We start from the raw sequence: 144,179 nt of genomic DNA, 5'->3' as shown, positions 1-144,179 counted from the left end.
TGTCGGCTGCAAACCTATTTATATTTTACAAACTATATGCTCTTCATAGCAGTGCTGCAAGTTATTGCATGATATCCTGTTTTAGTGCAAAAGGGATCTTCAATACCCTGGAACAAGGTCGGATTAAGGTTGGTGGAGGCCCTGGGCAACAATTTTGTTGCCCCCCCCCCCCCCCCATTTTCTTCCCCCACAAATAAACCATAGAGCATTCTATACAGGTGGCTGATTACTGTAGGGGACTTAGCACCTTCCCCTCCTCACTCCTGGCTGTATGGTTTAGCATCCTCCTCTGTTCTGCATGTGATGGTCACTAGAGGCTGCAGTCCAGAGGAAGATGCCAGGCCCTAGAGACAGGATGGGGGAGGGGTGAGTATTGCAGTGTGTTCCTACTTAATGCAATGCGAGAACACAGCACTTTAGTACTTTCTGTGCTCTCTTGCCCTCTGTGTCAGCCACCACAGCAGCATATGCAGTTGTGAGTCGCAGGCAGAACCTGGACTTGCAAGTCTAAGTCCCATCTTCAGTTCCCAACCATATAAACTACCTGAAGCAGTAAAGAGCAGAAAGTACTTAAAGGCTGTGTATAATCTATAGCGGATATGCTACATGTGAATATACCCTAATGATCATGGCATATATAGCTGCACACAGGCTACATCTCATATGCTGCACACAGGCTATATATACCTTATGCTGCACACAGGCTATATATACACCATTTGCTGCACACAGGCTATATATGATACACTGCACACAGGCTATATATCATACACTGCACACAGGCTATACATCATACACTGCACACAGATTACATGTCATATACTGCACACAGGCTATATATCATACACTGCACACAGGCTATATATTATACACTGCACACATGTTACATGTCATATACTGCACACAGGCTATATATCATACACTGCACACAGGCTATATTTCATACACTGCACACATGTTACATGTCATATACTGCACACAGGCTATATATCATACACTGCACACAGATTACATGTCATATACTGCATCACAGGCTATATATCATACACTGCACACATGTTACATGTCATATACTGCACACAGGCTATATATCATACACTGCACACAGGCTATATACCATACACTGCACACAGGCTATATGTCATATGCTGCACACAGACTATATATCATAGGCTGCACACAGGCTATATACCATACACTGCAAACAGGCTATATATTATAGGCTGCACATAGGCTGTATACCATACACTGCACACAGGCTATGTATCATACACTGCACACAGACTATATACCATACACTGCACACAGGCTATATATCATACGCTGCACACACAGGCTACATAGGCTATATATATATATATATATATATATATATATATATGACTCTGCTCTGATATATGCCCCTATAGTATATACCCCTGCTCTGATATATGCACCCATAGTATATGCCCTCGGCTCTGGTGTATGCCCCCTGCTCTGATATATGCCCCTATAGTATATATCCCTGCTCTGATATATGCCTCTATATAGTATATACCCCTGCTCTGATGTGCCAATACAAAACAAAACCTCATACTCACCTGATCTGGGCAGATGACAGGTCTTCTCTCTTCTGTCTCTTCTCTGTTCATTCAGCCTGTTAGCCACTGTGACAGATGCTCCAGCATGCTCCATAATGTCACATCCCTGCTGGAGAGATCAGGTTTCCTTGCTAAGGTCCCACGCTGTCCTCTCCTCAGTGAGGGGGAGGGGCGAGGGGGGAGTGAGGACCTCGGCAGGAGACAGGCACCCGGAAGCTTGACAGGAAGAATCCATTCAAAGACCCACCAGGGGGGAGTCTGAGCCTGCCAGGAGGGAGATGCTTACACAGGATTAACCCTACACCTCCCTCCCTCCCTGGTCAGCATGCAGTGTGGCCAGTGCTGTGTCCAGGTAGGGTTTCCACATGCTTTTTGTGCGTGGGACTGGCTCCCAGACACCACTTCCGGGTTGGGGCTGGTGGAGGCCCCTCGGCACATGCCCCTTGTGCCCTCCCTTTAATCCGGCCCTGCCCTGGAAGACCACCATAAAAGTACTAAAGTAGGTACCAACCAGCAGCTCGGGTAAACAATGCAGAGGCTGAAATGCTCACATAAGGGCTATAGCCCCTTCAAACAGCTGATTAGTGGAAGAGTAATTCCCCCCCTTATGTTCTGATATTGGTTGATTATCCTAAGCTGGATAGCTGGATAGCTCCATAAAGACAAAAGCAAACACATGGTGGAAAAATATATTTACAAATAGTTCCTCCTGCAACTGTCATGTACTGTATTTCCAAGTTGGACTAGATTTTATTGATGTGTATGTATCCCAATTGATAAGATTAATGCTGCGTTTACACGGAACGATTATCGGTCCAATTTTCACGATAAAAATGGCATTTAAGCGATAATCATTCCATGGAAACACAGTAAACGATCAAATCGTTCATTTTGATCTTTCAACATGTTCTCAAATCGTTGTTCGTCGTTCGCTAAAAATTCGCAGACCAATTCGTGTAAACAGTCTTTCAACGATTCACCCTATTTGAAAGATGGGCTTAAGCGATCTTAAATACGATCGCAATAACGATTTTTCTTCCGAATTTTCTAACGATTTTCCAACAATTTATTCGTCTAAATGCTGATCGTTATAAAAACCAAATCGTTGCTTCAAAATAGTTAAACAATCGATTGGGCAAATTATCGCTTAGTGTAAACGCAGCATAAGGCTTATAAATGTGTATATAGAGCTCATAACACGTTTGTTGGGTGCACCATCCCATGTGTGAACTTGGAAGTGGGTCACTCAGAACTGGGTCATCCAATTTATAAAGGGGCATAATGTGAGTCACCAAAGTGTACTTCATACTGCTGGTGTCAAGCTCCTCAGTTAGAGATTTCAGAAAAGTCCTTTTTTATGTAACATTGATCTAACAAAGGAATGTAATAAAAAATAGAACAAGAGGAGAGATCAAATAGTTATTTATTCAAGCGGAGTATACAAATTGTCTCAAGCCAGGTTATTATTGGTGCAATAGAGAAGTTCCCTGTTCACTGAGATCTAACAAATGTTTCAAGATAAGAAATAAGCGTTCTTGCTGGTAAAATGATTTATATTTCCTGTCAGACTTTAAAAAAAATTCTTTTCACAGCTGATGACTGGCTTAAAGGTTAAAAGTATATAACCTGCTGATATCTCCCTATAGCACATGGGGTGCTGAGGATGACGGTATGTTTATTACCTTTAACCTGGGGACCATTTCTGTGACATTGAGTGTTTAATCCCTAAGCTATTAAGTTGTTTTGATGCCCTGGGGATGGGACTACCACAGGGCAGATTGGTGCACAGGAGAGGGTAGTCCTGCCCCCAGTGCACCAAAATGATTTATGTGCATATTAATTAAACTCCTAATATCACAGAAATGGTGCAGAGGATGAAGGTAAGAAAATTTCCCTTATCCTCAGCGCCCCGTGAACAATAGGGACATATCAAAAAGTTACTTTCTAAAAGGAGTTGGGGGGGGGGAGGTTCTAACCCTCTGGCACTTTTGTGTCTCTTTAGTTATGACCCTTACTAGCAGAAACTTAATCAAACAACCGAAACAATAATACATTTACTAATGTACTTGCAGTTCTTAATGATTTTTTGTCAAATTTTTTTGCATATTTTTACCTTTTAAATTTTTTTAACAACAAAAACAACATACAGGGGGACAGTTATAAAGGCTGCACCACTGGCATATGCCAGAGAGAAGGCTCAGATTTGCCCCTTCTCCCTGTGCTTGATCTACCATGATTTACACCTGCTCGCAGGTGTAAATAATGGCAGAAATCTACTCCAGCTCAGAAGCAGGAGTATATTTTTGTGCCTGTTACAGGTCAGGCTGGTTTCACTAAGCCGCGTGTGTCTCAAAGTGAATCCGGCAGGGCAACTAGGGGTGGGGCCTAATTTAAGACCAGTGTACGAGTACGCCTTTGTTCTCAGAGAGATAAACCATCACCAGAGAAGTTCGGCTGCAGCTTATCCCTACCCCCCCCCCCCCCCCATAAAGAACATAGAAACATTTGGCCATGCAGAACATTCCAGTATATGGGGAAAACAGGAAGAGGATGGGGGACCTAACTGTTTGGTTGACAGTTATTGAAAGTGTATGGCCACCTTCAGTTTTATTCTCAAATGCTGCAGGTTTTTTTTGAAAAATACCTAATTTAGAACAGTATCATGGACCAAGGAAGTGTCTGTAAGGGCCCGTTCACACTATTTTCGGCTCCTGGCATCATAACGAATCATTCCGAATTTGGATCCATAGCATATCTTCCATACACAGACCATAATCACAGAACATGTAAATGCCCCCTAAATGCCTCCCCACCTGGATCTCCTATGTTTCCTCCCTATATATTATCCCTGTGTACAGTGCAGACGTTCTAGCCCACCAAGTAACAATCATATTTCTGCCAGAAAATTCCGTGCTTTCGCTTATCTCGAACCTCAGAAATGTTACCTAACCGAGTTTCAATATATTTTTAGTCAAGTACATTTCTATAAAATATCAAATTACAAAATTATGTAGTTACTTAGAAAGAAAACCCCTTTCCAGTGATGTTCTTGTAAGCTGCAGCGATTATGAACTAGACCTCCTGACTCCTCCAGCGTCTGGGACAGGCCGTAGCTTCCATTATTGGCCATGTTAGCTCTTAGTGTAATTGCACACCCTGTGACATATACCTTACACAGTCTGCCTTCAAGCTTGGGAATAAGGTTTAATTGACATTATACTCTTATTATTACTTTTCAGCAGAGCTAATCATATCTACTCTATCCAAAACTCAATCCGTTTTTACAGTAAAATACCATTAAATGTATTACGCTCGCCTCCAATGTTTCTGCATTTCGCAATCTTATTTGACCTCTGTAGTAGTGAAAGGGTTTCTAATCTTCCTGTCTGGCACTGAGGACAAGAAGGTAATTCTATTTCACTGCTACAGTAACAGATGGACATGCCGCAATCATTGAAACAGCAGCAAGAAACCATGGAAACATTCTAAGCCCCTGCTGCATAGGAGCTGTCAGCTCAGCAGAGTGGATTGTCATAGTCAGGCAGTGAAACCATGCCATGAAAATAACTTCACTCTTCTGCCCTTTTCATCACTTAAGCTGACATCGTATTAACCTATATGGGTAAAAATGTTATACTTAACATTTTTATCATTTTAGTCTTTGAGCTGTCTGCTGCTAGGAGCTAGCCTCATACTTAGAATTAAATATGTACACGCCTTTAACAAGACCATTCCATCATTAATATCTATGTCTGGAAAACACTGCCTCACTGTGCAGCCTGACCACTTTATTTGAAATGCCTGATACTGAAGTCCTATGATAACTATACAGGAACATATAGGAAGTTTTATAAATTGCATGTGGTGGGTAAGAAGACTCTGTTCCACATTCTACATTAGGCCCTAGAAGCTTTGAACCCTTCCCCGAGCATACATTGTGGGCCTTGAAGGGAACCTGTCACAGAAGACCGGGGCAGAACCCAACCTACCGCTTAATAAAGCCCTTGATGCTTTCCCTCTCCACTAGAATTTAGATTTAATATAAATTAAAACAGGATCCTCAGTTGTTTATTGGGAGGCTCCCCCAGCCCCCCTTCTCACGCAATGCAATTGCGATCCATCATACTGCATTGATCTCTATGAGCAATCGGTGCATTGCTCATAGAAGTCCCCTAGGAAGATTACAAATTACTGCTAAAAAAAAGTTTTTCAATAAATAGAAAAGCCAAAAGTTGAAATCACCCACCTTTCCCATTTTCCCAATTAAAATCCATAAATAAACATATTTTCTATCGCCACGTGCAGAATCGCCCAAACTATTGAATTATCAGATCCCTGATCTCTCTTGCACGGTAAACAGCATAAGTACAAGACAGCCAATGTGTAAAATTGCTGATTTTTGGTTACAAAACATCAAGAAAAAATGGAATAAAAAGTGCTCAAAAAGTCACATACACGCAAGGAAGCTACCGATATAAGTGCAGATCATGGCACAAAAAATGATTCCACCAATAGCCCCATCAACCAAAAATAATTATAAGAATGGTAATAGAGCCGTTTCCAACACATTTATTTATTTTTTTAGAGATATTAAAGCAGTCAAATAAAATAAAAGTTATATAAATTGGGTATTGTTGTAATTTGTCAGTAACATGTCCATTTTACCACAAGATAGACGGCATAACCACACAAAAACTAAAATTGTCTGTGTACTTAAACTACATCACTAATAAATAAAAAAAAAGGTGATTTGCTTGGGAAATGACTAAAATAGATTGTAATCACAGCCCAACAGAGTCATAAGGAAAATTCAATGGCGCTGTTAGACCAAGTTGAAATTACTCCATAGGCTATTTTCACTCAACGTTTTTTTAGCTCTGTCTAAAATGACAACGTCACCTAGCTGTCTAGCCTTCCCTTAGTGCAATGTCGGCTGTTGGTACATTATTCTAGTTTGGGGTTACTAACTGGACTTTGGGTAAGGCTTATATGAAAAGTCCATTGAATTTAATAGTAAAAATGGAAAAAGAACGGTGACAAAAGGAAAACTGTGCGTGAATCACTAATGTAAAAACGTCCACTGTTTGTAAAAGATGTCCGGTCATGATGTCATGATCATTATTTTGATTTCCACGGTGATAACGTCCGTTATTCAATACATTGTGTGCATTGGACGTCTGTCTTTCCGTTGACTGCAATGCATTGCAATCAGTTAAATCGCTGCAAAAACTGACGTTATTGCAATAGCTGCCGCCTTTTCTCTATTTTTGACGTTGTGTGAACATAACCATATTTATCATTTTGCTTACAAAGTACATACTAGGAAATTGGACTTCCCATCAGTTTTCAAACCATGAATTTATTTTTGAACCCAGGCAAATCAGATAGCTGTTACAAAAATGAAACTTTTCTTAAGTACAAGTGTTTTACCTGACCTTGAAAGCATGGAATAAAGTACATTTTAATTAAAAGCTTCAGGCCCATTATTAAATAGGACCTTTGACCCAGGAGGGGGTGTTAATAAAGTGACAAGTCCTATGGCCTTTTTCAGGGGGGGGGAGGATATGTGGCATGGTGTGGCTGTAAAAGGCAGTACTGTGCCTCTGGAGTGGGAATTGGGGTTCAGGTGGAGCTCCTGGTCCAGATACTCCACTCCAACTTTAGAGCTGATGAGGCTCTGAAACCACCTGGTGGAGCTCTATTAGAGACCTCAGAGCTTCCCAGGTGATGGCTCTCAGTTGAAGACTCCCAGGGTGGGAGAACACAGGCAGCGCTAGGCCTGTGGGAGCTGCAGACAAGAAGTCTGGGTGAGACCAGTGTACCTGGTGAAGTTGAGCAGTAGGCTCAGGAGTGACAGCTAGGGAAGCTGTGTTGGGTTAGTCATTGGCTAGACGGCCTAGGTTTTATTTTATTTACAAAGTGTTGCTTTTGTCTTATGTTTTGAACGGATAAATAAAGCTGACTGTGGTCAGTATAAAGTATACAGCACTGACTGGACTGAAACCTGTGATGTGCCAACCATTTCTGACCCAGGAGATGGCGATCCCAGCGAGTGAGTAACCTCCAGATTGTCACAATAGTTAGGACCCCCAGGTCCTCAAGGTGGTCGTATCTCCTATGTTTCCTCCCTATATATTATCCCTGTGTACAGAGCAGACGTTCTAGCACACCAAGTAACAATAATATTTCTGCCAGAAATATTCCGTGCTTTCGCTTATCTCGAACCTCAGAAATGTTACATAACCGAGTTTTAATATATTTTTTGTCAAGTACATTTCTATAAAATATCAAGTTACAAAATTATGTAGTTACTTAGAAAGAAGAACCCTCTTCAGTGATGTTTTTGTAAGCTGCAGCAATTATTAACTAGACCTCCTGACTCCTCCAGCATCTGGGACAGGCCGTAGCTTCCATTATTGGCCATGTTAGCTCTTAGTGTAATTGCACACCCTGGGATATATCCCTTAGGCCACATTCACACACCCGTAGTGCAGTCCGTGGCCGCAGACCGCACTACTGTATGTGTATCCGTAGTGCTCCATGCTTCACGGAGCACTATGCCCACACATCATTACTCCAGCGATCCGTGCCGCAAAAAAAACGGTCCGTATTACAACATGTCCGTTTTTTTGCGACACGGATCGCGGGCCTGTATACACGTACGGACGTGTGATCGGGGCCATAGGATAACATTGGTTTGATGTTTTGTCTGCAATTGCATGCCCGCAATTGCGGACAGAACAACGGATGTGTGAATTAGCCCTTACACAGTCTGCCTTCAAGCTTGGGAATAAGGTTTAATTGATATTACACTTTTATTATTACTTTTACATATTTATCATGTTGCTTACAAAGCACATACTAGGATATTGGACTTTTTGTTTCCTTCAGTTGTCAAACCATGAATTTATTTGTGAACCCAGGCAAATCAGGTAGCTGTTACAAAAATGAAACTTTTCTTAAGTATAAGTGTTTTACCTGACCTTGAAAGCATGGAATAAAGTACATTTTAATTAAAAGCTTCAGGCCCGTCATTAAACTGTGTTTAAATTTCTCTTCAACATTAAAAAGCAATAGTGAAAGAGTAACGGATATAATTGTTTGAAAGAAAACCTATTTGTATAACACAGCAAGTACAGCTGCCTTATATTGTGTAGACAGGATGTCAGGAACTGGATATAACTGTAGCTATGAATTTTTTATTGGATTAAACTGTGTTTATAATACATACAAAGCATATGAGTTACTGAATTATCCCTTCGGTGTCTATTATATAAAAAGTTCAAATGTTATTTAGAAATGAATGTATACAAAAGGCAACAAGAGAGGCATCTAATATATGCATGTACATGAACACTGAAAATGAATTACTGAGCCTGAAAGAGAACAAACTATGGAAAACAAAATATGAATTGTTCAGCTACTATAATCATACATTATTGATATGCTACTAGACCAATAACCTAATAATGTTTGGTGGATATAGAAATGTGTTGCAAGTACTCTATTCATTTCATCTACAAGATCTGCAAGAAAGATCAAATTTTCTGTGGCTTAATTCGAACGGGCAACATATAGGCTATGTTCAAATCATGTTTTTTACTGTTCATCTTTTTTTTTCTCAAAATAACCTTAATCATTTTGTGTACCAATGGCATCCGTTATTTTGCATTTTGAGTGCTCGTCATTTCAATGACAGCTGTCGGTACGTTATTCTAGTTCAGGCACTTTTGGGTGTGGTACTTTATTAAAGGTCCATTAAATTTAATAGTAAAGATGGTGAAAGAACGGTGAAAAAAAATGTGTGTGAACAACTGTGCAAAAAAACATCCACAAATAATTACACACTTAAAAAAGGTATGTGAAAACTTGATACTTATGGGGTGTTCAAAGTCCTTTTCTTGGCTTTACACAGAATAGCCTGCAATACCAGCAATGTATTGGCAAAATGAGATATAATGAGTCCTTAAAGGGGTATTCAGGAGGAATGGTTTTCTATCTAACTAAGCTCCGGGCACAGTTCAATAGGAAAAAAAAGAACTATACTTAACCTCCTCGCTCCCCTGCACCATTGCTATCTCAGTCTTGGTTCAAATTTCATGCCCATTCCTATGTCTGTGTCAGCAAAATGACCTTACCACTCAAGTTATCGGTGGCTGAAGTGGAAGTGGACACAAGGAAGTACATCAGGGGGGCCGACACCAAGATAGCAGTGGCACAGAGGACAAGGAGGGTGGGTATAGGTTGTCTTTCTATTAAACTGGACCATAAACACAATTAGAAAACAGTTTCTCTAGGATATCCCTTTAACTAAAATACAGTAAATTAGTTTAAGGAGGTAAAGGAGGCGAAAGCATGCACCATGCAGACTGTCTTTGAATTTGTTGAGCAAATAGTGAACACAGACTGAGCCTGGGAGGTATAGTTTCTATCCTGTTACTATACATTATTTTACCACAACAAATTATGATATGTAGTCATTGACAATGGGGCACATTCATCAAAATGGGCGTATGAGTACACCGGTCTTAAAACTTCTCCCCCATTATATATCTATTTTTTGTGTTTAATGTGATATTGTTTGTTACGATGTGCTCTATTAAGTAAAGCATATTGCAAGATAGATCCCCTATGTTCTGTAAAAATAGCTGTAACTATTGATTGCTCTCACATTTCTCTGACAGCTCCAGAGCACAGATATAAAGAGCATTTATTGATTTAAAGGAAGATGATTGCATGGTTGTTTTATCTGAACAGTAATAGTTTAGTTAAGATAGAGAACAAAACAGCTATAAAATCCCCTACCTTTAGGGCAGCTCACTTGAACAATAGCCCCAGTACAGGGTGCCTTGGTAAATCAAAGTGTATCTACTAACAGATTCTGTGCTGTATGTATAGCAGCCACCCTCTACTCCTGTATAAGATCAAGGCTCTATTTCTTTAATAATACAAGTGATCATGCCGATATAGAAAGCCATATGCAAAAATGTATGAAAAAACTCACAGTAAGCAAATTTTACAGAAATAAGTCACCATCTAACACTTGCAAACCTCAGAATGTTCTCCTAAAAATGACATTGAAAACAGCAGTACGGCGGAAAACTGTGAAGCAGCAGAAAGAATTTTAATCATCATTTGGAGATTATCTGTTGCAGCCAAAAATAAATGATATTTAGAGATAAATTACACCCAAATCTGGATTTGCCAACATACATCTATTAACACTTCCAGCAGATGTGGTTGGGAGATCAACAGCATGACTGGGATAGACATATAGCTACCCTAACATCATAATAAAAAAGAAGTAATGTAAGTACAGACTAGATGGAAAGGCTATGTATCTTTAAATATGTATATGTTTTTGGTATTTATGATGTTTTAACATCAATATTCTACCCTTTCTTTGTGAATAGCATGATCAAAAAACATTCAGTCAAACATTACATAACCTATGTTCAATCAATATGAAGGGAGACTATGGTAAATTATTCAAGTCCTATTTTCTGCTGCTATGTTTGAGTAAGGTATATACATGAGCTCATGAACAAAGAAAAAACTCAGCTCACCATAGGTGGTTTGTTGTGTGATGGTGGACGTTCAGGCAGGAGCAAGTGGACTAGTAGCGGGCCGCACCCGGTGATAATAGGAAGAAGGAGGAGAAGATCCACAGCGTCCCAAAAAAGTTTTGTTGTCTTTATTATGAGGCATATAAAAAGTTACAAAAGATAAAAACGTAGGCCTACATGTTTCGGGGAAACACACCCCCTTGATCACGGCAGTACAGACTTTCACAGAATCACAGGTATATATGCCAAACATTTAGATGCAGTGGGGAAGGGAACGCCCCGTGGGTGGGTGTGTTTACGTATGTGATTAGACACAATTGCTAAATGCTGGACATAGCACATGACTACTAGTGTGCACAATGCATATCAGACAGATGAGAGAAACATGAAAAAAAAAAAAAGGAAAAAAACACGTTTAAAAAAACAAAAAAAAACACACAAAAAATATAATAATAAAATTAAAAAAAAAAAAAAATAAAAATAAAAAAAATAAACAGAACATCAATCATCAGTATAGATATGATAGGTCCGTTTTGAAGTTTAAACCTTTGGGTGTCCTGGTTTCTAAGCGGAGAATCCAAAAAGCCTCTCGCTTGCGTAGGAGGCAGACCCAATCTCCTCCTCGTTTTGGTTTAAACACTCGTTCTATAGGGATGACTCGAAGAGAGCAGCACTCCCCCTGGTGGACATCAAAAAAGTGTCGAGTTAACCCTGACATGGCTTTGCGGGAGTTAAAACGTGATGCGGCTGATTTATTATTTTTTTTTTTAATTTTATTATTATATTTTTTTTGTGTGTTTTTTTTTGTTTTTTTTAAAGTGTTTTTTTCCTTCTTTTTTTTTTTATGTTTCTCTCATCTGTCTGATATGCATTGTGCACACTAGTAGTCATGTGCTATGTCCAGCATTTAGCAATTGTGTCTAATCACATACGTAAACACACCCACCCACGGGGCGTTCCCTTCCCCACTGCATCTAAATGTTTGGCATAGATACCTGTGATTCTGTGAAAGTCTGTACTGCCGTGATCAAGGGGGTGTGTTTCCCCGAAACATGTAGACCTACGTTTTTATCTTTTGTAACTTTTTATATGCCTCATAATAAAGACAACAAAACTTTTTTTGGACGCTGTGGATCTTCTCCTCCTTCTTCCTATTATCACCGGGTGCGGCCCGCTACTAGTCCCCTTGCTCCTGCCTGAACGTCCACCATCACACAACAAACCACCTATGGTGAGCTGAGTTTTTTCTTTGTTCATGAGATTTTGTCTGCCTGCATCTCGTGCTCCCAGGGATTGTTGGTGCTAATTTATGAATTTACTATTGAAAATATTTTATGGTGGTACTCCTAAATAATTTTTGCTTTGGAATTATTTTCACTAATGCAAGATGTCTATGGAAAATGAGGATCGCCTTTTGAAAGTTGCTAACGTCTTTTCAGGAGCCAATAATGAAAGTCAAAATATGGACATGTAAAAAACCATATGGGAACTAGAAAAACTGAAAAGTAAGCAACTACACATTTGGTGGGATATGACTACTTTAAAGCAATATTCAGACAAGAACATGATACCACGAGGTCTGAGACTAAAAAAAACCCCCAGATGCAACAGAAGGGGAAGAGTACGTGCAGGAATGGAACCAAGCACTATCGGATTGCTCACTGAAATTAATGTCCATACGCACGGGTAAACAAGAAAAAAAGCTAACAGAACTAAATTCAACAATAACAGAACTACAAAGTACTCTAATCCAATATGAAACACTGGAAAACTACACAGAGACACTAGAAATAATGAATAAAAACCTCGTAGATCTTGAAGAAGAAATTACTAACAATAAAAAAACTAAATTCAACCGGGACCTGAAAGATTATGCATCAAACAGTATATACACATGGAAAGAAAAGCGCAGAATACGTTTCCCCCATCCAATATTAAAAAACAAAAATATGGAGGGTGACATATCACACAGAACAGTCACCTTCAGTGTTACAGAAGGGGACACTACAGATACCCAAACAGAGGCCTCAGAATTAGAAGATCAGGAAACACCAATAGTACGCAATAACACCAAATATAAGAAAAAAACTAAGCAATCTTCCAACTGGAAAGGACAACGACCACATACCAGATCGTATCAAGGAACAGAGGACCCATCATACAGCTACAATAATCAACCGCCAAAAAACGTACAAGGAGGGCCGGGAGGAAACACCGGCCGAGGGGGCCCCCACTACAACAAACACAGAGTCTAGACCCCGCTGAAACTCATGATGTCTACAATCTTTCAGCATGCATCCTTTCATCTGCACAAAGAGAAGTTCTTGGACACGGCCTTTCATTTGTCCCAGATTGCAATTTTGACCTTTACCAGACTCTACAGGACGTCAACAAATTTGTAAGACTATTAACTGTTAAAAGACATTTCTTTGAGACCAATGATAATACCAATGTACCCATTGACCCCCCAAAGTTACCTGATCTATATTCTGTGGGTTCAGGCTATATACCGTTAGACATGCCCTTTTCTGAGCAGCCAGCAGTGCATTCTCTTATGGATCTGCAGTCTGCTGATTGCCAGTCCAACACTCCAGTGGAAACTACCATTAATAGATTTCGTACACCTAACCCTCGCTTTTACCCCATCCAGTCCCGGGTGCCAGCCATGGACACTTTCCAGCTAAGGGTGGAGGAAGAACTTAGATCACTATCAACCACACAGGTAAACCACAATAAACATAATCTTTCATTGGTACAGAAACATGCTCTCAAGGAATTAGCCCACAACCCCAATATGGTTGTACGCCCTTCTGATAAAGGAGGCTCTGTGGTGGTGCTAGACAGATCCCTGTACATTAAAGAGGTTGAAAACTACTGGGGGACACTGTCACATATAAACCTCTCACCACAGATCCCACAGACATATGCAAAAAGAGACTAACAGATATCCTAGACTTAGGGGTAAACATGGGTGTAATAGATACCAAAATGAAAGAATATTTACTGGTTGATCATCCCATGACACCTTTTTTTCATGCGTTTCCCAAGACGCACAAGGGCATCTTTCCCCCTCCCCTGCGCCCGATAGTTTCGGGCGTAGGCTCACTGATTGAACACACTTGTGCCTGGCTAGACAGCCTACTACAGCCATTAGTCACTAGATTACCTGGATATATACGTGACAGTAAGGGTTTACTTGCTGAGATGAATAACCTACCTTGTGATCTTTCCAGCTCCTGGCTCTCTCTGGATGTGACCGCATTGTATACCTGCATTCCACATGACAAAGCCATCACCGCTCTGAGACATCACCTAGCGAAATATAGCAACTATGGTGAGTCCCTGAAAGAATACATCATCCTCATTACAGAGTTTTTATTATCACACAATTTTTTCAAGTTTGGGGACAGGTTTTATTTACAGCTAGTCGGTTGTCCTATGGGTGCCAGGTTCTCCCCTTCACTAGCAAATCTCTACATGGCATATTGGGAGGAGATCATCATGTACAACTCTTCTAACCCCTACCAGAACCACATTTTATGGTATGGGAGGTACATTGATGATCTCCTCCTAATATGGACGGGGGGTCCGGACCTGGCCAGGGAGTTTGTAGACTACGTGAATAATAATAGCCTCAACATTAAGTTTACATACCAGTTCGAACCGTCACAAATTAATTTTTTGGATATCTCTTTATGTTTCCAACATGGCAGAATTGAGACTGGTCTATATAGGAAACCGTCCGCTGGTAATGGACTGCTACATGCACGTAGTCACCATCCGTCACACGTCATTCGCAATCTCCCTATTGGTGAGTTCATTAGAGTTAGAAGGGCCTGCTCAAATGCAACCACATATGAACTCGCATGCACTGACCTAATCGCACGTTTATCCTCTAGGGGTTACCCCATGCACACCATCCAAAGGGCAAAAAGGATAGCGGAAAGCAAGAACAGAACCTATCATCTCAGAGACCGAAATACCCCAAGTACGTCTCCATCACCGGTAACCCCTGCTCCCCTAACCTTTTCCACACCCTATAGCTCACAGTTCAGACAAATAGAGCATACACTACGTAAATGCATTCCCCTATTATTCCAGGATGGAAAATGTGAAGCCATTCTATCTGCAGGGGTTCGATGTGTGGCCAGGAGGGGCAGGACAATAGGGAACATTCTTTCACCCACAGTTGTCCATGAACACGAAGTACGAAAGGAAAACTGGTTGACTGTTCGAGGATCCCATAAGTGCTCCATGCCCAGATGCAGATTGTGCGGTCATATCCAGAAGAGTCTTACGTTCCAGTCGGTAAGCACAGGCCAAGTTTTCAACATATCTTCTTTTCTCAACTGCAACACCTCTTATGTTGTTTATCTTGCCTGGTGCTCTGATTGCAACATACAATATGTTGGCAGCACAAAAAGGAAACTAAAACAAAGGATTGCTGAGCATATTGCTGATGCATCAGCCGCATCACGTTTTAACTCCCGCAAAGCCATGTCAGGGTTAACTCGACACTTTTTTGATGTCCACCAGGGGGAGTGCTGCTCTCTTCGAGTCATCCCTATAGAACGAGTGTTTAAACCAAAACGAGGAGGAGATTGGGTCTGCCTCCTACGCAAGCGAGAGGCTTTTTGGATTCTCCGCTTAGAAACCAGGACACCCAAAGGTTTAAACTTCAAAACGGACCTATCATATCTATACTGATGATTGATGTTCTGTTTATTTTATTTTTTTTTTATTTTATTATTATATTTTTTGTGTGTTTTTTTTTGTTTTTTTAAACGTGTTTTTTTCCTTTTTTTTTTTTTTTTTTCATGTTTCTCTCATCTGTCTGATATGCATTGTGCACACTAGTAGTCATGTGCTATGTCCAGCATTTAGCAATTGTGTCTAATCACATACGTAAACACACCCACCCACAGGGCGTTCCCTTCCCCACTGCATCTAAATGTTTGGCATATATACCTGTGATTCTGTGAAAGTCTGTACTGCCGTGATCAAGGGGGTGTGTTTCCCCGAAACATGTAGGCCTACATTTTTATCTTTTGTAACTTTTTATATGCCTCATAATAAAGACAACAAAACTTTTTTTGGACGCTGTGGATCTTCTCCTCCTTCTTTCTATACATGAGCACCAATGTGGTAGTACCATACTGTACTCAGGATAAGAGTAAGGTCTATACATGAGCACCAATGTGGTAGTACCATACTGTACTCAGGATAAGAGTAAGGTCTATACATGAGCACCAATGTGGTAGTACCATACTGTACTCAGGATAAGAGTAAGGTCTATACATGAGCACCAATGTGGTAGTACCATACTGCACTCAGGATAAGAGTAAGGTCTATACATGAGCACCAATGTGGTAGTACCATACTGTACTCAGGATAAGAGTAAGGTCTATACATGAGCACCAAGTGGTAGTACCATACATACCAGTATATGAAGAGGTGCATCTATGTGCCTCTAGCTTAATAAAAATTAGTCTACAGAAGATTGTAAAAGTCACCCTATATACATGCCCATCATAAGCCAACAGAGTCAGAGTAAATTTATTCCAATGTAAAATACAATATTCAGATGCTAAATAGTAATATTTCATATTAAAATAATAATTTTTTATTTTATTATTAGAGCACCAATGTATTCTGCAGAACTTTCACATCAGCCCCTGTCCCTAGTGGCCGTGACACGTAAATGCCAACTAACATATCAGAATTGTTTATCTATTCATGATTGGAGATTAAATGGAAACTGGAGTACCCAGAAAAAAGTAAACAGCTAGGGAACATACAAATGTATGCACATATTGCTGTTGAAGGGATTTGAACCTAGAGCTGCAATGTAACACCTGCTAACCACTGAGCCATTGTGCTGCCCATTAAAGAGGTTCTCTGGCACAAAACTTTTATATGTTGCTGCCCCTATTTAAAACATAATAAACATCTTACCCTTACATTTCCACACTTCCCCAGTGCCCTTCTGCGGAATCTTCGGGTCCCCCACTGATCGCAGCTGCCACTGCTTCTGAGACTAACTCATGTTAGCAGTGATAGCCCACTTAGACTATCACTCACCATAACGTTGTCCCATCAGTGATTGGCTGAGCAGGCTGGCACTGCCAAGATGAGTATGTCTTGGGAGTGGTAACAGCTGCAATCAGCCGTGGACCCGAAGATTGCGCAAGAGGGTACAGGGGGAGCATGGAGAAATAAGGATAAAAGGGCACATTTATAAAAATGTGCCCCTGGCGTATGCCATGGAAAAGGCGCAGATTCTTACCTGGCATACACCAGCTGTAATCCATGCTCGCTTAATGGACAGGCAGGGGGGTTGGAGCAAGGCTGGAAGGAAGTGTGGCCTCTTACAGCACCTAAAAAATCTACACCAAAGTAAGTGTAGACTTCTGGGCTAGCCTGTGGCAGGTGCAGGTCTGGCGGCTTCACTCAGAGATAACTGCCTCCATAGATCTGCGGGATCTGTAGATAGAGCACTGAAAACCTAAATTGTAAGAACTAGGGGGAGATTTATCAAAGGGTGTAAAATTTAGACTGGTGCAAATTGGCACAGCAACCAATCACAGCTCAGCTTACAGCGCTAGTGAAAGGAAAGAGGAGCTGTGATTAATTGCTGTGGCCAGTTTGCACCAGTCTAAATTTTACACCCTTTAATAAATCTCCCCTAGATGTCTAAACCATTTGTCTGCAGGGAGTGGGGGAATTATTTAACATCAACCATTGGGGCACAGATTACCAAGGAATACTGCACTAAACTTTGGACCCAATAAACTAAACCACCGGAAATTATGGAATGTGGCAATAAAACAATGCTAATCAATGATAGACCACTGAACATTATGGAATTGTGCAACATCACTACCTTTTGGTGTTGGTGTAATTATCGTGACATATTTGGAATATTATACATATGAGTTTTCTAATAATATATTAAGTCCTTGGGCTATTGAACGTTACACAAGAATCATATGCAAATTACCACTGTATATTTTCCTTTTGGCAGCCATAAAGTGTGATTTATTATCTATAATACATTTGTACGAATAGAGAAAATGTCTCGAAAAGAACAAGTGATTTAATAGCTGCCTTTATTCCAGCACTAGAAATACCAAATGCAGAATAATAACAAATTAATGAAAGAAACTAAATTAGCAGCCACAGGATTTCTGAATAAAAATGCCACTTTTATATGATTGCTCTTTTACTTATCTCAGCATCTACTGACTCCAACCTAAAAAAAAAAAAAAATTTAGATTCTCTCTCTAGTGAAATTTGGTTAATTTTCTCCGTAATCCATGTGAAGTGTTAATGCCCCTCAGAATTTTCTAGATTTATTTATTTTAACAAAATGAATTTACTCAGCAATTTCCGTCTGGTCACACCAAGATCTAATAACTTAAATTAGACACCAAGCAGTTTATTCACAAACTAATTTCGCATAGTTCATGGGTAAGTAGAGCATTGTTATCGTGAAATGGCTCTACAGTGTTACGGGGAAGCAAACCTCTCAGCAAAAAATATGACTGCAAATTCTCATAATTAATTGATGGCTATTATTTCTTATAGCTGCTGTGCAGTATACAAATAGCTCTGGAGGAGGAGTTCTGTGTCTTCAAGTTATTTTCTAATGATTTTTAGTGCAACGGTAGTAGCTACAGTTTAAGTAAGGCAAGTACCAATTACCCAGACGTAGTGTCAGGATTAAGAAGCTAAAGGTGTCATTAAAAACACAAGGGAGATGGCATGCCAGTAAACAAGTAGTGAAGCAGATATGTAGCTCTTCTGGGACAATGGGAATGGTATAGTAGGTAGATAGAAAAAGCAATTATTAAGGGAAAACTGCAAAGTGGACATGTTCTTACTATTATATCCATTATCCTAAGAAAATAGATGCATTACTGGACATGGTACCTTCCTGTGATGCTTGTTATTTATAATATATTTCAAGCATGTTTCTGGTTATCTATTCTATTTTAAGTTAATTTACCACATTGCTTTTCCCTGTGACATTTGCCCTTTTCGGTCAGTCTCTGCCCTCCAATGAAGTCAGTCTCAATGCATAAGAGGACATTCATCTGGGAGGTCTTTGCTTCCTTTCATGTATACACTAAAGCAAGTTGGCGCAGGAGTGTGACCATGGGAAATCTAAGGCTGGGTTTCCACATATGCATTCAAGATGTGATTCGATTGCTGGGAAAATCACAACCCCAGTTCTTCCCCAATGGCCGGGCAATGTTGCTGGGTTTTGCAGGTACCGGAGGGGATGAACTTCACTGACACCAGCCATTCTGTGACAGGGCCGTGTCATAGAATGGTCGCTGTCTGTGAAGTTCAGTCCGGCCGCTACTGTAGTACCGGCTGGATGAGCTCCATTTCTTTTGAATTGGAATGCGGGCACATTTTTCATTGTTTGCACTGTTAATTTCGTGTCGCCACTCTTCAATGAATAGCGTCAGAGTGTATACAGTGTGTACACTGATTGGCTACATGAGTGTTTACATAACACTCATTCATTTACATATAGTTTTCTAAATGTTATAGCATTATATTTATACTCATGGGCAGATATATTGCTTAACAAGCCCAGAGGGAGAATATGGCCCATATGGGTAGTGGGAAGTTGAAAAGAAGTACTACCTGCCCTTTCCTCTTGGGATTATGTAAGCCCTGGGATGTCTATGAATTTTCCATACCTGGGAACAGCAGCCATCACTGATTGTCAAGATATTTCGTTTACAAGCTTCATACTTACTAAAATGGCAGCAGCATGATTCCTATCAGCCAGATAGAAGATAACAAGGGGGGGATTTGTGCAAAATCAGTGACTTTTCAGCAGGTTTGTACCACACTCATCAGGGTTTTGTTTTTTTTGTTTTTTTTTTTAAATAAGCAGAGTTTAAAGGGGATGTGGCCTCCCACGGACAGGCATCTTTAACACCTTTTATGCCATCGGATGCCATCAGTTATAGTTTAAATCGACACCAGCTCGTAGAAGCTGTAGATTTTATAGTACGGCACATGAACAGTCACTGATGTTCCAGATTTATTAAGACGTCAACACTTCCTAACAAAATTGGAGCATGTTGTGCTAACACATTCTCCCTTGAGACTGGCATGTAAAATTCCCCTTATAACTACAAAGCGAAACACATGAGAAGAGGCCGTCTTTCTTATAGCAGTTACTTTAAACAAGACACATAAAAGTAAGTTTTATTAACCACAGAGGAAAAAATAATCTTTTCCTACAGCAAAGCGAATCATTTTATAGATAGGAAAATTAGTGTTTAGCTCAACAGACATGTAGCCTGATTGTGTTTACATGCAAAAGAACTAATTGGCATCCGGCACATAACCATAGCTAAATGCTGAAGTGTAAACCACTTTGTCACATTGCCTAGCAAGTATATTTAGTTGTTACTGGGGCTGGTTATGTTTGCGTAAATAATACATTTAAAATAAAAATAATTTAAGGGCATTGACTTGGGAATGAGGAATCGCTAAATCCACCAAGAAACTGCTAATACCGTAGACTGCCCATTATGCAAAGCAGTTAACATCTCAACTGGAGTTAACAATTATGTTGTTGGGAAACTGCCAAGTGTTTTCTGGAGCATACGGCTGATGTTGAGTCTGTTGATTGGTATGGTTAAGGGTTACAATGGCAAAGGTTGGAAGTGTTTTAATGAGCAAATGTTTCAATGAGGCCATTGTCAAAGCTTAATCAGATGCACAGTAATGTTGTCAATGCAGTTACAAAAGGCTGATGCAGGCAAATTGATTTGTTACTTTAAATATCTCTACATATAATTGTTATAAAAGATAAGGAACACCTAATAGGATGCATTGACCAATGGTTTCCTTACATGCTTCAATCCGTACAATTTGGCAATATGTGACTATTCCCTACTGGCCTTAAAAAATAATCAGTGTTTACTTGTGGAGATTCCGCAATATCGCAATGAAATTGTAATAGTAGTTACATGGTCTAGTACCAGTGGTCAGCACTATGTCCCTGCTGACACTCACTTCCAATGGGCTTGCATTCCCTCCCTGGTCACAGCCATGCTGCTTGTTCATCTACTGTTGCACCTAGTCTGGCTATAGGGTGTTATCCCATAGCCTTGCTACAACTTAAAGGTCAAGCGCATGTAGTTCTACACACACATCCCCCCCCCCCAACCTATGTCTGCCTAGTAATATATATTTAGGCTGCTGTGTCTGAGCAATATTGGGGTTCTTGACCATAGCGAAGGTGTGCTGTATTCTTGAAAATCTAGTGGGTATTTAGACTTTGCTTCTCAACATGGCCATATGCCAAATTGGTTGGGTATCGCCAGTAACTTATCACTCATTTCTTTGTTATAAAGGGTACAAAGGGGACCATTAAGTAATTTATAGCATGCCTGAATACCCAGAATCATAATGTTCTCACTAAATTAGTAGGGTACAATTATTTTTAAGCAGTTTGTAAGCACCAATCACAATTAATCATATGCATTATCAGAGCATGTAAAGGCACTTTGAGACCCTTGCATATCAAAAAGCTAATTCCCAGTACGCATCATTAAGCATGTCTGTTGTGAAAATATGCACTCCCTATTTAATGGCAGCAAATTATTATAATGGGTTTGACAAGCTATTTTTCCGAATAGCTATTATTTCAACAGATATTTTTTCATTTATAAGAGCCAATAATAAAGTTCTGACTTTGTAGTCATGAGAAAATGAAAGCTTACTTTGCTTGGAATTGCATTTCTTTGGAGGTAGGATGCTGCCCTTGCTATAGCTGGCCACATACTGCAGTCATCTCTCCTAACCTCCACATGCATTAATGTGCATGTATTCTGAATTAAAGGAGAAGTCCGGGGTCTGGCCAAAAAAAATCAATTACCAAATAAGCTGGGGATCTTAAATACCTTTGAAATAGGAAAGGTTTGAGCCCAGAATTGCCACTCTCCGACCCCCACATCACCCATTCTCATCATCAGGTTCACTTCCTGTCTGAGCTGTAGCTCAGTTACTACATCTCCCAGCATCCCACTGCCTTGTTTCAGTCTAACACGCCCACTGTACACTCCCTTCACCTCCTTGTCCAGCCTTCCTCTTTGTCCCACCCAACCCCTAAATGTTATTACTCCCCTTGTGTCCTTATTCCTAATCACTGTCTGCATATTGGAGTGCAGTGCCAATTACATGCATATACAATAGTGTATATAGACATATATATACATACAAAAAAAAAAAAAATATATATATATATATATTCTATTGCTCTCTTTCTATAGATAGAGAGATTTCTATACGTACATATATATTGATCAATGTATTTATGTTAGTCTATATCTCTATATGTCTATCTATCTATCGATTGATTTATAGTATGTGTGTGTGCTGATGCCTTCATAATACTTCAGTGTAAACCATATATATTTAATAGAACACCTACAGCAGTTTACACTGACACCAATACTGCAGCTCTGATGTATTCATCATGTATTCAGTGCCAGTGTAAACTGCTGTCTGTGTTCTATTCAATATATACTGTATGGTTGGAGTTTACACTGACCCTGTAGTAGTATGGACGCATCAGAGCTGCAGTATTGGTGTCAGTGTAAACTCCAACCATATACATTGAATAGAACACAGACAGCAGTTTACACTGGCACTGAATACATGATAAATACATCAGATCTGCAGTATTGGTGTCAGTGTAAACTGCTGTAGGTGTTCTATTTATGGTTTTCACTGACACTTCACAGGGTGCTCTGAGACTGCCTCCACCACATACTGACTAATTCCACCGCTGCTACTGAATAAAATCCACTCTACAAAGATCAATGTCACCTCATCCACTTAACTACAGGTAGACCCAGCTCTACACAAGTCCTATAGTCCAACAACTCCACCATCCCCCTACCTCCACCCCTACATTCCTCTAAAATCCATACATAGGAACAGTGCAGGCAGCAGCTTACATGTATCAGACATCATAGCATAGTCATAGCATTCAAGGAAATTACCTAACCTGAAATTACAAAGCCCGTCCAATGAGATCCCAGCCTGGTATTGAAACCATGACTTACAATTAAAGTAGATTAAAGTAATTTAATGGGGAAAAAAAGGATCTCTACACTCTGTACCTGTGGAGGTCCCAGTGGTCAGAACATCAGCAAACAGACATTGGTGACATTAAATATTGTAAGGTGCTGACTGCTGGAAACCCTTGCTTTCACAGCAACTTTTATGAAAGAATTTATTTTCAGATTTGCCATTTAGGCTATGTTCACACAGCGTAAAAGTACGGCCGTTGTTGCCATCAGGAACAACGGCCGTACTTTGTACAGTGTGGAACACTGCCTATTCTTCTATGGGATCCCGGCCGGAGCATATACACATAGTATACGCTCCGGCCAGGATCCCATGCGGCGCCGCAAAGAACTGACATGTCAGTTTTCTGCGGTCGCAGAAAGACCTGTCAGTTCACACAATGAAGCGAGCGGCTCCGGCCGCTTGCTTTATTGTGTGCTATGAGAGTTCTGATGCGGGCACACGCTGATGCGCCTGCATGAGAACACTGCGGCCAGAAAAATCATCCAGATCAATAGTCCAGGCGATTTTAAAAAACTTTGTAATTGGGTTTATTAGCCAAATATGCCATTATCTGCATTTAAAAAGCCTTTTCCCAGGTCCCCCCCTCCCTCCTCTTTTCCATCCCCTGCAAAAAAATCAGGAAATTGTGACTTGTTGCATCAGACGTACCCAGTCTGTTCTAGGGAGAGGGGAGGGGGGAGGAGGAAGGAGGGAGTTAGCCGACAGCAGAAAGCAGATAACAGAGGATTACAGGCAGGGAGCTGGGTGACAGCTGTAATCAGAGCTCAGAGAGGTCAGTGGTGACTGTCAGAGGAGATAAAGGGTGAGGAATTTGTAAATTAACTCTTTGTTGTCCTGTTTTGGTGTTTTATTTAGCTCTCTCCATAGGAGAACAATAAAGACAGGGGGAGAGCTTCAAACTGCTTTTTAATGATAAAAATGCATTTTTCAGCTAATAAACCCAATTACAAAGTTTCTTAAAATCGCCTGGACTATTGATTTCTGCATCCGGCCGGGATGATCTTTTCAGAGACTCATACGCCATGTAAACATAGCCTTACAGTAATGAAAAAGATGCCCCTTTAGGACCACTCCATGAGGCTTCATGATGTAATACATAGAAAAACAGAACTTTAAGCCTTATAAAGCCTAATAAACACTTTGGGACTCTGGGGTCCCTAGCATAACAGCATACAATATATTGGTCCTTTGCTTGTGCCAGGTCACTTATAACCCTAGACAGCCAAAAAAGATATAAACCCTTTTACCTCTATATATTCAAATCAGTCTCCTTATTTACTTAAAATCTTAGCTAAGGGAACAAAAATCAATATGGCTTTGATGAGATTTGTGCCATTTCATGCCAAATAAATAAAGCAAATAAAGCTCATGCACATTCACAGGTTACTAATGATTTTATATCTCTACTGCAGCAAATATAACTTCTTAATGGCCTATGTATCTAGCAGCCAGAGAGCACAGCCTTCATCAGATAATATATACTGGATAAACCTGCAATATTGTACAAATAAATACAGTGACAATCTTTGCATCAATAAGAAAGAACGCATCTTTTTCATTTTTTTTTATTTAGCTAGAACACTGTCTGTGCTGTAAGGGAGATGCTGTACTCATTCTGTCATAGACTATAAAAGGCTAAAGCAATATACAAAGATATTCAAATAGATGTTATCATGACTATAAAATACCATCTATGATTTATTAATTCTTTTAATATATACTATTATATATACAGTGGTACCTTGGTTTAAGAGTAATTTGGATTAAGAACGTTTTGCAAGAAGAGCTCACAGTTTTTCAAAACTGTAACTTTGTTTAACCCTTAGGCGACCCTGGATGTACCTGTACGTCCAGGGCCACCCACAGGTGTTCAGAGCGGGGCCGCGCGGCGGGTGCGCTCTGGACTGCCGTGGTCCCGGGTGCCGCATGTAGCCCGGGACCGTGGCTATTAGCAGGCACGGTCCGATCGGAGTGCCCGCTTATTAGATAATCGGATGCAGCTGTCAAAGATGACAGCTGCATCCGATTACCTGATGCAGCCGTTCCCTGGTGTCTAGTGGTGGAGATCGCCCCCCCCCCCCCCCGGGACGTTGTCCCGGAGGAGCGATCTCCGTGTCTGCTGCCGGATGGGGTCTGCGCCGCAATGGCGCTGATCCCGGATCGGCATTCAGTTGCTTTCGTCAGCAGCCGGAAGCAATCGAGTGCCTACCACATCGATCTTTGCTGTTTATCTATGCAGCATAGATTGCAATGAGAGATCAGTGCACTTATACTAGAAGTCCCCCACGGCGGCTTTTAGTATAAGTGTAAAAGTTTAAAAAAAGTGTTATTATTAGTAAAAAGCCCCCTCCCCTAATAAAAGTGTGAATCACCCCCCTTTTCCCATGTTATAAATAAAAATAAATAAACATGTTTGGTATCGCCGCGTGCGTAATTGCCCGAACTATTCATTAATCACATTCATGATCTCGCACGGTAAACGGCATAAGCGCAAAAAAATCCCAAAGTTGTAATAAAGAGCGATCAAAAAGTTGCATATGCTCAATCAAGGTAGCGATAGAAAGAAAACATCATGGCACAAAAAATGACAGCTCACACATAGACCAAAGGATAAAAGCGCTGTAAGCCTGGGATTGGAACGATTTTAAGGAACATTTATTTGTTAACAATGGTTTGAATTTTTTACAAGCCATCAGATAATATAAAAGTTATACATGTTACATATCGTTGTAATTGTAACGACTTGAGGAACATATATAAATGTCAGTTTTATCCCAGGGCGAATGGCGTAAAAAAAATACCCTCCAAATAAAAAAAAATGTTTTTTGTTTTTTTTTTCAATTTCACCACACAGTAAAAAAAAATTCTGGTTTCGCAGTGTACTTTATGAAAAAATTCAGCCTGTACTCTTACCCATGAAGTCTTCCTCACCTTCCAAATCATGGCAGATCCACTTCAGACTGGGGCTTGCATCAGGGGACAGGACTGTAGAGGTAATCTCTTCATAGCTGTAACCCCTCTCTGGACAGAGAGCGCTGCATTCATGTGCCCACATCTGCCTTGCTCATTTCTTCATACTCCCTGCAGTCTCTGTTAGCCTTTGTGTTTCCCATCTTCTCCATTCCTGCTATAATGTGCCTGTACTTACACTCAGCTATACACACTGCTGCTATAATGTTCCTGCCTTACACTCAGCTATACACACTGCCGCTATAATGTGCCTGCACTTACACTCAGCCATTCACACTGCTGTATAGAAAAGTTTCTGTCACTGTCCTCCTGCACAGCTATGTGGTTCTCACTTTCTGATTGGTTCATGCTGAACACACACCTTCCCCATTGCTGCCATGTGACCACACAGACCTCTGACAGCAGACCTGCTTCTCTATTCTAGCCTGTTGCATTGGGGATCTGCATCTCTATTCTGTATCTTCAGGCTATGTTCACACTACGTAAAACTACGGCCGTAGTTCTCGCCGCAGAACTAAGGCCGTAGTTTTGAGGAGTTGAACATAGTCTTATGTGCCGTGGCGTAGCCACCGTGGTCGCAGGGGTCGCCGCTGCGACCTGGCCCGGCGTCGAGGGGGGCCCGCGCCCAACAATCTATCCCCTGCTCCCGGCCGTCCTCCGTCGCACTGATCACTCTTGTGACCGCAAGCATTCTTTCGCTTGCGGTCATAAGAGTCAGTGTCGGACGGGCCCCCGGCGATGCTCAGCTTCCCAGTGGTGTCCCCGGCATTCCCGGGCAGCATAGGCACCAGGGAGCTTTGTGCACCGGAGTTATTACTTCCGGGTCAGGGAGCGCGTCGCTCCCTGACCCGGAAGTAACAGCCCCGGCAGCGCACACTGAGCTCTCTTGTGCATATGCTGCCCGGGAATGCCGGGGACACCACTGGGAAGCTGAGCATCACCGGGGGCCCGTCCGACACCTCAGAAGAATAGAAGAGAAGGGAGCTGCGACGGGGGAGCGAGGTGTTAGGTGAGTTTTTTTTTTCTTTGTTTTTATCTGCTTTTCAGGTGACAAATATAAAAGGACAACACAGGCAATCTACAAGGGGGGTGGCAAAAAAAGGGGGGCATGTATAGGGGAACAACACAGTTGGGGCATCTACATGGGGGGCAGTATAAGGGGGGCAACAGAGAGGGACCATCTATAAGGGGAGGCCTTGTAAGAAGGGCATCTATAAGGGTGACATCACAGGGGGCCATCTAAAATGGGGGCAGAGGGGGACAACACAGGGGCATCTTTAAGGGGGAATACACAGAAATGGTCAATCTGTAAGGGACACTACACAGAGGGGGGCATCTATAAGGGGGACTACACAGGGGGGGTGTATACTATAGGGGATACAGAGGGGACCATCTATAAGGGGGACTTCAAAGGAGCTATCTATAAGGGGAACTAAATGAGGGGGAATCTACTATAGGGGACTACACAGAGAGGGGCTGCACAAAGGAGATGCACAAGGGGCCATCTATATGGAACACTGAGCTAGGGACCATCTACACAGAGGGGGGCATCTATAAGGGGGACTACACAGGGGGGGTGTATACTATAGGGGATACAGAGGGGACCATCTATAAGGGGGACTTCAAAGGAGCCATCTATCAGGGGGACTAAACGAGGGTGAATCTACTATAGGGGGACTATACAGAGAGGGGCTGCACAAAGGAGATGCACAAGGGGCCATCTATATGGAAGACTGAGCTAGGGACCATCTACACAGAGGGGGGCATATACTATCATGGGGATGACATAGTCAGCCTACCCACTTAAAGTGACTGTACCACCAGGCCCAGGCTGAAGCACTGGAGGCGACCGACCCACCCCCAGTGGGAAGAAACCCTAGCCCCTCTATGACGTGTCTCCATTAGAATCAATGGATCCCTATCATAGAGGTGCGGGGGTTTCCTCCCACTAAGGGTTGGTCGGCCGCCTCCAGTGCTTTAGCCTAGGCCTGGTGGTACAGTCACTTTAATGAGGGTGTAAAGGATCCAATACAGATGTGCAGTGTGTATAGAGATGAGGATGGTGCCAGTATGAGGAGCCTAATATGTTTGTGTCAGATTCTGTGGATTCGTGGCTCTGAGAAGTTCTCATGACGGCCCAGGACAGATGGAGAAGAAGATGAAAAGGAAAGAACTCCAATTAGAGAAGACGTCCAATGTGAGTCACTTGATATAACTGCACTGTAATGTATATTGTGTACAGAGCCTGTGTAGAGATGGCTGCCTCTATATGACTGGATTAGGTGATCTGTGTACAGTGGATGTTAGTCAGTATGCGGTGGTGTTAGTCAGTATGTGGTGGTATTTGTTACTTGTAATCTGGTACAGTGTTTTATTGGTCTTAGTATACTAGATTTGGTCAGTAACAATATGGTGGTGATGGTAGTGGTGGTAATATTTCCCCCTTGTATACTGGTATTATTGGTAATATCAGTCTCAGTATACAGGATTTGGTTAGTAACAGTATGGCGGTAATATGTATGGTGATAATATTTCCTATATACTGGTATTATTGGTAATATCTGCCTCTAGCTATTATCTATGTATCGCATCGCTTGGTCGAGGAACGGGAGGGGGGGCCCAAGTTGAACTCTTGCACCAGGGCTCAAGGGACATTAGCTACGCCCCTGCTTATGTGCAATGGGATCCCGGCCGGAGCATACACACATCGTATGCGCTTCGGCCGAGATCCCATACGCCGCCGGAAAAAACTGAAATGTCAGTGTTCTGCGGCCGGAATTCAGTGAATTCCGGCCGCAGAAAGACCTGTCAGTGCACACAGTGAAGCGAGCGGCTCCGGCCGCTCGCTTCACTGTGTGCTATGGGAAGCTCTGATGCCGGCGCGCGCTGATGTACCGGCCTTGGTACCGACTTAAGTACCGGCAGCGATAATACGGGCACAGACCGGCCGTTCCGTGACCCGGCCGGGGTCAAGGAACGGCCGGTCTGTTACGTAGTGTGAACATAGCCTCAAACTGCTGCTGTATTTTCAGATTTGTGCACTTACTTTACATTATATACCACATGCTGATTGCTATACTGCAATGTGACCTATAATATCACATATTCTGCTGTTTCTGAATGTTTGTTTCATCTGTTTAACATGGTATTCAGAATTTTTTAAAATCATTATTTTGGGGGGGGTGAAACCAATTGTCTGCATATCAGTGATTTCTTATAGGAAAATTTGCTTTGGTTTAAGAGTGGATTTGGATTACAAGCATGGTCCCGGAACGAATTATGCTCGTAATCCAATGAACCACTGTACTTGTAAGGGAACCCAGGACCTGGAGACCTGGATGTAATACAGGGACAGACAGACAGTGTGACCCTGGTGCTAGGCTCCGCAAGATTTTGCCTACTTGCCAGCCTGACCCTAAGCGGTCAGCGACAACTGGTTGACAGTCACTATGCTGGGTAAGTGAAAACACAGAACAAGACAAGAGAATCTAAGTATGGAATAAGTGGTGGACCAAACACTGTACACAGTGTGAATTAAGATATTTATTAGATGCAGACGTGTTCTATATATACAGGAATTGTGGAGAAGCCTATCTCTATTCAGAATATTAGCCTGAACATTAGTTAACCTCTAAAGTGCATACTGCCATAGTGCATACTACACATGGTTACAGCTAAATCACAAGACAGTCCCTAAACAGTGAACACCTGACATTTCCCTAGCATTAGGAGTGACGTCACCACTTGATGATACAGACGTATCTAGTAGTAGGGAAAGTGTTCCGCTGGGGACGGGGGACGCTCTACCCAAGCAGTTCCTTAGAGTAAGGCAGAGTGTATTAGCCAGTCTAACTTTGGGCGAACACCCACACTGAAACCACCTACTGCTTATTGCAGAATGTATGGATGCTACTTTTTGATGTTGGGACACAAGTTATCAATAACGTATCTCGCTGGGATCACATGGTATAATTATTTTTGTACAGAACAAGACAAGACAGACAAATATCAGGCAGATACAGGTCAAACCGAAGATAGCAGAACAGTACAAAAGCAGCAAGCAAAAACAGAAGTAAGAAGGACAGGCAAAGAGGTCAGAAACCCAAGTAATCCGATACAATTTGAACGCCAGGTCAAGCTACAAGAGACTATTATAAGCAATGTCCCAGAACAAGTGGACTTCTTATTAGATGGCATAATCCCGGTCCAGAGTGTGCAGCGCAGCAAGGCCTAGCAGCAGGATCCAGATGGGTGTGGTGGAACCTATCAATCGTCACACAGCAAGTGTTGGAATAAAACAGAGTTCACACTGGTAGAAAGCGTACACATTGAATCATGGACAAAAGAGCAGTACTTTATGGGCAGAGGACTGCACTGAGGTCCTAACTTGACATGCACACTATAATTCTTTGGCCCCCATAGTGGCTGCCTGGATGCACATACTATATAGAATTTATGGCTTTAAACTCTGTGATGGCTCTGGGCAGAATATGCTTTCCTTCTCCAAACCAGGTTCAGGTAAAAGTAAGAAATAGAAGAGAGGAACAAAAACATCCTTTTTGCCTTGGGCGAAAAGTCCTCATTAAAATAATGATATGTTAAATTATAGAATACTATACATATATATGTAAGCAGCAAAATCAATCAAGCTAGGAATATGGAAGAACAATGTATATGAGAAGGACATGTTTATACAGGGCTTAATAAAGGATTTTGGAGTTGGATCTTAATGAGAATGGCTGTTCAAATCCATGCAGACAATTATCTTCTATTCTTTTTTTTTTCCTCTACAACAAAAAAAATAATAATTATCTGCTGTACATTCATTCAATCCTCCTACAAAGTTCCCAGTGCAGTGATGTGTCTATTCATTCCAGAATATCTCTTTTCTTAAATTATTTTCAACTACATCCAACACATTATGCCATTGAAGGACGATTTTGGATTTGTCTGCTGTGATGATTTCACGTAGTTTGTATTCAGAGGGAATGTCATTTGGATTTGCACAATATTAATGTCTTTATTTAGCACTGTGAGCAGAAGGACTGCTTCAAATGTAGTGAATATAACGGGCACAAGCTACAACAGAAATGTATAAAAGGTGAGTACAATGGAGTGTATTCTTCAAAATTGGCTCACAATACTGACTCACATAGAGTGGATAGGTAAGTGTGGCAGGTAGGATGAACTGGCAGACTGCCCATAGTCCGATTTATAGCATCTGGAAAAGCATCACTCTTAGCCTATCATTCTTTTTATGTCAAAGGAAATATATCATTAGACAGCAGAGACATAACAAAATTTGCAGGGCCCCAAAGCAAAATTATATGGGACCCCACTTCTTAATAACGGGTATCGGAAAAAAGTTCTTGCTCCTGAGTAGGCCCCTCGATCTTTGGGTCTAATAGCAGCTGATATGGCTATAATTATGCCCATGCCAGACAGGGCCCTTTAACCCCTTTTGCCATTCATTTTAGATACTACAGTGGCAAGAAACTGTGGTCCCTGTCATCTGATCAGCTTCTCCACCAAATAGGATATGGGAGATTGGTAACATAAAACATTAGGCTGTGTTCCCACATGTTTAATTCATAACAAAGTAAGCACTTAGGAACTAAAACATAGCTTTTAATCAAGATAAGAATAAAAAAGAAAAGTATATATAGCTCAAATATATAGAATCACCAATCTGAATCAAAATCACCGCACTTAGGAAAATAACAGTGTGAATGAATAGACAACGGAACGTATTAAAAGGGAAACACACAAGAGGACAAGGTGCACTCTGTCCACTCCTAGATTGTGATACTTTCCCTACCTTTTGGGGTGACCCACCTCCTTAAAAGGGTGGCCCCAACCACGATGACGTTCCCTTCCCTCCTCTAAGTGCAGGACAAGACACAAACAAACACAAAATGTGAATCACACAAAATGGGGTACCACACCAAACCAATATACAAAAAAGAATCCAACGCGTTTCACCTGTACAAATAATAACAGGATCATCAGGGATATAGTGGTGTACAACAAACAATAACAACAAAAGAAAATGTAGTGCAATAGATATACAGCGCAAAACCACCTGCACCACCTCCGGTGGATTGCTGGATAATGCTGAGGAGTAACTCAGTGACACATGTGTGTCTCAGAATACACATGGGATGATGCCAGTACTAGTAATCAGGACAATAGAAATCCTAAGTATTACAGCAAGTGAATACCACCAATAGGACTCTTGGGAGTCAGTACCCAAATGCCAGGATATAGCAGAAAATGAATGTGACAGGCATGCTAAGATACAGTATACTGTTTGCAATTAGCCCAGTCAGGCAGCTGATAGCTGCATCCTACTATCACTGGATTATTAAATGCTCAATAGCACAAAAGCACAAAGTATACATGTGTCTGAAAACCAGCAATACTTATCAATAGCGTCCCGATGGTGGAACAGGCATCCTGTTGCAGATGTCCAGTGTACTCCTAAGGTGGTAGGTGCCAGGATGTAATGCCCCTTTTAAGGAGGTGGGTCACCCCAAAAGGTAGGGAAAGTATCACAATCTAGGAGTGGACAGAGTGCACCTTGTCCTCTTGTGTGTTTCCCTTTTAATACGTTCCGTTGTCTATTCATTCACACTGTTATTTTCCTAAGTGCGGTGATTTTGATTCAGATTGGTGATTCTATATATTTGAGCTATATATACTTTTCTTTTTTATTCTTATCTTGATTAAAAGCTATGTTTTAGTTCCTAAGTGCTTACTTTGTTATGAATTAAATTTGTTGCTTTATAGTAGCACAGGAGTGTGTATATCGGCGTGGAGGACGTTACCCCCTCCTATATCTAATTGGGTTTTCTGTGGAATTTGTGTTCCCACATGAATGCAAACGCATGTGTTTGTAACCATGCCTTCTGTATTTTCCAGAAGCCACGCAATGTTGCCAGGACTTTCAGCAACAGTGCATGAGCACTGGAGAACGCAAGAGTATGCATTCATGTGGGAATACAGCACATAGTATTACAGTATATTGTACATGCAACCATTTGATCAAATGGAACTGAAAAAGGTGAAAAAAAATTAATGTTGTTAATAATATATAAAAAATGAAAAAATATTTTCCCAATTTTATATTAAAAAGTTTTAAAATATAAAAATAAACATAATTGGAACCTCAAGATGAGCGAAGCAGGCTATGGCTGTATCCATGTTTTCCAAGAGGTCCTTGGGCTGTATCCACTTACATCGGAATTCAAAAGTCGATCGTTCCACTTTGTACAAACCCTAACAAAGCCAGCTTTGCTCATGTCTATTGGTTTCCCTCCATCCATAAGAGTCCAAATTATAAAAAAAAATTCAACCAATGTCAGAATTGCTTTTTTTGTTCACCTCATCAAAAAATTAAATAAAAAGTTAGTAAAAAACAGAGAAGCAGAGATTAAGGTTGGGTATCCAAAACTTTGAATATATCATGATGCACCATTAAATCCATTACAACATAATGGAAAGAATGAGACACAACTACAAACCCGACAAAAGAAGCCATCCACCAAAACTCCCAGAGCAAAGAGTAGTTAATCAAAGACACCAATGATAACACTGAAGGAGCCACGGGACCCCAACCAGCTGTACACTCCACACAGTGGAGCCACAGTGGAGGAAAAGTGGCCAAAAAAGACACTGCTAAACTAAACACATAAGGAAACACTACCGTATTTTACGGCATTTAAGATGACTGGGCGTATAAGATGACCCCTGACTATTAAAAAGATTTTCAAGGGTTTGCCTTATACGCCAGAAAATGTTAACCCCTGCCTGACTGCAGCAGAGTTTAATAGCTAAAGCCCTGCTGCTGTCAGGCAGGGGTTAACTGCAGTTAAAAGCACAAAAAACAACAATTAACTCACCTTTGACCTGTTCCCAGCAGCTGCACGTCTCCTGTCCCATTCCGGGAGCAGACATTGTGATGCACACTGTCTGTGCCGGAGGTCTCTGAAGCTCTTTTGGGCAGCCGAGCATCTTATCAGAGAAGCTCGGAGATGTTCAGCTGCTGGGAGAGCTTTGGGGACTTCTGGAGTCTCTGTCATTCTCCCGAAGCTCTTCCGGGCAGCCAAGTGTCTCATTAAAGAAGCTCGTTTGGCTGTCGGGAGAACTTCGGGAGAATTACAGAGGCTTCCGGGACTTCCGGAGCCTCTGTCATTGTCCTGAAGCTCTCCCGACAGCCGAACATCTCTGAGCCTCTCTGATAAGAAGCCCGGGAACGGATCACATGTGAGTTAATTGTTTTTTTTATAATGGTCGCCGCATGCAGTGGGGATTTTTAGCTCCCCCACTGTATGCGGCAACCCTTGTCTTCTGAAAAGATTCTTCGAGGGTACAAAGTCATCTTATAAGCCGAAAAATATGGTATATGTTTGTTGAACAACAAGGGGCAGACTCCCCAAACACAAGGAAGAAGATCAGATGAGACTAAAACTGAATTTCTAATAGACATTTGAAGCTGGAATAGAGGTTCATCTTCAAGTAGGCCAATGACCCTGAACACACTGAAGTGGCTTCATAATAAACATTGTAATGCTCTATTTAAAGGCCAAATTTTAATTGAATTGAGAATCTGTGGCATAACTTAAAGCAATTTTGAGAAATTTTCAAAAAACATCATCACCAAAGGCTAAATCAGCAAAGAGTTACATAAAGCTATCTTATGCAAGAATGTGCAACTTTTTGCCAGTATACCTCTTGCTCACCTAATGGACAGGCGTGCTGGCAAGGATTTACGGGGGCAAGTGATAGATGCTGCCTGTTTTGGAAGTCCCGTCTATCTGTCAGTACTGACTCAATTGCAAAGGGCCCACCAGAGGAACCTCCGGTCCGCCAGTCCAACCCTGCCTAATGGATCAAAGCTGAAATTCTCCATGCAATATCCATAACAATAATAACAATCATATGTATTTTAGAATCCCAGTAATTTCACATGTAAATTATATAATACCCTGTTCAAATGTATTGGCAGATGAATTTCAGCTGATTTCCAATCCTAAATTCTGACAGAATCCTGACAGATTGGTTCCCATGCACCAGAAGAGAATACTAGCATCACATTAATATATAGATGACAGCAATTGTATACGAAATTCAGTCAAAGCCTATAATGTGTGTTATCCCAAGTGATTATTGTCATGTGAACAATTCCTGCGCTGTTTATCTTGATTTTGTCTCCGCACTCCACTTAGCTTAGTCACAAGGCCCTAAATTTCAAAATTATAGTGATTTTCATTTATTGGCTCTGCTTCCTCCAGTGGAAACAATGCGAAAAACATTACCTAGAGAAGCATTGACTGACCCTGTCATTTTACAGAGATGAAATCCACTGTGCAGAAGACAGTACAATTAAAGTCAGTATTGCTGTGCATGTATAGAGATCACTGGGCATATACATTATGCTAATGACTATGTTTCCGATAATGATCACAGAATGCAATGCTGGCAGACACACTGCTAAAGCACAGCACTACAATCTGTACATTCTGATCTGATAATGCAATTTTCACTGGTGTTCCTGGGCCAAGATGGTATTTTAATTGAGCTTTCTATTTTCAGATTGATTTACTATTGGGAATATCCAAGCTAAATCTCCCATCGCATATATTAGTGTACACATATTTTGCATATATTAAAGTAATTGTTGGGGGCATTGTTTTATATTAAGACATATACAGATATGTGGCAAGACCATTGCCGCAGTAACACTACTGGCTTAAGGTACCTTACACTTCTTTAGCACCCAATGCTATTTGCTTATTGAATGTAAACCCTATAAATGACATATCTAATGATATAGAGTGCCGCAGCCATTCAGATAACAGCTGCCATAGATGTGTAACTCTAAGCCTGAGGACAGGAAATCCATTTACTTCACTGTCACCCATAGTACTCACAAGCTAGATTCTGTATCTCAGACACATACATATACACTCTAGGGTAGTATACAGATCAATAGGTTAATGCAGGGCTGTAGCTAGGGGTGGGGTAACAAAGAGTAGCCATGGTATAGGTATTTAGGCACAGGGCTATGGCAGTACTCTACAAATTTCTGCCTCCCATTATGGAAAGCTTAGTTAGAACTTGGGGGTAGTGGACAACTTTAGTTGTAGTATAGTCTAGAAACAAAGTAATAAGGTTTCATTATAATTGATGCCTTTTTATATTTATCTTTAATTGATAATTATTGATAAAACATATCTAATTCCATCCAGTCGTAAAGTTAATAATAATAATACATCTGCACATGACTCACATATCCGTTAGATTCTGTAATTTTATAAATGTAATTGTATGTATTATATAAATGTAATTTAAGTCACGCAACTTGTATAGATAATAATACCAAGCACTGGCAAGTGTGGGTCGAGTTCTGAGTCTGGGGTTCATGTAAGAGTAATGTTGGGAGCTCTACTGTTGGGATTCTGTACACGTTCAGTCAACCTAAATAATGAAATCTGCCTGTTCATGAGATGATCATATAAACAAATGAAGGTCAATGCCTCCCAACTCATCTGCAAATCCTATGAGCAAATAGCAACTTGTGCACAGAGAAGAGTGATAGGAATCATTCTGATAAATAGTAAAATAAAAGGGAATTCTCATGAAATAATCTGTTGCTTTATTGAAACCATCAGTAAATGTAATATTCTGTTTGTGTAATACTATAACTGCTCTATTGTGTTCTGCTATGAATGGGCTGTGGGTATAGTTTTATTAGCTCCTAAATAACAAACACAAGTAATAGTTATTTACAGTGTCAAGGTGGTAGTCCTATTTTTAGTCCACCTTGCTTCAATTAACTGTCTCTGTCCTGATTAATTCTAAGAAGTAGTACCGGGCCGCCCCCAGAACCCTGCATCAGAAGAAGCTCGATACAGATACTCTGGACACAAATTGTGGGTACTTCCTAGTTTAATAAGTTTCACATTCTTCTTATATGCAATGACAAAAGGTGTGGTTGACAAAACATGATTGGATACATTTGATCTCTATCCATATTTGGTATATTATAAGTGCGCAATATATTGTTGCATAGCAATGTCTCATATAAACGACTTCCTGAATTTTAGCTTCTTCAGCAGGCCTTCAAACTTCCTTTGTCAACCACACAGGAAATGTAGGTTTATGGAGGAGGCATAATCTTGCACTAAGCTGTTTCAAGCCAAAAGCATGTCTGATATATTCATTAAAGGGGTTGTCCGGCGAAAAAAATTATTCACAGAATAACACACATTACAAAGTTATACAACTTTGTAATGTATGTTATGTCTGTGAATGGCCCCCTTCCCCGTGTCCCACCACCCCCACCCGTGTACCCGGAAGTGTGGTGCGCTATACATTACCTGTCACGTGCCGACCACGGTCTCCGATCCTCAGCAGTGACGTCTTCTTCGGGAGGCCAGCGGATCTTCCCGAGTGCTGGCCGCCCTCTGCAGCGTCATCCGAAGCTCAGCCGCGATTGGCTGAGCATAACTGTGCTCAGCCAATCGCGGCTGAGCAGCTGATGACGTGGCCGCGTCATCAGCCGCTCAGCCGCGATTGGCTGAGCACAGTTATGCTCAGCCAATCGCGGCTGAGCTTCGGATGACGCTGCAGAGGGCGGCCGGCACTCGGGAAGATCCGCCGGACTCACGAAGAAGACGTCACTGCTGACGATCGGAGACCGTGGACGACACGACATGCGGTGAGTATAATGCACCACACTTCCGGGTCTAGCGTGGGTGGGGGGAAACACGGGGAAGGGGGCCATTCACAGACATAACATACATTACAAAGTTGTATAACTTTGTAATGTGTGTTATTCTGTGAATAATTTTTTATCGCCGGACAACCCCTTTAAGGATTATATATATATATATATATATATATATATATATTGATTATGGGATTATATAAAATCATGGCACATTAAAACGTTTTCATTTTAATCTATCCCCAGACCCTTGACAACAGGTTAAAAGGCTATGCTCCTACACAGTATTTTTGCTCAGTATTTTGGTCAGTATTTTTCAACCAAAACTAGGAGAAAGGCTATGTTCACACACTGGTGAAATTGAGAGGATGGCCACCATTTAACGGCAAATAACAGCCCTTATTTTAAAACAATGGTCAGTGTTTTAAAATAACTGTAATGTTTTGCCATATAATGGCGGCCATCCACTCAATTTTAGCTGAGTGTGGACATATCCTTTCTGTGTTTTCAATCCACTCCTGGTTTTGGTTGAAAAATACTGACCAAAATACTGAGCAAAAATACTGTGTGGGAACATAGCCTAAATGAGTTCTTCCCTTTGGACCAGTCCTTACCCATTAAACCTAAAGGGGTTTTCAAGGATAGTAATTTTGATGTACCCTGCTCTGCCTATAGGTGGGTTCACACAAATTTTTTTTTTGGCCATATTTTTGGATGGACGTCCTTTTGAGTGACGAATATACGGTGTATTTTGCTAATTATGGGCGAACATAAAGCGCATGATCATTATTTACAGCTGTAATAAGCAAAATATTTTCGCGTCAACATGACAGCCGTCCAGAAATACGGCCAAAAAAACTGCCGTGTGAACATACACAAACCAAAATGAACAATGAAAGCTTTGCTCTGCTCCTGCCCTTTCATCAGCTGACTGCTGAAAGAGCCAACAGATTTTGATGGCACCTCCTAGGAATAGTTCATGAAAAACAGAATACTAGACAACCACTTTAAAGTGGTTATCCGGCACTACAAAAACATGGCCACTTTTTCCCCTACTCCTGTCTCCAGTTCAGGTGTGGTTTGCAATTATGGTCCATTTACTTCAATGGAACTGAGTTTCAAAACCCCACTCAAACTGGAGACAAGAGTGGTGCAAAAGTGGCCATGTTTTTGTAGTGCTGGATAACCCCTTTAATGGGATTTTCCAAGTTATATCCAGGTGTTGTACTCCCCATCCAGCTATAGGCCCTGGGCCTGTTTTAAATCAAATGGTGGCGCACGTGTAGGGGATAAGTGCTGTAACTCAGAATATCCCTTTAATGTTGCACAAATGACTTGGAGGAAGGTTATATTTTTTACATGAAGCATTCACCCAAGCAGAAGAGTAGGTTAAATGTTTCAATGAATGTGTTTTATACAATATAATATACAGTGGAGATCATTTACAGTAAAGGAGGGGGGAGCAAAGGAAGAGCAGTTTATAACGCTAAAAATTAAAATTCAAGTCTGTATGTCTTAATCTTTATTCCCTTCCAGATAAATCTATATTCTCCTCCAGATTAGCACAGCTAATATATGGGCACAAGAGACAGCAATTTGCAATCGTTTAAGGTGTTAAGTCCTGTTAATTAAATTAATAAGAATATATCTACTTTTTTAATATACCGAACACTTTCATATATTCATATCAATGGTATTCAAATATGTCATCAATATAAAATGTGGACTTCAGATGAAATGTGAAGGGCGTTCAATAAAATGTGCACCTTTCCTATCTGGTTCCTTGTGCATTCATTGGAAACTGACCACTGCCATCTACAGGGCATAAATGAAACCTGCAGGAGCATAAACACCCTGGTTTAACAGTGAAAAATCCAGCGCATCCAAAGATGTATTCCAGCACTATTCTGCCCAAGATGCAGCAGTTCTAAAGCGCTGGTCATTTATAAAGTATGCACAGATCAAGTCTGTCATTTTTTACATAAAGGATAAAAATCTGACATATGCATTTATTCCATGTCTGTACAAGATTGACAGAGAATTCATCATGTCAAAGACAAAAGGCATAATAGATGTCAGGGGAGGAAATGACAGAAATGACAAATAGGAACACTATGGAAACATCAGTGTCCCTTTCTTTTTCTCATAAACCAATTTGTTTCATGGTAGCTTTCTAGGATTTATATACAGTACTGTATATGTAGTTACTGCTCTATTTATATACTTTGGTACACAGTTGTAGACTTAGGCCCCGTTCACACTACGGAATCGGCGCCAAGATTCCGTGCGGAAACCCCACGCACGGACTCAGTGTGTTTGAATAGGAGGACTTGCGTGCCTCTCTTTTTGAGCGGAGAGGCGCAGAGTTTGGAGGCTCAAGAGGCCTCCTGTTCAAAGAGATTAAAGGCAGGATTCAGGGGGGGGGGTTCCACACGGAATCTCGGTACTGATTCCGTAGTGTAAACAGGCCTTCAAGGAGAAGTCCAGCACAGAGGCAGGAGGGGTAACCTAAGAAACAGTCACTACTTACCTCTCCCTGTGCCTTTGCAGCACTGACTTGCTGCTCCGGGACCCCTGCCTGGCTCCAAGATCTCCTTTGGCTACAACGTCATGACCCAGTTGATGGACTATCTGCTCAGCCAGTCAGTGACAGGGGAGGAACGCTGCTGAAGTCACTGATTGGCTGATGGGGTATCAGTGAAGGGTATCTGCACTCCACCTGCCTTTGTATTTTCCATTTTATGCGTGCACTTCCTATTTTCTGCCACTTGGTGTCACTGTTTCTTGTACACCATATGCACAGCTGAAGGATCTATATGTTGAAAAGGTTATTTAGAACTGTTTGATGATGCTATGTCAGCCACTGTCAGGTGAGTGTGTTATAACCAATTCGTGAACTGGGTACCAAGCAAACCTAACCTACCTATCACAGGTTAGGATACAGGGCCTTCCAGTGTAGTTCTGCCCAATCACGGAACAGGATATTTACTGAAGTAAGAAAGACAGTTGGAGCTAGTTGTTGCTAGGTAGTCTAGTCCAGAGGAGCTGTTAGTGAGAAGTCCTTACCAGCTCTCTGTTCCTGTCACAAGCAGTATGCAGTTCTAAAACCTAACAAGGGGCAACTACTTAAAAAGAGACACACCTTGCCTATGGCTGGAGGTGACCATTTCTTCAGTTGTGCTATTCAAAGTCCTATTACTGTCTGGACGTTCCCCAGCTGAGCAAAGTGCATATAAAACCCCAGACTCCATTGATATTCTGTGGTGACTGCACCCCCAGTGAGCAGGGACAGACGGCCTGTCACAAGCTAGCTGACACAGCGTGAACCAGCGATGTAGTGTTTGGCGGAGGTATAGTTCTGCCCGGTGGTAGTTTGTACACAGGTATGGTGGCACATCTGCTTTTATTTTAGTGGGCTGGCTATACCTTGTTCCCCTGTGGACAGTGACCTGCTGGGCTGTTGTGGGGTCCCTTGGGCAATTATTACGGTGGTTCAGAGTGGAGTAGTGACCAACCCGCACTATTGGCACGGCCACCCACAGAAAGGGGAGATGGCCCAGGGAAGGTGTATTTGCTGTGTCGTGCTTAGTGAAGAATCACTGGGTCTTTTGAGCAAAAATATAATCTTGTTTACTGTGAAAATGCTTGATATAGGCAGGATTTAATACCGCTTTGCCTTGATACAATACTTTACACTTGATAAGTTACTTAATACTTTAGAGTTAAGATCTGTACTGAAAGTAGAAGGAGTGATACAGCTGTGCTGACTGAGTTGCGTGATTAGAGGTAGAAAAGAGGATCAGAAGAGTAGAGAGGAGGATGTCGAGAGAGTCCCAACCCAAGTAGTACTGTGCTGTGCCGGAACTTCAGAGGCTGAAATAGAAGAATATTTGAGAGTAAAGAGAATATTTGTGCCTGTGTTTTGACTCTTTGGTCTTAGCACCACCTAATGCCCACCAGTGTCGGGTGACCCGTCCTAGAGGGTGACACAAGCCCCAGACCTTGTTACTTGGGATGAGCAGAGTGGTCAGGCTTCTAGCAACTTTGTTCCCTTGATCAGTTCCTTTACTTCTTTGTGGATACTGTCCTGCTTTGCGTTCCTCTTTGTCCACGGCGTGGGTTAGGATGATCCCTGACTTGTCCTCTCTAGTAAGGGCCGGTTCACACTGAGCAAACACGGTGCAACGAATCCCACCATGCTCAGTGTGCTGCTTTAAGTGAATGGGAGGGCGTTCGCCTCTCCGCTGCTGCCGATCTCCGTTCTAGGAATAAACAAGTTCATTCTTTGAGTGAAGAGGGAGTGGACAGGCGCGCGCTCTCCCATTTGCTCAAAGCAGCACACTGAGCTCCGCCGTGGAATTGCGCCGTGTTTGCTCAGTGTGAACCGGCCCTAATAGCTCAACACTGCATAGTTTGGAATAGAGTTACTTGAATAGAAACTGTGTCTAGATGCATGTGCTGTCCATCTAGACCACAACTTAGACTGGGGACCTGGCAGGAGCCAGGGCCCAACTTGACTGCTGTAGGGACCGTCCTAGCTTGCGTCCTTCCTTTACAGAATCCAAAGGCAAAAGACCTTACACTTTTTCTACCCATGTGACTTCCTTCCTACAGCATGTGTAAACTGTGGGTGAGGAGTGTGTGTGAAGAAGTAAAGAGAGAGATGATAGGTGAGAAGAAGAAAGAACTGTCATTGGTGTACAGATCCATGTGGTACATAAACAAAACAATAACCCTTTGGTTCCTACAGCCATGCAATATATGAACATACATAGTTGTAACAACGACATTTTGTGGCAAAACTGTGGTACTGCTACATTACCACTTACACTTAAAAGTACAGGCTTTTGCAAAGGGTGTAACCAATAGCAACACCCGTGGTGGGACACCAAACTTCACACTTGGCCCACCCGGGTAATCGTGAGGGGTTAACTGTTTCCCGGTTGCATAGGCCCGGGGCCTGTGTTCCCAGTTCTGGCACTCCATGATCTCTGTTGGCCATGGGCAATATTTCTCTAAACCATGAGTATGGGTGACTCTCCTGCCAAGTCCTCTTCAGACAGGTCACCCTGGCAAAGCTCTGTTACTAGATAGGCAAGGCCCCATGGCAGCCCCCTTTCCTCAGCATCAATTCTTAACCAGAAGTCCAGTGCTATTATTACTAAGAAAACTGTGAAGCAGACTATTGCCTGTATTCTACTACAAAAGGATTCCTACAGTAAACCTGTACCTGTTTAAATTCACCAGAGAGACTCTGTGTTTTCCTCACACTACACCTGCACAAACACCTGCACCAGTTCTAACTAAAAAGTGTGTTTGCACATACAGAGGTGGGCACATTCCACTCCTGGACACCATGAAAAGTGCCTCAGGGGTACACCACCATCTTGCCCAGCTTTACTACACCACCTGGCAAACCCTGGTCACCACCAGAGAGGAGTATGTGCTGATCAGGGCCGGCTCCAGCTTTTTGTGGGCCCTTGGGCGACAGAGCCTCGGCGGGCCCCTTTGAGGAGCAAATCATGGAGAGACAGGCGAGGAAAGATTTGCAGCAGAAGAAACATGCGGCTGCTGCATATCTTTCTCCTCCTGTATCTCCTGATCTCTGCAGTAGTCAGGACTCTGGAGGAGTCAGACCCAGTCACAGGATTATATATATATATATCATGCTGGTGCTGCTAGTTCTCTAGTATACAGCTCCTTCTGTGTGTGTGTGTGTGTGTATATACATACACACACACAGAGCAGGAGCTGTATACTAGAGAACTAGCAGCACCAGCATTATATATATATATATATATATATATTTATTTATAATATGAACATGGTGAGACCTCTAGTTCTCCTATATACAGGCCCTGCAGTGATATACAGTGTGTGTATATATATATATATATATATATATATATATACACACACACGCACTGTATATCACTGCAGGGCCTGAATATAGGAGAACTAGAGGTCTCACCATGTTCATATGATAGATAGGAGATAGGGAAATAGATAGATAGATAGATAGATAGATAGATAGATAGATAGATAGGAGATAGGGAAATAGATAGATAGATAGATAGATAGATAGATAGATAGATAGATAGGAGATAGATAGATAGATAGATAGATAGGAGATAGGGAAATAGATAGATAGATAGATAGATACAGATATCTAGTTGTTTTGTGTATAGAGGTCCTGCTGTAATATATATATATATATATATATATATATATATATATATATCCTGCTGTAATAGATATAGATATATTACAGCAGGACCTCTATACACAAAACAAGTAGAAGAACCAGCACATACAGGACACTTAGTTTGCAGAGCCTACCTGCTGCCCTTTATCAGGTCATGTGTCCGATCACATGACCCGTGACATCATCAAAGGTCCTTCAGACTCAAAGGTCCTCTTTCCTACTCGGCTGTAGGGAAGATTTGTGATGGAAGACAGGTGCCCGGGGGCCCCAGTATGGATCGGCGGGCCCCTAACTGTCACATGCGGCCTCTAGGGGCCCAGTCCCCTTTGTTACTACACTTTTTTTTCTTTTTTACTAACAAAAAAAATGTAGTAACAAACGGGAGTGGGCCCCTAGAGGAGCTGGGGGCCCCGGCATTTGCCCTACTTAGCCGGGTGCTGACGCCGGCCCTGGTGCTGATCAACACTTAGGGAGTATTGTGAGGCAAGGAACAAGAGGACTCCCATATAGAGTGAGCAAAATAGGTTCAAGCTAGAGTAAAGAGCAATGTGAGATGGCAAGAGAGCCTGATCATGGACGGAATAATAAATGGGCCAGAGACATGAAGCATGCCCCATAAAAGTAGCCTGACAGATAGGAAGGCTGATAGAAAGAGGAAGTGAGACTAAGGGTATAAACCCACACACCGTATACGCAGCAGATATGCAACAAATACGCAGCAGATTTGTTGGTACAGATTTGATGCTGTGTTCAGTTATTTAGATCTAATCTGCTGTGAGTTTGCTGCGAGTTTGCTGCAAGTTTGCTGCGTATCGCAGCAGTAAATACGCTGCATATACGGTGTGTGGGATTATACCCTAGAGGAGACATTTTCTGCGCCAGACTTAAAAATGTCCCCACAGCTCCGACAGTACAGAGATTTATGTAGAGGCGCACTGCCTCTTCATAAATCCCATGCGCACCAGTGTGTGCGCTGAGGAAACCTACACCAGCTCAGAGCTGGCGTAGGTTTCCTGATCATTTTTTTGCCAAAAAAATGATGAATTAAGCAGACCCTGAGTCCATTGCACCTCAGAGCCAACTGACTGATACTCACCCACCACTGGCTCATTCTGCTTTGGCCGAGTGATCACTGATAGGTGTCTGTCAGTTTCAGAAGACATGTTACAGCTTGCCCGGCCCACAGAAGAGTTGGAGATCACATGACCTATGTCTCAGAAGGGAGGGGAAGGACAGATGAGTGGAGACAGAGTGGACCAGAGAGTGACGATTTTCAGCAGCTTCAAGGTGTTAGCATGTGGTACAGACAAACATTCATGAAAGCCTATTACAAAAAAGCTTAGATTAGGGGTATGGATTAAACAGGGTTAACTCTTTCCTAAATGGAGCACACCTTTGAATGTCTGAGCAAAACAGGCAGAGTGTAGAGGCCCTGAGGCTGGCTGTAAAGGTGGCCATACACCTTCAATAACTGACGGCCGAATGATTGTTGCTAGTCAGTTAAATCTCCCGCCCCGCCCGTCCTCCCCATACACAGGAACATTCGGCATGTTGTGTATGGCAAGGAGTAAGCTGCAGCAAGAGCTCTCTTGCTGAGGCTTATCTGTTTCTGAACAAAGGGGTTGGCTCTAATTTTTCATCTTGGCCTCCTGTGCAACAAAAAAAGAATTGTTAAAGGAGCTAGCTCTGTGCTCTACAGGAAGGCACCATTTTCTGTATTTATGCAACTGGAAGCTCATATCATCAAACTATGCTTAGATATAATTTTAATACAGCTTTTATATTTTATGAATGGGTCTACCCGCAGTGTACATTCAAGTGCTATACTATATAGCAGCTTTAAAACTAAATGGACCCTATGGCAACATGTTAGTTATTCATTTGGATTACATGATTACATATATTTTATGGGTTGATAATAACTTAGCAATTTATTATTATACATATAGACACATGTATCAAATAGTGTAAAAAGAGAAACTGGTATAAATTGCCAACAGTAACCATTCACAGCTCCACTATCATTTTACCAGAGTTAATATCTGAACACTGACTGGTTGCTATAGGCATTTTAATAGTTTTTTTTTTTTTTTTTACACGTTTTGATAAATCTGGACCATAGTGTGTTTTGAGGGTGAGCTTTTGTTCCCATTGCTATTCTATTCAGTGTGTTTAGGTGATTTTGTGCACTTAACCATTAGTATATCCTGTTTGAATTTCAGCTGAGCTATCAACTTAAAGCATTGGAGATAATTTTACATATACCAGGAACATTACCAAGTAAGATATCCTCTAATAATAATAATTTTTATTTAGGGTATGTTCACACTGAGTAAATCAGGCAGCATTCCGTAGCGGAACTCTCCTCCACGGAATCCCGCCTGCCTCAGTGTGCCATAGCCTGTCTATGGGAGGGCTTGAGCGCCTCCGCTTCCGCCGCTCGCCGCTTAAAGAATTGACATGTCAGTGTTGATTTACTCAGTGTGAACATACCCTTACATAGCACCAACATATTCTGCAGCACTTTACCATTTTGATTATGGGCTTTTGTGAAAGTATTAGTATAATCTCAGAAACTAAAAGAACCACAACAATACCATTACATTATTCACAAATTGTGCTCTCTAAATTTCCTGATATTTGCTAAATATAAGTTGTAGTAATGGAATCTACAAATTGACAAACTGATTTAACTAACATCTTACTTTATCCTACTCTATAAACCTTAAAGGGGTATTCCCCCCAAAATTATTTTTGCATTAATACGTTGCCCACCCATAGCTTTCCATCTTTCGAATATCAATGTATTACGGATTCTGCACAATTTTGCTGTTATCTAGATGCACTAACCCCCAACCAAACGCATCAACCAAAATCATCAAATCTCAGTCCAACCCGTCACCCACCCTCCGAGACGGCATCACATGTCCTTAGTCTCTTCAATGGGCTGGCTTCTAACCCTGCCCATTGAAGTAAGGGAGGACACTGACAACTCCCGACTCCCTCCCCCAGGACACCGGTGTGCCTCCACCCCTGAGCTCACCTGTGGCCCCCACACTGTGCCCCCTGACGTTGCCCCCCCCTGCGGCTCAACAGCCCCCCAACCTCCCACTGCGACTTACCCGCATCGGTCCCGGTGTCTCCAGTGATGAGTGAGCAGGACACGCAGACCGGCCAGCAGCCTCACAGTGTCATCCCCTGCCCGACTCACCCGCGGCACCAGTAAGCCACCCTTACGCCCGCTCCTCACCTCCTCACCCGCGGCACCAGCACCCCCCCCCCAACCCGCGACTCATCAGCGGCACCGGCCAGCAGACTCACCAGCTCCCCACCCTCCTGCCCGCGACTCACCTGCGGCACCAGCACCCCCACGCGACTAACCGGCTCGCCCGCGGCACCAGCACCCCCTTCCCGCGACGCACCAGCCAGCAGACTCACCAGCTCACCACCCTCCTGCCTGTGACTCACCCGCGGCACCAGCACCCCCAACCCCACGGGCAACTCACCAGCACCCCCACGGGCAACTCACCAGCACAACCCCACCTCTCCGGCTCACCCATCACCCCCCCACCCCTGCAACTCAGCCGCGACACCGGCACTAAACTCTGCTATGCAACACTCTCAGCTAACTCTGCTATGCAACACTCTCAGCTAACTCTGCTATGCAACACTCTCAGCTAACTCTGCTATGCAACACTCTTGGCTAACTCTGCTATGCAACACTTTCAGCTAACTCTGCTATGCAACACTCTCAGCTAACTCTGCTATTCAACACTCTCAACTCTGATATGCAACACTCTCAACTCTGCTATATCTTGTGGCTATCAGCTCTGCTACATCATGGACCAATCAGATATAAGCATTGCATGATGGGAGATGTAGTTTTCTGGCCGACGCCATGTTGGATATAGTTCGACTTTTTAAAAAAAAAAAAAACTTGTAACTATGGAAAGGAAGCATCTAGAAAGACGGGAGACGGCTCAAAATTCTCAGGGGGACTTGGTGAGTAAGACTTGCTAGGTTTGGGAGCTTTTTATTTTTTTAGCTCTTGGGGGGAATACCCCTTTAAAATCCTAAAAATGCCAATCCCTCTCGTCATTTTAGTCCAAGGCACCGTATGTCCCACTGTGGACTATCTGCTGCATGTATGGTCCTTGTCTACTTTTAAACAATCACATAGCTGATTGGGGGTTACAGGGCAGTCAAGTATTAGAGACATAGCAGAAATGCTGCTCAAAATATGAAGCAGTCTAGTGCCATTGTTATGGACATGAAAATCTATTTACAAAAGTTTATAAAAGTAGTATAATTGTATTATGATTCATTATGGAGTAGGATTCATAGATTTTATTAACGTTTCACCAGATTAATTGCAATGGAAGAGGTGTTTGATACTGATAAACCTACCTACCTCAGACATGCCCTGCTTATGCCTGGTCTCTCCCTTAACCACATCACAAGGCCTGTACTGTACTATGTTACAGCCAGGGCCGTATTAACAGCTGCTGCTGCCCTAGGCACTCCACCTGCAGACGCCCTATCTTCTCTCATCAATTAGCATCAGGATTTTCTAGTTTTTGAACATCAAATTGATATCTGATCAGTCTTAGAGTTCCTACATTTACTGTACGTCACCACATGCAGCCAAAAATAGACACTCATGCGGTAACCAATAGGCGTTTTATTTGTTTCTCTACATGTATAAACATTGTCTGAATTGTGTTTTTCATGGTTTTTAACTGCTTAAACATGAGCTGAACAATACCGCCTGGGTAACACCGCCATACTAGACCTAACCAATACCCCCATATTCCCCCCCCCCCTCCCCCCTCGAGAAGACACCAGATTTACTGACAAGTGTGAATGGGAGGTGGGAGACTAAAAAAAATAAAAAGAAGTCATTTCCTTCCCCCTGCTCCCTGGTGCTGCCCTCCTGCAAGGTGCTGCCCTAGGCCCCGGACCACAGGTGCCTAGTGGTAAATACGGCCCTGGTTACAGCAGCAACGAAAAAAAAGCTGTAAAATATAATGCATCTTGAATCGTGCGCATCACTCGAAGCTGCTTATGTCTATGCAAAAGTTTTTACTTTTTAATAAATTTGCTAACATTTTGAAAAAAAATATTGTCAGAAAATACCAAAACGTTAAAAAAAATAAAATAAATAATAGTATGAAGAATTGAACTCTGCATGCACTGTATATATATATATATATATATATATATATATATATATATATATAAAATCATTTCCCAACCATGCAACAAGGTGAGGTTGTATTATTTACAAATGATAGAAGCACAAACTGAACTAGGGATGTGAGATCTCTTTTGCTGTGATCTTATTGGCATTTTTTTCTTGGTATGTTGTACAATGAATTGTGAATTAAATTGGCTTTCTAATATATATCTCACCCGCATACTTACAGTAGCTTATCTTGCTGTATATTGTTAACTATGTGCATATACCCTTGTGTCCTATATTTTATTTTCTAGATAAAATGTCAACACTGTCATTTCCTGTTATGTTGGATTGATACAAAATCCACCTCTTGTGCTGTGGATTCTATGTTACTAACAGTGATGTATGCAGGAGTTTATCAAGGAAGAATAATTCTGCCATGGCCATATATTATCACCATACTGTTACTAAATAAAAAAATAATATACCCAGACCAATATCCCCATACAGTGGAAGATACCAGCTCTGCACAATCTCTGAAGACTATAAGTGGTTTCAGTGAAGCTACAGCCAATGACTTACAGATGACATCTTCCTTGATCAAAGTCATTCACTTTCCATTTCCTTGTGCATCCATCTTGAACTTCCAGGACAATTTCTTCAAGCCATAACCCATTTCTGCAGAACCTGTCAGACAAACAAATTAAGGTCCATATGCACTTTATTCTTTTGTCAGCCATACCCGTAGCTCGTGGTGGGTTTGGGTCATCAGTGTCATCAGTGTAGTGTCACAGATAGTGTCAGTGGAGATAGCGGTAGATAGGGCAAAATCACTGCCTGACCCCTTTGTTCTTGGGGAGATAATCCAGATAAATCAGAGACATCTATTGCTGTGGCTTTGCCCTTCCCTCCTCATAGAGAACACAGGAACGCTCAGCCACACCAAACATTCCTGTGTATGAGGAGGTCAGAAGAGAGAACTGTTGGCTGACAGTTATTAAAAGTATATAGCCACCTTTAGTTTCTCTCAGTATATAGAGCCCCAGTAGTCAGTTTCCCCAGGAGGTAGTTCCTTTCATAGACAGGCCCCTCTAGGCAATTTTCCCCTGTAGATAAACCCCCTAGTAGGGAGCTTCCTTCTGTAGATAGCCTACAGTATGCAGTTTCTTCCTTTACATAGTCCCCAGTTTCTGTTTATGGCCCATAGTAGTTAGGTTCTCACTGTAGATAGCCCCTACTAGGCAGTTTTCTCTTTAAAGAGCCGCCTCTAGATGGTTTTGCCCTCTAGCAAAGCCCCCACTTGGCATTTTCCCTCAAGAAATAGATCCCAGTTTTTATTTGGATAGCCTGCAGTTAGAAGGTTTACCCTGCAGATAACTGATAGGACTAGATATTAAAACATACCTTTTAATTATTGCTATTAAGTAACCAAAGTGAATGTTTCTCTTGTAGATAGCCTCCAGTAGGTTTTTTCCCCTATAGATACCTCCCAGTAGGCTGTTACCCCCTCTAAGTAGCCCCAGTAGGCAGTTTCCCCAGATCCAAATAGCCCTCAGTAGACAGTTTCCCACCCCTCTAGATAGCCCCCAGTAAGGAGTCCTCCAATCTAAATAGCCCCCAGTAGGGAGTCCTCCCATCTTAAAAACCCCCAGTAGGGAGTCCTCCCATCTAAATAGCCCCCAGTAGGGAGTCCTCCCATCTAAATAGCCCTCAGTAGGGAGTCCTCCCATCTAAATAGCCCCCAGTAGGGAGTCCTCCCATCTAAATAGCCCCCAGTAGGGAGTCCTCCCATCTAAAAAGCCCCCAGTAGGGAGTCCTCCCATCTAAATAGCCCCCAGTAGGGAGTTTCCTCCCTCTAAATAGCCCCCAGTAGGCAGTGTCCCTCCTCTAAATAGCCCCCAGTAGGCACTGTCCCTCCTCTAAATAGCCCCCAGTACGCAGTTTCCCCCTTAAGACAGCCCCCAGTTTACCGTATTGTTAACCCCAAGAAGGTAGTTTTACCATTAGATAGATAATTTTGCCCGCACATGTAGCTGCCTGCCTGCAGCCACTAAAGGCCAGGAGTGTCTCTACCTTAAATACCGTGTTTCCCCGAAAATAAGGCAGTGTCTTATTCTAATTCTTGCTTCCAAAGATGTGCTAGGTCCTATTTTCAAGGGATGTCTTATTTTTCCAAGAAGAAGAATTCAAATGTCACATGCACAGCAGGGAAACAACATATGGTATGGCGGCTTCTGGCCACCAGGGGGAACTCACCACAGCACACTCGTACAGCACAGCAGGGACAGCATACGTTATGGAGACAGGTGACGGGTTAACGGCAGACTATGTGCAGCTCTATATCTGGTGATAGGAGACAAAGGGATGGCAGTAGGTGACGTGCCTCTTGATGACTTGTCTGCACATTTACAAGTGACGGTCACAGAAGGGAAGATCAAGGTTGACGACAGGTGACGGCCTTCATGTCTTGTAGGCAGCTGCTCTGCAACAGATGATGAAGGTGGGGGTCAACAGCAGCGGGCGAAAAAGAATCACAGCTACATGCCCTGGTGTTCTGTTCAGGGGGCATGCTTTCAAACAGAAACATTGCTAGGTCTTACTTTTGGGGAAGGCCTTTACTTAGAAATTCAGCCAAACCTCTACTAGGTCTTATTTTCTGGGGATGTCTTATTTTCAGGGTAACAGATATGCGTTTCCTGTGGCCTAGAAGACCACCACTGCTTTTAACTGTAAGCGAGTTAATACTTTTAATGGGCACAACTCAAGCAAGCTTGGATCCGTATGAACCCAAGCGTGCAGCTTTTGAGTAGCGGTGCCTGTAAAAGATGAATGCAGCCCTAAGGCCGCCTCAAACACATGGATATAGCAGCAGGCTGGGGGTTCACAGTGCTCTTGGGTTCAGACGGACATGAGCTGGCTAGAGTTGAGCTCATCTCTAATCATTACCTGAACTGTCCACAAACCTATTGCAGCCCATAACACATTATAGTGTTGATATCAGAGTATGGCATGGGCATAAGGGGCATGGTCTGTTTTCTTCTATTCTGCTGTTCTAATTCTAATTTTGTTTTACAGTTTACTTTATACTTCCACCCAAATGCTCTCAAACAATAAACATATGTTCCAGTTATGAAGGCACTGTATAATACATTGTTGTCTGTGTACTCCTGGGTAGTGTTATTTGGCCACTGTTTTTGGACATTGTATATTATATCATATTATGTGTTTAGTATATAGCACTATTTTGTAGCTATTGTGTGCATTGTATATTTTATGGAGTGATTGCATTCCTACTCTGCCATATTCATGCTTTTCCCTGCCATTAAACCTGACATTAGGTGAAAGTTAACACTGCTGAAATAAAATTCACGCAAGCAGCAATTTACTGTTCTTGCAAATGGTAATATTTTTCGGATACGATCTTGGCTGGCATTGTTTTCAAGAAAAATGGAAATTATGCAGGAAAAACAACAGAGGAATAATGTGGAAATGACTAATAACATTTTCTACCGAAATATTTCTACCAAAGTAATGGCTGGCATATCACTGAAAGTTTCCAGCCATACAAGCCACAGATATTGCTATCTTACATTAAGGCCAGCTCTGAACAGCCAACAAAACTCTTTCTTTTTTATTACTGCGTATTGAAATGCTATGCAAGTAATGGTGTGGGGGATTTTGAGGCACAAATAACCGTGTATTTCTTCTATAATTACAGTAGACGCAATAAAACCACTATAGGATTCTTTCACAAGTTAGTCAAATGAGGTTAGTCCATCACCTGTCAGCATACCACTAAGTCAATTTTACAAGGCCCACAAAATTTGTAATGTTTAATTTCCAATGGCTTATAGGGGTACTTCAGACAGAAAAAAATTACTTTTATAAAAAAAATCAAGTCTTCCTGCACTTATTAGCTGCTGTATGTCCTGCAGGAAGTGGTGTATTCTTTGCAGTCTGACACGGTTCTCTCTGCTGACACCCCTGACTGTGACAGGAACTGTCCAGCACAATATCAAAAACTATACTGCACTGGACAGTTCCTGCCACGGACAGAGGTGGCAACAGAGAGCACCATGTCAGACTGGAAAGAACACACAACTTCCCCCAGGAAATACAGCAGCTGATAAGTACTGGAAGACTTTTTTTTTTTATAGAAGTAATTTACAGATCTGTATAAGCTTCTAACACCAGTTGATTTAAAAAAAAAAGTTTCTCCAGAGTACCCCTTTAAAAGGCTATTTTCTCCACAATGGACCTTTTCTTTTGACAAGTTTATCACTCCAAAACCAGCCCTTTATACGACTGTTCCTTACTGACACCATAAAAAATTTGTTTACAGTTATTGAGGGGATACATATATAATACATAATCATCAATGAATAAAATATTCGAGAACCTCCTGGAAAAGGGATACATTTGCAAACATACAATATAATTTAATGTTATTTTAATATGAAATCCAAATATCACAGACAGCAATAATAGTTACTGACCTAATAAAAACCCTACCGCACATTACAGAGAGAGCTGCCATATAGTGTCCCTTGTTTTATAGATGATAAAACAAATGAGTGCGGTTGTAGCATGGCTGTCACTTCTGTAATGACTGTCTAGTGGAACATCTTCACTAGAACCCTGTATTTCCATGTGAGAAATAATCATTTTATTACACAAAGTAACAAATGAAATGCAAATATTTTGTAAAGCAAAAATGAAGTTAAATCTAGTGACTAAATGACATTACGGGATGCACGGGCTTAACATGCACATGAATTATGTGGCATTAATGAATATCTAATCTTCATTATTTCATTCTCTAATTAAAAAAAACCTGCCAGCACTCTCATAAGTAAAACAAATGAAATCCACATTTCCTGCGCAAACTAATTTATTTGTTGTTTACCAGCAGTGGGTTTTATTTCAGGGCTTCAGTGCCACGCTTTGATCTGTTTTCTGTAGTTGTATCACATCAAATTAGACCGATGACAGTTCAGCGTACCCGGCCTGTGTAACATAATGCATTCTGGGATTGGTACACAAGAGAAAAATGAATGCCAAGCCGGCAATGTCTGCTGCTGAGAAAATTATTTTATTTCATGATGAATGTTTAATTTCATTGGCCTAAATACCCGCGTGTGGGAGGGAGGGCTCATAAAGTGATAGCTGAACTTGTTACACATGCTGATTCAAGAGTAAAGCATGTGAGTACTTAAAGGGAAACATTCAGCAGCTGAGGGTGAAGGTATGTTTCTCACTTCGTGCTATTAGTAGTTTATTCCCTATGCTAATAAGTCGCTTTGGTGCATTGACTACCACCCACAGTGCACCGATCCTTTCCTAATGAATATCAGCAGATCCAGCTGGGGTGCATGCCAGCCAAGGCGGATCAGTGTACTAGGGCTGGTAGCCCCACACCAAGTGCACCATGGCCGTATCTATGTTATTCGGGCAATTTTTAGGCGGTACTTTGGTGCTATCCTCCCTCTGCACAAAGCCAACAGCCTTTAGGGGTACAAGCGCAGATCAGTTTTGCTTCGTATAATGCTTTACTCATCTCTACTTATTAGCGTAAGGATTAAACTGCTAATAGCTAAGCTAGAGATGAGCGAACCGGGTTCGGGTTCGAGTCAATCCGAACCCGAACGTTCGGTATTTGATTAGCGGTGGCTGCTGAACTTGGATAAAGCTCTAAGGTTGTCTGGAAAACATGGATACAGCCAATTACTATATCCATGATTTCCACATAGCCTTAGGGCTTTATCCAAGTTCAGCAGCCCCCGCTAATCAAATGCCGAAAGTTCGGGTTCTGATCAATTCGAGCATGCTCGAGGTTCGCTCATCTCTACTAATAGCATAAAAAACACCACTGAGGATGAAGGTAAGAAACTTACCTTCATCCTCAGCGTCCCGTGCACTATAGGGAAATATCATTCTTCTTCCCTTTAAGACTTTGCTAATGTGGGTTGGATATGTATTACACAAATACCCCATGTGGATGAATACCACATTTATGGACAGTCGTAAATATATTAAACATAGAGCATTTTGCACACTACAATGATGCTTATGTAAAACTAGGCAAAACCATTATGGGCATGTTCCCATTTATTCTGCTATCTGGCACACTTGTAAGGGTCAACCTTATCCAGGGTCTAATACACCTTTCAGGCCATGAGATGCTGGCTGATGCTGGTGAATGCTTGTAAAATCAAGATTGACATATCTGATAAGTTCAACCTTTCCTCCTTTCCTTAAATTCCAGGTATTGTACTAAAATATGCGAAAAGCAAACATATCCTCTAAGAAACATAATAGATGTAACAATTGCACCTGTGTCCCTTTATGGTCACAACTATCATTTACTGTATGTGACAACTTTTATTTAAGTGCATCTTCATACAGGGAGGAGATTGCAACATTTCTTTATCGCCACTGGGGGTTTGTTGTGTCCAACTAAAATTAAACAAGCAGTCCAGGTTTTCTCCCCCCCCCCCCCTGCAGACTGGCATATACTTACCAATAAAGATAGGTGTCCTACGGTGCGGCGCGGCTTCTCTTCTGTCCTATGGCACCGCTAGGATCCTGTTGGCTTCAGCTCTGCAGCTCAGGGGGCCAGAAGTCAGGGTCTCCAATGTTTCTCTATGAGGGTGTTCTCATATAGATGCCTCATAGAGACTTCCGGGGCCTTCAACAGACCTGTAAATATAAGAGGGGTCAAAAGAACTATGACATCACTGCCAGCAGGATCCGAGCTGCGCCGCAGGACCAGAACGAAGCCGCGCCATGGAACACCAATCATTTGTATATGTACAAGTATTTGTACTAGCCTGCGGGGGGGGGGGGGGGGGGGGGGGGGCGAGTGAAAAAAAACTGGACTGCTACTTTAATCACCCTAGCCCCTTCACTTTAGTAGTCAGTGTGAGTCTAATCACCCTATTCCCTACTGGTCAAAACTTTTGATGTCACTGTGACATGAGAAAATAGGTAAGGATGTCAAACAACTCAAATACTTAAAGGGAACCTGTCACCCGGCATTGTGGCGCAGAGCCCGCCCGACCCCCAAGTGAAGCCCCGGATACTTAACCTTTGCTGCAAGTCCCCCTCCTGGACCCGGTCCCAGGACAGAGATATCCCCGTTGGAAGTGGTGTGCGCACGCCCAGAGATGAGTCCGACACCCACAGAGAATGACAGCTCCAGTCATTCTCTATGGGCATCAGACTCATCTCTGGTAATTAGCATACAGCGCAGGCTCACCTTCCAGCGCCGATATCTCCGTCCGGGGACCAGGTCCAGGAGCGGGACTTGCAGCAAAGGGTAAGTATCCGGGGCTCCATCGGGGGGTCGGGTGGGATCTACGCCGCAATGCCGGGTGACAGGTTCTCTTTAAAAAGAATAAATAAATAAGTCAGGACATCACTAATCCTAGGTGGCTAAGCACAGACCATAAACATAAATCATTGCTGATGGCATCCATCTGTCCTTATTTCCTAGCAGGATGCTGTCAGTACTAAATTTTCTGAAACATCAAAAGTTTCTAAATATAATAGTTACCCTTTATAGGAGGGATGGGGCCTGTGGCCCTCCAGCTGTTGCAAAACTAGAATTACATGGACAGCCAAAGAATTATAGAGAATACTTTAGAGAATACCAGGACTATAAATTGCCAATAAAGGGGGGCTTTGTTACAAATCTTTTGTTTATAACCATATAAGGAATGTTATAATGGCTCCAACACTTTAGTTAGAGCAGATATACACCAATGAACTGATACACCAGACTAAAAGACTACTAAATATTTTAATGATAATTATGCCGAATCCTGATAATAAGGTCACAAGAAATGGCTCATTGAGCTGATCCAAATTATATGCTACAGCAACAAAGAAAGAGGAGACTGTTTTATGGCCAACATAAGGGAATAATCTAAAGATAGAAAAGAAGAGCTGGCTTTATTGCCAGACTTAAAGCTTTATGTCTACAGTGAAAGTCAATTTTAGTCTTTTAGCATTTTTCTCCTTACAGCAATTAGCTTTAATCATCAGACATCAGGTGAAGCAGAGACAGATAACACTGGCTCCATAACCCAGGATTTCTGGAAAACAATATTTTTATACTTCGCATTTAGCATCTTTTGATCCACCGTTGCACTAAAGAAATTAGCATCTCTACCATTCTATACAACAATACTGCATAGCCGGGCCTAGATGAGAACAGAACTGCAAAACAATTGTGCTTTAGGCCATTTTCACATAATGGTTTTTCTCTTACAGCTCAGAACTCCACAGTTCCTACTTAGGGGAAGTAAGAGCCCTATTAGGGGATTATCGGCCATTATTAGCTGGTGAACAAGCAGATCACTAGTTCATCAGCAGAGCAGAATACAGTGGTGCCTTGGATTATGAGCATAATTCGTTCCGGGACTGTGCTTGTAAGCCAAATCCACTCTTAAACCAAAGCAAATTTTCCCATAAGAAATGATTAAAATGCAGACAATCGGTTCCACACCCCAAAAATAATGATTTTTTTTATTCTGAATAACTTGTAAAACAAATGAAACAAACATTTAGAAACAGCTGGATATGTTATATTATACATTACTGTACAGTAATGGAGAGGATGGGAAACACAAGGGCTGACAGAGACTGCAGGGAGCATGAAGGAATGAGCAGGGCAGATGTGGGCACATACATGCAGCACTCTCTGTCTGAGGAGAGGGGTTACAGCTATGAAGAGATTACCTCCACAGTCCTGTCCCCTGATGCAAGCCCCAGCCTGAAGTGGATCTGCTATGATTTGGAAGATGAGGGGGACTTCCTGGGTCAGAGTACAGTGCTGTAGACCCCGCTATGCAGGCCATGCCGCTCCCCCCGCCACCCAGTCCAGGAAGCTCTTAAACCAAAGCAATGCTCTTACACCAAGTTACAATTTTAAATAAACTGTAAGCACTTCTTGCAAAACCCATTTCAGCCATTTTTTTTAACCTTAGTATAAACAGACAAAACAAGAGTCCGTGGAGCCTCGGTTGTGAGTCTCAAAACACAGGATAGCCAGATATCCCTAGCCTGTTGCCACGGGGTGCCTCCATGATGGGAAGAGCACCACACCACCCTGATAGGTAGCCCCTTGAGTCACACTCGGTTGCGAGTATTGGAACATAAATAGGGAAACACCAGGGTGGCCCCTTTTTGTCAACGTCTAACTCAAGGTGCGAGTATTGCGATCATGACAAGGGCTTGCCAAGGCAGAAATCCATCCACAGACGACCGTTTCGGGGTATTTGCCTCTCGTCAGTGTGGAGCAGGATTCTTGTTAGCTGGAGCAATGACAAGTCAGCCAACAAAATACAGTAATCACTGAACTCAAGGAGAACAGTGAAAAAATTCCAATGAAGTACTCAATCAAGAGTATCCACTGATGCCCCTAAATTTAAATATGCAAAACAAGAGTCCGTGGAGTCTCGGTTGCCGAATACTCGCAACCGAGTGGGACTTAAGGGGCTACCTATCATGGAGGCACCCCGTGGCAACAGGCTAGAGATATCTGGCTATCCCGTGTTTTGAGACTCGCAACCGAAGCTCCACGGAGTCTTGTTTTGCATATTTAAATTTGGGGGCATCAGTGGAGACTCTTCATTGAGTACGTCATTGGAGTTTTTTCACTGATCTCCTTGAGTTCAGTGATTACTGTGTTTTCTTAGTATAAACAGAACAGAAACATGAACATATTAAGTTGCTCTTGCAGCTCTTTATATTATACCTATCTACAAGTCAGCACTCTTCTAAACCACTGAGTAATAACCCTGAGGTCTGAAACTAGGAGACCTGCAGAGCATGAGAGTGCTGTGCGGTAAGGCGAGTCGAGTTGATGAGAAATAAACAGGATTTGAGCAGTATTGTTTGGTCAGTGTATGCCAGGACTGTTGGCAGCATCTGGCAAGGTCAGAAGATGCCAGTGCTAACTAGAGTAGGGCCCGCTGCTGTTCTCTACATTAATTCTAAACCATGTCTCACACATTACAACAGAAGACCTGACACAGGGCAATGCTGTGCTCCTGAGACCTCTCACAATTGGCATCCTCTTCTAGGACCCAGATGCAAGAACTGCTGCACAGGAGGCAGGAACACTAATAGTGAGCCGCAGGATGCACTGTTGTCTGTAATAGGATTTTCTCTGACTACAAAATACAAAGAGGATTCTTATTTAGGAACGTTAACAAATCAGAGTAATATACTAACAATAATATACAACGGAGTTGGCATGGGTCTTGTCTGAGTAAGAGGGGCCTCCCTCGAAATGTCACGCAGCAGACGGGACCCACGCCAACTCTGTTGTATGCACACCTCTAAGCCTCCTCAGCCTTATGAAATGGACATACGAATAAAGAAATAAGAAGACAGCAAACAGTGAGTCTGACTCTTGCTTTATTGTAAAATCCCATATATGACTATAAGTATCGGCCCTAGTTCATTATTGTGAAACATTGTAAGGAGACCAGTGGAGGTCAGGAACTGTTTTGAGCCAGATAATTGGAGAAGTTATCACCTGCACAGACCTATTATACTGATACTAATATTAAAGTTTGAGTAGAATACCCCTTTAGGCTCTTCTTAAACTTGCTCAATAAATCATCCATCACAACATTTGTGATGCCAGTGCCAGAAAGGCACACAGGTGTGAGGGACACCTGCTTTTATTTTACAAGGCCAGTTGTACCTTTTTCCCCTGTGGTCAGTGTCCTGCCGGGTTGCTACGGGGTCCCTTGGGTTAGTGTAATCATGGATGGCCAGAGTGGTGTAGTGACCCTCCTGGACTATTGGATCTGCCACCCACAGAAAGGGGAAGTGTTCCAAGGTTAGGTGATGTGCTGTGTCGGTGGAAAGCGAAAGATCACAGAGTCACTTTAACTTAAGCTTGTTTTACTAAGAAGATGCATGCTTGAGGCAAGGTTACATGATTATGAGGTTTCTCTTGATAAAGGACTTGATAATACACTTGACAATAGTTCCAGACAATACAGCAACCGAATCTGTAGTAGGAATGCAGTGTAGGATATAGTTGTGCCGACTGAGTAGTGTGCTGAGTGATACAGAGAAGCAGAGTAGCAGAGAGGAGGATGCTGTGAGACTCTCAACCCAGGTAGTACTGTGCTTTGCCGGGATGTTGGAGGATGAGGTAGAATACTTTGAAGAAGAAGAAGAAGAAGAAGAAGAAGAAGAACACCTGTGCTGATGTATTGACCTTGAATAGTCTTCACACCACCTTATGCCCACTAGAAGGCTGAACCTTCCTAGAGGGTAACACAGGCCCCAGTCCTTGTTACCTGGGATGAATGGAATGCTGAGGGTTTCCTGCTGACATGCGCGCTGTGAGATAGAGTTCCTAGGCTTATTGCAATTTTGCTTTATCCGGATCAGTTCCTAGCTTACTGCTGTCTGTGGGTACTGTCCTGCTCTGTTACTTTCCTTGACCACGGTGTTGGTTGAGGTTGTCTCTGACTTGTCCTCTCTTAGAAGGGGTTTAGCACTGCATATTGTTGTGTAGCATTACTGAGAAGAAACTGTGAGCTGTGTCTTGCCTCCTACCCATGCGGGGTTCTAGCTCAGACTGAGCTTCGAGGGTACAGGGACCGGGCAGAGGGCCAGAGCCCAGATGGAACCACTGCGGAGAGCTATCTAGCTTTCGTCCTTCCTCCACAATTTTTCAACACGAAAGACTCTTGCACCTCCTCCACCCATGTGACTTCCTTCCCTAGCGTGACTAACGTGCGCTGTGAGTGGGTGAAGAGTGCAATAGAAGAAGTAAAGAGAGAGCTGATAGGAGAGAAGAACAACAGATTCCTACTGGTCTGCAGATTTGTGTGACACACAAAGAAACAATAACCCTTTATATACTTCAGCTGTGCGGCTTCCAAATACACATAACCAATAGAGAGACATCTAGTGGTGAAACTTTAGTACTACTTTCATCACCACACAAGTACAATAAGTACAGACTTTTACAAAGGGTGTATAGAACAGTAACACCTGTGGTAGGACACCACCACATAACCACGTATGGTTTGTTTACGAATGTATATATAAAATGTATGTGTGTGTGTATATTTATATATATATATATATATATATATATATATATATATACACATTAATAAGTCATATGTACTGTTTATGTCTTGATAAGAGACCTCCATAAAATTTCTTCCAATTCCCATAATTTTTCATCTGAAAGATGGCACAGGGGCAATGCTAATACAAAGGGTGGAGCAAGGCTCTGCTGTTCTATTGCAGTATAGTAGGGGGGCAGACAATAACTAATAAGATTATATCATACTGTACTAAGCACTATAGTTTTAAGTTGTAATGTGAATTTTTTTTAAGCAAGTATAGCATGATAAATCACCTGCATATAATTTTGTGGATTTTTACATTACAGTTAGGAATTTTCTTTAGGCTCGGTGGTCAGCTTGTCAGCCTGCTGCCTTTGAACTCCATGCTGCTCCATGCCACTCTGCTCCAGGTGCCTAGAAAAGCTTGATCCAGTCCTTGAAAACTTCTCCCACTTCCTCAGGACTGGATCCAGCTTTTACAGGCACCAGGACCAGAACAGCATGGAGAGTTCAAAGGAAGCCAGCTGACAAGCTGGCCGCCAAGCCTAGTGAACTGTAAATTTGCTTATCCCTAATTACAGTATTATTGAGCTGCACACACCCCTTCAGTAGTAGAGGCACAGTCCAAAAAACTACTGGACCCCCTGTACTTATGCATTTGTCAGTTTATATGGAAACATAGACCGCATGTTGTTGTTTCATGCTAAAAGAAATTTGAGGATAGTGAAGATAAAATGTGATTTCATTTATACAGTTCGCTGAAACATTAATCTGTAGTAATGGATTCAATTTCACTCCTACTGAGTAGATTGGTCTAGTTGTGGGGGATCTTCTGAATATAGATTCATTACGGCAAATCATTAATTCACTTACTCATTTTATCCACAAACTGAAAAAAATGCAATTCGACATAGTACAAAAAAGGAATGAGACACCCGACACCCCGCCCCCCCAAAGCATCACATTAAGCATCAAGTAAAACACAGAAATGACGAAAAGAATAATAATCTGTGACATAACTTTTCAGGCAGAGAGAAAACATGGGTGAATTACAGAATCTCGCTGCGAGCCCGCCCGTGTGAATATACCCTTAATGATATGTGTGAGCACAGCTGGTGTCAGTGCCCAGGAAACTGCTGTGTCAGGCTGCAAAGGGGAGACATGATTGAAACCTTTAAACAGGTTAAAGAACTAAACACGGTTCAAGAGGCAACTATTGGTTCTCCGCCCTGCTAACCACTGTTGTGGTTGCAAGCAGCATTATGCCTCCAGCCACACAGAGGTTAGAGGAAGAGGAGTTGGCAGGGGACTGTGCTGAAGCCAAGTAAAAGGTGAGGATTCCTACTGGGAGATTACCTACATGGGGGATAATAATATTTACCCGGGGGGACGGAGGGCGCATACAGAAAAATTACCTACATTAGGGTTAAACGCACCTGTGAGTCACTGGATATGTCACTGTCATCATTTGTACGGTCTGTAGAGCCTGTGTACAGCTGATATCTATCAATGTATGGTCACTGTATCAGGGGATAGTGGTCTTTGTATAGTAAAGGATTTTCTTCAGTAACAGCATGGTGGCAATAGTTGTGGTTATGGTGTGGTGATAATATTTGTCTCTTGTATACAGGTGTTTTTGCCAAATACTATTCTTGGTTTACAGCAGCAGCATAGCGCATCATCCACATTCTGCTACTAAAACCCACACTACAGGTGCCCAGTGATTACATTAGGTGTCAGTAGATTCCGCTGTTCTACCGCTACTGCGTAAGTTGCTTTGTCACCCAAGGGCCTGCCGGAACCTAGAGCCAATCTTGTCTGTGAGGTTCAGCAACAGGTCTGACATTGAAATGTTGAAAAAAAGGCAAGTATGTTTTCTGAATTGGGGAGAAATCCACTGCTGGCAGCCTATCTCACTGAGAACAAAACAGTTGGGAAGCTGAAATCCAACATGTCCAATTCTTCCCGACATCTGCTGTCAAGGAAGATTCTGAAGGCCAGCACTGAAATGAGTGGGTTCAGCTAACCCATTGTCAGGAACCGGACAGCAAGACAATACAAGACAGTGAGCCCTGACACTGAACCCCGCCCACTGCCCCTACCTGCTTGCCGCAATCCGCCCTAAGATGGCGGCGGCAAATTGGCGGCGGTCCCTGTACTGGCTTGGTGGGACACAAAGACAAGACAGACAGACAAAACACAATAAAGAATAGTCGACAGTCCGGATCACAACAATCGGGCAGCAAAAGTACAAAATCACAATCCAATAGCACAGTCAATAAACAGGCAATATGGTCAGGGGCAGGCGGCTAGCAGGAATGGTCAGAAATACAGGCAAAGGGGGGCAGAGTAAAGACAGAATAAATCAGAACACAAGCAGGCAGAGTCAAGCTCAATATCCGGCACTAGAATGGGCCTCAGCCAAATACTTATAGGGAACCAGGAGACAGTTCCAGCCCCCTATTGGACAAGGCTCCTGGTTCCAAACAAAATCACCTGCGGATCAGAACTGGCAGCAGTGTAAAGGCCCTATTCCACGGAACGATTATCGTCCGTATTCGGCCGATATTGGCCGCTACGGACGATAATCTTCCCGTGGAATAGGGTGCAACGATCAGCCGACACCGTTCATGTCGGCTGATCGTTGCAGTCGCTTGTTTTTCAACATGTTGAAAAACAAGCGACTGATATAGCAGCGATCTTCTGCCGTCGCTCCGTTGAATAGGAGCGTTGGCAGCAGACGCTGCTATATCCTATGGGCTGCCCAGACGATCATCAGCGATCACCCGGGCAGCCCCCCCGCAGCTCCCCGCCGCCCCCTCCCGCACTCACCCGCTTGCTGCAGCCACGTTGAATAGCGGCGGCAGCGAGCGGGCAACGAGGAGCAAACGAGCGCTGAGAGCGCTCGTTTGCTCCTCTATGACGACCTGTGTAATAGGCCCTTAACTCCTTAATAGCCAGAGCACACAGCAGACGGGTGGGGGTGAACATCATGATAGAAATAGGCCAGTGTTCAGACAGGGTTCAGGTTACTGCACAAGACATACAAAACACTGAATATCAGCGCCATCTCAGCCATGCAACACGAGCTGAGGGGCGCACGGAGTTCATCCCAGGCACATTCATGACACCCATAGGTAATGTGTATGTACAACTTAAGCAGCTTGTATCCGTAAGACTTTTTGCTATTAATTTTTTTCATTTTAACTGCCTTAAATTGGGGATCAGATTAAATGGGAACAGAAAAGGCGGCTTTACATGCAAGCCTGAGAGGATTAGAAAGCATAAATGATCCCTCTTAATACTCAGCAAGCCTATAGGGCACAGTGAGGGAAGTATGGGGTTCCATACTGTGCAGTGCTGGCAAGTGTCATGATTGCAGGGCATGCTGCCCAGGCGCAACTAAACAGAGAAAAGCCATGCAGAGTAATGGGGACTCACCCATGCAGCTATCGTGTTTCCCCGAAGATAAGACAGCGTCTTGTATTATTTTTTGCTCCCAAAGATGCGCTAAGTCTTTTTTTCAGGGGACATATTTTTACATGAAGAATTCAGATCACATGCATAGCAGGGACAGTGTGTCCATTATGGAGTCTTCCGGCCACCAGTGGGAGCTAACCACAGCACACTCGTACAGCACAGCAGGGACAGCATATGGTATGGTAGTAGGTGACAGGATAAAGGGAGACTGTGTACAGCTCTACATCTGGAAGGGGACTACAGGGATGGCAGCAGGTGAAAGGCCTCTTGATGCCTTACCTGCACATTTACAAGTGACGGCCACACAAGGGAACATTGCGATTGGTGGCAGGTGACGATCTTCATGTCCTGCATCCAGCTGCTCTGCACGGACAGTGAAAATACGGGACAAGGGCGGCAGGTTAAAAAGAATCACAACTGCATTCCCTGGTGTTTTGTTTGGTGGGCATGCTTCCAAACTAAAACTGCTTGGCTGGTGCTTGGTTAGGCCTTCAATTTAGCAATCCAGCAAAAGCTCCACTAGATCTTATTTTCGGGATAACAGGGTACATAGAACAAGTAAAACAATTAAAAAGATATTTTATATTATGATAGCCTGCAACATTGGTGGTATATATTAGTTTTGTTCAGATACAAAATAGAGCGATTCAGCTCACCTTGGTAAAAGTAAATGACAGCAACTCTTAGTCCATGAGAAGGTACAGCGGTATCCAGTGTTAGCCAGACACTTCAAACATGACGTTAGTGGTAAACCTTTAAGATGACTCTGGCACTGCAAAACGTGAAATCTTAAAATATAAATTTTATGTATCCAGATTAAAATGCAAGGTTGTAAGCAGACAGACCTTAAAACCTTTCATTTTAATTTGTATAAACAAAAGTTGTGTGAAGATTCCCCATCAAAGTTTACTTTATTTTAGCAATAAGTACACATTCATATGATAGGATACTAATTTTATTCTTCATCCCTGCTGTTTTTGTCCATGAAAACAAAAACCTTTCCCAGTTTATACTAAACATCGGGCTGACTTCAAATTGATACAATATTAATTCAACACAAACATCTGTTGGATCACAAGTCACCACTTGAGTGCATTTTCCCAGCATCCACATTTCAGTTTACACTTCCCGGTGAACAAGCGATGAAACGCAACCAGATGACACAAGTATCCATAATGATTGCCTTGTGTGAATTAAATCTCTGCTAAACTACATCATAGCCACTTGTGTAAGCTCTTTTTAATACTACAGACATTTCTTATGCAAAGAAGTTGCCATCACCAACATCTGTGACTTTGAGAACTGTACTGAGAGATGAAAACTCCTTTAGTTTGGAATATTCAATAGAATATGAATTTATTCATTAGGTGCATTCAAGGACATACTCCTAGTTTTAGGAGGTGCAGAACATAGCAACAAAACTAAAGCTGGCTGTAGATAGGGATACTTTATCAGACAAAACCTTTAACAAGCCTTGATGATAATGAGTGACTATGGTAAATTTCCACTTAATGGAATTGTGTTATAGAAGTGGAAAGGTTTTCACTTGCTTATGCCATGTGCAACTTGTGACGTTTAAAGGGGTTATGCGAGATAAAATTAAATCTTACGATGCTGCCAGGGAGCACCTGTCTCGCTCCTCTGCCGGGTCCCAGGGCACCACCAACAATTTAAAAAAAACATCCAGTGGCGGTCTGTTCCCACCAAAAATTTAAACTCAGTAGTCAGTATTACAGTCTATACTGAGATTCCATTTCCGGCATGAGCAGGGCATAACCAGATGTTTTGAAATCACTAGTGATAGCGGCGAGCAGGCGGCCTGGGACCTGGCAACGGAGTGGGACAGGTAAGTTTATGTCCCTGACATCTCATCTGCAGCCCCTAAGGCCTTATTCACATGTCCCACAAAGTTGTCCTATCAACTTATTGCCCATTGAGTTCTACAGTGCTATTCACACACACTGCTTTTTGACAGATCACCAATCTATTCTGTAAAAAATAAGACATGTCCTAGTGCAGATCGTGATTGCAGTACGGATTAGCCAACAGAAGTCTACAGGACCCATGTTTTTCATGTGACATCCGTGAAAAGCAAAGATCTAAATAAACTAGTTACAGGGTTTTTTTTTACCAGTTTAACATTTTTGCAGATGCAATATGGATGCAATTACAGACCATTTTTTACGTATCACAGAGTAAAAAAACTAAAAGACCTGAAAAATCACTGAATGTGTTATTAAAGCCTAAGACCCTTCCTGTATTCCATCCTGATTTCTCTGCTGCTAGAGATGGAATTTCTCCTAACAGGCAATGGCCAGCAATTTACAAGGAAATGACACATTGTGGCTAGGAGCATACGGCCTCTGCCTGGGGGAAAGGAATGATTTTTAATAAATGAATGTACAAATATGTTACAGTTTACAAATAGAGGGAAGTTATTTGAAACCGTGACCACTTAAGTACTGTTGATATTACACACTACAGGCAGGATACACTTGTGAAAAAAAATAGTGGTCTCATTTATATTATGTGCGTGATAAGCAAGTAAATAATCCTAATAACTACCTTAAGATAATGTTAATAAAGGAAAAAATATAAGGGCGGTCTAGATGGACCAGGTGGTCTTTATCTGCGGACAATTTTCTGTTTCTATGGTCTACAGTGCCACAACCAACACTCGAACCTTATACCATGGAAGAAAATGAAGAAACCTATATTGTTTTGTGGACCCTTGATGTTTTAATATCAACTCGGCAAAACTGAAAATATCCAACTGGATAGTAAAAGATATATAGTATAGTAGTAATCCAGAATTTACATAAAGTACATCAATAAAATAAGTTTCTACATTGCCCGAATGAGGGATGGCACCCCACAAAGCATTGTAGCTTTTAATAAAGTGCTTTTATTGTTTTTGTACTGGAGATATATTCTGGATTATTACAGTCTAATAAAAGATTCATTTTCCAACCAGTTCCTATCAACTACCTCTCAGACCATGCATGAATTCAGCTCAAATAAAAATACTGCATGTTCTAACCAATCTGTCTTTTATAGAACCCATACAACCAAAACCCTTTCATTTCCAGTTACAACATAAAAGCTGGATTCCAGGTGTAAAAGTCATCATTACCACTTTTACCTATGATGCAACTCAGGATAAGGCGCAAGAAATGCAAGACATAAAAGAATCTGGTTTACAAATAGATCCAAATAATACTTTCTCGCCTCAATCAGTATTACACTTGTTACACAAGAGCAGTATATGGCAGACCATATCAACACTGCATAAAGAAAGATGTTTCTATTGATCCAACACTAACAACACATAAATAAACATAACTGCCATCTTGAGGAACTAAAAATTTATTTGTCAGACTGACTGTATGAAAACAGTCTCGCTCCATACTCTCTGGCTTTAGATGTGAGATGTGTGCTACAGTCCATAGTGCTGTAAAAATGTTTATACACGAAAGCATATACTGCAACAATGTCACAATGGTGAGAGTATCCATTTCTAAGAGTCGTCTTCCATATCCACATCTTCTTGTAACTTTTGGACCATTTTGTCTTCCAACCTTTTTGCTTTTCCTGAAAATAGAACATATATACACACACAAATAAATACATAGAAAGTCTAAAAAAAATATATATATATAAAAAAAAAGAAAATTTCAGAGAACACACAGGGGAGGTGATTCACTGTGCACCAAAAAACTGGCTTACATATTCATTGTGTTTTAGACATTTTTGCACCTTGCTTGACAAGGCGTGGGGCTTATTTAAGTGGGTGAGACTTCAGTATGTAAAAATTGTCTGGTCCAAGTTTATAATTACAGAGTTTATCATTGTTTCCCCGTCTATTATCTAATCCCATCAACTATAGCAGGAGAGCAGTTATTAATCCCGAATCCAAAGGCAATGAATAAAGCAGTGAAACCTAAAGACCTAACACTGCTGGCTATATGAATAGATTTATTTTTTTTGTTTTTATTTGCCATTACATGTTCATAGGGATTATTTTATTCAAGTAACAAGTTGGTAAACCACGAATATTAAATATTGTAAAGTGTACCTGTCATTAAAAAAATAAATTTTGATCCGTCAAAAGCTTTTATTGGTCAAGGTTTGACTGTTCAGACCCTGACTGATCAGTAGAATGAGGAGCTACCACGCACTCCTCTCCCTGTTATGTGCCTGTGCGAGTGAGATGGCTCCATATTGCGTCAGTCTTATCACATGACAAAGATTAGATGGGCTTTGAAGATTTAGCAGATGTTATCAAGATTACATCGATAGGATAGGCATCGATACTAGACCAGTGAGGATCCAAATCATGGTAGCTCTGCTGATCAGCTGTTTGAAGGCACAACAGCACTACTTGTGCACACCATTCAGCCTCTTTAAAGTGGTTATCCAGCATTATAAAAAAAAATGGCCACTGTCTGCAGGGACAACATGACTCTTGTCTCCAGTTTGGGGGCAGGTTTTGTAGCTCAGTTCCATTGAAGTGAACGGAGCTTAATTGCAAACCTCACCTGAACTGGAGACAAGAGTCGTCTCGTCTCTGGAAGTAAGTGGCCATGGTTTTCGAACACTGGATAATCCCTTTAATGTCCCATTTGAAAGAACCAAAAACTTACCAGCATGTGGAGCCCGGATAAGATGAATGTTCTGTTTGACTTCTTTGATATCCTGAGCTTTTTCTAACTCCTTGCCCTTTTTCAGTCTACAAGAGAGAATGTATTAAACCTTGCTTAGCAAAGATCCTTTCAGACTGGAATGCCATCTTTCAGCTGAGGTATTCTTACCTGTTCATGATAAATCGAGCCTGTCGCTTCTGCTTGATCTCTTCAACCCTCTTCATAGCCTCAACTAGAAAAAAAAATCAATAAATATCTTGAAGTGTATAGAAAATTAAATCTAAAAACTTATATTGACTATATTAATCCCTGCACAATCACGTGTATACATATACTATACTTGCAAGAATAAGAATCCTTGGTTGTCATGATTCCTTTGCTCAAAAGTTTAGCCAGCAAGATGATGATGATGGTGGTAACTAGGGATGATCGAATTTACAGTATTAGCGACGCACTTCACTTGGCGCCCAGCTTATCAGCCAGCTGCCTTTGAACGCTGTACTGTTCCGCGTGCCTGGAAAAGCAAGGTCCAGTCCTGGGATATTGGGACAAGTTTCCTGGGACTGGATCCAACTTCTCCAGGCAACCGGAACGAAGCAGCATGGAATTAAAAGGCAGTCAGCTGGCAAGCTATCCGCCGAGTGAAGCGCTTTGCTAGTACTTTAAATTCACTCCCTAGTAATAACCACCCCTGCTCCTGAACTATCACTATCAATATACTGTTTTCTCAAAACAGAGGGAAAGTTCTTCCTTATCCCACCATACATTAACAGTACACATTCAAATAGTTTGAAGGAAAACATACCAGTCCTGTTCCACAGCTCCCTCTGGTATTTAACCGGCTCATTTCTTCGTTTTTCAAATTCAAACGAATTATCCTGTAGAAAATGAATCAGTGATCAGTGAATATGCCATATATTCCTATCCCTACCTAGCCCCTGTATAATGTCAGAAAGAAACTGCTGCACCAGTTATGTCCAGTTTCCTCTATAGATACAGATTTTGGCTGGGTTCACACTACGTATATATCAGTCAGTATTGTGGTCCTCATATTGCAACCAAAACCAGGAGTGGATTAAAAACACAGAAAGGCTCTGTCCACACAATGGTGAAATTGAGTGGATGGCCGCCATATAACAGTAAATAACTGCCATTATTTCAATATAACAGCCGTTGTTTTAAAATAACAGCAAATATTTGCCATTAAATGGCGGCCATCCACTCAATTACAACATTGTGTGAACAGAGCCTTTCTGTGTTTTTAATCCACTCCTGGTTTTGGTTGCAATATGAGGACCACAATACTGACTGAAATATACGTAGTGTGAACCCAGCCTCAGTCTGCATATTTATGTCCACTCCTACAGTGCTGTAACATCTGTAAAGAAAATTAAAGGTGTTACCCAGTGCAGCAGCTCCTTCATTCTGAGGAGCACCATTATAGCCAAAACCAGGAGTGGAAGCAACACAGAGGGAAACAAAAATGCTAAGATTTGCACCATTTCTGTGTTTTGACTAAAATATTGACCAAAATGCTGCATAAAGGACAAAACTATATTTAGCTCTGATAGTTTTTTTTTTTTTTTTAATGACGGGATGTGAAATAAAGCATAACTGTCTCCAGCTCCAGTCTTTTTAGCCTTCTGCTGGTTGGAGAAAAAAAAAAACTAAACACAGGAAGTCCCAGAGTGGGTACAGTAATATATAACATCTAGTACATGTGGTATGTTAAAGAGCTGACTTACCACTGTTAACTCTTTCCCAACTGCCTTTCTGAAGGCTTTGGTCCACCTGATCTTTCTTGGATTACGCTTCTTCTTGAAGTTCTTGTGACATTTTGAGCGACAGAACCTGAAAACCTGGAACACATAACAATCCTCGTTTACTACTAACATGTACATAACCTCCCATGCCCGGCTGCTCAGGATTAAGGGTCTTTTACATGGGACGATTGTCGTGCAAAAAATCGTTAGATCAGAATTTAAGCGATAACATTCTGGTGTAAACACGGCAAATGATTTACCTAAAAATCATTGTTAATCATATGTAAGTCTTCCAGTGTAAACACTAGTTGTTCACAGTATATATTACAATCGGAATAATGTTTGCTAGCGATTTAGCTTTACATAGAGACGTCTATTATTTAAAGGGGTAGTTCACTAAGAAAAAAATTCTTTTAAAGGGGTAGTGCGGCGGTAAACAATTATTCACAGAATAACACACATTACAAAGTTATACAACTTTGTAATGTATGTTATGTCTGTGAATGGCCCCCTTCCCCGTGTCCCACCACCCCCACCTGTGTACCGGGAAGTGTGGTGCGCTATACTCACCTGTCACGTGCCGACTTAGTCTGCGATGTCGTCTTCGGACGGCCTGGCCGAATCCTTCCGAGCGTCCTGAGTGCCGGACGCCCTCTGCCGCGTCATCGGCTGCTCAGCCGCGATTGGCTGAGCATAACTGTGCTCAGCCAATCGCGGCTGAGCATCTGATGACGCTGAAGAGGGCGGCCGGCACTCAGGACACTCGGAAGGATTCGGCCGGGGCGTCCGAAGACGACATCGCAGACTGAAGATCGGAGACGAGTCGGCACGTGACAGGTATGTATAGCGCACCACACTTCCGGGTACACGGAACAGAGCAGTAACAATGTAATGCAGGACATACAGCAGCTGATAAGTACTGAAAGACTTGATTTTATTTAATAGTTGATTTGGGGGGAAAAAAAAACATTTGGTGAACTACCCCTTTACAGCCTGGACCCCCTCTAACATTTTAAGTTGGGCTTTCATTTTACAAGTAAATTTTCCTACACTGAACATGCTGTAAACCAGAAAGATTTGCTAATTCAGCACAAACCTGATCTCATTAAAAATTATAACAAATCTACAAACTACACAGAATGGAAAGCTAGCGCTATACAGTGTATACATGTCCACATACACACAGGGGGAGAGTTATCACACATGGTGTAAAGTGACACTGGCTCAGTTGCCCCTAGCAACCAATCAGATTCCACCTTTCATTCCTCAAAGACTCTTTGGAAAATGAAAGGTGGAATCTGATTGGTTGCTAGGGGCAACTGAGCCAGTTTCACTTTACACCATGTTTGATAAATCTCCCCCTGTACAGTCTATACCTGTATTACACACAAACTCTTCCCAGTCACAGCAGTGCTCCCTAACCAGAGGCTGCCCAGCTGTTGGCAAACTACAATTCCCGTCATGTCTTCAGCGGACCGGGCATGATAGGAGTAGTAGTTTTGCGACAGCTGAAGAGACACAGGTGGGAAAACAGTGAGTTGCCGTAAACCGTGCTTGTATGTAACACACGCAGCCAGCACAGGAGTACAGAGCGCTCCACACGCGGCACCGTACACACAGCCGTACCCACAGCTCCGGGACGGCCTGGCCGCGCTCACCTTGCAGTCGTTCCTCACAAACATCATCCCGTGGCCCGGGTAGATGGGCGCCGAGCAGAAATAACACTTTTCGATACGCATGTTGACGGCTGAATCCGGAGGCCGTCCACCCCGGAGCAGCACAAAACGTGAAAGGAAGTGACGTCTACACGACGTAACTTTCCTCCTCAGCCAGAGCGTCTGAATGGAGGCCAGCAGGGCGCTATACGGTGCAGCGACACCTGGCGGTTGCAATGAGAAAATGCACAGGTTCTTACTGAAGCCGCTGAAGGATGTGTTATAGTAGCTCATTGTACTGTCATTTAATTATGTAGTGACGCCATATTAAGTGTTGTTAGTATGAAATTACTGAATGTAATGTCCTTCATGGGAATGGAAATACTGGACTGTGTATATGGAGGGTGAATGTGCTTGTAGTGCCACCTATGGGGAAGAGGAATAGAGATGAGTCTGGTGTACACTATATAAACAAGTACTGGGACATGTATGCATTACACCAACAGGATTTTTTAGGACCTTCCATTCTAAGGGCCCTATTACACGGGACGATTATTGTGCGAAAAATCGTGAAATTGTTTGAATTTAAACGATAACCGTTCTGTGTAATTGCAGGCAACGATCGAAAAATCGTTCATATGTTGTTGATCTAGATCTGAACCTAAATTTTTCACTAATCGTTCGCTGTAATTCGACGTTTGTTCAAGTTCCGCATTTTTTTTACTAATCGCATACCTTCCAACTGTCCCGGATTCCGCGGGACAGTCCCATTTTCGGGGTGCTGTCCCGCGGTCCCGGAACGTCACCCAGTGTCCCGCATTATATGTGGCCCCACCAAAAAAACAATAAACCAGTAACTCACCTGTCCGCCGGTCCCAGCAGCTCCTCTCCCGGCAGAGCGCACACTCCCGTCATCCTCCGGGGCGGGCAGCGGGGTATACAGACACTGACTGTGCCGGAAGTGACCTGCAGCCTCTGTCATGAATCACTTCCGGCACAGTCAGTGTCTGTATACCCCGCTGCCCGCCCCGGAGGATGACGGGAGTGCGCACTCTGCTGGGAGAGGAGCTGCTGGGACCGGTGGACAGGTGAGTTACTGGTTTATTGTTTTTTTTCGGTGGGGCCACACAAATGGGGGGATTGGCTACTATGTGGGGCGCTATATGGGGGATTGGATAATATGGGGGCATTGGCTACTATATGGGGGCATTGGCTACTATGTGGGGCACTATATGGGGGCATTGGCTACTATGTGGGGCACTATATGGGGATTGGCTACTATGTGGGCACTATATGGGGGCATTGGCTACTATGTGGGGCACTATATGGGGGCATTGGCTACTATGTGGGGCACTATATGGGGGCATTGGCTACTATGTGGGGAACTATATGGGGGCATTGGCTACTATGTGGGGCACTATATGGGGGCATTGGCTACTATGTGGGGAACTATATGGGGGCATTGGCTACTATGTGGGGAACTATATGGGGGCATTGGCTACTATGTGGGGCACTATATGGGGGCATTGGCTACTATGTGTGGCACTATATGGGGGCATTGGCTACTATGTGGGGCACTATATGGGGGCATTGGCTACTATGTGGGGCACTATATGGGTGCATTGGATACTATGTGGGGCACTATATGGGGGGATTGGATACTATGTGGGGCACTATATGGGAATTGGCTACTATGTGGGGCACTATATGGGGGCATTGGCTACTATGTGGGGCACTATATGGGGATTGGCTACTATGTGGGCACTATATGGGGGCATTGGCTACTATGTGGGGCACTATATGGGGGCATTGGCTACTATGTGGGGCACTATATGGGGGCATTGGCTACTATGTGGGGAACTATATGGGGGCATTGGCTACTATGTGGGGCACTATATGGGGGCATTGGCTACTATGTGGGGAACTATATGGGGGCATTGGCTACTATGTGGGGAACTATATGGGGGCATTGGCTACTATGTGGGGCACTATATGGGGGCATTGGCTACTATGTGTGGCACTATATGGGGGCATTGGCTACTATGTGGGGCACTATATGGGGGCATTGGCTACTATGTGGGGCACTATATGGGTGCATTGGATACTATGTGGGGCACTATATGGGGGGATTGGATACTATGTGGGGCACTATATGGGAATTGGCTACTATGTGGGGCACTATATGGGGGCATTGGCTACTATGTGGGGCACTATATGGGGGGATTGGCTACTATGTGGGGCACTATATGGGGGATTGGATACTATGTTGGGCATATATGGGCATTGGCTACTATGTGGGCACTATATGGGGCATTGGCTACTATGTGGGGCACTCTATGGGGATTGGCTACTATGTGGGGCACAATATGGGGCATTGGCTACTATGTGGGGCACTATATGGGGGGATTGGCTACTATGTGGGGCACTATATGGGGGCATTGGCTACTATGTGGGGCATGTATGGGCATTGGCTACTATGTGGGCACTATATGGGGCATTGGCTACTATGTGGGGCACTCTATGGGGATTGGCTACTATGTGGGGCACAATATGGGGCATTGGATACTATGTGGGGCACTATATGGAGGGATTGGCTACTATGTGGGGCACTATATGGGGATTGGCTACTATGTGGGGCACTATATGGGGATTGGCTACTATGTGGGGCACTATATGGGGATTGGCTACTATGTGGGGCACTATGTGGGGGCATTGGCTACTATGTGGGGCACTTTATGGGGGGATTGGCTACTATGTGGGGCACTTTATGGGGGGATTGGCTACTATGTGGGGCATATATGGGGCATTTGCTACTATGGGGGCAATATATGGGGGCATTGGCTACTATGTGGGGCACTATATGGGGGCATTGGCTACTATGTGGGGCACTATATGGGGATTGGCTACTATGTGGGGCACTATATGGGGCATTGGATACTATGTGGGGCACTATGTGGGGGATTGGATATTATGTGTGGCACTATAATGGGGGATTGGATGCTATGTGGGGCACTATAATGGGGGATTGGATACTATATATAGGGCATTTTGGGGGGATTGGATACTGTATAGGGCACTATTCAGTCAGCAGCATATGGTGACTGTAGGGCAGTGGCTATGGAGGGTTGCTATGGGGGCGTGGCTATGGAGGGTTGCTATAGGGGCGTGGCTATGGAGGGTCGCAGCTATGGGGACCGCGGCGCACATGTCCCTCTTTGCTCTTTGCTAAAGTTGGGAGGTATGCTAATCGTTCAGTGTAATTGCACATTGTTTATTGTTTTTCTGGGATCAGAAGGAATAAACGATCATAGTAACGATCGTAATAACGATCGTAGTAACTAACAATTATCGTTCTGTGTAATATGGTGAACGATTTCAGGTTAACGATAAACAATCTCGTTTGCGATCGTCTATCGTTAGTTGTTAATCGTTAAAAATCGCTCAGTGTAATAGGACCCTAAGTCTATAGGCATTGATATGTAATTGTCCCTCCTTTGCAATTATAACAGCGCCCCCTCTCCTGAGATGACTGTCTCCTATTCTAGTTCATAGTGTATAGTTCCCAATATTGGTCAGGGCTCTAGTCAGCTACTCCAGACGCCGGGACTCAAATGCCAAGCATTTGAGAAAATTGCAGAGCTCAAACTTTCGGCAAGTTCATTCATCACTATCTGGAAGCAGTGGAAGCCCAACAAGTCATTGAACAGGAAGTGACAAAGGAAGCAGTGATGGGATTTAGGGCCCTATTACACCAATAAGTGTCTGACAGATTATCTGACAGATTTTTTTCAGCCAAAGCCAGGAACAGACTATAAACAGAGAACAGAGAACGACTGAGATTTCTCCTCTTTTCAAATCTATTCCTTGCTTTGGCTGAAAAAAACTGTCAGACATCCTTTGGTGTATTAGGGCCTTTAGTCTTGGGAATGTGGATGGAGGAATTGCATATGTCAATATGTGTCAATAGATGTTATGGTGCATTTAAGGGCCTATTACACGGGTCGGTAAGAGGAGCAAACGAGCGCTCTCAGCTCTTGCTCCTCGTTCCCCGCTCGCTGCCGTCGCTATTCAACGCGGCTGCAGCGAGCGGGTGAGTGCGGGGGGGGTGGCGGGGAGCTCCGGGGGGGGCTGCCCGGGTGGTCGCTGATCGTCCGGGCAGCCCATAGGATATAGCAGCGTCTGCTGCCGATGCTCCTATTCAACGGAGTGCCGGCAGCAGATCGCTGCTATATCAGTTGCTTGTTTTTCAACATGTTGAAAAACAAGCGACTGCAACGATCAGCCGACATGAACGATGTCAGCTAATTGTTGCACTCTATTTCGGCCAATATCGGCCGAATACGGACGATAATCGTTCCGTGGAATAGGGCCTTTACACAGAGAGATTTATCTGACTGATCTTTGACGCCAAAGCCAGGAACAGACTATAAACAGGGAACGGGTCATAAAGGAAAGACTGGAATCTATCCTCTTTTCAAATCCATTCCTTACTTTGGCTTCAAAAATCTGTCAGATAAATTTCTCTGTGTAAAAGCACCATTAGGAAGTCATCCCGCTCCAGCAAAATTACTACTGACATCTATACAAAACATGCAGAGGTACACAGAACTGTGCCATTACTGAAGGATCAGAATGAGCCTGACTGAGCCATTCTTTTGGGGGGCCATGAAGAAGTTTGATCAAAATGCCTCAAAGTGCTCCTACTGGGAGACTACTTGGGAGATGGAGAGCATGGAAAACGGCAGGGGCTGATCAAGGAGACCAAGGAGGGTTGGCATAAAAACATCCATGTGTTATCTACATCAGATAGCTGAACCTTCTTGAAGGAGAAGAGACACCCCCCCCCCTCCCCATCTGTGGGGATGGCTTGAGTGGTGAAAAACCTTCAGGCAGATAAAGACTGATAAATGGAGGCTCGGCTCGGATTTGATGGGCAGTGGCTCTTAATTAAGCTAGATAGTCTTCGCTTTTGGCGTTTATTGCAAGTGTGGCACATCTTCATCTTATGCTGCGTTTACACGAAACGATAATTGGCCTGATCGTACGATTAACGATGTCGGAGTAACGATTTTTTTTTCATAATGGTCAGCTTTTAGACGGTACGATATATCGTACGGAAATTCGTTTTGCAATCGCTTAAGCCTATCTCACACATTGCGAACTTTTTTGCGACCGACGAACGACGATTTTGGAACATGTTGTAAGATCAAAATGAACGATTTCTCGTTCGTCGTTTGATCGTTCGCGTTTACACGTACTATTGTCGTTCGAATTCGATCGTCATCGTTGCAAATTCGCACGATAATCGTTTTGTGTAAATGCAGCATAAGACATGTTAAAGGGAATCTGTCAGCTGTAAGTTATGTTCCAAACTGCTGACCATGTTAGATAGCTGTTAGGTCAGGAAGACACATTACCTTTCATATATTCAGTTGTGCCTCCAGGATGTAGAAAAATGCTTTCATTCTGTGGTACAAGGGGTCAAAGAGGCTTTTACAAGCTCCTCTTCTGCTACAAGCTGGAATGTCTCCTTTCTCTGGAATAAGAAGGTGTTACAGCTTGCTGTACTTTAGGAGCCTGGAAGCACAGCTGGATATATGAAAGGTACCAGGTGTCTCCTTGACCTAGCAGCGATCAGAGCGGCAGCGGGGGGGGGGGGGGGGGGGGGAGATCGGGGCGGGGGGGGTGGCGATCGGAGCGGCGGCGGGGGTGGCAATCGACCCGGCGCAGGGGGCCGCGGATGAGCGGGGGGCCGGGCTGCGAGCGTCCGGACTTTCGCACGACGACTGTTTACATGGAACGAACGGCGAATTTTTTGCAAACGACGATTTAAGAAGATAAAAGATCAAAATGAACGATTTCTCGCTTGTCGTTCGATCGTTTGCCGCGTTTACACATACGATTATTGTTCGAATTCAATCGTTATTGTGCAAATTCAAACGATAATGGTTCCGTGTAAACCCAGCATAATGGTGCGTTTACACAGACAGATTTATCTGACAGATTTTCGAAGCCAAAACCAGGAACAGACTATGAACAGGGATCAGGTCATAAAGGAAAGACTGAGATTTCTTCTCTTCTCAAATCCATTCCTGGCTTTGGCTTCCAAAATCTGTCAGATAAATCTGTCTGTGTAAACGCACCATAATGCTACGTTTACACGAAACGATTATCGGGCGAATTTTCACGATAACGATCGAATTCGAACGATAATCGTATGTGTAAACGCGGCGAACGATCGAAAAATCGTTCATTTTGATCTTTTAACATGTTCATAAATCGTCGTTCGATGGCAAAAAATTTGCTGATCGTTCCGTGTAAACAGTCGTCGCACGATATTCCGGCCACGCACCACCCGCCCGGCTCCCCGCTCATCCGCAGCCCCCTGCGCCGGCTCGATCGCCACCCCCGCTGCCGCCGCTCCGATCACCGCCCGCCGCCGCTCCGATGGCCACCCCCACCCGCTGCCGCTCCGATCGCCACCCGCCGCGGCTCCGATCGGCCCACCCGCCGCCGCTCCGATCGGCCCACCCGCCGCCGCTCCGATCAGCCTACCCCCACCCGCCGCCGTCGCTCCGATCGCCCCCACCGCCGCGGCCAAGAGCATACGTTACCTGCTCCGCGCAGCAGGTCTTCGAGATCCCCGGCCCCCCTCTTCAGCGCATTGATTGGCTGAAGAGAGGAGCCGGGAGGAACGGCTCCTCTTCAGCCAATCAGTGCTCCTCTTCAGCACTGATTGGCTGAAGGGGAGCGTTTGAAATTCCCGGTTCCCCTCTTCAGCCAATCAATGCACGGCAGCACTGATTGGCTGAAGAGGGAATCCGGGAATTTCAAACGGCTCCCCTTCAGCCAATCAGTGCTGAAGAGGAGCACTGATTGGCTGAAGAGGAGCCGTTTAAAAATCCCGGCTCATCTCTTCAGCCAATCAATGCGCTGAAGAGGGGAGCCGGGGATCTCGAAGACCTGCTGCGCGGAGTAGGTAACGTATGCTCTTGGCCGCGGCGGTGGGGGCAATCGGAGTGGCGGCAGGAGTGCAATCGGAGCAGGGGTGGCGATCAGAGCGGCGGTGGTGGCGACCGGAGTGGCGGCAATCGGATGGGCGGCGGGGGAGCGATCGGAGCGCGGGGGTGCCGATCGGAGCGGGGGGGGGGTGTCGGAGCGGCGGGGGTGGTGATTGGAGCGGCGGCAGGGTGGCGATCGGAGCAGCGGGGGCGGCAGTTGAGCGGGGGGCGGGCGGTCTGCGGGCGTGCGATCGCAAATTTTTTCTGTACAATATATCGTACAGTCTAAACGCTGATCGTTATAAAAAAAAAAATCGTTACTTCGAAATCGTTAATCGTACGATTGGGCCAATAATCGCCTCGTGTAAACTTAGCATTAGTCCTCATTCACTCATTAGTATATCTTTGCTGACTAAAATCGGTAATCCGCGCACTTTTTTCCCTCTTTTCATGTACGCCGTTCACAATGACGCTTGTTATATTTTAATAGATTGGACAATTATGCACGCTACGGTATAAGTTTATTTATTTTTATATGTTTTATTTATATAATAGGAAAAGGGGGTGATTTTAATTTTTATTGGGGGAAATGTATTTGAGTATGTTAGACATATCTAGCAGTCAGCAATCTCTCATCATGAAGTACACTACCCAAAAGTAGCCTCTGGGAGCATTTTTATAGTTTTTTGGTACACCCTCCCATCCCTGAGAGATGTGTGTTTATAGCTATTCAAAAAAACAACAACTTTAGATGTGCGTAAATTGAGTTTTAAGGAGAGTAAATATCACTGATGGGCATACAGTCAGGGAGGGAATGTTTTACATTGAAAGTTGGATAGGTCTAATATATTTACACCCCAAGCAGAGGGGTCTGGGGGGGCCCTAGATCTCAGTATTGTTTGGGTCCCACATTGATAGCATATCCTGTGGCTGGATGGGTTTTCTAAACTAAACAACTAATTTAGTTATGTGTGTGTGAAATAGGTTGGTGTGACTGTTACCAGGCTATTTATGGTATTAACAGATTGAACATTTTCTTCAAAATTTTCCTGGGTCATTACTAATTAAAGCCAGCTCAGACATCTGAAGACAACATTGCGAGAGCTGGAAACGCTAAGCTCGACATTATATATAATTAGATGACATTTGTATTGTATAAACCTACGCAGATTGACAGCTTTCCCTGTATAAGCGTAAATGCAGAGAAGGCTGTCAATCAACCTGTGCAAACATTCACTCTGAGGCCACAGTAAATCCTTTAACCAATTTAGCTGACAAGCTACATGACCCCATCTATAGTCTATGCCGCCATCACATTACAAAGTAAAACGTGTATGTACTTAACATTGTACAATCAAAGCAGCTGCATTTAAGGAATATACAAGAAAAGCCACAATGTATACAATTTTAATACCTTTTTTTTTTAGCATGTTCGTCCGTACTAAAGGCACTGTACTGTATATGGATTTTATGCTATGTTCAGCTATTTACTTATATTGGTTCACACAGCATAAAATCCGCAGCATTCACAGTTTGTATGAGCATACTCTCACAATTTCACAATTACTTCAGCGTTGGCTTCTTTGTCAACCAGTGTCCTGGCAAATTACAGTAAGAGATAAGACAAACATGGCTGCCTTCTTTCACCTATGTCACTCTTGCATGTTGAATATCTCCAGTATTGCAAGTGAACGGAGTTGGACTAAAAAAAGCAAAAAAAAAAAAAAAAAAAAAACACAAAACTAAACAAACATACATACAATATATAGACACCTTTTCTAGTAGAAAGTAGCCATGTTTTTCTCATGTGAATCAAACCCTATAAAGGTTATGGACACCTTTGCACTACTTTGCTAAGTAATTGTATTCCCCATAAAACAAGTTATGGAACATTCCTGTTATTCTTATTAGAAATGTATGGTTATGCCCCTACGAGCAGCAGCCTATCATGAACATATTTCTTATTATGCAGCCCAGATCACGGAATATGGACCGTTCCAGAAGCCCACAGTCTTTGAGCAATTATGTAAAGGTACCCCATCCACGAAAGGGCTGATTTCGGTGATATACTCTTTGATTAATTCGCCCTATGGGGACACAGAAACCCTGCATAAGTACATGGTACTGTGGGAGGAGTACCTGCAGCGGACAATTCCGAAAAGTCTATGGCAAATAATTTGGTGTCAGGCCGCCAAATCATCATACTGTGTTACATACAGGGAAAACCAGTATAAAATTTAATTTTTCTGGTACCATACCCCTGATCTTCTCCACCGCATATACCTGGAAACGCCAGAGACGTGTTGGAGATGCCTCGCAGCTAAGGGTACCTTACCACACGTTCTTTAAGACAGTCGATCCCTGCAGCCGTACTGGGGGAGGGATACAGGGTCTGGTGGCGGCAGTGTTGGGTCAGGTGGTGCCTCCTACTCCACTCACGTATTTTCTTAATGTTCCCCCCCTAAAACCATGCATAAACACTTGGCCAGATTGTTCTTGTATATCCTGACTGCTGCGAAATGTCTCTTGGCTAAATACCGGCAACAACGCCTTATCCAGTCAGCAGTAGAGCTCCTCAATCACATTTAGGATATCAGGAGACTGGAACATACTACAGCAACGCATGAGAACAGAGTGGATACGTTTCTAAAGATATGGGAGCCCTGAGATACTTATTATGAGCTCACCTGTCCACCCTAGTTAAGCTGTACTTATTCTATCCCTCGTGTGTCTGTCGAATCCGTGTCTACCCCCTTGTCTTATGTTGTATTTTCTCTTTGTGATAGCTTAGTTTAAAGTGTTCCTTTTTATGGTTGGTTGTGGGGCTAGGTTGGCCCCTCTAATGAGTCTGCCTTCATTCCCTGCAGGTCTCTAGGGAGTCGTGCATGTCTTCTGATTACGCGGCGTAGTCTCATGGCTATCTGTTTTATTCTCTGACCGCTGAGCAATGTCCTAATACTTAGTGATGTTTGGACCTTTTTCTTCGCTCGCATAGTTTGAGACTGTGCATGATGTCTCCATTCTCTTTGCATTGGTGATGTAGACTGTATTACTGTTATATTTGAAAAGTAAACAATTTAAAAAAAAAAGAAAAGAAAAAGAAATGTATGGTTAAATACATAGTTATCAGTTAAATAGATAGTTACCAGGGGAAGTGTCCCACTTTTCCCCTAACTGGTAACACTCTATTTGAGGATACTATTGCTGCCACATTTAAAAGGGAAACTCCCTCTTTCTTAAGCTTCAAAAAGAGGGAGTTAGCCTTGAAACTAACAGCTAGTGAAGAGCAGAATTGCCAAACTGGTCAGGTTCTGCAATGTCCTCTGAAACTGAACGCTCGCTATTTTACTCCCAGCATCTAGAGAAGTTGAATGCTGCTCTAGGGAGTCCTGTTAAACATGTATACAGCCTATAGATATGTCCATGTTTTCCTAGCAGCTCTAGAACGGCATCTAACTTCTCCTAATGCAGGGTTTAGAGAACGTTGCAGAACTCGAACAGATTGGTAACTTTGCTCAACACTAGTCACAGCAGTCATCTCATGAGCCAGGGCTATGAGATCTTCTTGCATAAGGGCCCGTTCACACTACGGAATAGGCACCAAAATTCCGCTTGGAACCCCCGACCGTGGACTCAGTGCTATCTCTATCTGCGCACGGAAGGCCTCCCACTGAAAGAGATAGCAGGCGGGATTCAGCGCAGAGCCAGCGGGGCGGGGGTTCCAAGCGGAATTTTGGTGCCAATTCCCTAGTGTGATCAGACTTTACTAGAGTAGAGATAAGTAAATTCCCTTATCTCTGGTATCCACACCTCAACCTGCTTTCATTTAACTCAATGCCGCCTTTCCCTGGGTTCTGGGAAAAGCTGGATTCAGTCCTGGGAAACTTCTCCCAGTTTTTCAGAACTAGATCCAGCTTTTCCCAGCTCCCAGGGAGGAGCAGCAGTGAGTTAAAAGGCAGCCAGCAGATTACCGAGATAATGAAGGGATTTGATTCGTTATTACTGTAAATTCACCCATCTCTAATACCTGGTACTGAATCAGCTTGGCTGTTGAGGTTGAGCACTTAGGGGCTTATTTGTACTTTGTATAATATTTGGAGCGTGCTTAATCAGTAAAGTAGTTCAGAGTTTATTCGTTATTGAAGCTATCAGAACCTCCATTCATCTAACGAATTGTATAAAGCCATAAATTGTATAAAATGGCAACTTGAGAAAGCTGATGCCTGCTAAAATAATAAGCAAACACTTTCTTATAAATGTCAACCCTTGCAATTATTTGTCCTGGGCACTGTCACCCAAACCCAGGGTCAGATTTAAGTTGCCAAGAGGGAACCGTGCTCTCAAACTACCATCAGTTTTTTTTAAATTGGCCATCATTTATTGGACCCGCCTGACAAAAACGGACATTGAAACACACATCGAGGTGTGGGTAAGCAACAGACAACAGCATTCCTACATCAGGTATTGTAAATACATGTAACATTATGCAATAGTCACAGAATTAGGTTTTGCCACATAGAGAATTGTGGAATGTGCAGTACTGGTTACCTTTAGAAAAGTAAATGTATGGACTGCATGCTCGGCTAGTAGCAGCCAGGAGGTGTGCAGTTCAGAGCGGAAGGGGTTAATAACACTTCCCTCTTGAACCTTATTTAGTCCTTTAACATATTTCAATATTTTTATGTACCCCTTTTCCTTCTTTCTTCCAGACAATAAAGATTTAGATCCTTCCTTAAGTCTTTCCTGATATGGTTTATGCCTCACCCCCTCCACCATCTTTGTAGCCAGTCTTTGGACCCGTTCTATTTTATCAATTTTTTTTTTGTAGGTGAGATCTCCAGAACTGGACACAGTATTCCAGATGTGGTCTCACCAGAGCTCTATACAGCAGGATCACAATCTCCCTCTTCCTACTGGTTATACCTCTAGCTATACACCCCCAGCATACGATTAGCTTTTCCTACCACCTAGTTGACTGCTCAGTCAGAAATCACTACCCTTAAATCTTTCTCTTATGAAGTCTTTGCCAACACAGAATTCCCGATATGATACTCCCCAATTGCATTATTTTACATTTGGAAACATTGAACTGCAGTTTCCATTATTTTGACACCCTATCTAGTAAAGCTGTATCATTTTCCATCATACAAGATAAGATACCTTTGTTGTTGTAATTTCTGTCTATCCATCTAAATACGCTATTAAGAAGCTTACTTACCAAGTCATACTAAACAAAAATCAGAGTGTAAGAGACACATTTATTTGATAATAGATTTTAATATACTTAATTTTTTTTTTTGTAAAACATCTGGATAAAGACAATATACATTATCACATTGTCGATACTCTGCCATTTATGTACGTATTAAATCTCACTTTAAATCTTATTTCAGACCAATATAAAAAAAGAAACATTCCTTATCTTATAACCAGAACAGTGAGTGGCCTGGTCCAATATGACATTTCCGCTGTGCAATATAAGTACAAAGACAACAACCTGAAAAGTAGCTGAAGACAAACTGTGAATTGTATTTGGCACGGCAGTATCCGAGAACATTTGGATGACTGCTATAAAAAGGCACTCAATGTTATCCCATATGTCTGCAGTAGACTGACTGGATTACCCAGGAGTGACACATCTCACAGGCACAATATACATAATTTATTCTCTTTAGTGGAAGGGATTACTAAAATGAAATCTGATGTCTGCTGGAACAAATAAGGGCTTCAACAGTTGCTTTGAGATATAGACTTTTGTCAATGTACAGTGCTACAAGTGATGACAGACAAACATACATAAGTATGGGATAAGGTCCAACCAATATCCAATAAAGCAGGGAATTTTACCCAAACGCTGAGATTTATCCTCTAAAGGTTAATAAATAAGTCTGAAAACTAGTGTCATGTATGCAGTCTACTCTGTCATGCAGAGAATCCAGATATATGTATAATTGCATCTTTACATGTACAGTGCATCTCATCTATTTCTACCCTTTGGGGCAACACAACTGATGTATGTAAAAGTTTTAGATTTGAACCCCCCAAAAACCTTCAAAACAAATAACTTTCCCACACTTATAGTCCAATCTGGTGGCATCCACATCTGCTTCTCAATGGTGGAGTTGGACATTAACTCTTTATAGAGTACATAACACTAGCCCAATGAAGAATAGAAGGGGAGGATTCTAAATAGATTTGGCTGCTAAATGTTTAAGATAGGAATACTTATTTGCCACCCCAATGACAAATAGGGACAGTAAATGAGTATTACTGTAGGCATCATGGCATACAGGTAGTCATGTGGCCATGTCCATACATGAGGCCACAGACGCACTTTGTTGCAATGTATTTTATAACTATGGCAATCTATTAAACTGGGGATGTAGAAAGATTTTTAAAAATGTGTAAAATGACTGACTATAGTGCTGCATTATAGCTGTGCAGAGTATTACTGACTCAATCACCAATAATACAGAAGATTGTAGCTTTAGACTTCGGTAAATGTTACTAAATATTGAGTCCAATTTACATGATCTTGAATAAAGTAATTCTGTGCATCCATTAAAGTTTACAACATGACTGACAAAAAGGGGAAATTCAAGGTATACTTATATTATCTTATCACCAATTATTAGAGAAAAAAAAGGAAGAGAAAATAGCCCCCAGCCAAGTGACCACCACAGGAGTAGTGAAAAAATAGGAGAATAGCTGTAAATGATCCATTCAGTGCACCAGTTCCAACCCAGCCTTTGTATTATTTTGGCCTCCCAGAACATTGTGGCAGCGTGTCTCACCAGGACCAATGTGGAACTGTCTCTGTCCTAAAGGGTCCCAAAATGCAAATATGGCACATACAATCTCATCGCTTAGAAACAGCCCTGAAGAATTTTTGCTGGTTTTTATTCTGCCCTAAATTCCTGTTGAAACATAAGAAATCGTATATATAATTTTTTGCATTATTAGCTGTGCACACATACATAAAGAGAAGGAGTGGTATAGCACTGGGAAGCCTATATAGACAGGAAGAGGTCAGCAATACTGCTAGACAGGAATTGCTGGAAGGCAACACTGTACTGTGAATACTAGGCTGAGAGCAGCAGACTTGGAGGTGTATGTAAATCAGTCATGTATAGTACATTCTTTAGCAGAAAAATAAAGCAGTAATGCTCCGGGATTTTTGGGAATGTCGTACAAAGTTCTGAAGTAATGACTATAAAATGTATATTCAGATAGCATAACCACAGAACTCCATCAGCACTAAGGGGTGGCATTACAGGTTTATTGTAGGGGTGGTCTCAGCATCCACATTTGCCTTTGTCTTTGTCCTCATTTAACTGCTCAGTAGAGCTATGGCCATTGGACCGGACCACCCCTTGAGGTATCCAAGACTTGTCCACACACCGTTCCATCCGCTTCATGATCAGATCCAGTAAAGTTTCCACTGCTTTATTCACATTTGTTCCTTCTGCGGCACTTGTCTCAAAATAGGGGATTCTGCAAAATAAAAAGAGGTATTAGATTGCATGGAAATAGTTAGGTTTTGGGGGGTTTTGCAACATTTTAGCTGTGTTGCCCCTAGTAACCAAGCAGATTCCATTTCTCACAGACTCATTGGAAAATGAAAGGTGGAATCTGATTAGTTGCTAAGGGCAACTGAGCAATGTTTCACTTTACACCATGTTTGATAAATCTCCCCCATGGTTGTTACCTTGTGGTAATTGGCTGCATAGCACACTACCGCTACATGTGAACCCAGCCTAACCACCTCAATTCACAGACACAGGAGCACACTACCGCTACATGTGAACCCAGCCCAACAGCCTCAATTCAAAGACACAGGAGAATTTACTAATACTGTTATATTATAAGATCTGGCATTTGAAAAGGTTTTTTGTGCACCCAAATTATGATGCATTTAAAGCAAAAATATTAGTGCAATGTTCTTTGTAAATCAGAGTGTTTAACCCATTCATTGTCAGAACAGTTTTCACAACCTTGTCATGCACAGTTAATCTGGATAAGTACATATAGAATTGCTGATACTTTCCTTTTAAGGGTAGCGACACACTATCACAGCAGATTTGATGGTGTGGATCCGCAGCAGATTTGATCTAAATAACTGAATACAGCAACAAATCTGCACCATCAAATCTGCTGCGGATCCTGTACATGTTAATGCAGCCTAAGGCTATGTTCACACTACGTACAAGTATGGCCGTTGTTTATGCGACTGAACACTGCCTATTGATCTATGGGATCCCGGCCGGAGCGTATACACATCGTATACGCTCCGGCCGGGATCCCATGGGGCGCTGCAAATAACTGACAATTCAGTGAATTGCGGCCGTAGGAAACCCTGTCAGTTCACACAATGAAGCGAGCGGCTCCGGCCGCTTGCTTCACTGTGCGCTAGGTGAAGTTCTTATGCGGGCGCGCGCTGATGCGCCCGCATCAGAACCCTGCGGGCAAAAGATCATCCGGCCGGCACATAAGTACCGTCCGGGATGATCCGGGCCGAGACCAGCCGTTCCGTGAATGGAACGGACGGTCGTTTACGTAATGTAAACATAGCCTAAAGGTGATATTGTGGCCCAGAGGTATCAATCTGTGATAGATAGATAGATAGATATATATATATATATATATATATATATCTATCTGAGTACCATTGACTTCTATATATAGTGCGCCCCTGCTGGACACTCCATTGGTATTACAATGGATGTGTGTGTAAATGAAATATACAGGGTTTTTGATTGAATACATTTATGGAATACTTTGGGGAGCAAGTGTCCTTGCTCCCCAAAGTATTCCATAAATGTAATCAATCAGTACATCACAGTAAGCCCGCCAAACCGCCGCAGCTCTGGACTACACTCAACTACTACTCTCATCACCTGCTCATAGCATGAGCAGGTGATGGGAGAGTAGTAGCTGGGTTATATGGCTGAGATCGCCGCCGCTGATGCTGCCGCGCAGGGGAGCCGCTCATCACTGTGCAGCAGCCATCATCCCCCTCCGGTCCCCCCTTCTGCTTCTTCCTGGATCGGGCCAAACTGTACACTATGTGATGGCTGACTCCAGGCCTGGTCGCCGCTCTCCGATCACACATGCCGGCTCCCGATGCTTCCTGGTATCCCCGGCTGGCACATCTGATCGGAGAGTGGCGGCCGGGCGGGGAGTCAGCCATCACATAGTGTACAGTTTGGCCAGATCCAGGAAGAAGCAGGAGGGGGGTGCGGAGGGGGATGATGGCTGCTGCACAGTGATGAGCAGCTCCCCTGCGTGGCAGCATCAGCAGCAGCGATCTCAGCCATATAACTGCTCCCCAAAGTATTCCATAAATGTATTCAATCAAAAACACTGTAGATTCCATTTACACACACATCCATTGTAATTCCAATGGAGTATCCAGCAGGGGCGCACTATATATAGAAGTCAATTGTACTCATTAACTTCTATATATAGTGCGCCCCTGCTGGACACTCCTTTGGAATTACACTCCCGGTTCGTGACGTCACGGTATTTCAGAGAATCTGAAGTCTCCCTGATCTACTAAATTAAGGGAAATAGCCCTATATGTGCATTTCCCATAATTAATGTACATTAGAAAGTTGTCTAACTTTCCATAAGTAATAACATATTAAAAAATAGTTTTGGCCGGACTTCTCCTTTAATGCCCCCTACTTTTGATCCTGTAGTGTTAATACAATTTTTTTTATCACTAATTTGATTCTATAGAGTATTTTATTTTAATTGTTTAAAAGCTTTGCCTTTTTTCCAACTGAAAAAGGGATACTGGAAAGTATAAAGGGTTTAGTCCCATTAACAGAATATGGGTTTTCCAGGAAAAACCCATTGATGGCCTAACCACAGGAGATGCTATGAACAGCTGATTGGTAGGGTGCTAACACCAGGCACCCCTGATGATCAGCTGTTTGGGAAATACATGGAGCCCAAACTACACAGTGTGAGTAGGACTGGAAGCGGTCCGCCAATCACTGTGTAGTGGTGCTGCCAGGTTACTGTACACAGGTTACAGTCGATGAAGGTTCTAGCAGACAAACGCTATAAGGTCCAGAAAAATCAAAACATAGGCTAACACTAAAGTGCTTTCATCATTCTGGTATATACTTATTTCTTCCATTCTCTACCAACAGGAGCGTTTTTTAAATGTGATACGAATGAAGAAATTATTGAAACTTAACGTGCTGTGGTTTTGCTAAATATCAGGGACACAGAGACAGTGAATAGTCATAAGATTCCTCTAACAAAACTGTAAAGCCTATGGCGTGCTTATGACTTTATGGAGTCTTCCTTATATGATAATTAGTGGTTCATTTCCAATGTTTGTCTACATATTATACTTCATTTACTCTGCTCCATAAAGTATAGACCCAGGCGTTTCCCCAGATCTTTAATTGTACTTTGGTCATTTCAAATATTTGCTGTACGGAAAAGATTAACAAAAAGGTATTCTTTCCACTATCAATCCACATAAGATTTCAATGTATTAAAAGATTAGATTTAAAAATATTAAAACACTAAATGGAAAAAGGGATTGGCAGTGCATCCTTGTTCCAGAGGAGGCTCCTAAAATTTAATACTTGCAAATTAAAAATTACAATTTCTATAGGCCATTTGGAGACCCCAAACTACACAAACTGTGTCTACAGGTGGCGTTTGTAGTAGGGTTATTTTTTTTTCTCTTCCATGATTTCAGCTGCAGCAAAAAGAAAAAAAAAACATGCTGTGGTTTCAGAAAAGTGGCATATGTGAATACAGCCTTATTGGCAGATTCTCTATGCGTTTCTTCATCCAAAACAAAATGTGATCACCTAATTCCATCCATCAATACTCGTAAAGTATAACTCAGAGGATACAACATGAAGTTAGCTAAATATAATAAGCACCATATAGGATTACAGCATTGTGAGGTTCAGTCATAGACCAAGTGGTTAAACCGAACGTCAGCTGGAACAATGGAAGGAAGGAAACTCACCCATATTTCTCTGCAAATTCCTTTGCTTCTTCTTCTTTAACCGCTCTCTGATCTTCAAGATCACTTTTATTTCCACACATCACAATGTCTGGGTTTTCACAATATGCATGGATTTGCAGCTGGCCTAAAAAAATACAGTATACAGTATTTGTTATGGTCTGTATGATAATCCAGAGCTACTCTTCATGGCCAGACTACAAGAGCCCTGGGGCTTCCACCATACACCTCAGGGGGATTCTCAAGGTCTAGTTCACGGGAGTTTGTTTTTTTTTCTAGCACTGTTGCATGGGCCATGTATAGCAGCATTATTATAGTACTGTATAGCACAATTCTGCCATTAAAAAAATTCTGAAAGTTCAGTCCTGAGCTAATTTCCCCTCCTATAAATAGGGAACTGACCCTAAATACAATTATTTGCTCAGAGGCCTCCATGGATCTTAACCTGAATTGTGTGGATTCACAATAGCAATCTTCAGAGCATAACTTGCTAGCTCAATAGTAATATACAGTCTTCTCTAACAAGTTACAGAAGATAGACAGAAGGTGCAATCTAGGATTAGTGCACACTACATAATGTAATGTAATTATTCAGTAACATTTTATGTAAATTGTATCTATATATAAAGTGCTGTTCAAATATGAGACTTATCTGGAGGATCTAAGTGGCCTCTACATCGTCATCATTTTTATTCATGCAATCCCTAGAGATACAGGATGACTAAAAAGTCATTTTCTGGGATCAAAATCATTTTGGCAAAGCAATAAATTGTAATTGGCTTTTGCCTAGACATGAATTCTAAATGGCCTGAACCTAACTTACCATATTCCCTAATATATGGGCAAGTATCTAGGATACAGCTTAGTAAAAGAAAGTCCCAAAGCCATATAAATTAATTCATTAATATTAATAATACTAATTTATATGCCTTTGAGGATGTTGATTTTCTTTTACTAAGCTTCATCCTAGAGGATTGGTTACGGCTGTTGCTTTGGATGCTAAACATAGTGGCCTATCTCCACTAAGGAGAGAATTCATATGTAATGTCTCTTCCAGTCTCTTGGTCCAGTAAAGGGATGAGGATGGATGGCTTAAAGAAAGGTATCTGAAAATTATCAGCCTTTATACTATACACCAAAAAAAAACGAGCTCCCTTCTGACAACCTAAAAAACAGAGATTAAAAAAAATATGAAAAAGAAAGTTTTCATAACCAGCTACATATATATTTAGCTGCAGCTTTATTGCTTTTTGAATAAGAGAATTAATGGACTATTTTTTATTAGTAAAACATAAAAAATAAGAAGTTACTGGAAAATTTAAGCCGCTTCAGGCTGTGTGTGGTGCAGCACATTATTTTTGTGATCTGTAAGGCAATTACTAGGAATTAAACAATGAGATAAGTCTAGTGCAGTGATGGGAGATAGTAATTACCCTGCAGCTCCAGCTTCCAGAACCGAACAGGCAGTAGCATTCGCAGACCTAGACGCTACAGTTCACATTACTAAATTAAGCATTTTCCTTAATTACAGTATGGTTAGTGATTCCTATTTAAAGGAATTGTCCAGGAAAAAGTGATACTTACCCATGTTGCCAGGGGTGCGGAGAATATGCCAGTAAAGTATACTTGCCTGTCCCGTTCTGCCCTCACTGTCAATGACTGCTTCCATAGGAAATAGCCCCTCAGCATAGGCTCTATGGTTAGCAGCCATTACTGCACAGGAGGCAGTGGGGAGAAATAACTAACAATCAGGTGTATGGCCACCTTTAGGTTGGTTGCATGGACTATGCAGGTCTAGGGACTGGTGATAACTTGAGCAGATAAATTAGAAACTTTCATCTGCAGATTCACATTCTTAAAGGTGCCCATACATCTTAGATAAAAGTGGATACACAATTTTTTATCATCTAAAATGATAGGGGTTGTCCCCCCCTAAAACCTCAACATCATGAGATTCAGCTGAATTAGACCCATGTGGTCTACCAGCTCTGCTGCCAATTCCAGGAAAACCAGTAATTACGAGTCTTCTGTTTTAGAGATGACATGTGTTGCCGGCAGGGGGCAGCATTGCTCAGTAAAGCAGGAACTGCTTATGAAGAGCTGAGGAGATGATATTGAAGCATGCCTATTTCTGGAACAGTATTAACATTACAAGATGGTGGAGTCAGCACTGAAGACCTTAATCATGGCAGATCACTACTACTTGAAATGTTGTATCCTTGGTAGATGAAATAAAGACCAAAGCTTTCCCTGGACCTCGGACCTAGCTGTATCTTCCTTGAGAACTGGCACTATATTAACCCCTTCACGTTAGCAATACGTAGATATACAGGGTGTGTGTGCAGCAGGAACGTATACGTATATTCCTGACTGTGAGAGGGTTTGATGTGTGCGGGACCGCTGCAGTGAGAGCCACCCCGCACACATCAATGTCTTGTGAGCCCAGCATAATGACTGGCAGCTTCGATCCCACAGCTGCCTGTCATTAACGTCTTAAACGCCTTGATCTATAGCGATCAATGCGTTTAAGGTACCACCATGCTTGCTGATTTTTTTTTTAAATTATATATTTAAAAAAAAAAAAAAAAGTGATTAAAAATTTTTCTGTTACACCAATATGATATCTGTAAAAACTAGAGATCATGGCGCAAAAACTTACACCCCAACCAGCCCTGTAGGTGGAAAAATAAAAGCGCTATGGCTCTTAGAAGGCGGGGAGGAACATTGCATTAATTTGATCTGGACATCCGTGTATCAATGGGCTTAGGGCCCTATTCCACCGGACGATTATCATTCGCATAATCGGTAACGATTAACGATCGCTATTGCGAAAGACCTGAAAACGTTCACTCATTTCCATGGAACGATACTTATAACGATACGAGTTACTTATGATCGTATTTGCGATCGTTTTTTTCTTGGCTATTTCTGCGCTATTGCGTTTGTATCTACTGCGAACGACATCATTGCGAACAATTTGCGAACGTTTTGTGAACGAGCAATGATAAAAATAGGTCCAGGTCTTATGAAGCGATCAACGATTTCTCGTTCGGTCGTTAATCGTTAACTGCATTTCAACTGAACGATTATCGTTAAGATTCGAACGATTTAACGATAATCTGAACGATAATCGTCCGGTGGAATAGGGCCCTTAGTCTTAAAGGGGTTAAGGAGTAGAGATGAGCAAACTTTTCAAAAGTTCCTTCCGACCAGACTTTCAGATTTTTTTAAAAAAGTTCGGTTCGACCGAATTTCGGATTTCATAGTTTAAAGCATCTATAGGATACGGGGGTAGTGTATTTGGTTGGATTTAGGGCTCTACATGTCAGTAACATCATTATCTTTTCGATATCTCAAAGTCAATTTTTTTTTTTTTTAGACTTCAATATTCACCATTACAGGGTCTATGCAGGAAACTCACCATTACAGGGTCTATACAGGAAATTCACCATTACAGGGTCTATGCAGGAAAAATGTCACAAATGCAGTGAAGGAGCAGCAGTAGTCATTGGAGGCCATTGGAGGTCCAGCAATAGTCATTTGAGGCCAGTACAGGAGCAGCAGTAGTCATTGGAGGCCAGTGGAGGTCGAGGAATAGTCATTTGAGGCCAGTACAGGAGCAGCAGTAGTGAACATGGAGGCCGCTCCTCTTAAAGCTATACCGAGGTGACACAGGGGATGGGCTAGTGTAACATCCCTGCTGGTTGGAAGTGTTCCGGGCATCATGGGAAAGCGCTTTTCCCGTCGGAAACACTTCCTGCTTTCTAAAATGGCGGCTGCCATTTTAGAAAGCAAGGAAAAAAAATTAAGAGCGGACTTCCAAAATTCCGAATCCGACCGGACTTAAGACTTTTGGGAAAATCCAACCAGGATCCCATACCGGCCGAACCGGTTCGCTCATCTCTATTAAGGAGCTCTGTTGCCATTACTATTTAAGGTGCTAAAGTTATCAGATTATTTGGCCCCACTATTATGGTCACAGATGAAGGCAGATGTTGGTCTATTTATCATTAGCAACTGATGACTATTTGTGCAGCAAGTCCTCTACCAGGAAAGAGGATCAGCAACCTCAGGCTACATTTGCTAGTATGTTAGCCATACAAAATAAAAACCGAATGCTGCATAAGTGAAATGTCAAGTATGTGACATAATGATAAACTAGTGTGGGTGGAATGTGATATTTTATATGTCGTATTCCACGCACGGACACCACGACCCATTTGTTAGAGCTCTGAATTACACAGAAATGAGGTGAAGGTTGTGCTCTGTTTGTGCTGCTGTTTCCATAACTAATCTTCAGTTCTTGATCTTGGGTGGGAATCAAATCTCTCTCTAGACAGCACTGTGTTTGCACAAGAGGAGGGTGTTCCTAGGTATTTGCAAGAAGAAATACCACAGGTCTTGTTAAGCTTCCTTTAACAAATAAGATATGCAGATGGAGTATCCGACTGCAAACCAAACAGTGTAAAGTTTCACACTGACAAATAAATGGCTTACAGTGTTCACCTCTATTAAAACACTAAACAAAGGTCACAAAAAAAAAAAAAACACCCCTGTAAGTCCCTTAAAGGGAACCAATCAGCATGATTGTGCCGATATGGTTCCCAGCAGCACTGTATAGACTTTCTGTGCAGCTCCCAGAGCATACAAGCCGAGGCTGCAGGAGTAGCTTTGCTAGGGGGAAAAAGATGCTTTATTACAACGCGCGAGGCCAGGAGAGAGATGGCAACTAGTCATCTGGGGAGGGAGCTGCCCATAAATAGTCACAGCTCTCTACCTGTCAGCTTGCAGTGTGGGGATATTTGTAAGGTTGAGAGACCCATTAATGGCTCCCCGCCTAGATGACTAGTTGCCGCCTCTCCCAGCTTTGCACGGCGTAATCTTTTTCCTTTTGTACAGTTACTGCTGCACTAGTGGCAGGTATGCTCCATGAGCTGCACAGCAGATCTATACTGTGCTGCTGCTACTGTGCTCCCTGATTGTGCTGATATGGTTCCCGTTAAGGAATTTATGAACTGTCCACAGGATGTGTGATAAATGTGCAATCACATGATATGTTAATTAGGTAATTCATTGACTGGGGGTTGGACTAAAGCCCTCAGGGCACCAATGTTCCCCACCCACTCTGCATAAATATTGATGTGGCGCTCTGCAGTGATGTCACTCTGGTCTCTCATCACTGCAGAGCACTGGATGAATATTCATGAAGAGGGAGGGGTGCACCGAGGGCTGTAGTTCCACCCCAAGTGCAACAAACTATCTATTTAACATGTTAAGAAAGTGGAAGATTGTAGGAAAACAGTGCTGAGGATGCAGGTAAGAAGACTACCTTCTTCCTCAGTGTCTCCTGCCTCCTGCAGTTATAGTTTGCCTTTAAGCTGAGGTGAGACTTAATTTTGATACTAAAATAAACCATATGTATGCTTACTATTTATCTGGTTGCTTGTTTGTTCTCACTATCTTATCAATTCTGCATGTGAAATAATATCTGCTCTTGTTCAGGCCACTTCAAAAACCACTATGAGTTACCACTGGAAACACACACGGCCACCAGCAACAGAAGACAGGTAGGTTTTCATTTTTAATCTCAAATTAGGATACAGAAAAAAAAAAAAACAAATAAATAATGGAAGAACCAAACAATTCCCAAAGAACAACTTATGCACACGGACAAATGTTATCCTGGCTCCTGGTATTATAAGGAAAGTGAATATAATCACTTTCCCTGACATAGAACTGCAGCAAAGCACAGAACTGAATTAGGACACAAATTAATAAAATACTAATGAAGCACTTGGTTCACAATATAACTCTGAAACACTGCTGCCAATACCTATGCAAAGATGTTTTCACATCCTCTCTGCGTTTTTAGCCTGCTATCTGGAAAAAGGACTAAATATTACTGATGGTAATGCTGGTGTAAGGAGCACTTACTTATCCAGTTTCTGACATTCAGGAAACTCTGTTCATTTGTTAAGTCAAAAAGTAAAAGGAATCCCATTGCATCCCTGAAGAAGGCGGTTGTGAGACTACGAAACCTGGAAGAAAAAAGAAATAGAAACAAAAATTAGCTGTAGGCAAAATTTCCTGCTAAACTGATGAAATATAGCATCTTGCTAACCTTCCTCAACTGAAATATCAGCATCTTCCTCACCTACCAATGGCCATCCTAAACATGATACAACTGCCAGTACCCTGCATATATCAGACATTGTGGCAAGATCGACAAATAAGCATTTTCTTTTTTAAGTTACATTTAGGGTGCCTTCACACACACCGTATCGCAGCAAATTTTCTGAGATTACCTGGAAAGGAAAGCCTTTAGTATACAGTTTATGGTAAGGCTATGGCACTGTCTGACACCCTGAAGAATGTCATTCTTGCTCACATATACCAGACCACATTTCCCATCTGTGGATATAGATTCAATAAAGCTGGTCTTCTCAGAGCGGTGTCTCCTCTACTCCTCATAACCTTTCAATGACCAGGAGACAGAATCAAAAGCAGGCTACAAGAGATCTAATGTGGCTGACCACGGAAGTTAGCACACAGCTACTTTACATCCAAGTAACTGAAAGCTAGTAGGAAGTATGCTTTACCCATCTAATACATTTGGCGACACAATATTAAATGTAAGGGCTACCTCATATAACATACTTGTTATATATTATGTATCACTGTCTAGATTAAATGCATGACTTGCCACCATGTGATATTTTTTTCCGCATTATTTTTTACAATGTTTATTTTTCCTAGGATGTAACAGTTACTATTACAACCCACAGACATGTACAGACATCATAAAAGGCCTGCGATAGAGACCTCTCACACCCAAAAGGCCCACGGTGAGTCACAGTGACATCAGTTGTGGACTGTTCAATATCCTTTACTATAGGATGCCAGGACCCACACCCTATATTTCCATCTACCATCTAGCAATTATACATTCGGCCACTATTAGTATATAAAAAGGGTGGTGCAAAATTGTGGGACATCTCTATATGAAATATATATATACACACACTCAGGGCCGGCGTTAGGGGGGGGCAAAGTAGGCACTTGCCCAGGGCCCCCATCCCCCAGGGGCCCCCTAGCTCCTTCCTTCATTAGTGGAGCAGGAAGCAGAGCAGCACAAGCAGCTCCCCTGCTCCACTAATGAACGAAGGAGCTGAGCTGTGAGGACGGAGCGCCCCTCCTGCAGAGCTGCCTGTGCCCTACAGAAGAGGAGGAACGGCAAGCCCAGGTAAAGAAATAGAGGGGGGGGGGGTTAGAGGGTCACGGAGACTGGGGGCGGGACTTGCGGCCAGGGGGCGGTGCTTACGGCCGCGGGTGGGCGGAGCCTCGGGTGTCTTTATAAAACAGTAACCCCCTCCCCATATATTAGCCTAGCGAACAGTATACAGGAAGGGGGCAGGGGATCTTGTATGATGCAGTCCCCCCTTCCACCATATACTGTTCAGGGCCCTCCTCCCTCTGTATCTATGGCCACCAGGCCCTGAGCAGTACATGATGGAGGTGGGTGCTGAATCACACAGTATCCTGTATGATAAAGTACCCCCATATCTCTCCTCTGCTCTACTACTACCCCCAATACTACTCCTAATACTGCTCTACTATTACCCCCAATACTACTCCTAATACTGCCCTACTATTACCCCCAATAGTGCCCTACTATTACCCCAATACTACTCCTAATACTGCTCTACTACTACCCCCAATACTACTCCTAATACTGCCCTACTACTACCCCCAATACTACTCCTAATATTGCCCTACTATTACCCCCAATACTACTCCTAATACTGCTCTACTATTACCCCCAATACTACTCCTAATACTGCTCTACTATTACCCCCAATAGTGCCCTACTACTACCCCAATACTACTCCTAATACTGCCCTACTACTACCCCCAATAGTGCCCTACTACTACCACCATCAATACTACTCCTAATACTGCTCTACTACTACCCCCAATAGTGCCCTACTACTACCCCCAATACTACTCCTAATACTGCCCTACTACTACCCCCAATAGTGCCCTACTATTACCACCATCAATACTACTCCTAATACTGCTCTACTACTACCCCCAATAGTGCCCTACTACTACCACCATCAATACTACCCCTAATACTGCTCTACTACTACCCCCAATACTGCTCTACTACTACCCCCAATACTGCTCTACTACTACCCCCAATACTGCTCTACTACTACCCCCAATACTGCTCTACTACCATTGCTATTATTACCTCCACTCCTGATACTACTACTACTCCCAAAACTGCTACTCCCCTTATCTACTACTACACCCCTCATCTTATATGCTTCTACTATTGCTACACCCCTTATCCACTATGCCTATACTACTACACCCATCAAAAAATAAATAAAAAAAAAATCGAGAAAAGAAAAAACGAGATTTTATTTTTTGCCCACATCACCCCAGCCCTAGGAGATGCTATGTGCTGGGGGCGGGGGGGGGCATTTAACTATCAGTGGAGATGCTATCTGCTGAGGGGGCAACTATCAGTGGAGATGCTATGTGCTGGGGGGGGGGGGGGAACAGGGGAGATGCTATGTGCTGGGGGGGGGGTAACTATCAGGGGAGCTGCTATCTGCTGAGGGGGCAACTATCAGTGGAGATGCTATGTGCTGGGGGGGGGGGGGGAACAGGGGAGATGCTATGTGCTGGGGGGGGGGGGGGTAACTATCAGGGGAGCTGCTATCTGCTGAGGGGGCAGCTATCAGGGGGCTAGCTAACAGGTGTAAAACCTACAGTGAGATGCCTCCTATATTGGTGGATACTACATACTGGGTGGTGGAGGTAACTACCAGAAGAATTACCTACAGAGGGATACCGACTATATGTACTATGGAGGCACAGAGGGACCTATCTACTATATGGGGAACAGAGGGGTCTTATTTAAGGTCACAGAAGATCACCCCACCTCGAGCAGCGCGCCAACCGCTGACAAAAAAGTATCGGGACCTTAAATTGCTGCTACAATGTTTTAGCATTTGGGGCCCCACCTTCAACTTTGCCCAGGGCCACATTTTGTCTAAAACCGGCCCTGCACACACTGGAAAAGTTGTATAATAGCACTATAACCTTACCTTTCCTGACCTGCCGTGTCCCATAGCTGCAGGTGGACCCTCTGACCTCTACCAGCGATTCCATCAGGACCATTTGAATGATATACCTGAGAAAAGAGATGGTGGAAACACTAAACATAGAAAAAGACAAGGATAATGCAGTAGACCTATTCTCTAGTGGGAATATCCTCTAATTGGATTGTGTAGCTGCAAATACATCAGAAACTATAGTACCCAACATTACAGACCAGGGGTCAGAGCCAAATTATAATGATAGAAGGACAGAAAAGACATTATTATGGTGGCAGAGTGGTATGAGGCTCAATTCTGCTGTACAAGCTAAAATCTTATTCTAATTATACCAAAGATAATAAGAAAAGCTGCAGATCTATCGACTGTTTGGAAGGTAGGAATCCCCAGGCCATGCTTTATTATAAGACACTGATAATTGCACTTACATAAATACTGGTGCTCTGGCCTTCTCATACATGGCCCTGGCTTCAGACATACATAATACTAAGCTTTGAGAAATCCAGCAAAAAAAATACAAAGAGCTAATTTGCTTTTCTTCAGATGCCAGAGACAACATGGTGCTAAACTGCTGCATGAACCTCAACCATAAGGGGAAGGGGCTAATATATTATGCTGCCAGAGAATCATGGATTATTATACAGAAGTCCTCATTCTATTACTCCTATATCGTGTGACATAACCCCCTCCCCTCTTTAGCTCTCCCCCGTCTTTTTTACAAGGCAGAGATGTTTGCAGGCTTATGGTGCGTTTACTCAGATATTTATCTAACAGACTGATGAAGCCAAAGCCAGGAATAGATTAAAAACTGGGAACAGGTCATAAAGGAAAGACTGATATTTCTCCTATTCTCATATCCATTCCTGGCTTAAAAAATCTGTCAGATTAATCTTTCTGTGTAAATGCACTATAAAAGCCCTATTACACACACAGATTAATCGAAGCCAAAGTCAGAAATGGATCTGAAAAGAGGAGAAATCTTAGTCTTTAGTATAAGACCTGTTCCCCGTTTATAGTCAGTTCCTGGCTTTGGCTTCAATAAACTGTTATTCGGATAAATCTGTCTGTGTAAGAGGAGGCATAAATGCAAAACTTGCAGAATAAAATATTACAAATCAAGAAATACTTGAACGGCGGTGGTAACAATTCAGACCAATCTGCAAACAGTGGATGTTTAATTTCTTTTCTGTGATGACAGCTTCCAGCTATATTTCAATAATATCTATACCAACCAAGCCTAGGACAGCAACAACCTGCACAACTGGTTTAACACTAAGGAAATAAATGAAAGTGTCTTTACCCTGCAAGGTATGTGAGCAGTAACAACAATGCAGTCTGACACTTCTACTTAAGAATCTAAAGTTTTAAAATGATTTCTCAAGAAATTCGTAGTACAGGTGGGAACCGTGGTTTGAGTGTTTAGGGACCGAGATATTGGTCTCTGAACAAACAGCATGTATTGCATTTTGTATAATGCTATCTAAGCACCTGTGTGTTCTTCCTCTGCTTCCCAGACATTATTGTGAGGCTTGTTACTGGAATAATAGGAAACCTTTTAATGTTATTATGTCGTTGCCATTTTAGTGTAATTACTATGTTATTATATGTGTTATTCTGAAAAGTGTGTAATGACTACATTAAAGAAAAGCTATCACCATGAGAATGCAGTTTAATCTATGGACATCATGTCAAGAGAAGCTGAGCCGACCAATATGCAGTACTGAGGGGAAGAGATTAAGAGTGCGTTCACACCTACAGGATCTGCAGCAGATCTGCAGCAGATTTGATGCTGTGTTCAGTTATTTAAATGAAATCTGCTGCAGAAAATCAGCTGCAGATCCTGTAGGTGTGAACGCACCATAAAGGGGTATTCCCCCCAAAAGCAAAAAAAAAAATGTAATGCCCCCAAACCTAGTTATTCTTACTCACCAAGTCCCTCCGAATATTTTGAGCCGTCTCCCATCTTTCTAGCTGCTGCCGTTCCTGAGTTACAAGTTTTTCTAAAACATGGTCTATAATCAAGATAGGAAACTACATTTCCCATCATGCAATGCTTATGTCTGATGATGAAGTAGCAGAGCTGAGATGATTATGGCGGCATGGCAGAGCTGAGATGATTATGGCGGCATGGCAGAGCTGAGATGGTGGCGGCATGGCAGAGCTGAGATGGTGGCGGCATGGCAGAGCTGAGATGGTGGCGGCATGGCAGAGCTGAGATGGTGGCGGCATGGCAGAGCTGAGATGGTGGCGGCATGGCAGAGCTGAGATGGTGGCGGCATGGCAGAGCTGAGATGGTGGCGGCATGGCAGAGCTGAGATGGTGGCGGCATGGCAGAGCTGAGATGGTGGCGGCATGGCAGAGCTGAGATGGTGGCGGCATGGCAGAGCTGAGATGGTGGCGGCATGGCAGAGCTGAGATGGTGGCGGCATGGCAGAGCTGAGATGGTGGCGGCATGGCAGAGCTGAGATGGTGATGGCATGGCAGAGCTGAGATGGTGATGGCATGGCAGAGCTGAGATGGTGATGGCATGGCAGAGCTGAGATGGTGATGGCATGGCAGAGCTGAGATGGTGATGGCATGGCAGAGCTGAGATGGTGATGGCATGGCAGAGCTGAGATGGTGATGGCATGGCAGAGCTGAGATGGTGATGGCATGGCAGAGCTGAGATGGTGATGGCATAGCAGAGCTGAGATGGTGAGAGTGTAGCAGAGCTGAGATGGTGATGGCATGGCAGAGCTGAGATGGTGATGGCATAGCAGAGCTGAGATGGTGAGACAGTGTAGCAGAGCTGAGATGGTGAGACAGTGTAGCAGAGCTGAGATGGTGAGACAGTGTAGCAGAGCTGAGATGGTGAGACAGTGTAGCAGAGCTGAGATGGTGAGACAGTGTAGCAGAGCTGAGATGGTGATGGCATAGCAGAGCTGAGATGGTGAGACAGTGTAGCAGAGCTGAGATAGTGAGACAGTGTAGCAGAGCTGAGATGGTGATGGCATAGCAGAGCTCAGATGGTGATGGCATAGCAGAGCTGAGATGGTGAGACAGTGTAGCAGAGCTGAGATGGTGAGACAGTGTAGCAGAGCTGAGATGGTGAGACGGTGTAGCAGAGCTGAGATGGTGATGGCATAGCAGAGCTGAGATGGTGATGGCATAGCAGAGCTGAGATGGTGATGGCATAGCAGAGCTGAGATGGTGAGACAGTGTAGCAGAGCCGCGGGCGACCGGGGGGGTGGGGGAACAATTGATGGACCCGGGGGGGGGGGTGTTTAGCCGCGGGCGAACGCCCAGCAGCCACAAGTGACTGGGGACAGTGAGCCGCGGGGCGCCGCGGCGCTCACCGGCGGCCCCGCGGCTCTCAGCAATTGTCGGAAGGGGGTGTGTGCTGCCGGGAAGCGCCGTGGGAGTGACAGCTGCACTGATTGATCACTGTCTCCCTCTCTAACAGCAGCCACCGCTGTCCTCCTTCACTTCAGATTGGCTGGGATAGAAGCGCTAACCCGGCCCATTGAAGAGAATGAGGACACGTGATGCCGTCTCGGAGGGTGAGGGCCAGGAGCAGGGAGCGTGTCGGAGTGGACTGAGAGCTGATAATTCTATGCAATCCGTGGGGGTGGGGGCACCTAGATAACAGCAAAACTGTGCAGAATCCATAATAACTTTATATTAAAAAGATGAAAAGCTACGGGTGGGCAACGTATTAATGCAAAAATAATTTTGGGGGGGAATACCCCTTTAAGTGTGACTTGTAATTTATTGATTAAACCCCTTATTTTGGGTTTAATAGTCAAGTGGGTGGAGTCACAATAGTAGATAGACTTCCCTGTATGACTGTGCATATAATGAATACCTAGGACAGTCTACTGGACTCAGAAGGAGCAAGGATTTCAAACAATACAATATAGAATCTTTTTGCCCCCAAACTGTATACCAATTTCCTCAGTTTGCCTTGTTGTCGGCCTGTGTAAAAGGGACTTAAAGTGACTCTGTATCCAAAGTTTGAGCCTCATTTTGCAGACAAAAACCCACATAACAAAACAAATAAAAAAAATTCTCACCACTCTCTTTTCCCGGAAGTCTATGCCTACTGTTGTAATGAACTTAGAATTAAATTTCCCATCTGTATATTGGTAGAGAAAGCTGGTTTTTCCAACACCGGAGTCTCCCAATGCTAAAAACTTGATGAGGTAGTCATAGTCCCCATCAAACATTGTGAAGCCTGGATAGTGACCTGCAAAATTGTAAACACTGTAAATATGAAAGCAGAATTAGTTCTTTTCATCTTCATCATCATCATCATCATCTTATGAACAGTGGAAACTTCTGGGATTGTCATTATACTCATGACGTGATTTACGTAAAACCATGCCCAAAACGAAAACCCTCAACAGTCATGGCAAAACCATGAGATGTGAACACAACCTTACTTGTGTAGGAAGCTGAAAGAAAGAAAATATGTGAGACATATACCTCCCTATAGATATAGAATTGCAAATGTAAAGGCCTGACATCACTTGCATAAGCACCTTTGCATAACCTTACAGCAACACATTATGTTCAAACTACTGCTGTGCAATTTCCTTGGGCTTGTTCTGATCCTTCTCCCCTGTGGTAGATCACAGAGGCACTTCCTTCATCAGTGACCATGGTGAGTATAGGATGTGATCAACACAATAGTTCTGGGTACCAGCTATCAAATGAAAAAAAAAAAATTGTCTTGGGAGATTTAGGGTTATCTGACAGATTATCTGCCAAAGATTTAAAGCCAAAGCCAGGAATGGACTATAAACAGAGATCAGGTAATAAAGGAAAGCCTGAGATTTCTCCTCTTTTCAAATCCATTCCTGGTTTTGGCAAATCTTTGGCAGATAATCTGTCAGATAATCTTTCCGTGTAAAAGGGCCCTTAATATACACTCACCGGCCACTTTATTAGGTACACCTGTCCAACTGCACTTTACCACTTAATTTCTAATCAGCCAATCACATGGCGGCAACTCAGTGCATTTAGGCATGTAGACATGGTCAAGACAATCTCCTGCAGTTCAAACCGAGCATCAGTATGGGGAAGAAAGGTGATTTGAGTGCCTTTGAACATGGCATGGTTGTTGGTGCCAGAAGGGCTGGTCTGAGTATTTCAGAAACTGCTGATCTACTCGGATTTTCACGCACAACCATCTCTAGGGTTTACAGAGAATGGTCCGAAAAAGAAAAAACATCCAGTGAGCGGCAGTTCTGTGGGCGGAAATGCCTTGTTGATGCCAGAGGTCAGAGGAGAATGGGCAGACTGGTTCGAGCTGATAGAAAGGCAACAGTGACTCAAATAGCCAACCGTTACAACCAAGGTAGGCAGAAGAGCATCTCTGAACGCACAGTACGTCGAACTTTGAGGCAGATGGGCTACAGCAGCAGAAGACCACCCGTTACTAGCATGGTGTACCTAATAAAGTGGCCGGTGAGTGTATATTTAGGCGCAATGCTTGACTTGTTCTGAGGTCATTTTCATACATTTAATAGAAAGGTCAGTCTCAGCCCAACCACAGGTCTACAAACCCAAACTGAAAACATTACAGTGATCTTTGATGATGTCAAACCAGGTAATTAGATCTGCCATTCTACTGGAACCTGTATTACGCACGTGTGAAAGCCACCTAATCCTGTTAAGTACAGACTAGACGTTTAGCTAACCATCTGCAGATGAAAAAGTACAGTAGATACTTCACAATATAACCAACCTAATTATAAAGGATCTCCAACCTTCCAACCTCACAAAGCCTATGCATTAGGAAAAGAACATTTTTCTTACTAAAAGACTGAACTTGGGAATTTATAGTACATTTTACCTATTTCAGTGAAAATTTTAAAAGCTAAAATTATAAAAATGAACACTGAACAGATCATATTCTATTCAGCAAGCCTGACCCTTGGCTAACATCATTAACTAAAATCCATAAATCCATACACCAAAGTGGGGCTGGTGTACAAACACACACCTGAGAAAGTGTGATCCCTTTATGGTGCACCAATTTAGGTTGTGGTACAGCAGCACAGAACACAGAGATATACCAAGTACTTGAGACTTAAGGAAAACTTTGAGGCAGAAAAGTAGACGTTTATTAAAAAATAAAAACAGACCTCAGACTTATAGGTCTAATGTGGTTCAGAAGATGTGCTCTTTTACGTTCAGGTTTTGAGATGCGGTTTTTTAAAGCTAAAACTAGGAGTGGATTGAGAAAGTAAAAAAAGTAGTAGTTATATCAATGTTTAATACTGTCTCACCCATTTTCATCCACACCTGGTTTTGTCTTCATCAATAGTGCCACAAAACCATTGTATTAAGTATAATAATATAATAAACCTGCGTGAAGCACTGAATTCTGAGTGCCAAGTCTTTCTGCCTGCCAGAACCAAAATTAGTGAAAGCACAAAGGTTGCACTCCCACGTTGGGGTCTCTGCATGCAGCTGAAACCAGGCCCCCATGTGGTCACCACTAGCCACACAATGATGGTAATCACTCCCGGCAACACTGCGCAGCCAATAGGGGCATGGTTTTAGATAGGGATGGTCCGAACCTGGTTCGGTACGGGTTCGTACGAACCCGAACTCTCGGAAATGATTCCCGCTGTCTGCCCTCTCCTTGGGCAGTACATAGGCTATATCCCAGTTTTCCAGGCGGTCCTCCCGCTGTATCCACCAGCTGCACGGCAGGTTCGGACAATCCCTAGTTTTAGACATAAGTTTGTATGAATGTGAGAACATAGCCTTGAGGTGTCACTGTCATTTTAAAAAAAACTTTTGACATGTCAGAGACACATGTCAAAGTTTTGATTGGTCTGAGTGTTCAGACGCAGACTTATTGCAAGAATGAGCAGGAAGAGGACAGTGCTGCAGCGGCATCCACTCCCCGCTCTGTGTAAGTAAAAGAGTCGGGCTCCACAGACTTACATCAGAAGCCCAACTTATCACATGACACAGAGTCGGGAGAGGACTGTGCCGAGCATGAGCTTCTGCTGGCTCGCTTTCACAATCTGTATGGGTCTGAACAAACTCTGACATGTCAAAAGTCGGTGTGGCCAAACCTTCCTGTGTTCTCTAAGGGGAGTAGAGGGATAAGCTGCAGCTAGACTGCTCCGGCGGCAGGTTCTCTCTCCAAGCAAAAAGGGGGTCAGTGAAATTTCATCTAAACCGACTCCATACACTTTATACTGACTGCTAGAGATGAGCAAACTTACAGTAAAAACAAAGCAAATCGCTTTGCTAGCTCGGCAGTTGGCTTATCAGCCATAAGCCGACTGCCAAGCTAGCAAAGCGATTCGTTTAGTTTTTACTGTACATTTGCTCATCTCTTATCTTTTTCAGCCAAAGCCAGGAATGGATTTGAAAAGAGGAGAAATCTCAGTCTTATCTTTACGACCTGTTCTCCGTTTATAGTCCATTCCTGACTTTGGCTGAAAAAAATCTGTCAGATAATCTGTCAGACATCTTTTGGTGTAATAGGGCCCTTACATGTGTACATGTGAAAAACACACAAAAAGCTGTGGCTTGGCTTTCTCCAATGGTAATGAAGTAGCTTGCATTAAACACAGTTTATCTGATCAACACAACCAAACAGGATACAAATGTTATTACTTTTAAGATCAAGTTAATAGAAGGTACACATACAATAATGGCATGAATATATGCATGGGAGAAGTCAGGTCGTATCAGATTGTTAATGTTTAACACAAAGTCACAAAACAAGTTAAACAACAACTACTAAAGTAGTCTCAAGACTCCTAAAAGTGGAGCTTAGAAACTCTTCCAAATAGCTTTGAAGTTAATAGCTTCACAACATTAGCTGCTCAGCCTCAGAATTATAGGTATACTGCTCATTTACAGTGCTGCTAAAGTGATGGAGTCAAATTACTGTTTACAGTGTATTAACCACATTAGGAAGAGTAGACGTTAAATTACAGAGGTAACTATTCAGTAAACTACCATTTTGTAAACAACTGGCTAATCCTAAAATTCTACAAGCTGATACATTGCCAAAAAACAAGTTTTAAAGGGTTTGTCCAGCAAAAATCTTTTTCTTTCAAATCAACTGGTGTCAGAAAGTTATATAGTATTGTAATTTACTTTTATTTATAAATCTAAAAATCTTCCTATACTTATCGGCTGCTGTATGTCCTACAGGAAACGTTGTTTTCTTTTCAGTTTGACACAGTGCTCTCTGCTGCCACCTCTGTCCAAGACAGGAACTGTCCGGAGCAGGAAATGTTTTCTATGGGAATTTGCTGCTGCTCTGGACAGTTCCTGTCTCGGACAGAGATGTCAGCAGCAAAGAGCACTGTCTCAGACTGGAAAGAAAACACCCCTTCCTGCAGGACATACAGCAGCTGATAAGTATGGAAAGACTTGACATTTTTAAATAGAAGTAAATTACAAATCTATTTAACTTTTTGAAACCAGTTGGTTTGAAAGAAAAAGATTTTCGCTGGACAACCCCTTTAACATTGATGTATTGTACCCTTTGTAAGGGTTGTGCGGCATGTGCTGGATTTAAAGGCGCTTATCCCACCTCCAAAATGTTCATATGAGGACACACTGCAAAAAAAATTAAAAAAAGTCAGCGGTGGGGACAAGTATACAGAATTCCTTGCTTGCCACACCTGACTATTTCACTTGTGACTCTAAGGGTGCATTCACACCTACAGGATCTGCATCAGATCTGCAGCAGATTTGATGCTGTGTTCAGTTATTTAAATGAAATCTGCTGCAGAAAATCAGCTGCAGATCCTGTAGGTGTGAACGCACCATAAAGGGTACAAACACACACTGTATTCGCAGCAGATACGCAGCAGATTTGATGGTGCAGATTTGATGCTGTGTTCAGTTATTTAGATCCAATCTGCTGCGTATTTGCTGCGTATCGCAGCAGTAAATACGCTGCGTATACGGTGTGTGTGTTTATACCATAAAGCTCTGAAGCGACGTCACCCGATACATGCACCAGTGGTCTTTCCACTCTGTCATCTTATTCTTTAGAAGTCAGCAGTTCCAGTATTGCCGGAATGGGACAGGTTTTCTTGAAGACACCAGCCATCATGTGGGGGCTCACTTGCCAACTACCCACAATCGCAGTTTACTCACTACTTCATTTACCACGCCAACTTATTTCACACAGGACTAGTGCTTTAACACTCATGACTGGTATAGGATTATTATCATTCATATTCATCCCACTGAGTCACTATGAAACACTTGCCATCAGAATGATGTGAAAAGACAATAGGTCACAGTAAGCAGGTTATGAACTACTTCGTGTATGACTGTGGGTGTAAATGTAGACCCTGGTATTACGTTACACCTTCAGTTACAGCAATCTGGAAACAAAACTGCAACTAGCAGATCAGAAGGAAGTGGTTTGTTTCTCCTAACAGGGTCTGAAAGAAAAGGTTGCGTCCCATGTTGCTAATACACACTATTAAGGGTTTAAGGGTTTTGTTTTGTTTTTTTTTGCTTTGCTAGTAGGTGGTTAACATTTTGCTATATAAAGGAAAGGAGTTTCTATGAGATATGGCTGTTTGCTGAGTGCAATGATGCACATCATTGTCTACAAACAGTATCTCCACCTTGTGCTGAGCAGGATGGCCGCAACAATGGAGGAAAGAACACAGGACATGGAAACAAATCTCAATTCATTGAAAAAAAATAATTCAATGTCAGGCTAGAGAATGCATATGAATTACAGGGTCTCAGTATGTGCTATGTGGCATCAGTACTAGATGACAGCAAACAGAGAAACTCACCTCCACTATGTATCAGGGAAGGAAAAGCCCAGCTGGTGTGTAATCCTAAGGTGGATGTGTAGTAGATGTACTTTCTCGCTCCACCTGTTTAGCACACAATCAGGCAGCCTACGTGTCACCTGCTTGCACTAATGTCAGTGTAAGCGGAAGGTGTGCCCAATGCCTGAGCCTACAGAAAAGCTGTACAGTTGTCAGGATGACTGCTCACCCAGCTCATGGAAGGGGGAGATCACTGGCGCTCTCTATCCCCACAGCTAGATTGTGAGAATCTTACAATATTCATAGATCCATGCTTATACTTTGGAGGAAATTATTCTAAGTATTACAGAGATAAAGATTTCTGGGGTTTTTTCAAAGCAGGTACTGCCAGCTTGGCACATACCCCAAAAAGGAGAGGAACTTTGGCATTTCTTTGTTTGTACAAGCTAGCTGAGCGAGATCTCACACAGCAGGAAATCTTCATTTGCTTAAGTAAACCTGCTACTCTGTTTTTCGATACATTCATTCATTTACTACCACCACCAGGCTTTAGTATTTGCCAGCTTTGGTAACTTCCAGCTGGTCACACCCCGCAGGAGGCACGACATATGCAGCCTTATTCCTGCACACACAATACAGCTGGATTACAACTTGTTTTCTATTCCAATCCTTGTGAATTCTGACAGCTTTTAGAATGTATGGTCAGGGTATAGGCATCTTTAGTGATACTACTAGTAGCGAAGATCTAAATTAATGCCAAAATAAATTTAAGGGTTTTCCAATACACACCTTTTCTCCACCCTGCAGCATCTCCTGCCCACCTGTCAGGTGAACAGGGCAAAAAGGCACAGAGTTTTGCGCAAACCAAATAGTTTGCACCTTTTTGCCAACATACACTAGGTGCATTATTGATAAAGTTTTAGGGAATCTGGACAATAGCTCTAATTCCTTTGCCAAGAGAATTATAGGGGTTGTACAACAATTGACCTCTGTCACCTATTCACAGGAGAACATTCTGATCATTTGTACCGGGGTCCCAAGCGCCCCACTACTACTCCTCACTACTGATGACACTGAATGGAACAAAAAGGGTCCAAACTTGATCACTACTCCAGCCAAACTCCTCCTCACTGCAGACATGCAGTAAGGGGGCATTCCCACGACGGATGCTACAGAACTTGAAGCTACGGGCCGGCTCCATATGATAACATAATACGTGACGATGAAAGCTCCTGATGCCGGCCCGCTGCTTCACGCTCCATAGCATCTGTGATCTACAGAGCATGAAGGCCCCATAAGCTGCAATTCACGTTCCAAACTACTAATACTGTTAGATGTTGTTAGGTCAGGGAGACACCAGGTACCTTTCATATATCTGTCTGTGCTTCCAGAACACAGAATAATTATTTTATAGCAAGAAGAGTCTTTGTAGTCACAAAATGTCTTATGTAGTCAGAGGCCCTCTGTGTGATGTTTCTGTATAATGTTACTATGGAGGTATTGCTCATTAGTTCCAAGGAAGAATTTATTTCTATAAAGCAAGATCCAATCAAATGTGGCATGATTTATTTATTGTGGGCATACAAAAACTACAGATGTGCAGGTGACAGAATGTTACAATAGTTTTATTAAGGACCTGAATGCCGGTATATAGCCATAGATCATGTCAAAATGCTATTAAAATTTACTTTTGCTGACAGTTATTCTTGAAGCTGTGTAAATATATACAGTATGTGGTATACGTTGTAAACCACAGACAGAACTCACAGTAACTGTGACTTCCTACTGTCGTCATTATACAAAAATCACTGATAAATAAAAAAAAACACACACACACACAATGTAAGCATTCATCCTCCCCCTTCTCTTTACTAGCCCAACTCACATGATCTTCAAAATTTGTACTGGAATCCTGTGGTTAGTTGAAAGGATAAAGAAAACTTTAGAAAAGATACAGTATATAATGAGGAAATGTACATGGAGCGATACCATCAAAACTATTTAAAAATAAACCAACTACCGAAACTGGTTCTTTCGAAGATGGCAACAGCAAAAGGTACTGAAGGATATAAATAAGCATTAAAGACATATAAAATAGAAAAGTACTTCTGTCAAGTAGTTGTGCAGTGACATGGAAGCAGGGGATGTTTCATGGCGTAAATCTGCTGAGGAGTCTGGGAAACCGGAATGATTATGACCAAAGTGAACACTATTATTTTTGTTTTCTTTAAATAGACTCCAGAATATAAATTTTTAGGGATAGCCACATTCCTTAAAATTCTTAACCCCTGACATTTAGATTTGGGCTACACAGCAATTCTTCCATGCACACCAGGAACCTCAACAGTTACAAATAAAAATAAAAAACATCCATCCAGGAAGGATTTTCACTATTGCTTGTAAGTTGCAATGTGACCCAACTATTTGTATGAGCTATGGGGAGGCTAAGCAGACAGTGTGACATGGTGGTTCCTATTCACACAACAGAGTCACAGTGTAGTACTAACCTCAAAGTGTGAGGGCCTGTGCACACAAAGCAAAAGAGGTGGTAATTTCAAGCAAAGCACGCTTGTCAGGCAGAATTTCAGGCGGTGTCCGCTGTGTGGGCTCCACTTAAAATTTCCACCTCTTTTGCTCTGTGTGCATGGGCCCTTAGGGCCCATTCACACTGCGGAAAACAGGCAGAGATCTTGAGCAGAATCCCCACCACAGGCTTGGAATTCTGCCTGCCTCATAGGGCCCCTCCACTCTCCGCTGCAAGAACTGACATGTCAATTCTTTCAGCGGAGAGCTGCGGCGCCCTATACTTAAAATTGAGGCAGGCGGAATTCCGTGCGGAGTCTGCAATGGGGATTCTGCTCGGAATTTCTGCCTGTTTTCCACAGTGTGAATGGGCCCTAACTGTCATTTGTAGTAACTTGTAGTCAAACATTTACAAATACAACTTTCTAGCACCAGGTGATTTGAAAATATTTTTTCTTCTGGGGTACCCCTTTTACTGCCTGGCTAATGTTTTGAAGTGTTGCAGTATCCTAACATAATTTTACATCCTCACAATGTAAACTATTTTGTGAGAGGTACCAACACCTCCTGCAGCAAGGCACCCCACAACATGATGCCGACTCCCTGGTACATTACGGTTAGGATGGCGTTTTGTCTTGCAAGCCTTCCTCTTTTCCTCCCATACATCCATACATAGCAATGGTGACCAAATCATTATTACCAAACAGTTACATGTTTATTATACCAGAAGACATGTTTTTGACCCCCATGTGCAGTAGTAAACTGTAACTTGGCATTTTTATGGCGGTTTTGCAGCAGTGGTTTTTTTCATGCCAAGCAGACTTTCAGGTCGTGCCAATATAGGGCACAATTTACTGTCGGTATAGATACACTTGAGAGAAATGGAGGAATCCACCTCTCCACAGGTAGAGTAAAACAAGAAATTTTATTTCATCAGTACATTAGTACATAGTACATTAAAAGTACACACCAACGCATTTCGGGACAGAGCCCTTAATCATGGCATATTGCCACGATTAAGGGCTCTGTCCCAAAATGCGTCAGTGTGTACAGTACTTTTACTAGACTGTGTGTACTATGTTTTGGACTGATGGAATAAAATTTCTTCTTTTACTCTACCTGTGGAGCGGTGGATTCTTCCATTTCTCTTCATTCACTTATTCACCTGTTGGCACCAGGTGTATATCACACCGGCTCCAGGACTGGAACCAGGCGTTCATCTATTTATATGGTGATCTGACGAAAAGACTTTGAAGTTTTCTATAGATACGCTTGTACCCATTTCCTCCAACATCTTCACAAGGTTGTTTGCTGTTGTTCTTGGATTGATTTCTATTTTTACACCAAAGTCCATCCATCTCTAAGAGAATGATCAAGTCTCCTTCCTGAAAGGTATAATGGCTGCTTCTAAACGCAATGACATTGGTGTATGTAAACTTCTGACATAGCAAATTATAAAACGCAATGATCCATTCCTAAACATTTGTTAAAAAGATGATTGCTTTTGTTTACATGGGGTGTGTGTAGGGGATGAATATGAGCTTCCCCACAAGTATAGAAACATAGGATTTCAGATATAGAGCACGAGTGGTTAATAAAATCTGCCTTTCAACAGGGCTAACTGTTGTTACTCCACTCATGGGTTGAACATTATTATTATTACAGTGAGACATTTCCTTCCTTTTTCATCTGGACGCATATGCAGCAAAACATACAGTTACATGAATAAATCACCCAAGTTCCTAATCTATCATCCTCCTGTCTAGTTTATAGCAAGTAACAGACACTGCTGTAGTAAAAACGCTCTATAGATTTATCAGTCTTTTGTTACGTCTCAAGAAGGGCCGCTAACTTTAATTGTCTATATTGTGGACAACTTATGCAAAAATCACAGACAGCTGACATTTCTTACAGACAAATGGGAAAACCATAAGAAATCATTAAAGGTAAATCATACAGTATGGTCTATGGCCAGAGAAAAAAAAGAAATACATTAGCAGCATTTGAAGGGAATTGTAGTGTTTTCATTGGTGTTTTTAAAGCATTTTTTGTTAAAGAAGAAAATATAATAATGATAATGTAATTAGATGTGACTAAAAAGCATACAAAGACCAGATTCATCACTTTTTTTTCTCTCAGACAGATGGCAACCAATCACAGTCCATGAAAGCTGATCTGCAATTACAGACAAATTATCCCACTGATTTCCAGAAGGGCCCCTTTTGTGATCCATGCCACAAAAAACACAGAGGCTCCAGTATGGGCCGTAATTATGGCACAGATTCACCAATAGAAGTCTATGGGAGTGTCTGTAATTTGCGGATGTTACAGAGGTATTGTCTGTAAAATTACGGATCTGTTCCCCATTTCTTTTTTCACTTTCAACTTATTTTTTTGCAGATCCGCCACATTACCAATAAATACAGGCACATTGTGGATTGCATACTGATTATACAGTCCACAAAAAACTGCAGACATGTCAATGAGGACTTAGGCCATGTTTACATTGGTCAAAAGCCCTTGGTCTGTGCTACAGTATATCTCTGCGTATGAGCAAAAAGGTATGTCGATGTATACCACATTAATGACTATGTTTAATTGGGCTGATATGGTTCCCTGGAGCACTGAATAAAGCTCCTGTGCAGCCCCAGACACATATCTGCCTGTCAGCATACTCAGAGGGGATGATTGACAGGCAGAGAAGCTTGTTACTGGCCTCTCTGCCTGTCAATCATCCTGCCAAGCTCGCTAGCAGGCAGAGAGTGATGACTAGACATGGGCGGGGAGCTGCCCAGATGACTACCTGCCCGCCTCCGCCTGCTGCACGCCCCCAAAATCAAAGTTAATTTTCTTCGGTATAAAGCTTCTGCTGCAGCCTCAGCCGGTGTGTGTTGCGCTGCACATGAGCTTTATGCAGTGCCCCAGGGAATCATATCAGCCCAATTGGAATGATTGATTCCCTTTAGGGTGCGCTTACACAGAAAGATTTATCTGACAGATTCTAAAAGCCAAAGCCAGGAATTTGAGGATAGATCCCAGTCTTTCCTTTATGACCTGATCCCTGTTTATAGTCTGTTCCTGATTTTGGCTTCAAAGATCTGTCAGATAAATCTGTCTGTGTAAATGCACCATTAAGCAAATATATTAAAGATATATTATTGTAAGGCTTTAGCACCATGAAAACCATTTATCTAATTTATTTGGTTACAGATTACAAACAAATGTATGTAGTCTGGTCCTGCAGTCATGTGTCCATGCTGGCTGTGCACTTGTCTTTCTAACCTGCATATTATAGACAAGGTGGCAGAAAGAAAGGAAGAAACTATAATTCCAGGATGAGACCAGCAATACGCATAACATGGGTGGCAGAGATTTATCAATCTGTCAAGACAAACAGCCTATTTTACTCATAGGAACCAATCACAGCTCAGCTTACATTTGACCAGAACAATTTGAGAAATGAAAGCTGAGCTGTAATTGGCTGCCATGGACAGTATAGCAGACATACTGATTAATCTGGGTCAATTGTATAACTGCTTTAATCACTTTTGCTTTATTGCATACACCTTGAAGCAAAATAAATAAAAATAATTCTGCACAAGCCTCTTGTTATACAGCACCATTGAAAATGTGGATGCTTATCAATACGAAAGGTTATTCAAAATGTACTTTGTTGCTGTTGACATTTTCCTTGGCATGTACATAAGAATAAATACGGCTGACCCAGGGTACAATAGATTGACTATTACTCCAGACAGAGCCACGGTTCCCACATTACAGACATCTTGGCAGAGGACCAAACTATGCAAATCCTTTCCCAGGCCAAAGCCCTGTGATCCAAGTATTCTGACGTCTGTTGTTGTTGAAACGCAAAAATAATGGAAAAGTATAGTGAAAATATGCTAGAAGAGAATGGAAAATCTTGTGTACACAATCACAGCATTAGGGTAAAAAGACTAAAGAACGGGAAAATAGAGCTAGATGAAGCGATATTCACAAGTCTGGCATGGCTATAAAAGTTATTGTCTGTGATAGGAAATGGTATTAATAGCAATTTCCCAGCATCTATAACATTTTGATCTCTCCATGTATCCATCACATCCACCAGCAGGAACATGGCTGACCTGCAAACCCATTACCAGTATACAGGGTGCCATTTACAGCAGCCTGTGCGTTATAAATCATCTGTTACACAACAGCCTCTGACAGGTACAGGGGACCTGCCTGCCCAGTTATGCTCCCTTCTTCATTGCTGCGGGATGCTAGACCTGTTAGGCAGAAGTCCGGACTATTCAAGAAAGGAGAGCTCCCCCTATCATTTAGAGGACAGTATGAAGCGATGACTGACATGTTGATTTCTGCAGTTACCCACCTCTGGCTACTGATTTGGCCAATTTTACATTTCTCACTGTTCGTTCCTTTAACCACAAAATGTTGAGTTTATTAACACTTCAAGGGTATAAATGCAAAAATATCAACACATCAATTTAAGTCTGTGATAAATAATCTAAATTATATGTAGCGCACACGACAGGTTTCCCTTTCTATACTAACATTTTCATTAGACTGTCCTTAGATGAGCAGGTTGACAGGGACTGTATCTGGTGGGTAACAGTAATTGCTATTAAACTGGTGTCATAATTCAGCAGAACGTCTACAATGCACTGACAGGGTTATCAAATAAGAACCATAATCAAAAATTATACTTGATCATATGTGACTGTATATTTAACGTAAATCTGTCAGCTATAGCTCCAAAATGCTGGCACTTAGCTGCGAGAGCATGCAAACATATGGTACCTTTTATTTACCCAGCTGTGCTCCCAGAATATGGAGACATGGTTTTATTCCCTAGCTTTTCAAGCTCCTGAATAGATTCAAGCATGACTGTCCACCCCACATACACACACACTTGATTGACACCTGGAAGTCCTAAGTAGGGTCAGGTATAGAAGGGGGAGTAATGGCGTGTTTACACAGATTTATCTGACAGATTTTTTAAGCCAAAGCCAGGAACAGACTATAAACAGAAAACAGGTCATAAAGGAAAGACTGAGATTTCTTCTCTTTTCAAATCTATTACTGGCTTTGGCTTTAACCCTTAGACGACCCAGGGCGTATAGTTACGCCATGGAAGTCTGTCCCCAGACGACCTAGGGCGTAACTGTACGCCCTGGGTGTTTCTCCCGCTATGAAGCGTGCTCCGGAGTGGAGCGCGCTTCATAGCAGGTGGGGGCCGGCTGCAATCAGCAGCCGGGACCTCACCGGTAATGACACGCTGCAGCGATCGCGCTGCTGCGTGTCATTAACTCCTTAAACGCGAAAAGAGGGAAAAAAGTGCGCGGATTACCGATTTTATGTTACATTATATATAAAAAAAAATTTTATAAAAAGTGATCAAAACATCCGATCTTCACAAATATGGTATTAATAAAAACTAGAGATCATGGCGGAAAAAATGACACCCCATACAGCCCCGTAGGTGAAAAAATAAAACCGTTAAAATGACATTTTATTTATAATTAATTGCCAAAAAAAAGGATTTCATTTAAAAAAAAATATAACATTAGAGAATCTGTGTAAACCTGCATGTGGTTGTGTTTGGGCTGACCTATAAAATAATTGTATCATGTCGCTTTTACCATATAGTGCATTACGTAGACACAGGAACCCCCCAAACGTTACCATATTGCATTCTTTTTTGCGATTTCACCAATTTATATCTTCATAAATATATTTGGAATTCCATCATACATGTTATGGTAAAATGAATGACGCCATTACACAGTACAACTATTTCTGTAACAAATAAGCCCTTACATGGCCTTGTAGATAAAAAACTGAAAGTGCTAGAGCTCTTAGAAGGGGAGGAGGGAAAAACAAACACAGATCAAAATTTGTGCGGTCCACTGGGTCATTTTGGGCCTGGTCCTCAAAGGGTTAAAAGTCTGTCAGATAAATCTGTGTGTAAACACACCCTAAGGAGGCGTTATAGCTTGCTGCACTTCAGGAGCTCAGAAAGGGTCTTTGCATTTTCTATACTATAGAATAAAAGCATTTTGCTACATTAGGGAAGCACAGACAGATATATGAAGGCACCAGGGATTTCTCAAAATTACAGCAAAGCTGGGAAAAGGTGTGGCCTCCTCCCGCACCTGATTTATCATCATTTACTCCTTCTCGCCTCCAGAGCAGATTTCAGCCCCTGCCGTGCAGCATGCCTAGGTATGCCAGATTTATGCGCCTCTTAGTACATCCATGGGGGCAGGGATTCATCTACAAAGGACAGGTACACCTGTCTTTACAAATTCCCCCCAAGGTGTCTCCCTGATCTAATTGCTATCCAACAGTGTCAGCAGTTTAGAACGTAATATGTAGCTGACAGATTACTTCTTATAGGAGTTGTGCCACAAAGCACACTTGTTAAAGAGGTACTCCAGGGTTTGTTTGTTTTTTGACAATACATTGTTTTAATAAAGTTATATTATTACTGTGTACTATAACTTTCCCACAATCCCTCCTGCTTGCAGGCTAAGTGAAAGCAAACTTCCAGTTCCTGGAGACTGCAGGTGAACTGAGCACACTGACCTTGGGGCATAACCACAGGCAGCAGAAGATCAACCATGGGGAGGGGAGATTAGTAAGTCTATGGGGGACATTTATTAAGTCTGGAGTTTTTTTTTTTGTGCACTGAACCTGGAGGCACTGCAAATCAAGGTCAATGCCTGGAGAGGAAAGAGCAAGCTCTTTTTCCATCTCCCTGTTCTGCGTTGGACTTAAAAATGTCCCCGGAGCTCCGGAGATTTTTGTACAGGCGGACTGCCTCTACATAAATCCTGTGTGCCTCGGTGCGCACGGCAGGAAACCTACGCCAGCTCAGAGCTGGAGTAGGCTTCCTGACTATTTTTCCGGCTAAAAAATGATGAATAGCGCCCTCTGAGTCCGCGCCCCCGTTCCACCCCCTCCACACCCCCTGTCGTACCGGGCAGAAAGTGCCCATTTGCGAATATTTTGATTGCAAAACGACCAGTTGTGAATAAAATTATTCGCAAATGAGCACTTCCGCCGAAAAATACGATTTTACAGCTTGATACATAGTCCCCCTATATCTCTCCAACTGTATAGTTTCAGAGATGCTTGTACATTTGAAATAAGTCAAATTTCACCTAATGGATCAGTTTTGACCTAGTTTTCTTAATGGCACAACCCCTTTAAGTAAATGAACTATGCTCTTTTGCCCTAAAACATATTATTCCTTTTATTAAAGTGTCCATATACAACACATCTGTGCTGGCTGCCTACATCACAGAGACATATCTCTCTTGAGAAAAAGGGTCATGCCAATGTTACAGTAATACTGTGTTGTGATAACAGTTCGGTACCCACCCTCTCGTGTCTTAGAAGATATACTTCAAAGATGTGCACAGGGTAGAAGCAGGAACAATTTTCTGCCACCTAGTCAATTCTGTTGTTGGCAGGGCCCTTCTGAAAAGGTTGAAAGTATCTTATTGCTAAGACCCCACAAATCATAACAGGGGTCCCATGTCCCCTATCTGAAAGCAGCAGTGGCTGGGCATGTGCTTTGACGCTCCATTCAGTTCTATGAAGCTGACAGAGCTAATCCCTAGAGATCAGATTTGTAGGAGGTTGGGAACTTTTTGTTGAGCTCCACGTCCACTATGTGTACATGAGGTCAGGTGAAATCGTATGGAATGTTTGAAGTGGGAGACGAGCGGGCTAATCTCGTGGCCATAAGTGATCTGTCTATATTCATGTGATGCTGATGAGATAGCTGCATGTGATAGGAGCAGTGTCAAGAATTTAAGGAGGTCATAAACACAAACATTGTAGTTTAACATGGATGATGGATATGAGACTTAAAACTTAATTCAGTTGCCCATACATGATGATGTGATTTAGAAAATTTCATACACGCCATCATCTAGTATAACATCATTTTGCTAATGGCCTCTGAACATACCTAATGGGCCTAATTTATCAAAATGTCTTAAAAGAAAAACTTTTTTTTTGCCCTTAGCAGCCAATGACAGCACAGCTGTGGTCAAATTAAGGCTGGGATAAAAAAAAAAACTGGGACTGGCTATGGTGTAACAAACAATTTTATATCAGAGTTTTTTTTGTTTTTTATAAATCTTCTTAAGAAAACTAATCAAACAAGTATGATCATAATAAATGTTGAATTAATCTAATCATTTCAAAAGGTGTAATTTGAAGCAGCTGGGTTCATATGTGTTAACAGGACCCACCACCACTCGGGGCCCTTTGACACTGGCTGATTATCGATAGGCGGTGTGTGTAAAAGGGCCAGCAATTAGTTGGCGAATTAGCATACACTTGCTGGCCGATTGATTGAATCCTTTGTGCGACCGGTAAAATCATTATCAGCCACACATCTCTTTTTCAACAGGGTATCTGCGCCCGATAACAATGTATTTACATGGCAGCACTACAGCAATTATTCATGTTGTGTAAAAGGGCCCTTACTTGTCATTTATAATGTGGATGTCTTCACTTACTTCTACAATACATCCACCACTAAGTACTGAACAAAAATGCCTTCAAACATGGTCTAATGTCATTGTCTGCCTCTAAGCATCCAACTCCCAGAATTCAGTACTTAACATACCTCAGTATCCCAGAGCATCAGGTCTCACTTCATCTATCGCACCCCCCCCCCCCCCCCACCCTCCCCTGCTTCTTCCAAGACAAGTCCCCTCAGTCAGTGATTGGCTTAGCAGGCATTTCCTGCTGAGATGACTTATCTTGGAACCAAAGGAAGTAGTAATGAGCAGGGAACCGGATAACACCAGATCAGGAGCTTTTATTTAAAGGGGAACTATCAGCAGGTTAGACAAATCTAACCTGGTGATATATCCCTATTGCACTGGAGATGCCATGGAGGAAGATATGTGTCTTACCTTTCCCCTTGTCGCTGTTCTGGTTCAGTTAGTCTTGTGCTCCTCGGTCTAGTTAAGACCATTAGGAGCACTGGGGCACCAGTCAGGAGCACTGCCCACCCTGTGGCCGGCTTGCCCCTTTCTGATGATAATGAATAGAGTGGCTGGATTGGCACTATGGGGATGGGCAGTGCTCCTAACGGGTGCTCCAGTGCTCATAATTGGCTCACTGACTGGACCAAGGAGCACGCAACAAACTTCACCGGAATGAAAGTACTAACGACTAACTTCACAATGGAGGAAAGTAAGAGACATACCTTCTGCCTTTGGGTCTCCTGTGCAATAGGGAGCTATCAGCAGGTTAGATTCGTCTAACCTGCTGATTATTATTATTTTATTTTTTTAAAAAGAAGAACTATCACCCTGGATAATTCCTTTAAGAAAATCTCAACATCAAAACATAATGAAATCCCTTCATTTGAAATGAAATAATAACCTATAAAAAGCTGTCTCCACAAGATTTTTACTGCAAAGTCCCTGAATAATTTAATTATACTCTAATACATTTTTTGGGCCAAGGTTCACATCATGTTTACGGCCTCCAGGCTTCTATTTGACATAAAAGGTGGGGAAGCCTTCTCTTACATACCTCCAATGAAATTCTATAAAGGTTTCTATATAGTCATACCCATAGGCTACTGCTACTGCTGCTACTGCTACTACTACTACTACTGCTGCTACTACTAACATTTTTCATGCATACTGTGTTAGGAATAGCATAGTCTACTATGCTACTCCATACCATTTTTCCATGGCTGTTATTTTTTCTAGGAGAGACAAATTTTTTCTTAAAGCCAACATGTTTTTCTGGAGAACCCCTTTAAAAGACAGTAAACATTTAAATAAATTCTCTAGCAGAACATCTTCACAAGGTCCAGTATATAGTAGGCCCCTGTGCATTGCATTACCAGTGCAAATTATATTGGAATTATTTTTCATAAATTAAATGATACGATGAGCTGAGAAATAAGAAAAAGAGGTAAAATATGGAATCGCTTAGACTTGACCAGAATTCGTCAGAATATAACATTACTCAAGGTTTCAAGATGTAAAGCGACAAACCCTAAACATAAATCTCAGATATTCTACCATTTTTTTTTTTACTCCATGACTATAAGAAACAAACCGGTCATATGAATGTTCTGGTTGTCAGCTTAAAAGCATAGTATAATAACTGTAAAGCATTATAAAAGAAATACGCAAAAGTTAAATGGTGACATACCGTGTTAGAGTGAAATTCCTTGTAGTTTCTGTCGGAAGGATCCAGAAAAGGCAGCTGCTCAGAAGTCCTTATTCATGTCACATATCAGCATCTAAAAATGTGAACTGCTGGTAAGAGAGAGAAAAAAAAAAAGGAAAGAACATCATATAAAGAACATCTGATGCAAGAGACTGCAGGAAGTGCACCGCCACTCACAATGGCATTCTCACTGCAAAGACCATCTAATTCCTCTCAGCTGGTTGTCATGTGGTCTTGCTGACTGATCAAATGATTTTCTTTTGACAAGCTTAGCAGCACAGCTCTTTCTTTCCCTACAGTGAAGACTACTCCCATCCTACAGTAGGAACAGCATCAACAGCATCCAACGCCGTAAGTTCACTAACAAATTGGACTTGCTGTAGGAGGGTTAGACAAATACTCATTATCTCCATTTTATCTGGTGGAAGAACACACATCTCTGGGCCTATTTATGGACTGTAGAGTCTGGTTTCGGTTTCTTGTATTGTACAGGAAATGTTTTCAACTCAAATCACGTATTTAAAGTGATGCTAAAAATATTCAAAGCTTAGAAAGCCAACTCTGTTCTCTTAATACCATTACATTGAAATAAATGAAAATGCTAAGTACCCATGTAAAAACATAATCATACACCACAAGGTGCTCTAATGAGAAATTCATTTTAAAGCCAAAAGCTATAAACTTCCCTTTTAAAATGGCAGGTTCAACCTATCCAGTCACCTTCATATCTAATATATGGCCATGCTATAACTGGATGGAAAAAAGATGGCATATCTATCCAGCAGAATCCTATAAAAATGTATTAAAGCCTTTAAAAAAAGGGAAAAAAGTATTCATTAAACATATTAGCTTGTGGGTGATGACGCCACTGTATGGCAACAGTTACATGCATAAGTTTCATGGCGCTTCATTGTGGGACAAGACCTTTAAAAGCCTGAGATGCATGGACCTCCTTCCTCCCTCCTGAGCTCCCTCTAAAGCTGAGAAAGATGTGTCAGGTGACCGTAGTACCACTGCCCTGGATACAGCTACGGAGGAGAAAGATGACTACAGAGTCAGGAAAGCTCCAATCATGTAAGTATTTCTATATGGACACCGTAGTTATATTGTCATCGCTTCACTGGCGCCTCCTTCTGGAAGCGGGCAATGTATCCCACAATAAGTCTATACATTACAATGGGATATATGTTGGGGGCCATCATAACATAGTGCACCTCTGATGGAAGCATGATATGAACAGGACCTTACCCTATAAAACCACCTAGCATTATTATGATAAATTAGTAACTTTGTGTACAGGCTAATCTAAATAATTGTCTAATAGGATAAAAGAGAAGGAAAAAATTCTCAGCAAAAAGCAAGCCCAGTTAGAAGTCCATCAAATTTTTTTATTAAAGTATTGTATTGCCCCCCAAAAGTTATACAAATCCCCAATATACACTTATTACTGGAAATGCTTATAAAGTGCTTTTTTCCCTGCACTTACTACTACATCAAGGCTTCACTTCCTGGATAAAATGGTGATGTCACGACCCAACTCCCAGAATTGTGCAGGCTGTGGCTGCTGGAGAGGATGATGGCAGGAGGACACTGAGGGACACAGGGCACTGGAAGGACACTGAGCATCCCTATGCCATCATCCTCTCCAGCAGACACAGCCCGCACAATTCTCGAAGTTGGGTCATGACATCACCATTTTATCCAGGAAGTGAAGCCTTGATGCAGTAGTACGTGCAGGAAAAAAAAACACTTTATAAACATTTCCCGTAATAAGTGTATATTGGTGATTTGCATAACTTTTGCGGGGCAATACAATACTTAAAGAAAATTTTTTGCCAGACTTCTCCTTTAAGCTTTCATTAACAGATCCTTTAAACTTTACAAAACATTTGCTAAATTCTGAAATAGGTAACCATATACAACAAGGCCACCTACACACTGGCTTACCAATTTGTAGACAAGCAGCGATCTCCCTGAGGTTGTGAAATGGCAAGCAAAGCTGTCAGTCTGAAGAACTACATGCTGAATGTTACGGCTACAAGGTGTGCTCCAGTCAGCTAGATTTACCCAGTGCCCAAGGTCAATGTGAACCCATGCAGTGTATTCTTATAAGACAAGGTGTTCTGTATATAGAATCCTTCATTTTGTTTATTTTAAGTGGTTATTGTTCTTTTCTCATTCAATAAGGAAAGGATTAAGAAATATGCCTGAACAAAGTAGACAAGGCGTGGGAAAAGATGACCAATGCCAAGTCATTGAATCACGCTAAATCCACAGTAACATTTGGAGACAGCATTAAAGACAGTAAAAGATTAAATATAGTGATATAGTACGGATAAAGCCAACTACAAACTAGAAGGGGTGGCCCAGCTTATGAAGTAGACTACAATACATCGTCCTGCAGATGAACCAGCAGATATAACTGGCACAGAGATGTGGTATGCTCATCTGTACACCACTTTTATGTCCTTTACTTAATATGCACTTAGACATGGTCAGCACTGGTAAATAGGAATTTATATGTAACTGTCAGAGTCTGACCACTGGAACCCCCCATGATCACAAGAATGAAGGTGAAGTGTCAGCTAGCTATCCCTAATACTAGCACTTTTAATATGGGTATTCCAGGTAGTAATAATTTGTATGATGATGCTCAGACAAAAGGTAATCAGGGTCAGGGTCAGCATAGGGACGGGATTAGGGTCAGCACAGGGACGGGATCAGGGTCAGCTCAGGTACTTGTCCGCTCAGCTAATCAGTTGCTGAGGCACGACACTGCTGCTGCCACTGATCAGCTGAACAGGCAATTTCTCATACTGACCCTGACTGGGTCTCTGTGACAAGAGCGGTAGTGGAGGAGCAAGAAAGGTAATTCCATTCATTTTTTTTCTATTTACCACCTGTCTGAGTAGGTTTTGCCAATGAAAAGAGTGAACGATCAGTGCAGGAGACAGGTGTACAAAAACATTTTTCAGCAATAGAATTTATGACTGTATTATTGATACATGGCAGTATTATTGATATGTGGGAAAAATATTTAAACAACTGTTAATGTCTTTTAACGGGGATGTCCGGAGTTAGGCAACTTTTAATATATTACTGCAGTGTTGCCAGTGACCCCACTGCAGAGACAAACTCGTTTCAAAAATGACAGTCGGCTCAGCCAATCAATGGCTATGTTTACACAACGTTTCAGCTCACTTTTTTGAGTCCAGAATAATGGACATCATTTAGCTGTTTGGCCTCCCCTTGATTCTAGTTTGGGATTACTAATTGGCCTTTGGGTGTGGCTTAATTGAAAAGTCCATTGAATTTAATCGTAAAAACTGAGACAAAAGAAAAACTGTGTAAAAGACATCCGAAAATAATGATCTTCATTATTTTGACGTCCGCAGTAAAAACGTCTATTATTCAATAAATTGTGTGCATTGGACGTCCGTCTTTCCATTGGCTTCAATGCATTGCCATTGCAGTAAGTTAAATTGCGGCAATAAATGACGTTATTTTAAAGCGTAACTATAATTTCAGTAGCCAAAAAATGAAATTCCTCAAATAAAAAGCCCAAGTGTTACCCTTTAAAAAGAGCCCTAAACTGTGTTGATAGTGTGTATGCTCGCTGAGATATCCCCAGTTGTTTGGCTGAGAGGAATAAATGAATTTTTCTTCTGACTGAGAGAAAGTGGGCGTGGCCTATCCCTCATCTCCCGGGCTGGGTCCCTCAATTCAATGAGCAGCACCTTAGCAGATGTATCACACAAAGTGGGATTAGATACAGCCCCAGCATACAGTATCACAATGTAAGATTAGATTCAGAGCCCCAGCCGATGGTATCACACACAGTGGGATTAGATACAGTCATCTGCTCTCCTTACACTGTAGGATAATGTCAGCTCCAGCTCTTCCCCTGCGCTGCTCCTCACACACAACACCCTCAGCTCTGCTTAGTCACCTCTGTGAGGGGAGGGGTGAGAACCTGCTGCTAGGAGGTATGGGGAGGGGGGGGGGGGGAGGAGGTTTTGTTTAGGTTTCTCTCTGTGTCAGAGCTGTTATCTGATCCTCCTGTCAGTCTGTACACTCAGGACAGATCTGCAGGGAGGGGGCGTGTCCAGTAGGAATGCAGAAATAAGTCACAGCCAGAGAGGGCTATAAGGGCTTAATCAGCCTTATGTATTTAAAAAACTGTTCATTTTAGGTTATTAATGTATATTGGAAAAATTCTTATCATGACCTAAGCTAACTAAAACTGAATGGTCAAAATATTTTATAGTTGCGCTTTAAATATCAAAATCGGACGCCTTCTCTATTTTTGACGTTGTGTGAATACAGCCAATAACCGAGATGGGACAGTGTCACAACCAGTGATTGGCCAAACGAGTTCGTCTGAGTTAATCTCAGCAGTGGAGACGTTAAAGTAAGCGGGGGGCATTGGCAACACAGCAGGACGACACCAAGGGAGCACATAGAGTTAAAGGGAATCAGTCAGCATATTAGGGTCCATTTACACAGAAAGGTTATCTGACAGATTATCTGCCAAAGATTTAAAGCCAAAGCCAGGAACAGACTATAAACAGAGATCAGGTCATAAAGGAAAGCCTGAGATTTCTCCCCTTTTAAATCCATTCCTGGCTTTGGCTTCAAATCTTCGGCAGATAATCTTTCCGTGTAAATGGACCCCTAGGCTGATTAGGCTCCCAGAATGGCTGCACAGACCTCACAGACAGGTCTCCAATCATGTCCGGGGTTGCTGGCTCCATACTGTAGCTTCACGTCTCGGCTTATTCACGTGGGTGAGGCGGGGGGGGGGGGGGGAGCAGTGAACTAGTCATGTGGGTAGTGCCCGACGGCTCCCTACATGTCCAGTGTCGCACTGGGGTACCTGGGGCCCACCAATGAAGAACCAGTGAGAAACCGCATGTCAGTTAGGGTTAGCGCAGGTTCTAAAGCTGGGGCCCATCGGAGGATTCTCCGGTCCTCTGATGGGCCAGTCCGACACTGTGCCTGTCAGCACGCTCTGCAGAAAGGATTGACAGGCAAAGAGGCCTGTTAGAGGCCACTTTGCCTGCCAATCACTTGACAGAGCGTGCTGACAGGCAGGGAGCCGTGACTAGTCACGGCTCGGGCAATACCCAGATGACTAGTTCACTGCTTTCCCCCTGCCACATGCGCGGGATTAAACAGGGTTTTAGCAGGACATAAAGCTACGAAGCCAGCAACCCCCGACACGATAGGAAACCCGTCTGCAAGGGCTGTGCAGCCGTTCTGGGAGCCTAATCAGCACAAATGTGCTGACTGGTTCCCTTTAAGCATAGGCTCTTTATTATTTTCTAAGTGGATGCTCACTCTATAAATGCAGATATTAACCTATGCAGCTGTATGGGGAAGTGTGTATGCAGAAGTCATACTGTGGTGATATCACAGGCAGCAAGGTGATGGTACACAAGTGTTGCTTGTATTTTATCTGACTGAAGGAGAACACTACCACCCAGAAACCTTAACTAGTGTGGGAACAATGAGCAAGCAGAAGAACATGTGAAAAAGTAGAAGAACTTGTGAAAAAGTGAAATCTTGGACAATCTTCACATTCGGCATGTCTGCCCCTATAAGTTGTTAACAGTAGCTAAACTTCCCTTATATAAATTGTCCTACATCTATGCATTCATGTTATTCAAGAGAATGTTCAAAAGTAGTTTGTATCACTAACACCATAGTCATGCCTGACATAACAATCACAGTACCTTGAACGTTCCACCGTCTGTGCAGGGGTCTCCACCCGGTCACACGCTGAGAAGACTACAATGCTGTGATTAAGGCTACACAGTGGCTAAAACGCGACTAGTGAACAAGTGGGACTTCACCATGTCCATGTTTATTTTATTCTGGATTTCGTTTGAATAAAATCTGGAATTTTTTTTACTGGATCCTGGTGCTGGCAGATTTTCCTTTCTTATTAAAGAGAATCCTTGCCTTATCCACACAGACATTTTACAGATCTATATGTGAACTGTATGTGTAAACTATGCTCAAGCGTTTACAATTCTAAAAGGAAAAGAATTCCACTTATTCCTCAGGAAATGCTGCAAGTTGGTCACGACCCTTCTTATAGGCAGAAGGAAGTCTGGTACTAGTGACAAGTTACAGAGCTGAAATGCTGCGGCCACTTTGGCACAATCACACTCACGCCTGTCCCTTCAGTGTCACAGCTTCCTGTTACGCCACAGGCGGTCTGAAGTGATAAAATACGAGGCTCTAAACCACCTCACAAAGACGACTGGAACATCTCATTTGTTCAGTTTTAAGCATCTGACAGTGTAAAGCTTTGTTGTGGCAAATGAGGAAACAGAATAAGCCTATTAGCCCAGAGCGTGCTTCATAGCCTGCATCACAACAAATGCCTGTGGGCCTTATTTTGTCTTTTGTAAAGAAGATCTCTGCGTAGTTCAGTTCCTTGCTGATGGCTGGATCATAAGATATTTTACTATAATATTAGTAAACCAAGTTACGAAAATAAATAAATGGAGTGGGTGCAGGATAGCTTTTCGAGTTGGCTACTTATGTCCTATCTATATCTCATAACTATGGAAAACTCCTTTACCACTAACCCTTAGCCCCCACCAATTGTATATCATGAAATGAGATCACATCTAGAGTTGTTATTCCTACTGTATATATTCCAAAACCAATGTGTTAAAGGGGTATTTCCATCTTAAAGAGGATGTACCACCCGGTACATCCTCTTTAACCTGAACCCACGGATCGATCGGTGCCAGCGTGGGGAAGCCGGTGCCGCGGTCTGTTTTTCGGACCGCCGCCCGGTTCCTGAGCACAGCGCCGTTTGATCCAGCGGTAGGCTGGTGCTGAAGCACAGGAGGCGGGCTGGCCCGCCCCCAGTGGGAGGGAATTCCCTCCCCTGTATGATGCGGCTCCATTCATTCTAAGCGAGCCACGTCATACAAGGAAGGGAATTCCCCCCCACTGGGGGCGGCCCGGCCGACCTCAGTGCTTCAGCACCGGCTGGTACAGCAGGATTGAACGGGAACCGGGCGGCGGTCCAAAAAACCAACCGCGGCACCGGCGCCGATCGATCCGTGGGGTCAGGTTAAAGAGGATGTACCGGGTGGTACATCCTCTTTAAGATACACAGGACAGGGAAAAACAAGCTGATTGAGTGGGCCCAGCCACACTCTGGTTTGTCTGAACCCCAACACTCTGCATTTGATTGCCATGGTTGTATCTATGTTTTCCAGGCAGCATCCAAATTCTTCAGCCACTGGTAATCAAATGCACACATGACTTATGCCCCTCCTTCCGGGACAAGTTTTGCCCTCATTTACGGGATTGATTGGGGTGACAGTGGTCAGACTTCACGGTCACTAATCAGCACCAAGAAGAGTTTGTAGGTTTTTCCTTTTAAGGCCCACTTAGGCAATCTGGCTCCATTGAGGGAATATTGTGCATTTGTGTACAACACTTTGTATTGTTGTATGTATGTATGTATTTATGCATGAGTGAGGGGATTTGCTGGTGGCAAGCCCCTCTAAGGAAAGCAAGAAGTTGTTAATGCAGCAATTTAGATGTTTTTATAGTATGTTTGCCTATGTGGAGATATGTATACTTTGTACAATCCAACAAGAAAGACAAAAAGTGATGGCACTGCCTGGCTCTCCACTAGATGGCACTGTATCTCAGGCTGGTTCCGGTATGTGGTGGTGCTCAATCCGAAATAAACATACTGTATGAACAATGAATAAAGGATGAAAGGAGGCACTCACCAGCAGTGTATTCAGACCATTCAGCATTTATTGCTGTGCGCAGAAGGAGTGGGGGAGACAAGGTGAGTGACGGCAGTTTCGTGGCACTAAGCCGCGAAACTGCGGTCACCCACCTTGTCTCCCCCGCTCCCCCTGCGCACAGCAATAAAAGCCGGATGGTCTGAATACACTGCTGGTGAGTGCCTCCTTTCATCCTTTATTCATTATGTATACTTTGTATCTGCTGGTATTTTGTTTTATATATTAAAAAGAATAAGGAAAATTTAGAAGAGAAAAAAAAAACTACGGCTATAATTGTGGGTGAAAACAAAACATTTGACCAGGTGTGTGCAGGGGCGGGCTGGGCCGGGGGGCAGGGAGGCATGTGCCCCCCGGGCCGGTCTTCCCCACCACATCACAGGGCCGCAATGTGGCCACTGGTTAAATGCATCCGGGCCGCCAGGGGAGCTTACCGAGCATCAGGCCGGAGGAGGATGATTTCTGCCTCTGCTGCCGACCCCTGCTGTGACTGCTATATTAGCAGCAGGAGCCCAGGGAGCACTAGGACGCCGGGGCAGGACGCCCCCTCCCCCACACACACTCCCGGCAGGCTAGATAACCTTGTGACAGAGAAACAGTGAGTGACAATCACTCCCTGTCTCTCTGTAGAAGACTCCAGCTCTGCAAGTGGCAAGATGTCTGGTTATCTTCCCACTTGCATCTGGTCTCCTCAGGCACAGCCCCAGGCAGCCTCCTCAGGCCCCTCTCCCCAGCTCAGTGACCCCTGTGCACCCTCTAGCTGCAGGGACACTATGGTGGCAGAGCTCTGTCTGGAGGCTGCAGGGGGATAAAACAAGAAGAATTTGTCCCCACGATTCCTAAAGCTGCTCCTTGTCTGTGTCGGGGCAGAGAGGAAGAGGGAGGGAGGCCCAGTACAGCAGAGCTATGTGCCAGAGCAGCATGGCAGGAAGCTGTGTGCCCTCCTGTACAGCCTGATCTCCTGTCCCCTCCACTGCTGCCGGCCTGTAACATCTATCAGAGAGACAGACAGGAGGTTAGTGTATATTGTGTAATGTGTGTGTGTCTCTATATACATGTGTTGTGTATATGAAGGTGTGTATATATATATACACGTGTGTGTGTATATATATATGTGTGTATTTATATGTGTGTGTGGTGTGTATATATACGTGTGTGTGGTGTATATATGTGTGTGTGGTGTGTGTATATATATATGTGTGTGGTGTATATATGTGTGTGTGGTGTGTATATATATGTGTGTGGTGTATATATATACACGTGTGTGTGTGGTGTATATATGTGTGTGTGTGGTGTATATATGTGTGTGTGTGGTGTATATATGTGTGTCTGTGTATATATACGTGTGTGTGTGGTGTACATATATGTGTGTGTGTGGTGTACATATATGTGTGTGTGTGGTGTATATATGTGTGTGTGGTGTGTATATATATATGTGTGTGGTGTATATATATATACGTGTGTGTGTGGTGTATATATATATATATATGTGTGTGTGGTGTGTGTATATATATGTGTGTGGTGTGTATATATATATATATATGTGTGTGGTGTGTGTATATATATATATATATATATATATATATGTGTGGTGTGTGCATATATACGTGTGTGTGGTGTTTATATATATGTGTGTGTGTGTATATATATGTGTGTGTGTGGTGTATATATGTGTGTGTGGTGTGTATGTATATGTGTGTGGTGTATATATATATACGTATGTGTGTGGTGTATATATATATGTGTGTGTGTACATAAATCCGTTTGTGTCTAATTCTCCGGCGTGGGGGAGGAATGTGGTGGCATGGTTTGCTTATAGGGGAGCCCAGGCAACTTTTTTGCAAAGGGGCCCTATGTATTCTGTGTCCGCCCCTGCCCGGCCCAGATGTGAAGGAGCGGGGATACCGGCAGACGGGAATCCAAGGCGCACTGGTAGCAGACAGCCCATTGGCTGCCTGCCTTGTCAATCACCGCACCGCACTGTTCCCGGCCTCCCACTCTAGTGACGTCACAGGCTTGAGGTGGGGAGAAGAGGAGCTGTGCTGATTTCTATTTCAGCAATCATGTTATCATACAACAATCATATAATGGAGGTGGGGCTGCTATTAATGGTGAGGGCTTTCCACTAGTTCCCAGGGGGTTAACATTTATGGGGGAGAGGGGAAATAATATTAATGGTGGGAGCTGTCTCCTGGGGGGGGGGGGGGGGGGGGTTATTACCCTGGGGTCTTACCTAATGTATGGATGCTTGGAGGGGGCCTAATTACCATGTTGTTACACAGAGGGTCCTTCTACAATATATGGACTCTATAGCATGCTATATGGGGTAACAGAGGGGGCACTACATACTCAGGCCATGTGCACCTATAGTAAGAGACTGTCCATTCCGTGACCCGGCCAGGCTCTGAAAAGATCATCCCAGCCGGTACTGACCAGATGATCTTTATGGCTGCAGACTTCAGCGTGCGCCCACATCAGAACTCCCCACTGCACACTATGAAGCGAGCGGCCGCAGCTGCTCGCTTCATAGTGTGCACTGACATGTCAGTTGTTTGCGGCGCCGCAAGGGATCCCTGACAGAGCGTATACTATGTGTATACGATCCGGCCGGGATCCCATAGACAGATCGCACACATATTTTTTTCGTATTAACTACGGCCGTTCTTGCAATCGGCAACAACGGCCGTAGAAATACGAAAAAATACGTTGTGTGAACATAGCCTAATACTGTATGGGAGCACAGAAGGGCCTAACAAGTATTGGGCATGCCCAGATAGGGGCTTAACTAGTCTACTGGGGCACATAGGGGACCCAGCTACTCTGTTGGCGGCATAAAGGGTCCTGATGTCTATATGGATGCACATAGAGGGGCTTTTTAGTTTATTGGGGCACAGAGGTGGCCCAACTAATATATGGATACTCAGAGGGGGGGTAAGGTAACAGGACAGGTAATGTATACAGAGCTGGAGCGGGAGGCGGGCGGCATCAGAAGGGGTTAAGCGGCCGGCAGGTGTACATACACGCAGCGGTCGTTCAGACCACTGCGTGTATGTAATGACAGTGATCTGCCAGGACCTAGCCAACTCGCAGCGTTATTAACGCTGCGAGTCGGTAGGTGTGAAGGCACCCTTAGGGCTGATGGTTGTAACAGGATAAGAGAACCAGAAGGGCAATTTAAATGATTACAGCACTGATATCAAGGTCACCAGGTACACAGCATGGTACCTTAAAGAGTCACTGTCGTTAAATATATATATATATATATATATATATATATATATATTTTTTTTTTTTGCAGAAATCAATAGTCCAGACGATTTTAAGAAACTTTGTAATTGGGTTTATTAGGCAAATCTGCTATTATCTGCAAGTAAAAAGCCTTTTCCCAGGTCCCCCCCCTCCTCTCCTTTCTGCTATCCACTCCTCAGAATCAGGAAATCTCGACTGTTTTCATCTCTTTTATCAGTAGGATCCTGTCTGGTCTATGAAGAGGGGAGGGGGGAGGGAGAAGGAGTGAGATTAGCTGGCAGCAGAGAACGGATTGCACAGCGGGGGGAGCTATTCAGAGGCTATTCAGAGGTCAGAGAGGTTAGTGGTGACATCAGAGGAGAGATCCCTGATGTGGCAGTACATTTAACTCTTTGTTGCCCTGTTTTGTTGTCTTTTATCTCTCTCTCCATAGGAAAACAATGAAGACAGGGGAAGAGGTTCAAACTGCTTTTTCATTATAAAAATTCATTTTTTGGCTAATAAACCCAATTACAAAGTTTCTTAAAATTGCCTGTACTATTGATTTCTGCCAAAAAATTCTAACGGCAGTGACACTTTAAGGCTGCGTTCATACTACGTATATTTCAGTCAGTATTGCAACCAAAACCAGGAGTGGATTAAAAACACAGAAAGGATCTGTTCACACAATGTTGAAATTGAGTGGATGGCCGCCATATAATGGTAAATAACGGCCATTATTTCAATATAACAGCCGTTGTTCTAAAATAACAGCAAATATTTGCCATTAAATGGCGTCCGTCCACTCAATTTCACCATTGTGTGATCAGATCCTTTCTGTGTTTTTAATCAACTCCTGGTTTTGGTTGCAATACTGACTGAAATATACATATACTGACTGAAATATACATATACTGACTGAAATATACGTAGTGTGAACGCAGCCCTAGGGTGCATTCACACAGACAGATTATCTGACTCATTTTTGAAGCCAAAGTCAGGAATGGAGTTTATGGTCTGTTCCTGACTTTGGCTTCAAAAATCTGTCAGATAAATCTCTCTGTGTAAAGGCAACCCCAAGGTACTATGGTGCACACCTGGAGCTGGGTTCCCTTTAATCCAATAGATGTATATCTTGGTATAGCTCTCATTACATACTATATAGCATGTGAGAAAGCACTAGGTTTTAAGAAGTACTCAGGGGCTTGAGACATCTCAACCAGAGGTGAGACATGGCTCTGATACGGGGTTGAAGGAGCGCGATGGGACTCACACATCTTGATTAGAGTATTGGGGCTGGCCTTCACATCACAAGGGATGTTCGTGGCTGGGAACACTGACCCCAATACTATGATTCTGTGGCGCCTGTGGCATCTACTTTCCCTGCACCGATTTGGGGAGGATAATAGTAGATAAGGGCCAGAGTGGTCCTTGAAAGATGGGCCGCTAGCCTGTCACTCAAGGGCCAGTGCTGTGTGCTTGCCCCCCAGGCTAAAACTTGCCAGCCAGCCCCTGGGTGTGTGTGTGTGTGTTTGGGGGGGGGGGGGTAGTTTTTTTTGCAAAAGCAGGTGGTAAATAATGAGCATGTTTATTATTTGGACAGTCGTAATCTATACTACTGTTCTATACTGTGTGGGCACTAGTGACAAATTGTCTATTGAAATCAATGGAACACATTACTACATTAAAAATACGCCCTTATTTTTACCTCAAAATCCTGACCGTATTTTGGTATTATTTTACTGAATAAAAATGAAGGGCTGTTACGAACCATTTTACGAGAAAAAATGTCATACAAAATGTCTGTGCAAAGAAAAATGCAGAGCATACATATAAAGTCACTGTCCTGTCAGGAAATCAAAAATAACAGGAAAGTCAGTATCTATAGGGGATGCTTAATAATATTTAGTTTCTTCAGATCTCACTCCTTGGGCTTCATTAGGGCAGAGCCGTCATCCCTGTGATTTCCAATACATTACAAAGTCTATAGGGAGTCTGAGACACCCTCTTTCCCATCATTGATTCAGGCTGCTGGTATTTCTCTGCCCCTGCAGAGTGCCGCCCCAATATTCATAAGGAGGGGCTGAATGGTGCACTCTGGGTGGTAGTCCTGCCACCATTGTGCCAAGTCTCCTAATTTGCATATGGAATAAAATTAGGAATTCCAGAAAGAAAATGACCATGGTCCGTAGAAGCGCCGTTTAGGGGCGTGAAACAGCCTGTCACCAGCACCTTCATGGCGTCTGCACTGATGATTACCTGCACCTTGTCCAAGATATTTTTAAGATGAAGAAATAAAGACTAAGAATTTTATCCGGTGAGTGCACCCTATTCTTCTTTCTTTGTTACATATTATTGACACATTAGATAACATTTTGGACAAACTTGCCTATTTCAGAGGGATCTATCAACCATCTAAAGTCCACTGAGGGCTCCTCTCCACTGATGGCAATAAAATCCAAAAGGTTTTGTTTTCGGGGAGATACACCACCAGTGGTGTCTGACAGTAAGGGCCCTATAACACGGAGCGATAATTCGGCCGATTATCGCTCAGTGTAATAGAAACAAACAGTCAGCTGATCACTGGCTGATCATTGGTGAAGGTTTGGACCCAAAATAGTCAGGTGCCGACCGCACATTGCAATCGTAGTAGCAATGCGCAGCCGACGGCTGACGATTGCCCAAACACATGATATCTTACCTCTCCTCGCTCCTGGTCTTCCCTCATGTGCTGTGCAGCTCCCCAGCCCCAGCGGCTGCAGCGTCTAAGCATCCTGTGAGCTAACAGGTTGCTCTGATGCTGCTGCCGCCAGGATCGGGAAGCTGTACAGCACAGGAGAGAAGACCAGGAGCGAGGAGAGGTAAGATATCATGTGTTTGGGCAAGGGCTGCATAGACATCAGTAACCATGTCCATGCAGCTCTTGCCCGATTATGGCGCCATCTAATTGGTCCAGGAAAACTTACTAAAATGATCAGGCCATAGTCGGCCCGTGTAATAGGACCCTAACAGTTACCCCTCTGTGAATTCAGAATACATGCAGAAACAAGCATGCGTGTTTTCAACTACCAGATATCTAAAATGTATGGCCAGCTTAAAGGGGTATTGTGCAGGAAAGAAATATTTTCATCTATATGTTAAAAATTATAAAATTTATAAAAGGTTTTTGAATTACATCTCTGAAATGCCCTTGAGAAAGTTATGTAGTTCTTTCTAAACCAACACAGTGCTTCCTCCTTGTCAGAAAGTGTCCAGAGCAGAAAAAACCCCAGAGCAAACCTGTCCTACTCTGGACAATTCCTGCAAACGGTGCAGCAGTAAGCACTGTTTTGAAGCTGAAAAATGACGGGACTTCCTGCAAGACATGCAGCAGCTCATAAGTACTGGCGTGAATTTTTTTTTTAAATAAAACGAATTTGAAGAACATTTAAGACCATTTTGCAAATTTTTAAGTACAGTGCATTTTAATAGCAAAATGTTGATTTTTACTACATTGCTTTTAACATGGCACAAGAGGTTTTGCAGTTGTCGTTCTATCTCCACACGATAACTTGTAGCTTGAAGAATACTTGACACTGAAGAATTTGTCATTAATGGTCATTCAAATCTATATAATGGTACAGGGTGAGGTTAGAAATGTAATGGGATCTGTCACACAGTAGGTTTGGTCTTAGAGGGCAGCTCCTTTGAATTAGAGTGAAGCACAGTTCAGCTAAACAACTTAGTAGTCTATTACTAAGTGCTTATAGATAAAGGCCTCAGGAGGAAATAAAGAATCACTACTTATCATTAGGACAGTAAAAAGACAGAAATAATTGGTAGCGTCCAGCTGTGTCTAAATGACTACAAAGTACGCCTCCAGAACAAGTTCTATAGAAAACCTCCATTAATGAACAGAGCTTCCACTACAGATTAAATGCATCTTAGAAAGTTCTGGAAATAGGCAAAAAGCACATGTGATCTTGCCGTCAGTGCACTAACCAAGAAGAGTGGGTCTGTCGTGCTGCCTAGAGGTCACTTGGCATGGCCGAATGAACTCTCCAAAAACGTGAAATGTGCAGAAAGCAGCAGCTAAGAACACGGAGAAGGAGACTGCATAGATGAAAGGAATTTTTAGTCTCACCACAGGCAGCAACAATTGAAAAGTTATGTTTGAGTGGAATACCCCTTTAAAGTTTCACTGTCATTATAACCTTCAAAATCTAAATCAACAGTAGATATAAAGCATATTTGCAATTTACATTCTTTATTTTTTTAGTTATCATTGTAAACACAGCACTTCTGACTTTTTTCCAAAGAGACTAAACAGAGGAAGTCCCATATTTCCCATGTCATCTGCATGCTCACAGAGAAGGCAGTACTGGACAGGCTTTAAGGGTTTAGTCTCTTTTTTTTTTAACCAGCACAAGAATAAAAATCTGCCTTCAGGAGACTGGACCTGGGTTTCAGATAAGTATAGTTCTGTTTTACAGCATGACAACAAAAAAAATAATAAATTAATGTAAATTGCTAAATTGATTTCACATATACTGTTGATTTATATTTTAAAGGTTATAACAAAAGTGACACTTTAAGAAGTGTACTCTAGTGCCCTATAGTGGTGTGACAATCTAATGCTCATTAGCGGCTATACACATGTTGTACAGAGGAGGATTTAATAATAGTAATTATATTTCTAATGCAAATAGAGGTCCAATTTAAAGGAAATGCTACAAATTCTTTATGAAACCGTGATCTATGGCAACACAACTGCTTCATTATTTTCAATGGTCACAAGGACCTCAATCTTGAAGAATAGGCTCTTATCATAATTTATCTGCTTCCTAGCTCAGCAACATCATTTTACTGCAAAAGCCCTAAAACACAGGCATTTTCTTTAAGACAATTACCTAAATGAAGACATCAAATCACGACACGAGCAATGATTTTGCAGCTAGTATTTTATACATTATATATATATATATATATATATATATATATATATATATATATATATATATATATTTGTAACATAAAGAAGATTAAAAGAAAGATACACATTGGTTTTTTGGCTTTGCAAGTTATTTTTAAAAGAGGAGAACAGCCCTGGAGAATTAAAGGATATGTGCCCAACTAGGAATATAATACCAGCTATGGGTTCCTAGAACTGGGATAAAAGGGGTTATCCAGCGCTAAAAAAACATGGCCACTTTTCCCCCTCTCGTCTCCAGATTGGGTGGGGTTTTGAACTCCGTTCCATTGAAGTGAGTGAAGATTTGCACACCTGAACTGGAGACAAGAGAGGGGGAAAAGTAGCCATATTTTTAGCGCTTGATAACACCTTTAAGGGTAGTTTCACACGTACCGACTTGCAGCGTTAATAACGCTGCGAGTCGGCTAGGTCCTGGTAGATCACTGTCATTACATACACACAGCGGTCTGAACGACGGCTGCGTGTATGAATTCTGCCGGCCGCTTAACCCCTTCAGCTGCCGCCTGACTCCCGCTCTGTATACATTACCTGTCTTCGCTGCATGTGGTCCCCGGCGTACTGCTCTGCCGCCCGGCCAATCAGTGTGTTGCCCTGCCGCAGCCTCTGATTGGCTGGGCGGGAGAGCAGTACATCGGGACCCCGTGCAGGGAGGACAGGTAATGTCTACAGCGGAGTGGGATCGGGAGCCGGGCGGCAGCTGAAGGGGTTAAGCGGCCGGCAGAATTACATACACGCAGCGGTCGTTCAGACCGCTGTGTGTATGTAGTGAAAGTGATCTGCCAGGACCTAGCCGACTCGCAGCGTTATTAACGCTGCGAGTCGGTACGTGTGAAGCTAACCTAAGGGTCATTTAAGATTAATCAATCTTTGGCCACCCAAGGCCACAAACAAGTGCCTTACGGCAAGATTGGCGTACGTTTACCGTGCTTCACACGGCACAACTAGTTAAGCGGCTGGGCTGCATGAACAATTTGAATCTTGCTGCCTGGAAAAGGTGGATGCAGCCTAAGGGCCCTATTCCACCAATCGATTATCGTCCGAATCGCCCCGAAGAGGAGCCCTGCACCATGCATAGATAATGTATACTAGTTAAGCTAGGGCTGCAGCCCTTGTTTAACAATAATCGGGCCTTGGAATAGGCCCAGTAAACGAGCGCCGATCTAGCAGAATACCACCCTAAGTACTGCATGGAAAACATGGACACATACACTTTCACCATGCAGTGGAATTCAAATGCTGATCGTTCAGATTTGCGTAGACCCATACTTTTAGCAAGTTTGCTGTTCTCTATCAACGGTAAGCAATGCTCAAAAGATGCCATCAGCCAAGGATGGCTCATCTTCCTGCTCCTCAGCTGATTGCTGACATTTTTATATGGGCCGATAGGTTTCTAGTATCGCTAGTATTGCTCCTTGCCTATAAATGGCCTGTGTAAAAGGGGCTTAAAGAGGACCTGTCACCCCTGGTGCCGGGGTGGCAGGCTATCGAACCCCCCGCGCGCGCGCTAGAGCCCCTTATACTTACTTGATCGCGCCGGATCCCGCTTCTTCGGCCAGTCCCGGGACGGAGATATCCCCGCGGGGCTGAGATCAGTCCAACGCTCATAGAGAATGAATCGTGAGTCCGACGCTCCCTTCATTCTCTATGAGCTTCGGGCGATCAAGTAAGTATGAGGGGCTCTAGCGAGGGTCGGGAGCCTGTCACCCTGGCACCGGGGATTACAGGTCCTCTTTAAGTGTATGTGCGCACTAAGGAATAGGCGAGGAATTCACTCTTAATTTCAACTTGAAATTCCTCCCGTAAAATATGAACAGAGCAATGTCTCATTGTGTTCAATGGGATTTCCGCTCTGTTGTTCACACAGTGGAACTTTCGCTCAGAATTTCCTGGGGCTGATCCCGGTATAGAAATCCTAAAGAAGTCAATGGAGCTTTAATTCTGCTCGTATTCTGCCAGAGCTAAATATTCTTTAATTCGTCACCTATTCCTCAGTGTGCACATACAGTACCCTTAGGGTCCGTGCACACTAAGGAATTCTCGTGTATAACTTGCAGGGGATTTCACCACTCGTCCTCGCATGCTCCCGTTTCAATCTCCTCCCATCCCATACACTCCATTCTATGGTCAGGTGGATTCCACCGTCCGCCCAAAGAATGGCGGAATCTGCGGCAAGTTATCCATGAGAATTCCTAAGTGTGCACATACCCTAATACAGTGACCAGTAAAAAGATCAGGGTCAATTCTACTAAGTATTGTCAACAAGACCAGCGAACACTTCAGTTTTATTTTTCACGGCTCCTTCACATACACATTTTCTCCAATTTGTTCTGCATGTTTTCACTTCTTATACAAAAGGCCATAGAAATAATACCAGAAAAATATATTAAAAAAAAAAAACACCCTACACACCTAGCCATGCCCCCTGCTCGCCCATCAGGTGAACAGGGCATATGTCTGCAAACAGCGACTAGGGGCCTTATTCCACCGGACGATTATCATTCGCATAATCGTTAACGATCTCAAAAGATCGCTATTGCGAAAGACCTAAAAACGTTCACTTATTTCCATGGAACGATAATCATTACTTATGATCATATTTGCGATTGTTTTTTCTTCGCTATTTCTTTGATATTGCATTCGTATCTACTGCGAACGACCGAATGACGTCTTATTCAATGCGAATGATTTGCGAACGAGCAACAATAAAAATAGGTCCAGGTCTTATAAAGCGATCAATGATTTCTCGTTTGATCGTTAATCGTTAACTGCATTTCAACCGAACGATTATCGTTTAGATTCGAACGATTTAACATTAATCTGAACGATAATCGTCCGGTGGAATAGGGCCCTAAGGTATAAAACATACTGGAAAAATGCCAAAGAGTTTAACCACGCTGTTTAGTCTAATGTAACAGTCCGTTAGGGGCTTTCTCAGTAGGTTTTAGCTTTACACCGTGTTGATATGCTCACTAGCGCTTTATACAAAAATATAAATGCTACTAGGTGTGTGGGGGACACCCTATATTCCCCCAATTATACAGATCATAGACTAAACATATAGATACACCCAGCGCAGATAATTAGTGGGTCAGTCAGAATAAGGAGGATTATATAGGTGACAAATACCTGTATAGAAATCCAGCTGGAAAGGTGATTACACTTACACAGATGCCGATATCAATGGAGTTCAGCCGAAGTCCACATGAAGGGTCCATGTACTCCCTGTTCATCATCTCCTCTACACTGCATAAAAGCTGGATGTGGGCTTAGTCTGAACTCCATTGATATCGGCATCTGTAAGTGTAATATTCACCTTTCCAGCTGGATTTCAATACAGGTATTGGTCACCTATATGATCTTCACCCTCCTTATTCTGACTGACCCACTAATAGTCTGCAGTGACAAAGACAAAACATAATATCCACAGCCCCTTGTATAGTAATGAATACGGTGGCTCGCCCATAAGTTTCTATAGCACTACAAATCCCAGAAATGTGTCATTTTAGTTTATGTCTGCCAATGCTACTATATTCTGCTCTGCAAACAAAGTATATGTGGCCATACTTTTAGCTGTGAGAGCAGATCCAAACTCCAAGCTCACAGTTATGCCTGAAAGGAGAGGCTTGGCTCGCAGATTTCTCCTCCACTTGAAAGATCAATTTACCTGAAATGGGTTTCAGGAATTAAACAAAAGTTATCTCACCCCTGCATTAGTGCCAGGGGCGTAGCTAGGATTCATGGGGCCACATAGCAAGAAACTGTACAGGGCCCCACGTATACTGTATGGCACCCCCCCCCCCCTATACTCACATGACCCGGCGCAGTGCCACGGCATTCCGTTCTCTCAAACCCCCAGGACACGAGTAACATCACTGGCACGCCAGGAAGCTGGGAGAAATGGATGCAGAGGGAGCCTCCGGCCACAAGAGTGGGAGCTCTGCCAGTGCGTGGCATGAGCCGTAGATGCCATGGAGGCAGACCATGTTTCGCCGGAAGGGGGGGGGCCTTGGTCCCTCTGCCGCACGGGCCCCATAACAGTTGCGTGGTCTGCCTCCATGGTGTCTACACCACTAATATGCACCACCTGCCTCCACAGGCTTTGACTAGTATTGCAGCTATTCAAAAGAATAAAGCTCCACTATAACAGCAAACACATTCCATTGACAATATATCTATCCCTAAAGTAGAAAGTGGAACTACCCCCCCCCCCCCCCCATTATCAGGATCAGTGGGGTTCCTTATGGTCAGAAGTCCACTTATCTATTAGACATGACTGATATACTACTGCCATGGTATTCCTATATAGTGAGAGGATGCATAAACTCCTCTATAGCACAGCGTTATACTGAACCTACAGAAACATATCACCGCACACCCCTATCTACAGCACAGACCACTGATCTCTTGCTGCTGACAGACTCCAGGAGCATGCTGGGAGTTGCAGTGCCTGCAGTGGCAATCAAGTAGTCAGCGCTGCACTGGTTGGAGCAGGTCCCCTCCCGGCCTCTCACCTGTCTCCTCCAGAGCCCCGGTTGGCCCCATCCACCTCCGGACAGCGCTCAGCACTCTCGCCTTATTTGGGTCTCGTGAAGTTGTTATATGTATTCTCATGCTGTTAACTGTTCACCTTTATTCTGCCCAACAACAGTGATGTACTAAGGGAGGAGCTGAGCTAGGGGAGGGAGATGCTAGACAGGAAGCCATTGTGGACGCATGGAATAAAGTGTTCTCATCCAGCAGATGATTATCACAGAGTGGAATTATTTCAGGTTCTCTGCATCACCACTACAAGCCACAACTGGTGACAAGGATTAAGAATCACCAGCTAGAGGTATTTCAGCAATACAGCAAACTGGGTACAAGACTGCAACACCAGCACCAGCCATGGCCAGCTTACCCTCCTTCACTGCATCTGAGGTGCACCAGCCCCAAGCTAACTTGGCAGCCTGTTGGAATAAATGGCTAATATTACTGACAATACAAGAAAGCAATGTTATTACACCATGCTGGGGAGGAGGTAAATGATATCTGCACAACTCTGCCTAATACTGGGGAGGACAGCGACTACGAGCTATTAAGTAAGCACTTCTCTCCACATATAAATGAATAGATGAATATCATGTCCACCTAAGACAACTTACAGCTTACTGGGAATTTGCAGATACTGACAAGGAGATTTAAATGCAAATCATACAAGGATGTGCCTCATCCAAGTTAAAGTGACACTGTCACCATTTTAGACACCATTTTATGGCGGGGCTGATTCTGCGTTCTGCTGAAAGAACTGACAAGTCTAGTGTGTCTATGGCAGGGGCGGATAGGCGCGCCGCCGTGAATGGGTACGAGCCAGTGTGAACCTACCCTTAGGGTAGATGGTTCCCTGTGCGAAACCATCTTTTGGCGCCTCCCCCCAACACTAACTGTGTGTGTATGTATGTATGTATATATATATATATATATATATATATATATATATATATATATATATATATATATATATATATGACATAAAATGCGGAGCTACCTCTGTCCCTGCGGTTGTGCT

The 144,179-nt window shown here is 42.7% G+C and overlaps 2 protein-coding genes across 5 annotated transcripts; both read right to left on the bottom strand.

Annotated features, from left to right (window-relative positions):
- Window positions 1-68,303: 68,303 nt before the first annotated feature.
- On the bottom strand, window positions 68,304-73,159 carry RSL24D1 (ribosomal L24 domain containing 1). The gene is made up of 6 exons (XM_069982563.1): window positions 73,018-73,159; window positions 71,342-71,455; window positions 70,402-70,474; window positions 69,765-69,828; window positions 69,597-69,682; window positions 68,304-68,544 (listed from the first exon to the last, which is right to left on the bottom strand). The coding sequence occupies exons 1-6, from the start codon at window positions 73,096-73,098 to the stop codon at window positions 68,471-68,473; spliced, it is 492 nt and encodes a 163-aa protein (XP_069838664.1). The 5' UTR covers window positions 73,099-73,159; the 3' UTR covers window positions 68,304-68,470.
- A 12,100-nt stretch (window positions 73,160-85,259) lies between these two features.
- RAB27A (RAB27A, member RAS oncogene family) lies at window positions 85,260-143,248 on the bottom strand. Of its 4 annotated transcripts, XM_069982549.1 has the most exons (8): window positions 143,146-143,248; window positions 122,630-122,736; window positions 104,195-104,367; window positions 100,134-100,219; window positions 96,949-97,052; window positions 91,018-91,141; window positions 87,417-87,509; window positions 85,260-86,932 (listed from the first exon to the last, which is right to left on the bottom strand). In XM_069982549.1, the coding sequence occupies exons 3-8, from the start codon at window positions 104,345-104,347 to the stop codon at window positions 86,875-86,877; spliced, it is 618 nt and encodes a 205-aa protein (XP_069838650.1). In that variant the 5' UTR covers window positions 104,348-104,367; window positions 122,630-122,736; window positions 143,146-143,248; the 3' UTR covers window positions 85,260-86,874. The 4 variants fall into 4 exon arrangements, with proteins under 4 accessions (XP_069838650.1, XP_069838623.1, XP_069838632.1 ...); XM_069982522.1 differs by having other exon boundaries at window positions 85,260-87,509; window positions 143,146-143,247; XM_069982531.1 differs by having other exon boundaries at window positions 85,260-87,509; window positions 122,630-122,733; window positions 143,146-143,240.
- Between the last annotated feature and the right edge of the window lie 931 nt (window positions 143,249-144,179).

Source organism: Dendropsophus ebraccatus, chromosome 1 (assembly GCF_027789765.1).
Source record: "Dendropsophus ebraccatus isolate aDenEbr1 chromosome 1, aDenEbr1.pat, whole genome shotgun sequence".
Lineage (NCBI taxonomy): Eukaryota > Metazoa > Chordata > Amphibia > Anura > Hylidae > Dendropsophus > Dendropsophus ebraccatus.
The sequence above is the reverse complement of the archived record's forward strand: the minus strand, read 5'-3'. Positions and strand labels throughout refer to the sequence as shown.

What these genes read in the sequence shown, in the direction of transcription:
- RSL24D1 (XM_069982563.1), bottom strand. Translation starts at nt 73,098, where the DNA reads ATGCGTATCGAAAAGTGTTATTTCTGCTCGGCGCCCATCTACCCGGGC. An exon ending in TTGTGAGGAACGACTGCAAG is followed by an intron (nt 71,456 to 73,017) that starts GTGAGCGCGGCC and finishes TATGTGTTCCAG; the next exon opens with GTTTTCAGGTTCTGTCGCTC. An exon ending in TATCCGGGCTCCACATGCTG is followed by an intron (nt 68,545 to 69,596) that starts GTAAGTTTTTGG and finishes TTCTATTTTCAG; the next exon opens with GAAAAGCAAAAAGGTTGGAA.
- RAB27A (XM_069982522.1), bottom strand. Translation starts at nt 104,347, where the DNA reads ATGTTTGATGGGGACTATGACTACCTCATCAAGTTTTTAGCATTGGGA. An exon ending in ACTTCCGGGAAAAGAGAGTG is followed by an intron (nt 100,220 to 104,194) that starts GTGAGAATTTTT and finishes CTCTTTTCTCAG; the next exon opens with GTATATCATTCAAATGGTCC. An exon ending in GACACGGCAGGTCAGGAAAG is followed by an intron (nt 97,053 to 100,133) that starts GTAAGGTTATAG and finishes TTTTTCTTCCAG; the next exon opens with GTTTCGTAGTCTCACAACCG.